This window comes from Phyllopteryx taeniolatus, chromosome 16 (assembly GCF_024500385.1).
Source record: "Phyllopteryx taeniolatus isolate TA_2022b chromosome 16, UOR_Ptae_1.2, whole genome shotgun sequence".
Lineage (NCBI taxonomy): Eukaryota > Metazoa > Chordata > Actinopteri > Syngnathiformes > Syngnathidae > Phyllopteryx > Phyllopteryx taeniolatus.
In genome coordinates, this window is record NC_084517.1 from 17,477,815 (window position 1) to 17,617,448 (window position 139,634).

General features: G+C 41.7%; 7 protein-coding genes and 2 long non-coding RNA genes across 19 annotated transcripts; 4 read left to right on the forward strand and 5 right to left on the reverse strand.

Moving 5' to 3' along the window:
• Positions 1-2,103: 2,103 nt before the first annotated feature.
• On the forward strand, positions 2,104-23,681 carry kank2 (KN motif and ankyrin repeat domains 2). 2 transcript variants are annotated; one of them, XM_061749232.1, is made up of 13 exons: positions 2,104-2,207; positions 10,787-10,861; positions 15,994-16,075; positions 16,293-17,663; positions 18,143-18,346; positions 18,425-18,533; positions 18,829-19,329; positions 19,409-19,496; positions 20,021-20,240; positions 21,026-21,168; positions 21,934-22,134; positions 22,375-22,473; positions 22,672-23,681. In XM_061749232.1, the coding sequence occupies exons 3-13, from the start codon at positions 16,039-16,041 to the stop codon at positions 22,726-22,728; spliced, it is 3,030 nt and encodes a 1,009-aa protein (XP_061605216.1). In that variant the 5' UTR covers positions 2,104-2,207; positions 10,787-10,861; positions 15,994-16,038; the 3' UTR covers positions 22,729-23,681. The 2 variants fall into 2 exon arrangements, with proteins under 2 accessions (XP_061605216.1, XP_061605217.1); XM_061749233.1 differs by lacking the exon at positions 10,787-10,861 and having other exon boundaries at positions 2,132-2,207.
• Positions 23,682-25,706: 2,025 nt separating this feature from the next.
• On the reverse strand, positions 25,707-54,941 carry mrtfbb (myocardin related transcription factor Bb). Of its 6 annotated transcripts, none has more exons than XM_061750380.1 (14): positions 54,922-54,939; positions 40,335-40,536; positions 36,083-36,148; positions 34,066-34,121; positions 33,886-33,961; positions 33,651-33,812; positions 32,030-32,193; positions 31,143-31,405; positions 30,148-30,241; positions 28,552-29,091; positions 27,735-27,812; positions 27,546-27,671; positions 26,794-26,854; positions 25,707-26,698 (listed from the first exon to the last, which is right to left on the reverse strand). In XM_061750380.1, the coding sequence occupies exons 2-14, from the start codon at positions 40,429-40,431 to the stop codon at positions 26,403-26,405; spliced, it is 2,079 nt and encodes a 692-aa protein (XP_061606364.1). In that variant the 5' UTR covers positions 40,432-40,536; positions 54,922-54,939; the 3' UTR covers positions 25,707-26,402. The 6 variants fall into 6 exon arrangements, 5 of the variants coding, with proteins under 5 accessions (XP_061606364.1, XP_061606363.1, XP_061606365.1 ...); XR_009784956.1 differs by adding an exon at positions 27,265-27,484 and having other exon boundaries at positions 26,618-26,698; positions 27,617-27,812; positions 54,922-54,941; XM_061750379.1 differs by having other exon boundaries at positions 27,546-27,812; positions 31,143-31,402; positions 54,922-54,940.
• Positions 41,576-46,790, forward strand: LOC133466559 (uncharacterized). Its single transcript, XR_009784962.1, has 3 exons — positions 41,576-41,675; positions 46,174-46,597; positions 46,696-46,790. It is a non-coding gene; the product is annotated as an uncharacterized LOC133466559 (long non-coding RNA).
• Positions 54,942-60,467: 5,526 nt separating the features above from the next.
• On the forward strand, positions 60,468-71,611 carry shisa9b (shisa family member 9b). Its single transcript, XM_061750390.1, is given in 5 exon segments — positions 60,468-61,235; positions 61,662-61,686; positions 61,688-61,769; positions 66,390-66,530; positions 69,212-71,611. Coding segments are annotated over 5 exon segments (1,140 nt in total). The 5' UTR covers positions 60,468-60,723; the 3' UTR covers positions 69,592-71,611.
• Positions 61,273-79,683, reverse strand: LOC133466556 (uncharacterized). Its single transcript, XR_009784960.1, has 5 exons — positions 79,498-79,683; positions 71,875-71,961; positions 68,359-68,441; positions 65,773-65,922; positions 61,273-62,021 (listed from the first exon to the last, which is right to left on the reverse strand). It is a non-coding gene; the product is annotated as an uncharacterized LOC133466556 (long non-coding RNA).
• On the forward strand, positions 76,199-78,401 carry igfals (insulin-like growth factor binding protein, acid labile subunit). Its single transcript, XM_061750382.1, has 2 exons — positions 76,199-76,324; positions 76,394-78,401. Exon 2 carries the CDS (start codon positions 76,399-76,401, stop codon positions 78,133-78,135), a length of 1,737 nt encoding a protein of 578 aa, XP_061606366.1. The 5' UTR covers positions 76,199-76,324; positions 76,394-76,398; the 3' UTR covers positions 78,136-78,401.
• A 1,016-nt stretch (positions 79,684-80,699) lies between the features above and the next one.
• Positions 80,700-97,815, reverse strand: unkl (unk like zinc finger). 4 transcript variants are annotated; one of them, XM_061750373.1, is made up of 15 exons: positions 97,684-97,815; positions 95,524-95,733; positions 94,469-94,645; positions 93,867-94,000; positions 93,635-93,770; positions 92,138-92,255; positions 91,962-92,046; positions 91,411-91,577; positions 90,812-90,989; positions 90,655-90,744; positions 89,408-89,629; positions 88,556-88,746; positions 87,238-87,495; positions 86,996-87,152; positions 80,700-85,701 (listed from the first exon to the last, which is right to left on the reverse strand). In XM_061750373.1, exons 1-14 carry the CDS (start codon positions 97,746-97,748, stop codon positions 86,997-86,999), a joined length of 2,187 nt encoding a protein of 728 aa, XP_061606357.1. In that variant the 5' UTR covers positions 97,749-97,815; the 3' UTR covers positions 80,700-85,701; position 86,996. The 4 variants fall into 4 exon arrangements, with proteins under 4 accessions (XP_061606357.1, XP_061606359.1, XP_061606358.1 ...); XM_061750375.1 differs by having other exon boundaries at positions 80,700-87,152; positions 93,635-93,752; XM_061750374.1 differs by having other exon boundaries at positions 80,700-87,152; positions 91,411-91,565.
• A 5,662-nt stretch (positions 97,816-103,477) lies between these two features.
• gper1 (G protein-coupled estrogen receptor 1) lies at positions 103,478-105,137 on the reverse strand. Its single transcript, XM_061750392.1, has one exon. It carries the CDS (start codon positions 104,900-104,902, stop codon positions 103,877-103,879), a length of 1,026 nt encoding a protein of 341 aa, XP_061606376.1. The 5' UTR covers positions 104,903-105,137; the 3' UTR covers positions 103,478-103,876.
• A 5,549-nt stretch (positions 105,138-110,686) lies between these two features.
• Positions 110,687-122,222, reverse strand: gpr146 (G protein-coupled receptor 146). 2 transcript variants are annotated; one of them, XM_061750393.1, is made up of 2 exons: positions 121,920-122,222; positions 110,687-115,216 (listed from the first exon to the last, which is right to left on the reverse strand). In XM_061750393.1, exon 2 carries the CDS (start codon positions 115,185-115,187, stop codon positions 114,186-114,188), a length of 1,002 nt encoding a protein of 333 aa, XP_061606377.1. In that variant the 5' UTR covers positions 115,188-115,216; positions 121,920-122,222; the 3' UTR covers positions 110,687-114,185. The 2 variants fall into 2 exon arrangements, with proteins under 2 accessions (XP_061606377.1, XP_061606379.1); XM_061750395.1 differs by lacking the exon at positions 121,920-122,222 and adding an exon at positions 119,614-120,825.
• Between the last annotated feature and the right edge of the window lie 17,412 nt (positions 122,223-139,634).

The window sequence follows — 139,634 nt, forward strand, 5'->3', positions numbered from 1 at the left end:
TGTTTCCGTCTTAGAATGGAAAGATCATTGGTTTCTCCTTAAACTGCAGGCCCCTTCTCGGGCTCCACGGTGGTCGATTGAGGTCTGGGGATGTCATTGTGAGAGCTCTTGCTCCAGAGCGCCCCCTTTCTCGTGATTGAGGTGTGTACTGTATTCATGCCTTTGTTTCCTGACGTCTTAAAACGGCAACACCTTTCTCAACAAAACTTCATCAGACTTTGTCCAATTAGTTCAAGTGCTGCTTATATTGTCAAGATGAGTGTGTTTTTAGTTTAGTTTATTTATTCATTTATTACACCAAGTACCACCTAGAAAAATGTATTCTTGGCACTCAAAATACCACCATGACCACCCTTAAAATACAACAGCGGAGTAGGCCCAAGTGTTCATCTAAAGACAAGACAGAGGTTTTATTCCTAAAATGTTTTTTTAATATTTGTAACATTATGCAATTTTAAAATTGACACTGTGCTTAACATAAGAAAATGCCCATTGCTCTGTTTCCTTGTTTCCCCTATACGTAATGGATTGATAGGTCGCGGAGATGTGTCCGCTGTGAGCGCGCACACGTGTGCACGAGAAAAGATGGACACCTCGTCAGTCACGCCACCTATCACTGATTTGTTGTTTTTTCCTCGGGTACGGTGGTTTCTTGCTAATCAAATTAGGATGCACGAGATGGGGCCACAGAGGGCGGATTTATTATTATTTATTATTATTTTTTTTTATCAATCAATAGGACAAAAACTTTTTTTGTTTGTTTTTAGTTTTTTTTTTTTATTTCAAACCTCTTTAAAAGTTAAACACAAACGAATTATACTGAGGCAGTGATTTGTCCGTGTGCCACTCAAGGGAGTCTGCGTACCACAACTGGTCTACATCCCATAGGTTCAGCTACATCGCTCCCATTCTTTCGTCCTTGCTCTGACTCCTTGCTCGTTTTAGGAGTCAGAAAAAAATTGGAACAGTCAATGGTTAAGGTTTTCCACAACTTGGTCGGTCTGGTTACCTTTTCTTGTCCTGTTAGCTCGGTCTGCGGACTTCCTTTACGCAATGTCTCGCGCCAGATTAAAAACTAAAGGTGATAGAGCCTTGCAGTCTGTAGCCCCTAAATTGTCAAATACACTTGCCATGAGTTTAGAGCTACCTCTTCAGTGGACATAAAAAAAAAAAAAAAACAACAACAACACATTTGTTCGTGCAGGTATTCCAGTAAAAGGAGATTGTTTTGAATAGAGGTGTACAACACAGATTGCTTAATCTACAGCGAATCAATCATCAAGTTAATCAACAACTTGATGATCCATTAATCGTTTTGAGTCATTGTTTAAATCCTCTGATTTCAACCTCTCAACTCCGAACACTAAATATTCTCTGATTTCTGTAGTCCTGCATGTAAGTAGACATTCTTTTTTTTTTTTTTTTTTTTTTAATAAATCAAAATAAGATATTTGCAAACATCTGTTTTTACTTTGGAAAACAATGATCATCAACATTTTTCCCTATTTACTGATGGATGTTACAGACCAAACCTGTAACTGAATCATAATCAATTTATGGGGGGAAAAAAGTTAGTTTAATCTATTATGAAAATAATCAGTATTTGCAGCTGTAGTATGAACCTGAAGCAGCCTCAACTAGCAGCCCTTCACATTAATCAGTACCCAAGAAGTAGCGCTCGGTTTTTCATGGTGTGACATTGCTTAATTGCTGCTTATTTGATTAACAACACAAAATGAACATCAATAAGCAGTTAATATACAGTATTTGAGTAAAAAAATATATTTTGCAATAAACTTTATTGCAAAATAATGTTTTACCCAATTAATCAATGGCATAATCGATAGAATAATTGCATCTAAACAGATTGGATAGTGGTTGCCCTAATTTAGATATTTCATTTTGATTTGACTGATATGTATTAACTGTAAAATGTTATGATTCTGCATTTTATACATGTATGACTGCATTTTAAGTGTGTGAAGCACGTCGAGAGTCGTCTTAGTGAAAAGTGCAATCCAATATAACAATAAGATTGGCTTGCAGGCAGGCAGGGGTGTGTTCCCAAAAGTGTGCTGCTGGCCCTTTAAGAGGAGCGGGAGGAGGTGGTCTGAGGAGCATCCTGGCTGCGGTGTTTTTGTCTTGTGTCAGTGTGAGCGCTCCCGGGGCCGAGGCGGCTGCAGGGATTTACCAAAACGGGGGGACAGGTAAGAACTGCCTCCAATTTCATTAGAACCTGTTTTTAAAATGAAGGAAGAAAAAACAAACAAACAAAAAACGCTTGAAATGTATCATTTTATTAGATTGGCACGTGCCGCGCGCGAGTAGCTAGCTTACTTTGACTTTATTTTAATTTTTTTATTTTTTCCCCCCACCCCAAGGGTCGGTCTTACTTATTTGCTATATTTTTCTAAAAAGTAATGTCTCTATAAAGCTTCTCAATCGGCTGATAAAAGCATTGTTGTTGTTTTTTTTTGACGTCCTTCTTCCTTTTGATGAATGAATCCCGTGCTCTCCTCAAGCTAGCGAGGTTTACAATAATGTTGTGCCTTTATAATAATCATTTCAAACAAAAACCTAAATTGTCGTCGATAGAACATGTGTTTCTATGTTTACATAGAAGTTGTGTTTAATTGTGTTCATCCGTCAGTAAAATCTGTGTCCAGTCCAACAATTATATTGTGTATTGTTCTCCTATTAAGGGGGTCCTGTGTGTGTGTGTGTGTGTTCGCGCGCGCGTGTGTGTGTGCGTGTATGTTCGCGCGCGCGCGCGTGCGTGCGTGTGTGTGTGCGTGTGTAGTGGGTGCTAATACAACTTTTTGTATTGAAGGCATGTCAGCATTACAGCATACGATGTGACGTGCATAAGTCCAATAATTTTGTTTTACAGTGTCATAATTCCATTTTTAAAATTTTATTTATTTTTTTAAATGGGAATGTCCATGCAGCTGCTCATGGGAGAGGGTGGGTCCGCGCTTTCCGCCGCTCCTCATTACTTCCAGATGTTGGTACGCTTTTTTTCACTCTCGCCCCTAAAAATGGGCCCGTCTGGTCGGGCCGAAGCTGTCCGGCGGTTGCCCGAGGGAAAAGAGTTTTAGCGGGGGTCCTCAAAAGATGGATGGAGGGTGAGAAACCCGAACCGTGCATCTGGGATCCTTTCGGACTCAGTTTCCCCTTCACAAATTGTCTTTCCAACCCTGCAATACATAACGATAATAATGCGTTGCATTTATATAGCGCTTTTCAAGGCACTCAAAGAAGCGTTAAAATTTCACACATTATTAAATTCATTCACTCCACAATCACACCCCAGTGTGCCCTGGGGCAGTCTGACGGAAGTGTGGCTGCCACTCTGCGCCTACGGCCCCTCCGACCACCACCAAACATCCAACCACATCCAACCATGGACGATGTGGGTTAAGAGTCTTGCCCCGGGACACAACGGCGACGCGCGCTCAGTTACACGTTATTCATACTTCGGCTGCAAATAACAACTATTTGCATAATAAATTAAACCATTCTTTTTACATAAACTGATTATTATTAAGTTACTGGTTTTGCCTTTAAAATGTCAGAAAAAAGGGGGAAATGTTGATCATTGTTTTCCAAAGTAAAAGCAGATGTCTGGAAATGTATTATTTTGATTAAACACAAAACATAATCAGTCTGCTTCCATGAAGGATTACAGAAATCCGAGAATATCTACAGTTGAAAGGCTGAAATCAGAGGATTTGGACAAGTTAAACAATGTCTCTAAAACAATTAATCGATTAGCAGAATCGTTGTCCATTAATTTGATGATCAATTAGTTGTCGATTAATTGTGACACCTCTACTATTGCATGCAGCACTTGGGCATTCATTGTAAGGCGGCATGTGACCTTTCGGTCGGTATGTAAACGCATAGTGACAACTTGGGAAACATAAAAAAAAACAACTCAAAATGAGTTGACGCTCAACATAATTGTTTAGGTTTGTGTGTGTGTGATGAGCTATTTCATAATAAACCCAGTTGTTGTCTGGCTGCTTCAGTGAACTGATGTCACATGTTGTTCTGATGAGAGCTGTGGGGACCGTGGAAGGATGCGGGGGTGTCGTGACGGGCCTGGTTGCTACGCCGCATGTATCAGTCCTCTGTACAATACGACACTGTTGGCGCTGGTGTGCAACGGGTTGATTGCCAGCGGTCGCCTCTACGTCGGAGCAGCTGCGCAGCCCTCCGGATGGGCTCCGTCCCGCCGAGTGGTCTGCGGCTCCGTCTGTTTGTGTCACACTCAGTGAGGGGAGAGGAGCCGACCAAATGCTCCACAACCGCTCAATGGAACCATTTTGTAACAGTGGTAACATGACCCTTAGCTGAATGGCGAACAAACATGACTTGTTTCCGCATTGTTTTTGACTCGTGAGGACCCCGCGGAATCTTGTCGCTGGAATGCGATGCATCTCGTTACAGCATTTGGACACCCTCGCTGGGGGCTAAGATGGAATGTGGGGATATAAACCCCATTTGCACACCGGGCCACACGCTGGCTGGACTAATGAAATTACACCCTGGAACCTGCATGACGTACACGGTCTACTGACGAGTGCACGACTGGATAATGAAGCATCTGTTCTTGTACAACAATACACTCTATCACTCAAATGATGAAAGGACTGATTTTTCTGTTGTTTTACATGCAATCAAAGTGTCTTCAGGGAGTGTATTGAATAGGAAATATACATTTTAATGGACCTTAGCTGATGAGCGAAACATTCCATCTATCGCGTTTGATCAGGATAGAGGAGAACCTTAAAAGCGGAACGTTCCCATAGTTGGACAAGTCGGAATTTGAACACAACTCTGTGGAAAGACACCTAAAAAGTCACATAAAATAGTGTTGACACTTGTTCCAAAAGTATTATATGTTTTGTCAAAGTTAAGACATTATACGTTTTTAACTTTTTACCTTCTTTTTGTACTTAAACAATTATTTCCATGTACGCATCTAAATTTGCACAAGATGGTAGTGTTTTTTTTTTGGTGGTAATTTTCTTTTACTTAAAGATTTATAGATTTGTTTCTTAAAATATACAGTTGACCCCTGCATACTCTCGGTTTGGCACCTGCTGATTCACCTATGAGCGGATTTAACAAAAAAATAAATAAAAATTTTTTTTGTTCTTTTTAGGGGGGGGGGGGACCAACCCTGAAACCGCTTATTGGTGGTTTACCCCCGCTTATTCAAGAATTAAAAAAAAACAAAAAACAAAAAAATCCTCAGTGGATTATAACGTGCATCAATTATCCGCAGATTTCCACTATTTGCGGTCCGCCCCAGTCCCGATCCTTTGCACTGTAGAAAATAGATGAAAGGCTGTTTTGTACACCTGAGAGGTTCCACTGTACAATATGTATTTCACAATAACAGCATAACAGTTCACATTTGATTGATGTTAGAACAGAGGCATTCTCAAAGATGACGTTCAATCAATTTTAGAACAACTGAGTAACAGGTTTAAGATGTTCCAAAAAAGATGCTTCCAAAAACACACCCAACTGGAGCAGCCAGATGACACCGAGCGTGATGCTTTCCAAGGACCGCTCCCAGGCTAGCAACAGAAACACCGTTGCTAATAGAGACCGTGCTCAGGCATTTGCCTCGCCTCGCCGCTTTTGGCCAGCACACTTGCTGTTTTCATTTGGGAGCCGTTGCCAATCCGACCGTCCTGTCCTGTTGAGATGCTCTTATAAAAAAAAAAATTGTGTACATGTGGCAGGAGTTTAAACAAATACAAAGGCCCTGTGCAAAAACAGGCAGATACTGTTTACACTTACGGAAGGAGTTGCTACTGTCTAGTAAATCAAGTTTGAGTGCGCATATGGTCTAATCTGGATGAAGAGGAAAAACCAATAATCCCATTTGAGCTTCCTTAATAGAATATTCGTCCTGAAAACCGGAAACTCACAAATATTCCAGAGTAGGTTTAGCATGATTTTCCCCTTTTTGCACAGAGATGCGGCAAAACAGCCAATGTTTATCTGGCTTTGCTTTTTACGTCAAACCCAGTGAAGGCAGAATCTTGCCACAACTGTGTGGTTTTTTAAAAAAATTCAGATCCTACAAAATAGCCCCATCGCAGCCATATTTAACTATCTTTCTTTTCATGCAGAACCAAGCGAAGGCAGATTATTATTTCCACAACTGTGTTTACACTTTCACACAATGACACAGCATCTTGGAACCAGACAATGTATTCATATGATGACGTCAGCACGCCTGCATGGTGTGACATACGTTAGACAGCGACACAATAGGGAGTGAGAAGTGAGTGCCGAGTGTGAAACCTTCCGGCATGATGACTGGGACAGGCTGTGTAAAAGGGGCAAGTTTCTCAAATGGGTGGGCTATAATAACAATACACCAAAGTTAATGATTTGTATCTCGATTTCTGAACCTCACAATACATGATTGATTTTTTTTTTTTATACAAATAAATTTGTATAAGCATATGTTTTATTATAAACATATATAAATCAGATTTATATTCATATTTGTTACAGTAATGTATTCATATCAATACTACATTTATTATATTTATGATATATAGAACTTATTAACATAATATAATTGTCAGACCATGCACACGTGTGTTTTCTTCCATACTCTTAAAATGAATTTCAGGATGGTGTCTTTGAAGTTTCACAACCGCGTTGGATTGGACTTGAAAGTGTTTTTGAAGCACTTACAGCAAATAGTCTTGCTCTTTTCGTATTAGGCCCGTTACACACATAAGGACAATCAACCCGATTCTGGCCCTGACCGACCAAGCACGTCAAACGCCAGACAATTTTATGTCTTATCTGAGGGGTGTTAAGAGTGGATTTGCCACGATTTTAGGGTTTAAAACCGGTCGGGGCCAACAATCTTCAATTATGAACGTGTTCAATATTTACGACCATAACTCTTCAGGTGCGTGGGGAAAGCCGACATCTCCCCGAGTCATGACGCCGGACAAAAGAGCAGAATCCTTGAAATTGCCACAAACGCGTCAGGACTGAGAACTACACGGGCGTCATATTTACTTCCATAAACACACTTCGTCACGTGACGCCATGTTTTGTGCGCGTCACTTCACAGATGCATTCCGTTCACATTAGGAGTCTCATTGGTTTTTGTAGCGTGATCGACTACATAAATAGATCGGATTGAAAAAAAAATAATAATAATCCGAATTGGGCTTCATACCTTGTAGTGTGAACATAGCCTTAGAGTATCAGGATTTTCATTTTGGATACTGTATCGTTACAAGCTTATTAAATGCGGGAAGGAACCGACAAGATCTGTGTACTAACATGACTTCCCGTGCTGTGGCGTCCAATCTAGACTGGACCAGAGTTTTTAACCCAAAGTCCGCTTTGAACAAGCATCTTGCTTCCGTCTGGACTTCGTCTTCCTCCCCTGACGACCCCCGCCGTCGGCCCCTCTGCTCTCCTCTGCTCTTAATTCCCCACCTCCGTTAAGGCATTTTCTCCTGACTACCCCACCTCCTGCTTTTTCTTCTTTTTTGGGTTCTTTCTTTCCGGTGCCTCTCCCTCGCTCAGTTTCCTGTCTGGATGACCCAATAGCGTTTACTCTGCTCCGGGAGTAATGCGAGCCGCCCGGCCCCTCCCTTTAAGGCCAGCGCCAGGCTGCTCAGCACGTCGCCATCCTCATGCTAGCTCCTCTGTCCCGCCGCACTTTTTAATGCGAGGAGCAGGGATTTTTCCAAAAGGGCAGAATCACGGGGACGACGTCCCGTTGGCCCGCCACGACTTCACCATGTACGTCACGAGGTCATCAGATTCCAGAACACTACGGTCTCCTCATGTTAACAGTCTGGTTGTTATACAGTATATGTTTTGCTGACTTATTATATAGAGGCCTGAAAGAAGCCATCTGTTTTCCACATGGAGGAGCGAGGCAGACACAGACGTCTCAGTGAATAGACACGTCCCTGTTGTTGTGTAACTGCTCCATGCATCTCGATTAAGATCGTCCGTCGCCCCAGAGGAACGAAAGTCTTGACCATAAATGAGCTTCAGTCGGGAAAGATAAAGTGCTGCCTGCGCTCCTCATGAGCGCACTCTTTTGTCCGCATATTTTTAGACGTGGAATGCACAAATCATGGGTATCCTCAGGGCGAAGACATTTTAAATTACATATTGACTTTTTGTTAGTTGTTCTTCTGATCTTGTGTGTGATCTTGCTGATGTGTGCGCTCCCCCATCTGGGAGTTGACTACATCCTGGATTTGCAGTGATTCACACTGTTGGGCAAAAGTTTCCATTTAAAAACTTCTCACTTTTTTTTCACGTCATCCCTTCTCTTCTTTTCCTCCCCCTTCTGTTTTAAATTCAGCTTTCCTGGGTTGGGAGGAAGTGACCGGGTTGTTACCGGGTCCTTGGGGGGAATCTCCCTTTCCTGTAAACCCTTCCTCTATCGGACCTCAACCCATTAGCACCAATTAGCTTGGAAATGTCATCGCAAATGTTCCTGACAAATTCGAAGGAGCTAAATCCCATCTCTCGTGTCGTCAGAGTCTTTACCTGACGACATGGACTTAAAGGACACAGCTGTGTTTGCGGATCCGTGGGAGCGTGAGGACTTTGGACGGTGTCCGTGCGTCTGGGGATCTGTGAGTTTAAAGTATTTGCCCTCTGCACAAATAGCGGGTTGTACCTTAAAAGCGCCACAACTTTTGCTTTCTTTACAGTTTTTCTTTTCCTTGAGTTTGTACAAATCAGGATTCCAAGTGTTCAGTCGTGCGTTTCCTGGAAATCAAGACATCAAAACCACTTGAGTGTCATCATGCGAGTCCCAAACAACACTTCAGCAGCTATTTGTTTATTTTGAGGTGAACTCTCTTGCCCGACACTCCTGCACATGCTGTCTGTCTTCCTTGGAGATGCCCCTCCTCTCTTTATATTAGAACCAGCTGTGGAACCGGGGGCCCTACATGAATGGGTCTTTGTGATGTGCAGCCCCGCAAAAAGGTTTGTTGCTACCCAGGCCACTGCGACCTCTCAGCGCCTCGGACGTGACACAATGAGCTCCGCAGCAGTGGCGGCGGCAGCAACAACAACAACAAGGCTTGTTATGATCTTTCGAAAAGGTCACTCAAAAACTAGCTTGAAAAGACGAGAAAACATTTCACTGGTAGCTAGCCTTGGTGGAAGTTTGACAATCAGCAGACACAGTCACGGCACTTGTCCACCACATGCACGCACTCCCCTTCACAGCAAAGGAATGTAAAGCCCTGATAACAACAAACTGTACATTTGGCTTCAGTTTCATACGAGCCACCGTCCAATGCGCTTCCACTGTCAGAAGTTACAGCTTGGTTAAAACGCAACTATAACCTAAGAAATTCATAGACGAGCACACTATTTCTCAGCGGGCATCATTCAATTCCTTTACAATTCAGTACTGGATCCATATCACTTTTGGGCAACAATCCACTCTGCTACCTAAAACAAACTCAGAAATGCATTTATAACACTTCTCATACAAAACTCGTCTTCTTTTGAAAAGCATCAACACTTAATCCGTTCTTATCCTAGGGTATCCATAAGATAATTTGCAATAAATCATGTTTTATCTTTTGTTTGTTTTTGTTTGGTTTTAAAGTGCATACTGGTGCACCAACAAAACCTACTAAACCAATTACTCCTCCCTACCTAAGTTTTGGGCCAATAAAAAGCTCTGATAGGACTGTGTCATATCAAGTAAAGCTGTCATCCCTGCATTAGCTTTACTTGTGAATCTCTTGGCGCTAGGGCTATGAAAGATTTTTAGTTTGGATTTTTTAGTAGTCTATCGATTATCCCATCGATTAATTTAATAAAATGGATTTTTCATTATTGAACATGATAACATGCATGCATAGCCTGGTGAGTGACATGGGTGTCAGCAAAATGATTATAGAATTGGCTGGCTGTTAACTGGCTAGTCAGTTAGCGAGTCTGTGTGTTTACGTGTTTTGTTTTCTTACCGTTTGTTCAGGGAAGCGATTGAAAGTGCACCTTTCCCATTCTGATACTATGCCACAAGCCAGCAGATTGGCGACTCAAATTCGGCACCTCCAACACTCAACAGTACCTTACAAATAGGACAGCGAGCCAGGAATAATCAGTGTGATGAGCAGTACAGTATGTGACGATTACTTGTTGAATTCATTGTCGACTTACATTGTGTCGCGCTGCTGTGATGGCACAGTATTTAGTTGTCACAGCCCGCGGGGGAAACACAAGGTCAGATTTATCGTCCCTAACCGTACGGTGGTAAACTGAACTGTACCGCTTGTTTGAACTGTGGTTTTGTGGCTCATGGTCTTAGCCTGGAGTCTGAAGGTGACTTGTGCAGCTGTTCAAAGAAAACATTTCGCAATCACACCGCAGGGGGAGGCTCCCACCCCGAGGAGATGCTCGGTCGTCTTCAACCTACTGGCTGCACCGCAAACAGGTCAAACTTTGATCGGCATTTCGCGGGGTTTTATTCTTCACATCCGCGGTGTCTTTCAGAACGACTGGAATGTTTTTGCTGGCGTTGCAAGCGGTGTTTAGAGTGTCGCGGGGGCCGGCCTCTTCCACCCTGACATAAGTCTGTTTTTATCTCCGAGTCAACAAGTTAAATGGCGTTACGAACGATGCCTCTGATGACCACTTGCCACAATCCTACTTATCTTCCTTCCTGAGTTTTGCATTTTTTCGACCCATGATGGTTTTCGGCCACAGCCTAAGCCTTCTTGCTCTTTGTTTCTCACAGGTGCTGGGCTAAAAAAAGCGAAAGAAGGGAGGCAGTTGGAGGAGACCAGCGACGAGCGGGCCCCCGTCGTTGCTGGTATGAAATGGAAAATATTGTCTTCTTAATTCAAAAACCATTCCTGAGCTTGGGAAACTTGGTGGAAAAAAAACCCTAATGGAAGGTGGTAATTCTGATTTAGCAATACCGTGATATAATCCTTTATAATGGCAACAGCAGTTAGGTGACTCAGTGTGAGGGGAAGCGGTGAGTTTGATACACTTGGAGGAGTCACAATTGAATTTGGAATTTGAAGTGACTCTTCGGGGTGGTCCCGATCTTTTGAAAGGAATACTGTACACATACTGTGAATCACATATTGCAGATGCCGCCGTGAGGGAGTGCTGCTGTCAATGTGCCATGGGAGGTCAAACGTGTAATGCGGCTATTCTCGTGAAAATCATGCTGGACATTGCGCAAATGAGCATTTGGCGCACGCTGACCTACATCTTTACCACGCGAGGCTTTTAATCTTAAAGGCACGCAGAGGAAGAGTTCACCTCCATTAACATGGCACGCAGATGTACTGGAAGGGATCGCCGCTAAGGAGTGGAGCTGCACTTTTGTCTTGCATGAGGCTGTTATGAGAAAAGTCATTTCAAGACTGGGAGCGGACTAGATTTTCTTGATGGATCATGCAGAAAAACAACAATTAGTTATTCCACAGTGGGTCCTCAATTTACGACTGAGTTCCATTCCTGTGGCATTGAGGTAACCAGAAGTTATGTAATTTGTAAGACAGAACACGGTGTAGTTAATCACAAGCCTCTGCTAACACAGTAGTAAAGTCATGTGTTACAGTAATATATGTATGAAAAACATTTCAAGGAAGTTAAGTAAGAGTAAAGCTTCCCAGAGGAGTTGTACCATCGCGGAGGTCCGCTCGACGATGTAGCTCAACTTCCTCTAGTTGACATTTTGTGATTGTAGCCTGTATTCCGGCTACCTTCCACATTTCAAAAAACATGCACATTGGGTTGATTGAAGACTCAGAATTGTCTGTAGGTGTGACTTTGAGTGAGCCCTGCAATTGGCTGGCGACTACTTCATGGTGTACAAAGCCTCTCGCCCAAAGTCAGCTGGGAATCAATTGAAAGCATTCAAATGATTCCATACAACTGACAAGAATTATTAACGCTGTATTAAGCAGTTAATCGATTGTTATGCCCATCTCTCCTGGCGACAAACATTTATGTGAAAAATTCAGCACCATATTTCACAGTTGAAATAGCAACTCAAGCTCCATTCGCATGCTAAGTGTACTCCAAAAAACTGTGCTAAAACACTTCACAAGCCATATATGTTCGACACATATCAGGTCGCTTCCTAATTGGCTATCGTTCCGTTTCGTGTCGCCGTTTCAGAATCCGTGGCTCGGCCAAACTAGGTGTTGATCAGCAGGTTTAACATTTGCAATTGTTCGGCTCGATTGTTTTCCGATTTTCAGATTGTTGTGGAAAAAAAACACTCCTAACACACCCCACACCACATGATAATCAGTCAGGATAATCGTGTTAAGACACCTGACAATTGGGCCTTTGCTGACTTTGATCGGAAGGGGAAAAAATGCTCGAATTCGGCCCGATTACCTGTATCTACAGTATGTACCCTGCTTTCGCGAGCACCTAATATGCATGTTGCAGTTGGTAATGTTCCACTCTTGTCCCGTAGGTGGTGGTAGTGTGCATTGCAAAGGGACTCACCCTTGCCAGAAAATAAGAAAACGCCACATCCACTGTCTTACTGTACATGGGTTTGCCATTCAATTAATGCAAATAAAAAATAGCTTAACTTTGCACCCGTTTATGGCAGTCGGCGTAATACATATTTTCAAACAAAGCGGTTCTGTGGAATTCAGAGTTAGAATAGAAAACATGCAAACAGAGGTTTTTGTTTAACTGTCAATGACTACATGTTTTGGAATAAGGCTTACTAAATTCAGTGAGAACAGACTGTCTCTGTTAGCATGTCATCTCAATGGAACTCTCAGTGTGGAGCGTGCACACGGGGGGGTGTGTTACCGCCAGCGAGACAGATGCGGAGGGAGTTTTGTTGCCGTGGGCGTTTTTTTCGCTCTTTTTCTTTTTCAGGCGCTGATGTGGGAAAACGAGATGAAAAGTTTTTGTGTCTGCAATTCGAATCGAGCCCCGGCCACCAGTCGGTCGGGTTGACGATGTTTGGTTGCGTAGCTAGCTGCACACTCTAATTATATCTCATCAACTGTCCCCTGCCAACTCTGCCCCTCCACACGCACACGCACACGCACTCACACACACAGACGCACACACACACACACACACACACACACTCACACACTGTCCTGTTGTGTATAACATGAAACATCAATGTGATACTTTAATTCCACACTGGAGATAAACAAAGCCAAAAGCGCCTCGCTTTCATTCCTGATTGTGATTATTCCACACCACTATTTTGTCTTCATGTATTTCCCATCACCCATTTTCTCATCTCCATAAATCCTAGTTGTGAAAAGTGAAAAGTCATCCAAATCACTGCCGAGTGCTCCAATACGGTTGGCTGACTTATCAAACATATCCAATTCAATACAGGAACTGTCTCTCATTTTAACAGCTTCAGATGTTGCAAGCGTTACGCTGCGCCTCAATGTCAAAATGGCCGCGCTTGTACTGTATGTATAAGCGTGTGTGTGGCAGTGTTGGTATGAGCGGGTGATGAAGGGCACAGATAAGAGGAATCGCAGCGAAACATTAAAGTGACTCCGGGACTTCAAACATACCAAGCGCATTTGTCAGCGTTTCCAAGCGTCCTACTTTTCACCAGCCAGTGAGCAAGCGATCGGTGCAGTCACAAACGAGAGAACGGCCCTAACCAGGAAAGTAGCCTTAAAATGATGTGAACTGACAATGCCACACACACAGAAGACAGAAGACTCTCACACTCAGTCCTAAATATAGCAAAAGTGGTGTAATCCGTTACATATTACTAGTTGCTGGCATTATTAGATAATACGTTACTAATACGTTTGCGTTGAGTTAATACAATTTGGTATGACCAGGAATTCTAAAGTATGACTTAACCTTAACAGATTGACGACCTTCATCAAGACAACAAATGCCAAAACAACAGATGCAAATGGTACTTATACTTTTAATAGACCATCTTTCCACGGAACTTTTGTAACTGCTTACAAAGTCAAACCTCAACTGTCTTTTTTCTTATCACTCTAAGTTGTCATCCAAAATATTATTTTTACTTTTACATTTACATTTGCATGACATTAAATGTACTTTTTAGAAGCAAACAATAAATAATACTTACATAGTAGATCATTATTAGCCTGGCAAACAGACCAATCAGTCTTGACTTAATTTCAACTCAATGTCTTAACTTGGTCTCTACAAAATATGTTGGGCTTGTCTTAGTTTAAACTTTAAGTCTCGGTTAGGACTTAGTCTCAACTCAAATTATTGGTCTTAACTTGGTCTTAACTGCACCCAAAATCTAGGTTTTGGTCTCGGTTGCCCGTGCAGGATAATGTATCGCCACAAACGCATTGTTACTTGCGTTACTGAGCTTGTAATGGGTATATGGTTAACAATATTTTGCTAGTAATCCCTTACATTACTGCGTTACAGCAGAAACTGTCGTTTAGTTACTTTTTGTTAGCCATACTATACTCCCAACATTGGAACTCATGTCTGGATTCGGGTTAAATATTACCTCCCCTATGACCGAGGAAGTTAATGTTTTCCAAGCGGACAAACGGGACGAGCTTGTGGGCTTCCATGGGAGGAACAAGCAGTCATGTGTTTGAGCAAAATGCATCACGGTCCTGCGCAATTACCACAGAGCACAGGGAGGCCAGTTGAGAACTCCTGATCATCAGCTGACGTTTGGGCAAATGGGGGAGAAAGCAGTGGAAAAGAAATGCACACACAAAAAAAAAAAATTTGAGGAAAAAGCGCGTGCGTGTATGTATGCGCAAACTCTGGTTTTGCGAGGCACAGTTCGCGTGCGCAGACGATTCCTAATAAGGCTGCAAGTCTCAAACCTCTGTCCTGGAATTGGCTGCCAGGAAACTTTTCCCCCTGTAACTCCTCTTCTGCGGAGACTAAGAAGAGAAACAAACACGCACAGGCGACTGTGACCCGCTCAGAAAAATGGACGGATAAAATTAGCCGGGGGGGTTGAACGGGCAGACCAAAGTCACACAATAACAATGATGTGCTGAAAAAGTGAAAGTGAGGACGTGTGTGTATGTGCACAGCTCCACAGATCACTCTAGCTTTTTATTAGGAAACACTCAAATGCTTTTGTCTTGTTAAAGAGCAGCCATAGGGACCATTTGTCTCGCTACACTTGTGAAGTGGAACTGACTTAAAAGTGTTCCTGGAGAAAACCCACCAAGCACGGGGAGAACACGCAAACTCCACTCAAGAAGTTCTGAGCTGAGGTTCAAACGCTGAACCTCTTAATTGCGAGGCAGAAGTGCTAACCGCTATTCTCTGTGCTGCCCGGCTGGTGTCATCAGTAAATTTGGTACATGCGCCTTAAGTGGGGACCTAATCCACCTCTTAATACCACCACTACCATGTCGCAAGTAGAGAAACCATCAACACCATACAAAAATGGAATATGACCCCCCGCAACTGTGCAATGTTGCAACATCAGATGGAGCAGTTCAGAATTAATATTTATCCAATAACATGACAAAAACAAACAAACAAAAATTAATAGTACAGTACATCATACTCACTAGAGAATTTAAATGTATTAATGTGTACAGATGGCTACACACGTGTTTTGCTTGTTTGTCTTGGCTTGTCCTGACTAACCAATCAGAGGATGGAATAATGCTGACATCATCAAGGGCCAGCGTGTACTTGAAGCAGTGCAGCCAAGAGAAACGCTACGAAATGAAGAGAATAGACTGTTGTGAACAAATGAATACAAATTAATGGAACAAATATTAGACTTTAGATGTTGGTCAGTGCTGCAGTGTTTTGAGGCCCACTAACTGTCCACCACCGAGTATAGTAGACTGATACGTGAGGTAATCCACTGTCACCGTGGGAACGCCGAGGATGCAAGGGAGATGACCATATTGTCGCTTTTAATCCCGTTTGAGAAACTGCAGCATTTTTTATAAACTGTTGAAGTGAATTCAATTGTTTGTTATCTCCCTGCAGGTGAGCGTAAGCGGGTGACTATCTGATAGCAGCCTCCTGCCTAAAATGGCTCAAGTGCTGCATATGGACTCGGGCTTTCCAGGTACATTTGATTTGATCTTAATCCCACCAACGACTCTACTGATGTGAAAAAATTTGCAATTTGACTGATGTTATTAAAAAGGTCGCATTCAGCCTCATTATCCGGCCTGCGTACACAAATAGCACATTGGCCCAGAGTTGATCCCATTTTCCAAAGTCTGAGCTCAAGATTAGACGCAGATTTCCGTTTGTTTAAAGTTGTTTTCCTTCCGCTGCAGGGAAGCTCAGCTCGCCAGCTGCCCCCTCCCTGCACGGCAAGGAGCAGGAGGCGCCCTACTCAGTGGAGACCCCCTATGGCTACCGTCTGGACCTGGACTTCCTCAAATATGTCAACGACATCGAGAAGGGAAACACCATCAAGAAGGTGCCCGTTCAGCGGCGGCCGCGCTACGGCTCGCTGCCGCGCGGCGGCTACGGTTACGCCGGCTCCTGGTGGACCTCCACGGAGTCTCTGTGCTCCAATGCCAGCGTGGACAGTCGGCAATCCAGCTTCTCCTATTGCGCTCCGGGCTACCACACCGCACACCGCCCCAACTTCAGCACTGCCCGCGTGGAGAAGACCTTGTTGGATGCGCGCAGAAAGCTGGAGGAGGAGAAAGAAGGAAGGAGGTTTTCCAACCTGGGCAGCATGCACAGCAGCATGGTAGGCTCCAACACCTCCATCAGCAGTGCGCACAGCTTCAACCGGGCCCACGGAGGCGGAGGAGGAGGAACCTTCACTCCTATGAGCTCCGGCCTGTCCACCCCGGTGACGCCGACCCCGGCCCACTTGCAGCACGTCCGGGAGCAGATGGCTGCCGCTCTCAGGAAAATCCGAGACCTGGAGGAGCAGGTGAAGACCATACCTGTGCTCCAGGTGAAGATCTCTGTGCTGCAGGAAGAGAAGCGACAGCTTAGCGTCCAACTGAAAAGCCAGAAGTTTCTGGGCCACACGATGGGCTTCAACCGAGGTCGGAGCCGAGGAGAGCTGTACATCGACATCCCGGAAGAAGAGGCGAGCGTGGGAGCGAAGGATGCCAACAAGACATCAGCGCCCATGTCTCCCACCACAGCGGAGGGCTCCAAACAAGACTCGGGATGCGAGATCGAGGACACGGTTATCGTGGCTGGTGCCAGACCGGATGCCAAACGGGAGCTGCGCACCATTGGAGTGGGACCGGAGGGCCAGAAGAGCAGTCGCCAGGTTGGGGTGGGTGTTCGGGAGGTGGATCTGGGGCTACTGCCCGAGGCCGAAGCTCTGAAGAACCAAGTGGTTCATCTGGAGGGTCAGCTGAAAAAAATGATGGCGGAGCTGCACGCCGCGCAGCTGCAAGCGACGTCCACGCAGAAGGACGAGGGCCCTCGGGCCGAGCGCCCTGTGATGGCCACCACCATGGGCTGGCAGGAGCTACAGGACGGCAACCTGCAGACTGTGGTCAGCTTCACACAGCAGTCCCCGCACAGGGAACAGAGAACTGTTGGCATCCAAGTGTACACGCTGGAACAGCCCACTGTGGTGGAGGTGGGCACTCTGCTCCGAGCGGTCAGCTGCAGCTCGCCCTCACCGCTATTTGGGGGCCACCACAGAGGACAAACTGACAGCTCAACAGGTACTGGAATAACTACTCTGAAAAAGTTCGACATTCCGCTTTCAGGTGAAATTTCCTGATCCTTCAAGGCCCTACAACCTTTACAGGTAAACTCAATAGACCTTCTCTGTTCAGCGCTTCAGTACTTTTTTGCACAGCTTGCTGTTCTCTTACAAGGAGCTGAATAGCAATCGATCAATACATTTCCTGGTTACATTATTATTTGTATTTAAAGGGGGTGTTCAAGTTTTCAAAATGCTGTTGAATGTAGCCTCATTTCATAGTTTGAAGTGCGTTTAGAGAAGGTCATATTAAGTTCACCTGGAAAGGTTATAGTGCATTTTAGGTTCATCTTGAAATTTCACCAAAGTGCCCAATATCCCAAGCTTTTTGTCAGTAGTGTATTTTATTTCATTTTCACTTGCTGTAAGTGTAATGACCAAAAGTCCCAATAATTTTGTCCCTACAACCTGCCCGGAATAAAATGTTTCCCTCTCCAGAAGTCCCAGCGGGGTTGCCAATCGCAGTCAGCTCCAAGCAGGTGCGCGACATCCTCAAGAGCGAGTTGTCCACCTCGGTGCCCGTATCCAACCCCGGTGTCGCCGTCGGCACCGCAGGCAAGCAGATTGCCGGCGTGTACGTCAAAGAGAATGAGACGCGCCTGGAAGCCGGCGCAGAGACGCTTCAAGACGGCCGCACAGCAGGTGACCTGTTATTAAAGACGCTGCTCCCGCCTCCATTCCGCTGGGTTTAAACGGACTGATTTGAACCTTTTTGTACAGCCTCGTCTCCCCAGTCCTCTCTGAGGTCCATCATGAAGCGGAAAGCAGAGGGGGAACCCGGCTCACCATCTACCAAGAAAAACCTCCAGTTCATTGGCGTCAATGGAGGGTATGTGTCATTCAACCGCAACATTAGGTACAGGGCTCCTCGGTTTACGACGGTCCCGAAATCTGAGGTTCAACTGTTACGAACTAGTTTGCACAGCGGGGTGAGAATACCTGGACACGTGGCACAAGAAGACACGCTCAGTTATCACCGTACTGACTGTTTTTCATTTGATATTTATTTTATTTATAATTATTATACGTTTTTTTTTTTTCATACAAATATTTCCTGTTAAGACTTGACTACTAGCGTAAAAATACACAAATATTTGAAAACAATATGTGTTGTTTTCCCACAGGTACGAGTCGACGTCGTCGGACGACAGCAGCAGCTCGGACGAGGAGAGCGACTCCAGCGAGTATCACGAAGCCCGGGAAAAACTGTCAGAGTCCACGGCCGAGCACCAGCAAGCCTCCCGGCCTCTAGAGGGCGATGACGTACCTCAGCGGGCGACCGTCCGACCGGCGGCCGAGGGCCCCGACTCTCCGCCTGCAACCGCGGACGAAACTCAACTGTCACGAGCGACCGAGACTGCAGCTCCAGAATGTTCCTCCCGGACATCGCCGCCTGGCGCCAGCCCGGCTCCCCCGTGCCCAGCAAACAACTCTGCCTGCCAGGAGACTGTCAGTCCGACACCAGCCACCAGCACGGAATCCAAGTCGCCCGTTGCCTTCTCAGCAGCCCCTCAATGTGCCGCTCAAAGTCCAGACGTTGCCAGGCAACACGCGGACACCGTGGCCCCCTCGAGCCAATCGGAATCCGAGCCTACGGCTTTGGGCGTCCCCGCGAAACAAGTCAGGTAAGCCGACCGGTGATTTCTGGACTGGCAAAATGACACGAGGACAAAACATCAGCGGCCTGCTCTGTTGCCATTCCAGGTTGGAATTAAGCGACAGCCTGATGTCAGCTCTTCGTGACCTTCAAAAGGCCCTCGGGGAGCCTAACGCCTTCAGCCAACAAGGAGCGGTACGTCCAATCGGCGCAGCAGTGTGTCTTAATATAGGGCATTTTTTCACATTTTTTTTTCCAACAAAAAGGATTATTTTTCATTTTCCTGAAATTAGGCTGCTTTAAGGGGCCCTGTCTCATGCAAGTTCGTGACGGCATACCCGCCCCATATATTGCAGAGCCAGTGGCGAGTCTGGCTTTTGTTACAAAGACGAGAGCTCTGACTACAGCTCTTTTTACTTGTGAGAGCAGAGGCCGGAGTGGAAAAATGACTTTTTTCATACTTGTATATTTATGTCATTTTCTTGGACATCATTTTCTAACATTTTTCTTCTAATCTTTATTTCTAATATTAACGGGGTTTTATTGATTGATTTATTCATTTTGTCTATTATTTTGAATCAAAAAATCTCACTTAGTTGGCTGTTGAATTTCACACTTGATGGCACTTCACAGACCCAACAATTTGTATACAAACCATTAAAAAGTGAAATTTCCATAAAATATCTCCTTGAAAGTGTCCTCATTGTGTCTCCACTCAGAGGGAGGCGTACACCAGCGTGCTGCAGGAGTGGCTGCGCGTGTCCTGCCACAAGGCGGCGGACGCGGCGGCAGTCCGGGCCTACATGGACGCCTTCGCCGCCGTCTCGCCTCAGCTGCTGGAGTTTGTCATCAACATGGCGGACGGCAACGGGAACACGGCGCTGCACTACACCGTCTCGCACTCTAACTTCCCGGTGGTGAAACTGCTGCTCGACACCGGTGAGTCGCGTAGATTTGGTGCGGATCAACTCGACGGCGCGGTGGTGAAAATATTTTATTCAATAGCATTACATTTTGTACAGATGTCATTATAAATTATGATGGCCCTGCCTGTGGGGCATTCTGCCTTGGTTGCCAGGGAAACAGCACAGTGAGAATGATGTAGGACACTTTTTTTAATCAAACCACAAATTCTGCCTAGCAACAAGTGGTTAAAACGCATTCATCCATCCTTTTTCTCTAGTGCTTGTCCTCATTCGGGTTGCCGGTGAGCTGGAGCCTGTCCTAGCTGACTTTGGGTCAAACCCAGCCAACTGCAGGGCAAATGCTATATAGGCAAAAAAAAAAAACTCTTCACATTCACATCCATGGACATTTTTGGGTCTTCAATGAAGTTAACATGCCAGGGGAAAAATGCAATATCATATTTTTGGGATTCATGTTTTTCTATTATTTTCCCCCAAATTGTTATCTTTTATTTGGAATTGTTGTAATGTTATTGTCTATTATTTTATATTATTTTCTCATATGCTTATTTATTTATTTGTCCTTACGTCCCTGGAGTCGTCGCCAGCCAATCGCAGGGCACATATAATGTAGAAAGACAATCATTCATACTCACATTCAAAGCTGTGGATAGTTTATTGTCCTCAATGAACCTAACATGCATGTTTTTGCAATGTAGGATTCCATCCCAAATATAAGGGAGACATGCTTACAACATTGCACATCTGTTATTTTGTATTTGGGCCTAAATGTCGTCTATTTTTTGTTTTTGCCGACAGGTTTGTGTAATGCCGATAAGCAGAACAAGGCGGGCTACACGGCCATCATGCTCACCGCTCTGGCCGCCTTCCACTCAGACGGCGACCTTCAAGCTGTCCTGCAGCTGCTGTGCACCGGGGACGTCAACGCCAAGGCCAGCCAGGTGCGCCCTCTACTGCCCGCTTGCTGTTACTATAAGAATCCTAATTGATGACTTTTAAGGCAGTGGTTTTCAAACCGAGGTTCCCACTTTGGCAGTCTGTCGTATCGTTTTAAAAAAAAAGTGCGTACCTACATATTGTGAGCATACTATTATAATTGCCTGAGTCATTTTTTTAATGTTTTTGGGAGAAAAAAGAGAAAACACAACAAATTAAACAAAAAAAGGAATGTCCAGTTGCCTCGATGAAACCTTTGCCACGATGATCGGGATGACTGACAATCTACACAGACATAAAGAAAAGACACACATTTAGCAATTTAATAATATTGTGAGAGTAAAGTTATAAATGACACTGACACTGTTAAACTTAACATATAAAAGTTGCTACCATGATATATACAGTATCAGAATATACATCTTGAAAAAGTACGACTTAGATTTTTATGATTATTACTTTATAGTTTATATCCTGACAACATCCATCCTTTTTCTTGTAAAGATAAAAAAAGCACTTTATTCTCATACTATTTGACTTTTTTTCACTAAAAAATATGATATTGTCACTTCGCAGTTTTTTTTTCTCAAACATTGGCAACTTTTGATTTCCTGTGGCATATAGGGGTGCACGTGGTAGTTATGGTTAATTAGTGTTAGGATTTTGAGGGTGTCGTCAGAAGTAAGGGGTCCCTGGACCCAAAACCTTTAAGAACTCCTCTTGAGGAGGGTTAAAAGAAAGTCTTCCGATTTTCAATGTGTGTTTTGTAGGCCGGTCAGACGGCGCTGATGCTGGCGGTCAGCCACGGCCGAGGGGACATGGTGCGGGCCCTTCTGTCCTGCGGGGCCCAGGTCAACATCCGCGACGAGGACGGCTCCACGGCGCTCATGTGCGCCTGCGAGCACGGTCACGTGGACATCGTGCGGCAGCTACTGTCTGTGCCCGGCTGTGACGCCACCCTCACTGATAACGTGAGCTTGTGCTATCTTTATGTGCTTTGTTTTCTCTCCCAACATAGTGCGTTAATGTAAGCAACTAACTGAAGACCCAACTATTTGTATGCAAGCATTAAAAAAAAAAAGTCCCTTTTCCCTAATATGTCCCCTTTAACACATTCACTGCCATTGACGGCTTTAGAAGTCAAATATCCATGTTAACTGGGAAGGCTGGCAGTGAATGAGTTAATGTCATCTTGTGTCAATGTGTTTCAGGATGGCAGCACAGCGCTCTCCATCGCCCTGGAGGCCAGCCAGAACGACATCGCCGTGCTTCTGTATGCCCACCTCAACTTTGCTAAGCCTCCTTCCCCTGTGAGTAAGCTCCCAAATAGCCATCCATTTTCCATCTAGCGATCACACTTATGGACAATTAAGAGTCTTCAGTGAAGCTAACATACATGTTTTTTGGGCATTTGGGGGGGAAGCCGTAGTACCGAAAACGGCTATAAATATGGAATATTCAGAGCCAAATGGGTTATTTCATGCTAACTATTTTCTTCCATCTTTTAGGTTTCCCCAAAATCTTCTCTGCTGGGCTCCTCCCCCCCTGCCAGTGAAACAAAATGAGACTCCGCTGGTTCTGCAGCCGACAAACTCTTTGCTCTCTCTCACCCCCGTTATTTAAGCACATGACGATCGAGTGATGGTCACATGACCCACCGACGCCGCTGATATCAGCTGCCCGGCCCTCACAGCCCTGTTTTTGTTTGTCGTTGTGTAACGTGAGCGACTGAAGTGTTTTGAGAAACATGATGTAACAATTCACAGCCATGTGGAATAACAAGAGCCACCCTCTCGTGTTTGATAATAAGTGTCCTTGGTCGGGTTTTCTCACCAGCGCAACTGTTTTATCTATATTTATACACCAAATGTTATGTATTCTATTTTTGATAATTTTTCCTTCCCACGTCTGATTTACCTCAGGACCTCGATGGATGACTAGTTTTATTTTTTTCGCACCAGCCAACAGATGAATAAGTTCAATAAGGTACTACCGTGTTTTGTGTTGTCATACGTGTAAGTTGATGGCCGTAAGGAAGAATTTTTATGAAATTGTGTTTGTAATTGTTTGTGCTCGGGAGGAGAAACAACTGAGACTGTTCAGTGTGGTCACGCATGAAGGAATAGAAACAGAAAGTGACTGACGAGGGTCCGATAAGGATAAATTGTGTAAGTTATATTTAAATAATATATGCCCCCTTCAACTGGTAGCTATCATACCGAAAATCGAAGTGCATTGGCTAGTGATGTCAACATTTCTAATACCTTTTAACCCCACTAAACTTTCATATTCACTTTGAAGCAATTCACTTTTTATAAAGGTGTTAATTTAAGCATCTACCTTTTTTATACACGTAAGGTTTTTAGGCTCACGCATACTCTATGTAACCGCACAGCTCTTAATTAAGCTCATTTCTTATGAAGGGTTATGTACAATTTTTAGACTTTTTCTTCTATCATTTGTGCTTTTTTGTTGTTTTTGTTTTTGAAGAAATATTAATAAATAAGGACCACACTGACTCTGTTACCTCTCTATTTGGTACTACACTTGTTGCCATTGCACTTTTAAAGTTTATTTAATTTGATAACTGTTAAAACCACTACGTAGTGCAGTAGGAAGACTACTAGTAATACATTTGTAGTGTACAATACCAGTGTCGACAGTGCTAGCAAATGTCCACCAGAGGGGGCTCCAGTGCCAAGTAGCTGCTCGCCAATAAAGCCCGTGTTGTTTTTATTCGTTATTCTCTTCCTTTTTTAAAATAACACTAGATATTTTTACAATATATATCTATATATATATATATATATATATATATATATATATATACATTGTGAGCTATATTAATGTACACACGTGGACAATTTTTTTTAGTACTCCAATAGTAATCGAAGAAATGGTAACACTGGAATACAGGAATTTGAAATTGACGAAAAAGAAAAAAAAAAGATAAAGATAGTTGATCATATTTTTACATTTTACGAACTTCAATTCCAGTGACGTTGGGACGTTGTTTAAAACATAAAAACAGATTACAATGATTTGCAAATCCTTTCCAGCCTATATTGATCGAATACACTCCAACGATAAGATATTTAAAGTTCAAACTGATGAACGTTATTGTTTTTTGACAAATATTCTCTCATTAGAGTTAGGGTTTCAAACAGGGTTAGGGTTTCCAAACAGGATGAGGATTTCAAATTAGGGCTTCAAAACAGGGTTGGAGTTTCACAGGAGGGTTTCAAAACAGGGTTGTGGTTTCAAAGTAGGGTTTCAAGACGGGTTTAGGGTTTCAAAACAGGGTTAGGGTTTCAAAACAGGGTTGGGGTTTCAAAGTACGGTTTCAAAACAAGGTTAGGTTTTCAAAGTCGGGTTTCAAAACAGAATTAGGGTTTCAAATTAGGGCTTCAACTAAATGCAGACTGTAAAATGGTTTGGGTAAAGAAAATGGATGGATGGATGGTTTGTTGTGAGTCATGCAGGACAAAGCATTGTCGTCTTGTCTTATGTTTGGTCTACCTTTGCATGAGCTACATTACCTAAACTATAATCTTTTGGAAATTATTGGGTGACATAATCGATTATAAAGAACCCAAGTCTTTACTCAAATGTCAAAAAATATTATGACTGTATTTATTTATTTTTTACTAAGAAGTATGGAAATTAGGGTTTGAATCAAGTGTGGAATTTTGAAATCTCTGAAAATGTGTGCAGGCGCATTATGTAGCGCAAAATACGACAAGGGAGACCCCGGACTGTTGAGCAACTCACCTTGTACATCAAGCAAGAAAGGGAAAGAAGTCCACCTACAAAGCTTCAACAACTCGTGTCTTCAGTTCCCAAACGCTTATTGAGTCGTTAAAAGGAAAGGTAATGTAACTCAGTGGTAAACATGCTGCTGTCCCCATCAAATTCAAATTGAGTGAGTATTTGGAAAGAAAAAAACAAAAAACAAAAAAAACAACTACATTTAAACATGAAATAGAGTGTCTTTGTAGTGTATTCAATTGAATATAGAAAATGATTTGCAAATTATTGTATGTTTTTATTTACATTTTAGAAACATCTCAACTTCATTGGAATTGGGGTTTGTAATAGTTCGCTTCCAAAATGGCTGCAAAAATTTCCATCCATCCATCCATTTTCTGAGCCGCTTCTCCTCACTAGGGTCGTGGGAGTGCTGGAGCCTATCCCAGCTGTCATCGGGCAGGAGGCGGGGTACACCCTGAACTGGTTGCCAGCCAATCGCAAGGCACATACAAACAAACAAGCATTTGCACTCACATTCACACCTACGGGCAATTTTGAGTCTTCAATCAACCTACCACGCATGTTTTTGGGATGTGGGAGGAAACCGGAGTGCCCAGAGAAAACCCACGCAGGCACGGGGAGAACATGCAAACTGCACACAGGCGGGGCCGGGGATTGAACCCCGGTTCTCAGAACTGTGAGGCAGACACTCTAACCAGTCATCGACCGTGCCGCAACTGCAAACATTTGAAGAATTAAAAGCTATCAAATACCTTGAACAAAAAAAACAACATTAGTCATGTATACTTTAATGGCAAGTAAAAAGTGGGAAACGATTCCGCTGACAATTCATTCATATAAAAGTGAACAAAAACACGAGTAACACAAAGGGCATATATAAATTATGCATGACAATATGTCGACTTGTACTAGTATAGTAAATACTTTGTCATTCCAGCTGGTGTGTCCAAGCTGATCAACTCCGGAAATGACCAAAAGGTGGCGTCGCAGTACAACAGTATTTCTTTCTTTCTTTATTTTGCAGCATCCTCATCGGTGCTGCTTTCGTAGTGTCATCAACACAAGAAGCCCCTGAACTAACCAGTATGTCCAAATATATAAATTCGGCTTTCAGGTGAAATTTCAGGATGACCGTAAAATGCACAATAATCCTAATTTTCCCTTTAAACTCGCAACGGTTCAGTATTCCCTGTGCCTTTCTGTGACACTTCCAGTCTCTCTGTTGCAACCTGCTGAGAATATCCTGTTTGCACCCTTACGTTCTGTTTTCTGAGAGTGCGTGGCCACTGAGCTTACAGAGTCACAGAAGCCACAGAACCTTTGACAAACATCAAAATCTGCTCACTTTTTTGTCTAGTGTGTCAGTTGGTCTTCGAAACCAGAGGGTTTAGAACCTCCCAGCAGCTTTAAAGTCCCGCCGCTGGAATCTTTCCTCACAGGAAGTTTACGCGTCAGGTGCGGCGGTCCCCTAGAGCAGCTGGTAAGTGTCCAGGAAGTCTGTGGAGAAGACGCCCTCGCCTGCCGACACGCTCAGGTCCAGCCAGTCCATGGCGTGGAGGTCGGAGTCCGCGTCCACATCGTCGTCCAGATCCATCTCCATGGCGACCGGGGGCAAAGGAAGCTCCTCGGCGGGCATGTGTGCGACCTGGACGCGGGGCGGAGGGCGCGACAGGACCGTGTTGACGGGCAGGAGGGTGACGCTGGGCGTGACGGGCACTCGCTTGTTGGGGTCAGGAGGGTCGGGTTTGAGGAAGGGAGACATCTCTGCGTGAAAAGCGTGAAGAAACATGATGGTAATAATGTGCTAAGAAAGCAGAAAAAAATGCCATTATTTTATAATAAAGATATTTCATTCTTACCACCGCTTTCAATGAGGATGTCGAACAGGTCATCCATCTGCTGACTCGCAGCACACAAGCCCTGGAGGAAACATTTACATTACATTTGCATTGAGTGAATGCTGAGAGACAAGCATTCCCATTCACGCAAGGGGACATTGAGTAAAATACTTTTGAATTGCTACAGTATATTTTGTTATGGGCCCTGTTTCTGAAAATGTGTTTGTGAGCGAGACCCTGTGCCCTCCAACCCCACTGTTACACTGTGGGTTTAATTTACATTATAAACACAGACTTTCTGCGCCCACGACATGGAAACTAGGATGAGCGAAGATCCAGAGCCACTTTCGAGCAACAGCCGCTGTACTACACCGTCTGAAACGTCAGACAACGGCAGAAACACTCGCATTCCTCACACCTGCAACGCCCCAGCGATCATGTCAAAGTCAAAAGGGAAGCAGAGGTGCATTGAGTTGTTTTGGACGCACGTACGTATAGCTTCTGTTTAGCTTCTGAGCAGCACATTCTTGATTGCTCAGTAAAGTTGTCGACACGGTGGTGGCGAGGACGCATTTTTTATGTGCCTGTGAAGTGCACAGGAAGTGCTGCATCCAGGAGTGAAAATGCTTTTATTATCTTTATGGACGTTCTTCCCCTAGCTCTCTGGGCTTTCCTCCCACAAGTGTAGCTGTGAAGTCATCTAGTTGAAGTTCTGTTGTTCACAAAACAAAGAAAGCATTTCAGTGTTCAAGAGAAATTTATTAATGTGTCACCTGTATAGCAGGCAGCATACGCGTGTGTTTGACGGCATCTTCATAGCGAGGAGGCTCTCGGAGGTTTTTACATTTGCGCAGCGGCGGCGGCACGAAGGCTGGAGGAGGATGACCGCGATGGATGGTCTGGCAGAGTAAACGAAGAAGATGATCTGCACGCTTGACAAAGCAGACGTGAACATGTTCTACCTCACACACGGGTGATTTAGTGACGCTTGATGGGAACGGCTCGAGTGCGCTTTGTGCCGTCCTCTCTCCTGTGCACGTCTGCCCAGAAAAATAAATCAACATCATACATGCGACTTGAAATATAGGAGAAACCCAAACACAACATTACAAATGATAGCAAATCGTAACGGAGGCCCGTTTCTTACATTGATAGACAAAGCCAAAACATTAACGATCGCTTTGACATACTTTTTTTTTTTTTCTAAGTGTTGTTGGCGCTGCATATGAAAGAAGGCCTAAAAAGGTCATGCGCACATAACAGGAACAAACATTTTATATATATATCTATATATATATTTATTTTTTTAAGAATTTCATTTGTGGGGTATTTTTTACTTGCTTTTACATATTTCTAAATTAAATAAATATAAAATAAAGAAATATTTTTTGTACATTTTATATATATATTTTAGCCATTTGTATTTTTTCGATGAAAAAAAAAATACATGTTGAAAAATATTTTCCTTTAAAAAAAAAAAAAAGAAGCCCATATGTATTTTCTTATGTCTATGTTAAAAAAAGTAAATGGAAAGAAGAATAGTAAAATAAAATAAAATAATTTCCAACTGAACTGCCAATGACTGTCCAGTCACAAAACCTTGGAAGGCTTAAAGAAAAACCCAACCCGTGGCTCAGTGGAAGAATACATGCCTCCTGGAATAATGAGCGTGTCAGTCAAAGCTTAAATCAGACTTGCTGATCTCATTAGATGATGCAGATTTCCCTATTGTGCAGATTTCCTTTGAGTGTAAGCGCAATTTTCGTTTTTTTCACCCACCTTGCTCAGAGGTGCTGAGTCGTCTTTTTTTGCCGGCTGCAATTTGACGCCGCCGTGATGCGGTTGCATTGCGAGCGCTGAGTCAGGCGGTGTTACGAGGCTCCGCTCCGTGTCCTCCTCGGTTCCGACCTCCACGCGTTCCTCCTCCAGGGGAGGAAGAGGACCGAGGCCGGGTGGTGAGGACTCTCCCGGCTGCTGGCTCCTCTTCTCCACCTCCAGTTGTAGCTTGAGCTGCTCCACCAGCCTCTGCTCGCGCTCCAGCCTCCTCTTCAGCTCCTCGATCTGACGCTCCTTCTCGTAGAGACGCCGGTCTTTTTCACGGGACCCGCTCTCGTCCGGAGAGGCCGCCGCGGGACCGTCCGCCCCGCCGTTGTCCTCCGAGACGGACACTTTGGGGGACACCGGTGGGGTGTTTTCGGGAGCTTTCGTCTCCACGCCGGCGAAGCTTTCGTGATACAACTTTAGTCGCTCGATCAGATCCATCTTGGTTCCGGAGACGGGAAGTGAGCGCAGTTTGAGCTCCACTTTCAGCTCAGCCACCTGGAAGTACACACAACAGGTCAATTTTGCATTTAAGGCAAAAGGGTGCAGTGCCCCACTTGACCAGCAAAATCAAGCTACTCTATTCTCTCCAAAATGTATTATATTGACTACAGAGTAGTGATTGAATTCCAAAACCAATGTAAGCTACTTTCTTTTCTTTCTGACATTGTGTTCCTGCCAACTCTTCCTTTCCTTTCTTGCCAAGGAAACACAGTGACCAGTTGATTTTTTTGGGCAGACTTTGGGGCACAAATGATTTTGGACCATGAATCCTGCCAAGCAACCTTTTATGTTGGTATTTGTTAAATGTATTTTTTTTTTCTCATCAAATGTGTGATTTTGTAATCATTCCAGCAGAAAGGATATTTTATAGGCATATATTCTTTTTCAAATTAGGCTTTAGGGCACTGATGATTCTGATGATCCCCAACAATTCTGCCTAGCAGCAACGGGCTGCGGAAAAAATACGAGCAATTAATTATAATTACTGCCAAATGAGCAATTCTGTTTATCTATGTTGGTATAAGCTAGATAGAGCAACAAAAAACAAAAGAAAAAGAAAAAAATAAATTGATTTGTTTTTTGTGTGAATTCTTTTTCAATAGGCTTTGGAGACCAAATGATTCTCCTCCTCAAATTCTGCGTTCATATCTATTACATTTACTTGTTATATGGTTTTATATTAAATGTGTTTGTGATTTGTTTTATTACTTCCAGTGTAGCACCAATGTACAGAAAAAAAAAATCATTGTCAAACTTCCCAACTCAATCAACAGATTTGTTGGCATTGTCACGTCATGTGACTTGTTTGCGATTTCACTTGTTGCCGGGCAAAGTTCATAGAGCTCATTCATAATTGCCCTATGGGCCAATGAGAAACATCCAAAAACAACACTATAAGGAATACATGCTAAGTTCATTGATAGACACGCGCATAGATTTCCCGATTGAATCACTACTGTATATGAAAATATTAAATATTTATGACCTAACCCTGTCTTAATGCCTAGCACCGAAGTGTTCTGTTTTTTTTCGTCAAAAATAAAACTTCACCTTCATCTCGTCCACGTTGGCCGGTAACTGATTCGGCTTGCAGTTTTCATTCGAAACCTTGGCGGAGCAGCTGGTTTGGAACTCGCCTGTTGAACTGTCGGAACGAGAGCGGAAAGGGGAAGCGAGTCAGAGAGTCATCCTTCATTTTTCACAGCTGTGGAGAAATATACGGAAATATACCCAGTTAGAAGCAAAGATCTGTTTGAGAAACTCAGCAGCTGTCGACGCAAAAGAGCATCGCCATACTTTAGCGCCACCTGCTGGTCGCCAACGAGCGAACTTTGCCTCGCAAGAATGAGTTGCACAAAAAGTATGAGCAATTCTGTTCATCTACGTTCTTAACTATTTTTTAAAATCAGTTTTCTGGTTTTATTTTTAACCCTGCAGATGATTGGTTCCGTGTGTGGTTTCAGGTTTATTTCTTTTTTTTTGTCTGTTAATGATTCTGCCCCACGATTTCTGCTTAGCAACAGGCAGCGGCACAAATGTGTGAAAAACAAGCAATTAATGCTACATATTGAAAATAAAAATCGATTGTGTGCTACATAACAGTTGATTTGTTTTGTGTTTAGTTTAGGTTTTTGTTGTTGTTTTAATGGTCTTTGGGGCACAAATGACTCTTCCCCGCTAATTCTCACCAGCGACCCAAACGAGGAAAAAAAATACAAGCAATTAATGCTACATATTAAAAAAAAAACCTGTGTTGTTTTATAATAAACCAATGGGTTTTGTGTGTGATTTAGTTTTTTGTTTTTGTTTGTTTTAATGGCCTTCGGGGCACAAATGATTCTTCCCCATGAACAAGCAGCTGCACAAATGTGGAAAAAACAAACAAGCAATTCTGTTCACCATGTTCTTGTTCTACTGATTGATGTGCAGTTTTAATTTTTTTGAACGGGCTTCAGCGCATAAATTATTCTGCCCCACAGATCCTGCCTAGCAACAAGCCACTGCAAAAATAATATAATAGCCACAATAGAAGATAACAGCCGTACTTGAGCGCTGCCTGCTGGTGGCCGAAGTGCTGCTGGCTAAGGATCTGCAGCTGCAGAAAATGCTGCTGCTGCTGCAGGATGCGCACGTAAGCGGCGTCCACGTGCGCCGCCGCCGCCACCGCTGCCGGCAAAGGCTTAAACTCGTGCTTGTGGTGGTCCGGGGGGATGTACTGATGATACTTTAACTTGCGTATCCTCGGCTTGGCCTCTCGGCTCTTTTTGCTGCTGCGGCTTTTCTCGCCCGGCGGCTTTGGCGAGATCTGCTGCGGAGTGTAACACACATACAAGCACACGCACACACACATGCACGCACACACACACACAGGACAGCACATGTGAAAGCAGACATTTGGGAGAGTACCACAGGACAGACAGTTGATGAAAATGTCTGGATGAAGAAAGGAAGTGGAAACGTGACCCTCATTGTTTTAACACCTGCAGGAAGAAAACAGCAGACGAGTGGTAAAAAAAACGGGACCTGATGTATGACTAAAAGGTTCGAGTCCCTAACTGGAATAGGGATTCAGACCCCCAAGTGCACTGCTGTGCTGAGTGTAGTTTTTTCACAACTATTGCGGGAAGGGGCAGCACAGTACACGCCAGTGAGGTGGTTAGCACGCCTGCCACACAATTATGAGATTTGGATTCACGTGGGTTATCTTCCTCCCACTGTACAAAAATACTGGATGCATGTTAAGTTCAGTAAAGTCTAAATTGTTCATAGGTGTGAAAGTGAGTGTGAATGATTGCTTGTCTGTATGCGCCCTGTGATTGGCTGGAGACCAGTCCAGGATGCACATATTTTTCAGGGGTAAATTAATTCATTAATTTAAAAAAGATACAATGGTACAATGATTTGCATCTACAGTATTGCCATCTGGCCTCACCTGCACGGAGGAGCTGGAACAGGGAAGAGACACGTCGGTCGGAATCGGCGAGGCCGAACCGGTGCTCGGAGACGTTCGGCGACATGGGTCCGGCGATAAAGCGTCACTGTTGTCCTCAGTGAAAGTGTACACATCTGCTGGCTCGCGAGGGTCTGGACTATCACCTGGAGGGCAAACATATTACTATTACAAAATTCAAGACTTAGCAACTAGTGAAGACGTGTTCTGCTACGTCCAACTGTATAATAGTGCATGTCAGAAAGTTTTTACCAGGCACGTTGGGTCTTGTTTTGTTTTCAAAAGAGCTTTTTTTTCATATTTTGTATTACAGTTACAGCTGGACTGTTTAATAATGTGAATTTGTTTTGCTTGCTTTCCTCAGATTGTAAACTTCATTGAGGTTAAATTAAAACAAAAAACAAAAGAAAAAATGAGAAAAAGGAAGGAATGTGTATTTTCGTATTACTCCAACATGGGGTCACAACAGTTTAAGCACCACTGCCGCTGCTGTCCAATGAAATTATGTGTGAAAAATGTAGTTTTATCTGACAGGCCAAGAAAAGTCAATGTTTTTGTAACTTCACTGACATCCCATTTAAGTTATTTGTAGCGGGACTACTACACGTTGTACATTCTACCGATTTTTTATAATACGGTGGTACCTTGACTGAATCAACTCGCTTCACAACAAATGGCAGTTTGGTAGATAGAATTAGTAAATATTCTTGAAAAAAAAACAAAAAATGAAACCAAGCTTAAGTTTACTGTCAAACGAAACATAAAACAAAGAGGATTATACCTTGCAACCAGATAGCATCCGCTACCTGAATGCTAACATACAATGGGGAACACCTTGGGTACACGGGCTAACAATTAGCATCTATGTGGTAGTGTTGTACCCTTTAAGCAATGGATATCTGTACACAAATGATCCAGAAACACACGTAAACACGCTCACAGGCACAGAACGACTAACGACTAATATTACTGCCGTACTGAGAACCCAAGAGAGGAGCTAAGCCTCCAGTACAGTATATATACATATGTCTGCCTTCTACTGCCTCCAGGTGGCCAAGGCACGCACACCCGAACAAGTTGCACAATTGAAGGAGAAAGTGTGACAAAAACTGTTAAATTATTTTAAATTAATTAAGTACTTAATTATGTCATTATTGTATATTTTTATAAAGTATAATATTACAGTGCTATTTTGCTCATTAAAAAAAAGTGTCTCTAAATTGCCCGTAGGCATGACTGTGAGTGCGAATGGTTGTTTGTTTCTAGGTGCCCTGCGATTGGCTGGCAACCAGTTCAGGGTGCCCGATGACAGCTGGGATAGGCTCCAGCACGCCCGCGACCCTGGTGAGGAGAAGTGGCTCAGAAAATGGATGGATGGAAAAAAATGTGTAGCGTTTTTGCCGCCATCTGAAGCTACCTTGAATATCAAATTTTGGCTCCGAATAAAAAGAAGAAAAAAAATAGTAATAATCAACCCCACGACAACTGGTAACTTGGAAAACCTATAAGTTGGCGACCTGGTTAAGTAATGCTACCACTGTACTTTTGGATTCTACAGCCTTGGCAGAGGTTCTTGTAGGTGGCACTACTAATGAGTATCTACCGTCATGGTCCTTGTTGACACCGGCGTCCACGGGCAGGATGTTCTTCTCCACCAGCTTCATGGGTCCAGGCCTGCTGGAGATCTTCTGGCTGAGGTCGTCGGCCAGCCGGGCCCTCTTCAGCTTCATCTGAGCGGCCTGCACGGAAGCGTCGGCCTCGCCCTCTGTGTGAGGAAGGCGGCGTCAATTAGCCTCTTTTAGCATGGTGCAGGAACCGAGAGATTGGACTTTTAGCACCTTTTAGGATGTGCATGCGGACCAGCTCGGAGCGAGCGGGTCTGCGGGAAAGCTTGTGCTTCAGTAAGTTCCCTGTCTGTTAAGAGAAAAACAACAAAACGGCAGGTTAGATGAATGACAAATGGACTGATCAGCTGCATATATTGACAGTATATGGTGATGGCAATTCATGACTTTTACCGTTGCTCTCTCCAGACTGCAAATGCGCTCATGGAAGGCGGCAGGGGCTTTCAGAGCTGAAGGAAATGGAATAATTAAAATTGACTTTTTAAATATTTGTATACAAATAGTTGGGTTTCTGGAATGCCTGGCCACTCATCAAGTGTGAAATTAATCAACAAAGTCTTTAGGTTAGTTTTTAGTTATCTGAGTATTTCTGAAAATATGTCTGTGAGCAAGTTTCTTCGCCCATGACATGATCAGCTAGGGTTGGGTCACTGTGGGTGAAGATCCAGAGCCCCTTTCTGTCAGAGTCCGGCTTCTGGCCAACACTATCTGAAGCACGATTATGCAGAGGCACTATCGTAGAGAAACACTAATGTCCCCAATAGGTGTGACTCCCCTGCTATCATCCATCCATCCATTTTCTATGCCGCTTAGTCTCTTCAGGGTCTTCAGTGAGGTCCTGCGAACGCAACGAATACGTCTGGTACTTCTGTGCTTGATAAAAACCACATAGACCAATTGCCCTATGAATAAAAGAGTACCGGTGAACGATTCTGTGGGTTGCCAAAGCAGGCCATCTATCCCGAGAGTACAATTCACAATGGTGAGACAGAGCTTGAGAATTTGTAATCAACCTCAAAGATGCATGGTAGGCAGTATCAACCAGATGGAGACACTGTGGCTAGGCATGCATGTACAAAAGATCACCATAATCTAAAACAGGTAAAAAAATACAAATAAAAAAAGTTTCCGCTCATGTAGTGTATTCTGAATGACCAAAAAGGTGTTTTGCTAATTTCCAACGGCTTGATACAGCACAGCAGTACATTTAGATGGAGTGTTCCATTTGAAACATTTTGACTGAGATAATTCACATAGGTAAATTAAAGTGGACCAAACACAGAGCCCCACAGCACACCCTTGTGAACAGATATAACGTCTGAACATACACCATCATATCTTATGCGCTGCGACCGACTGCTAAGACAGTTAGAAAACCAAGCAACACCTTCTTCTGAGAGCCCAGAGCTCAGATGTCTAAGTTTTAAAACAACGTGGTTGACTGTGTTAAAAGCTTTGGGGGAAAAAAAACATAACAAGTGTAGCAGTGTGCAGTTTATTGTCAAGTGCTATGGAAAGGTTATAGGTGTAGTGTATGAAATACCAAAATGAAAGCCAAAATGGCCATTGGTCCAGCAGTATATGGGCTGGGTGAGCAGTGGCTCAGTTGCACAAGACAGAACCGCCTCCTTAATTTTAGCAATACACCCGGGAACTATTTTAAAATGTAAAAAAAAAAAACTGCACAATATGTCTCCTTTAATCACGATGTTGTCATACTGATTAAAGAAAGGAAGAGAGAGAAACAACTACTCAACAAAGCAGATGAATCCCATGCTGCCTGGGTGGAATTCACTGAGCACAGTCACCTCGGCTATGACCAACACCATTTGATTTCACAGACACATGAGGTGGGAGGAAAGCAAAACAGTCATCACAAAGCCCGGCCGCATACCTACTGTACCAAGAGGACGGTTACGCACTTTAGTGGGGACTGGCCTGGGGGAGGTTTAGTGTGAGTCCAAAGGAGTAAGTGACCTCCAGCAAAGGCCCAGCCTGTGACTCATGAAGCTATGTGGAGCCGGGGAGGAGCTCGCTCGCTCGCTCACTCTGTGGGGGACTTCTACTTTTCCACAGAGACAGCAGCAAATAAAATGACTTTTATCACCACGATTCACTCAGACAATCTTTTTATCATTTTTTTCCCCCCACGATTTAAAAGACTTCTCAGATGTCTACGTAACGATCAGGAAATTACAACATACATGAAATCAGCCTGTTTAGAGGGGGTGGCCCCGTCCGTCTCATGCAAATGAGCCACTGCTCACACAGCCTTGTCTACTGCAGAGCGTCACTACCTTTCCTTAGACCACTGTGCAAATGAGTTCCATGTTCCCAACCTCGAAATGTCGTATATCACGGCTGTCGTAAACTGTGTATGACAAAGGGGAAGGGTGACGTGCATACTCACGGGGCATGATGCCTTGCTCCACAAGTTGCTCTCGACTTCGTCTGTGCTGCAGGCGGAGCTGAAGGGCTGCCAGAGCGCAGAGACAGAAGCAAGTTCAACAATTAGAATCCGAAAGGCGTCAGAGCAGCCAGCTCTGGCATCAAGCTGCGGACGCCCGCAGAGTTTTTTGCCCGCTGACATGTTTTGTAATAAACACCAAAGGTTAAAGAAATATCATTCACTTCCTGTATTCAGCCATAAGGGAAGTGGGGGGAAACCACGCGTGGGACTTAAGCAGCGATCTCGCTGAACAGGGCACGTTGGCCAAAGTCAACATAATGAATAGCATAGAATCCAAACTAAAGTATAAGCTTGTTAATGAGTAAAGCCGTAGTCAGACAGGTCACCACCGAGAGCCACGTGAGTCATGTCTACTCCGTAAGTTAATCATGTGTCGCTTTTAAATTGATTCATCAGTAAATATGTAGACAAAGGTATTGGGACACCTGGCCAAGTGTAAATACAAGAAAATATGACCTTGGTCTGCCATTTTGTAGCAATATCAGCTTCCACTATTCTGTGAAGAATTTCTACAAGATCCTGATGTGTCTGGTTTTCACTTCACCCAAAATGTGTTTTTATGGTATTTTTAAACCAAACCAATTCATCCATGGACTTCGTGTTGGCCCCGGAAACTTAAAAGAGCCTTTCCCAATCTTCCCGCACACTTGGAAGCCAACAATTGTCCAAAATGTCTCGATAAGATGAATAATGGGTTTTCTCCGGGCACTCCGGTTTTCTCCCACATTCCAAAAACATGCATGGTAGGTTAATTGACAACTCTGAATTGCCTGTAGGTGTGAATCTGAGTGGGAATGGTTGTTTGTTTATATGTGCCCTGCGATTGGCTGGCAACCAGTTCAGGGTGTACCCCGCCTCCTGCCCGATGATAGCTGGGATAGGCTCCAGTACGCCCGCGACCCTAGTGAGGAGAAGCGGCTCTGAAAATGGATGGATGGTGCAATAAAACTTCACAGTTGCTCTTGGTAAAATATGGATGGTCCAAGCTGCACCCTTCACTGATTGCCAAATTTACCAGAGACGTGTGTCTCAATATGGGAACACGATGGCCTATGGTTAGCACCAGTGGTGGTCCGAGCTTGAATGGCTCCATTCCCCACACACACAAAAAGTACAGAAAATTGTCTCCGTCTCTGGTTTTTAACCACTCAGCAAAGCAAGAACATACACATGGCCATGACACTCTCCCTCACTTTCAACCAACAACAAGCTAACCTTAGCTCCTCCCCCAAATACAGAGATGTGATACTTCCTTGACATCAATAACAACACACTTCGTTTAGTTGAGAAATCCTTGATGACCCCTTATAGCGCAAATCCCCCATACAAACACCAATGAGATGCATGTCATAATGCCAATAGAAAACCATTTCACATAGCTTTTTTTGGGGGGGGGGGGGGGGGATGCACCCCTGTGCGGCCACACATATCACGCATACCAGAAATGGCCACCGGTTAGTGCTCAAAGTTCTGAGGTTTGGGGTTTTAACTCTCTCACAAGTAAGCCTTCAAAAATGCCAAACAAGCACTAAATACCTTGCATCCATTTCCTAATATCGTGTCTTTCGAAAGTGGGACTTTCTGTAATGACGGTGACCAAAACAAAATTACGGCGTAGACGACGTAAGTGAAACACTGGTGTAATTGTCTGCAATGCTCCCACTAATTACAGCAACTACATTCTGGATGAATACTGGATGGTGTCTCAATACCTTTGGCCATAGTGTTTATACCCAAGTGGGCGTGAAGAGGAAGTTGGTGGTGATGGTGGACGATGTCCGGATGGTCACCTCCGAAATGTCATGCCATTTGCTGAGCTACATCCACAGAGTGGCTCACAGGAAGAAAAAACTCCCCATTCACACACACACACACAGACATACACACCACACAGACCTGCACAGCTCTCCTGGGAAATGCGTTCAGCAGGACCCTCTGACTTAAGCAAGCAAAAATAAACGGGGCAGCTGTGAGAACAAGGCCTGGGAACTGTGACATGTCGGGTGTAGTTTAAGGGGGGGCGGAACCGGCTGTTGGTTGCAGAATTACACGACCAATCAACTCAGGGAGGGCGCAAAGACGGGTCTCGAAATCAAAGCACATCAAAGGACACTCAAAAGTTCTTATTAAGAGACAAGACAAGCGGAATCGAAGATTGGGAAAGGCGGCCTTTAAGTGTTTAGAGTCACTGTGACCTGGAAAGAATGCTCCAAGCAATGAAATATATGAGCGCCCATCAATAAACATTAGGGGACACAATCCGCGCCCTGGGGTGCTCCTGACAGCTTGTGCTGAACCCTGGCTAACCTCCCCATCATGTCAGCCGCCTCGGAGCATAAACAGAGGTTGTTCCTGCGACGTCATCTCTAATCTTTCGGCCACGTCGTCCCACGGTAAAGCTCCCGTTTGATTCCCATTTGATTTGATTCTTGGAGAAACAGAACAAAATAGTTTGCAGAGGATGCTTTTTTTTGCCAAAGAAAGGGGATGACGGTGATTTATGTTGACTTTATTGGTTATAAATATCCAAAGATGGCTTTAGATGCACTCTGATTTCAGCAAAGATGTGGACCCTCGTATCGTATTATGTCAGTTTGTGTTATCACAAACACAACTTGCAAGAGCAGCAGCCAATTCAGACGCATTTTTGTACACTTAACAGCCTGATACCTCAATTTGATGTCAAGCTGGGTTTGTTTTGGCACCTGAATTGTGGAAAATTTTACACCAATTAGATTTAATTTCAGCAGCATGGTGGAATATTGGTTTGAACGTCACCTCACAGTCTAGAGCAGTGGTTTCAAACTTTTTACACCAAGTACCCCCCCCCCCCCCTCAAAAAAAATACTCACCTCTCCAAGCACAACCTCCCCAAAAAATATTTTGCCCTCCACGTACCACCATCATGACGTTAAAATGCAGTAATGTAGGAGGCCCAAGTGTTCATATAAAAACAAGACAAAGCTATTATTCCTAAAACGAATATTCAATATTATTGTAAGCCACTCCAACATTAGGCACAGTTTGAACATTAACCATCTAACTAGAGGAAAATAAAAATGCTGTACTATAAAAGTTTAAAAACAAACAATTGTTAGAGATTAAATACAAATGTATTGTACTAAAGTTAAATACAACTGAACTGTAGTTAGGGAGTGATTATTTCACATACCCCTAGGGGGAGCCCGCGTTCCACTAGTGGTACTAGAACCACACTGAGAATCACTGTGGGTTTGAACTTCAGCTAAATTCCTGTGCGGAGTTTGCATGTTCTTGCTGCGCTTGTGTGGGTTTTCTCTCCAGCTGTCTCACACATCTCAAAAACATGCATGCTCAATTGCTTAAATGTGTATCCGTTTAAATGTGAGTGCGAATGGTTGTTTGTCAACATCTGCCCTGTGCTAGCAAGCGACCAGTTCAGGTTGTGCTCCGCCTCTTACTTAAAGTCAGCTGGGATAGTCTCCAGGTCACCCATCACCCTAATGAGGATAAACACTATAGAAAATAGATGAATATTTGCATAAAATGCTATTTTGCCTTTTTCTTTTTTCTTTGGGGTGCGAGTATCTACTAAATCCTTGTGGAAATGGAATGGAAACGGAATTTGACAATTACAAAATGGTGAAACGTGGCGTCCTGTGAGACTAGATCTCACTCCAGTGAGAAGCAAAGAATTATGTGGCACATATTTTGCTTTTAGTCTTTTTTTTTTTGTTTTTTTTTTTTTTTGCGATGCGGCAATTGGCTATGTGCGCCAGTTAGGAAATGATCTGCAACACAAATCACCTGAGTAATAAGAAGTTTATTTTTGTACTTTGATGAGCACTGTTGAAATGCTACTCAAAACATTTTCAACATATTGTAAAATTAAAAGTTAAGACACCATGCCATAATGTAACCAAATGAAGTACTAGTAAGCATTGCTATTCTTGATGGTGATTACATTCTATTGCCTTTGCCATCCTTGTGATGGAATGCATGCATCTTGACACACATTCATATGTTTCTTTCCCCCAGCCACAACATTGATAGTGATGTCTGACATGAGTCAACAGAAAGAGCTTTAAGCGTTGCTTTGTGACTTCCTGGTGGGCCTGATGAGCCTGAGTCATCACAGACCCCCCCCCCCCCCCCCCCCACGCAGCAAAATTCACTATTGTCATCACAAATATCACAAAGTAGCAGGACTTACCTGATTTGAATTTGCCCGTGCAGATGGAGGGGGTCTCCACATGGAGGCAGGCCATCATGGAGGGTGCTGTGCTGGGGGGCCAGCTCTGGAGTCCCATGGAGCGGCGGCGTCTGCAGCGGCGGCTGTCGGGGATAGACGAGACTCAGCTCTGTCTGAGCTGACGACAGCTGGGGCTCGTGGCGACCCCTCCTCTGTGGCTCAGCTGAGAAAGTGTGTGTTCACAGTGTGTGTGTTAAGATCAGTAGGAGGGAACGCAGCGCTGCTGGTGTTAACCCTATCAAGGCTGTTGCGCTTGACTTTGTGACATAAACAAATTAAAGTCAAATTAAACACGACAGCGCTACCTTGATTTTGTCAGTTTTTCGGTTTGTGCTGAGAGCCAAACTTTTAGTTACAGGTGAGCTTCCGATGCCACCGCTCGAGAGAAGTCAAAACAAAAACATAGCAATAGTCACTTTGCGGCGGAACGGTGAGTGACTGGTTAGAGCGTCTGCCTCACAGTTCTGAGGACCGGGGCTCAATCCCCGGCCCCGCCTGTGTGGAGTTTGCATGTTCTCCCCGTGCCTGCGTGGGTTTTCTCCGGGCACTCCGGTTTCCTCCCACATCCCAAAAAACATGCATGGTAGGTTAATTGACAACTCTAAATTGCCCGTAGGTGTGAATGTGAGTGCGAATGGTTGTTTGTTTGTATGTGCCCTGCAATTGGCTGGCAACCAGTTCAGGGTGTACCCTGCCTCCTGTCCGATGATAGCTGGGATAGGCTCCAGCACGCCCGCGACCCTAGTGAGGAGGAGCAGCTCAGAAAATGGATGCATAGTCACTTTGCGCTTTATTAACGGGACAAAGGGTCAAACAGGCAAATATAATGAAAACACTCCCAAGGAGCATGGAGCAGACGCTAACATGCAGAATAACCGCGCGGTAAAAGCCAACCTGACATTTATTAGCTCAGTCACAGAGCAAATTAAACTTGTTACCACTGTACTGTGTCTAGTTTGAAGACACTTGAACAGAAGTATCTTCCCATGAGAAGTCTTTTGTTTTCTTTTGATCGAGTCCTACATAACAAGGACATGAGCAAACACACACGGAGCCCTCGGGGACGCAGAAGCTTATCTTCGAACTCGTTCACGCTAATTTATATGCCCGTGACACATGTTTTATTATGGTGTTTCCACCTCCGCCCCCCCCCCCCCCCATTCTAATTTTTATTCTGTCTTTTAACTACTGTCACAACTCACAAGAGGGAAGTAAATGCAAATGGGTCAGTGTGGGGGTGGTATGGTAACGACTTTGCCAAACAGGAAGTGAGATTAAAAAACAACAACAACACTAATTGAGGTGAGTTCCTACAATTTGAGAGGAACCAGAAAGGCTCCGAAGCCCCTTTTTCCCTGCATTTTTCTGCATCGCTCTTCCGTGTGAAATGTACATCCATCCGTTTGGGCCTTCAATGCATGTTTTTGGAATGTGTTCGGAATCACGAGTATTGTGTACTTCCGTTATTTGTGGGGGATGGGGAATGGGCCTGACCGCGAATACAGGGAAATCCTCAAATAACTGATGGCCATTATACTTAGATTGGAACAAAATATTGATTTTTTTTTTTTTAACCCCAAAAAATCTTGAATAATCAGGGATATACCGCCAGTGTTATATCCCCGATTGAATAATCGGAGATAAAAACAGACGGGTGGTTCCAACGCAAAATAAAAAATTGAAATTTATTTAATAAATCTGCGCAGGGGATTCCAAATATGCGGTGTCAACTGTACTCACAGAATATGCAAACTTTACGATTCGGACCCAGAACCTCTGAATTGTGAGGCAGATATTCTAAACACTACACTGCCCACCTCCTTCAAGCTTCAAACAAAATGTGAGCATTCTCAGAATCCTCTAGTAGCGAGGTCAGAGACTATTTTTATAAGAATTGCGGTTTAAATTTAGAATTTTCGCCTGGTGAGTCGTGGTCCACTGACTGATCCTGTGATGTGTGTGAACGGGACAACACATGCTGGGCCACCGCCGACCGCCGACTTTAGGACAAATGATGTCGGCTTTCAGGAAACGTGTGCGTCACGCAGCGGGACAGCCACCCAAGTCAATGGGATTAGAGGAAGTATGAGCAGCCCCTATTTACATGGAATAATGGTTAACAACCCGAGCGCTGAGGGGGGCATTAGGAATGTGGAAAAACATGTCATATTAATCAGCACGGGGAACAAAACTCAATGACTGCCTTTATATACCTTTAGAGCCCCAGAAAAATAACCACTTTCTTGCTTTTGCCATGCCGGTTCTCTTCCACTGTGACCATTTCAATGTCTCCTCTGGCTTAAATTAAGTCACTATGTTTCCAGTTCACTAAATACCCAACCACTAAACGAGAGAACAAAGCACAGCGATCACCGTGACATGACAGAATTTAAATATGTGACGCGTCACTGCTTTTGATGTTTATAACGCTCATTATTGCATTACTGCATCCATCTGCAGCACCAAGGGCCAGCCGTTGCCACGACAGTGCGAGTTGCTTGTGCTGCAGTGAAAACACTCACAGACGCTCAATGGTGCTAATGCTCTGCGGCTTCACAACAAACGAAGACATTTACAAGCAGCCTTAACTAGTTTGCTGTCTAATGAAGTCCAAACATGACATTGACCATGGGAAGTTGAGCTACACCGAAATAGACAACCGTTGTAAAGATTATTGTTCTTGAAATATATTTTTTTTAATATTAAAAAAAATTCTCTTTCTGTAGAACCTATCCTCAGCTATTACCTGAAAAACTCACCTATTTGTATATTTTTGTTCTATTTCTAAAATCCCTTAAAATGGTTAATATTTATTATATTAATAAAGGTAATTATACAATTTATTAGCAGCGGCGTGAATTACTGGCGGTTTTCACTATTACTGGCAGAGCTCGGTCCCTATCCCCCGTTATTTGTGGGTTATAAGTGAATACCGCTGTCTTGGTGAAGCAGCATGTTTTTCATTTCCCATTCTCCTACACCCTGTTAACAAGTGACTGTCAACAATTATGTTTGTGATCACCAAGTGACTCAAAGATTAGCATGAGTGCAACACCAGCTGCCTTGTATCCTGTACTGCATTCCATGCGCAATCAATTACAGAAACTCTCTATGTGGAAATGTACCTAAACAAGCTCTGTATTTACCATTCGCCTCTCTAACTTGCAACAACTGTATGTTTATGATTACCAGGCGATGTTTAGTATTTGTGTATCTAATTTAGCACAAGCAACTTCTGTGTTAGTTGGAAACCCTTTTATGCTGCATTCTGTGCATCTGCCAATATGCTCGAAAGGCATCTCTTGGTGTTTGTCCATAATATAGAATGTAACTAAAGTACAACTTTGATAGCATTTGCTCAAAAACACCAATCGCCTGCCCTTCAAAACCAGTATTTAAAAGGTTTAGCCACGCTCCTGTCGTTTTTCTCATGGTGCCTGATGATTGGCACACAGTAATCGCATACAGGTGGATCGTAATGAAAGAGTCAGTCCACGCAGCACTCTTAAGCTCACGTTTAAAATAAAAGCCAGACACCCAAATTCCTCCTGGGTTCTGACTGACGTTCATTCCAAGGTGGATCCCTGAGAAGGTTAAGAGTCACATTCTAAGAGCAGGTACGCATCTGTCTTGGCCTGGTCGGCTAGATAACAAAACAGCTTAGTGAAGCTGATTTTTATTTTATTTGCTAAGCAAACTATTAGGTTTGGCTTCTGGCTGGCTGATTGAAGGGTTATAAAACTTGACATGTAGTGTATCTTTGCAGCTATTTACCCTGGTAGTAAAACATCTGGGTTATAGCCATGGCATTGGAAACATAAAGCACCTGGATAGAATTTGGTTGAAGATCAGGACACCAAAATGTATGAGTGGAAACTCAGAAGTCCAATTTTCCAGTCCAAAATTTGAATATGATGGAAAAGTTTATTTATTTCCATAATTCCATTCAAAAAGTTAAAGTTTCACAGATCATAAATTCAGGGCCCACAATTTAAAAAAAAATAAATCAAGTATCTATTTGTTTATTTTTACATCATTTGGGCTTCCAGCTCATAAAACCCACGAAATCAGGAATTTAAAAAATTTGAATACTGTGAAGAAATCAGCCCAAATTTTGCAGGCCATAAATGTTTTAAACTGAGTGTCACACACTAATCATCTACTAAACTCAAAGCACCTGCACAGGTTTCCCCAAGTGTCATTAAATTGCTTCAGTTTGGTTTAATTGGGAATGCCTTTGCTTGAATCACTGCCTGGAGGCGCCTGTGGCATAGCCTGGGAGTTATGGAAGCCCAGATTTCCTTGATGCTTGCTGACCCCGGTGACCCGCGTCCGGACAAGGGAAAACGAAGACCATTGTTTGTCGTCATCATTAGGGGTCGCTTATTTTTACATAAACGGAAGCGGACCAAGTGTCAGATCTCAATCAAAAACCTGTACTACTTCATCTTGCATCTGTCTTATGTCAACACAAAACTACATGTTTGAGTCGTCAAAATATCCGCTTACAGCCTCCGGGGCCTAGAATATATCCCACTGGGTCATTGTGGGGCTTTTCCAGGCTGCAACAACGAGGCGCTCGGAAGAGGCCACACCAGTGTGAAGTCTCTATTAGGATACCGGGTCTCGAGTCGGGCTTTTTTTCCCCCCCTCGCTCTTCTGCCTTTGCTCTGCGCGCACTCATGACCGACAACAAGGCGCTCTAAAGCGGCCATGCCAGCCCAAAGGCGTGGTCCATACACTGGCTGTGAAGTCAGACTTTTTTTTCTTCCATCTTTCTCTGCGTGACATGCGTGCACTCATGGCTGATAACGGGGCACTCTAAAGAGGACTTGGACTATCAGAAGGGATGATGTATTTTCGGGGTATAGGCATAACTGGCTAGCTAACTGCAGGTCACAATTGCGCCGACAAACCAATGATGCAAACAAAGATGGTCAAGTGTGTGTGTGTGTGTGTGGGGGGCGGGGGGGGGGGGGGGGGGGGGGGGGGGGGGGGGGGTCTTAATCCTACACCTTAATCCTCTCTCTCCACAACTAAGTACAACTACATAGTTCTCAGTCTTTGCACATTTTCAGCAATTGTTTTAAAACATGTAAAGTGTAATGTATTTATAAACAACTCTCTCAATTTACCTTAAAGGGTCTTTAAAGTTTAGACTAATTTCTATTTAAATGTTAAGAACGTTTCTTGGCAGCATGTTTGAGTAGTGTAGCACGTCTGCCTTACAGTTATGAGGTTCTGGGTTTGAATCGTGCTTGCGTGGTTTTCTCCCGTTTCTCCAGCTTTCTCCCACATTCCAATCAATGTTATGTTCATGGAAGACTAAATTGTCCATAGGTGTGAATGTGAGTGTGAATGGTCGGTCATCTATATGTGCCTTTGGCCGGCAACCAGTCCAGGGAGTATCTCGCTTCTCTCGCTGAGAGTCAGCTGGGATAGGTTTGAGCTCACACGGGACAAATGCTATAGTAAATGGATGGATGGAATGTTACTTAAAACATCGCCTGGTGACCACAAAACACATTTCTTTTTTCATTATTTCCTCTGGGAGAAAATGTTTGGAACCACAAGCAAATCAGAGCTTGACACGCGTTGCCCAATAAATCATGTTCGACCTTACGAGTTTCTACTGGATTTTTAATGACAAAAGCTGAAATCTGCAAAACCAAAGCTACAAAAAGACTATTAAAGGATGTGGGGAGAGACTCCATCTATCCATCCATTTTCTACCGCTTCTACCGAGAGACTCATGCTTGAAAGAATCTGCAACTTTTTTTTTTTTTTTTTTTTTTTACAGCTAAGTCTTCGTACTCAACTCCCATCACATCCCATGTAAACCTGTGCGAATGCTGGGAAAGCCAGAAGAAAATCCCAATGGGCCCATCAGCGTTCTTTGAAGCGACGCTCCTCGCAGCTGCCTGCTATTCATCTTACTACTACCAACAACTTTAGATGAGATAACATAACTTCACACTCCAAAGAGCCAGTTAATACAGACTAGTCCAGCTTGGTTGAGCGAGGGCTCAGTTTTTTGGCTCAGCTTGGTAGAAACACGAGTGGACACCATTTGCGTGGTCCTCGGAGCTGAATGAGACTGGGAAGCAACAAATTTACGCAAACAGTGGGACCACTAACCCCTGAAGTTACGCTCTTTTTTTTTTTGTGTAAGCATCAACCACATAGGGCCACCAGTCATGGGATAATGAATGGAACAGGATATGGTGAGTGCCAACAGCTCCGTTCTGTACTATAAATACAAACAGCCATTTGGAGTAGCAAAATAAGAAGTGTTTCTTATTAAGCTATGCGTCATTTACAGGACGGAGGCAAGACACACAATGTGAATCCATGGTGGACAACACCCAAGTTGTTGTTGTTGTTTTTTTTTTTTGCGAGGCTTCTAAGCATGAAAGGCAAGTTCAGCTTGCTAGTAATTTTCAAATTCATTTCCCAGATGTGGAAGTACCAAAGCAGAGCCGCTTTGATTGACAGACACTTGAGCACAACCTGATCCACAGGTTCAAATAGGGCTTTAACTACTGTATGGAAAACCAAGTCCACCCTTGAGGTGTTCTAAATACTCATCTGTCACCAAAGCCCTAAGGACAGGAAATTGTTGTAGGATACCAACACCGGGGGCCACCTACAGTAGCTTGGGGAGAAGAGAGTTAAAGGAGTTATGGGACAAACTGGGGTGTCTCCAGTTACTCAACAATGGTCAAAGGGAAGGGATAACCAATGCTATTACATTTAAGACAACACATATTGGATTTTTTCCCCTTCGGGTTACTCATAAATGAAGTGAATTCGGGTAAGCATTAACTGATCATTTTGCAATGTCATGGAATGTTATTGCGGCAGTAAATACTGCATCATCTCAATACTGAGGAACTTCAATCAGCATTTTACCGCTTAATTACTACGAATAAACCAAAACAGTGATAATTTTATGCAGATGCTTTAGTATTCCACATACGATGAGCTCTCATAAAGCTATTGTTTTGGACTAAACATCAATATGTATTGCATTTAACAGATCATCAAATGAGTTTTATTGATGGATCCCAAGAAGTTTGCTTAATCCTACCATTATTCAACTTGCCCCCATTACAATTTATTAGAAATCCATGTGAAAAAGTTAATTCATAACCACCAATTACAACACCATAAACAAACATGACGGACACACTGTGGATAAGTTGTATTCAACACTATATTACCATAAAAATTTAAAACAATGAATGTCTATATACATTTCGTCGTTTTTTTTTGTCAAGACAACCCTCTAATTAGCCACAATTTTTTTTTTTTACAAAATTCCAAAGAATTGAGGGCGTTAGGTAATATTATTTTCATAATACAGTAGTCCCTCCTTTATTGCCGGGTTTACCATCCAGGAAGATCCGTAAAGTACCAACAATGAATTTATTTTAGTAATAGACCAACCCACCCCCCCAAAAAGCCTTCCCGTTACTTCTAGAAGGTTGCTACGCACTTTCAAATATAGGCAAGCTTGCAACAGGGCACTTTCGTCCTTGCACGCTGACGCGCGCCAAACATCAAGACAACCAAGTGCAGTGTGAAAAGGCCTTTATTATCCTTTCCCATACTCTTATTAACACGTCCACTATTAGGGCTGGGGCTATTGAATATTTTTAGAATGGGCTATTCTGCTGATCATCCCATTGATTAGTTGAGTACATACAAAAATATATATACTTTATATAATACCAATACAAAATATGCATGTGAGATGCAGGTATTATATTGGTCAACTTGCGGTCGCCATTCTCAAGTTCTGCAATGTAGTATCTGTAGTCTCTTTGAATGTGTGTGGCTTTACAAGGCGGGGCCTGGCCTGTTAAGTGACGTGGGATTCTAAATGTGCTTGTTACGTTTATTTTGTTTCCGTTTGTTCAACAAAGCAACTGAAAGCGCACCAGTGACTGTATCTATTCTTGGCCGGCTGTGGGGGAATTACAATTCCTTCTAACTAGCGGTGGTAGGCAATATTAAACTAACTAACGATGTTTATTTTACCGTAGACATGAAGTTGTCTAAGCCAGGTCTGCTTTGCAGTAGTCATTTTTGTATTTCTTCATTTTTGGGTTAAATGATCCTAAACTTCAGACATGCTCTTTCTTTTAAGCACTCTTTCCTCCTGGTTCAGGGTGTACGCCGCCTCCCGCCCGAACATAGCTGGGATAGGCTCCAGCAGCCTGCGACCCTTGTGAGGATAAGCGGTAAAGAAAATGGATGGATGAGAAAATTCCTGATACCACAACATGGCAAGTAATTTTTTAAGAATCAAAACATTTCTACTTATTACAGTCAGTTGCTTTTTTGTATCAAATCTTACTAAAAATCATGAGGATAGGTTGCATAATGACAACTCATTAGTATAATTTTCTTTATAAACCATTAAGACTATTGAACAATAATGTAGCCTAAATTACACTCATTACATTATCAAGTCATTAGCAAAAGAAGACTACACTGTTAAAATAGCTGTTTTGTAGCTGGAATAGTGGGGAAACAAAGTACTTTTCTCTGCGCCTGCCATACAGCCGTCCCCAAACTAAACGATTACGGCGACACCAAATGGTGTGCGACTCCTTCACACTTGTCCTAAATTCCCAGATTTCGACAGACTGTAGCTTTCCCATAGCCCTAATTAACCCTCGAGTGGCCCTGACTCACGACACGGACTTGCAAACATAGACGAAAATAGCCTCATGAGCTCACTGGCATGCCACAACTGTTGCTGTTGTTGTTCTTGTTGCTGGGCAGAACTCATCGGACATAATCAAAGAGAGTAGTGTATCTGAATAATAAAATAGTAAGTGGACTTTATAGACGACCAAGCAGTTTTAAACTTGACGTAAAGGATATCATAATAGCCGGCACACACTTCTGCTGACTCAAGGGGAAGGTTTACATAAGGCCAGTACTGACAGTACTGATGTTACATTATACGTATTGTATGTGTTTTGCAGTTTCTGAGGTTTGAAGAAAATATAGATAAATGACTGTTTCCAGACCAGCACACTAAGTGTCCATTATAAATATATATTTTTCAAACTCACAAATCTTAAAGGGTAGATAATTAGGGGGTAATAAGCTGTTGGAGCGTATAATTAGGGGCTCCATTTTTTTTTTTTTTTAAACCCATATTTTGATTCAAGCAGAGGAAAAAGATGGTATCAACATTAGATGGAAAAAAAAAAGCCTTAACTCAACGATGTCAATCTGGCGTGCTATAATCATAATACAAATAATTCCTAATGATCGTGTCTCGCTTAAGATAAACTGGCAGATAATGACAAAATTATGCATTATAAAGTGATTTAGAAGTGTCCAGAATGACTCGTTTGCGAATTATCTCAAGAGCAGAATGTAAATCGGGGTCCACATATTACCGACAATCAAGCCAAATTTGAGCATTTTATCTCACTTGCGATTGTCTGATGTCGCTGAAAATTATCTGGAGGAATTATACTATGATGTGTGAAGAGGGATTTTTTTTTTCCTCTTCTTCTAGTCTTTCTCGTTTGTATTGTTTTGGCAGTCAGGATTCCCAACACCGTGCTGCCTCCCACAATTCAGTCTTGATACTACAGAGGACTCGTACATATTCGCGGTTTGGCATTCACCTATTTGTAGAATCTTTTTTTTTTTTGTCTTGTTCGGCTGTTAGGTCAAGCTGTTAGGTCGTAGATTCCTGTCCGTAGATTAAATTTTTTTTTTAATAGGACCTGGTCGCTGTTATTTGTGAAAAAAAAACTATGCGATTTTCTGGCAAAAATGTCTCTTTTTTTTTCCATTTAGTGACAAAATACTCCCTAATGTGTATTTATTTATTGTAATGTTAATTTTATTGTATTGTTATAAAAAACATCAAACTAGTTGTCCGAACAACCAAACTTTCCTTCGATCAAACTTCTGTGGTGGGAGGCAGAAGTTAAGTAGTTAAGATGTCAAAAAACAGAATGCTGTACCCAGCTTTAGTAACTATGGGAAATCTGCTTTATAGAGTGGCCCAGGGTTCCAGTCTCAGACCACTGTGTTTTTAAAATAAAGGTTGTGAAATCCCAAGTTAAGACTCAAACTTTGCTGACCATTGACACATTTTTGGGATGTTTTGTACCCGGAGGAAAAGATTATTTAGTTTGTTGGAAAGCAGGAAACAACAGCAGAACAACTTCAGGCTCTCTGGAGAGATGTTTAGAACCCTCACATGGGAACTTTCCATTGCATTACAAATTTCACATTAGAATTGTAGAAATGTGATATATTTTTGGAGGATACAGACTAGACTCATGCATACACACTTTTAATACACTGTCATATCTCCGCTGCCAACCCATTCCCTGAGCCAGCTATGGGAAAGCGTCAAAGTTCCACCGATTACAGACATTTCCTTCCTGCGCCATACGCAGCGATGCCAGGAATGGCTGCACTATTTACTCAGGCCCGGAGCGAGTCAAGTCCAGATCCCACACCCACATGGCATTTGCATCACGGCGTGCAAAGGCCACAGGCTTTCCTTGGGGGAGCATTCCCTCACTGTCCACACACACAAGAAAAAAACAACAAGACTCTTCTACTGCTTGGTCGGGATGCATTCGGATGACTCAAGCAGGTTTTTTATATATATATATATATATATATATATATATACTGTAACATGAAGCAGCAGTTGCCAATCAGTATGCTGCAAGAGATCATGAGGTGTGCTGCAGGAAATTGTCCAATTTAATTTGATTCGTCCAAAAATTATTTATTTACTACAAATAATGTATATTGCTTCAACTATCTATGCCAGCGATAGGTAGTGACAGACAGAACAATTACTTGCTCTTCCACTAGATGGCAGAAGGAACCTATTTAACATTACATAACATAACATTCCACTTTTTGTGTCATTTTTGTTTGGTGGGGTGCTGTGAGATTTTTCTAATGTTAAATATGTGCCGTGGCTCAATAAAGGTTGTGAAGCACTGTTCAGGAGGGCTAAACATAACAAATCATAGACAACTGCTGCCCTCTACTGTGATATACTGTATGTGCATCTTTGGCCACTCCAGTCCATTTCCCTCACACGGTTACAGGAAGAAACAATTAGAAAGATTAAAAACTACAGGGCGGCACGGTGGTAAATTTGGTGTTAATATAATGAGTATTTCAAAAAAAAAAAAAAACATGCTAACAGTTTATTCTAACATATAGCTAGATAGTGACCTAAATGGAGAAAGTGGTGAGGCTGAATGGATTCAGGCCTTATTGAAAATCTGATTGGATTAAATAACTTGCTAAGGGTTGGCATACTAACATAGGGCAAGATAGCGACCTAAGTATGGAAAGAGCAAAAGTCCAGAATCAGCTGAACAGTTTGACATTGGATTTATTTAAATATGTGGAAGAAAAAGTACTGTATATCAGGCCCATTGACATTTTTCGATTGAAAATGTGGAAATTTTGAAAATTGTGGATTTTTGGGAAAACATAGTTCTAAAGATATACTGAATTGGCCGAACCTTTTTGAAGTTGGAATGGTTTAAATTGGTTGAGAAGTGTGTAGGTATTCTGTGACTTTGTAAAACTGCTTTTCAGCGTTCACACACTACAGTAAAGACAGAAGGTTGCAGTGACGTCTTTAAGAACTTGAGCCCATCTATTCTCTCTGTTGTGTGAAAATGTGTTGTTAAATTATATCTGAGTCAATGCCTTTTGATATCACCCTTTTCTTTGTCCTAAATATATAAAAGCTTTTTTATGAAGCCATCAGAGCAAGATAATTTGATTTTACCCTGCAATTGTCAAGCATGAATCTATCAAGATGTTCTTACATCTCCAACCATGTTATTAGACTGGACCGTAATAAGGACCGCCTCCATTAAAATTCATGTATGCTAGACTTGTGAAAGGGGTTGGACATGAAAGTTGATACTAGATTGAAATATTAGGTAGCATCTGCAGACTAATCCATGCAAAATTCTAACATTATAAAGCAAATAATGCTCACTTTTGATTCTATCCAAGAGAAATACGGCATATATATTAAATGTGTCTATCGCTGTGGTTAGAAATGTACTGCATCCACTGAAAGCTGCTAAATGTAATCTATGAGCCCGTCTAATATAAAAGTCGTACTGCTTTGCTGAAATCATCAGCCACAGGAAATTATAAACTTTTTAGGCGGCTTCAATTTCTCACAGTTTTCACAATTTGTGGCAGGGCTTCATTCGCAGAGAAAACAAACATGCACACATATTGGTAGTGTAGTTGTTAATATTTTGTCGCTCTTGTGTAGGTTAATAAGAAACGAGAACTCCCCATCTATGAAAAGATCACAAGCACTTGAACTGCAACATGATCTGTTTGACTGTGTGTATTAGTCATTTTAAACGGAACTAGTAAATGTAAAAATGCTCAAATGTACCACAAAAAAAAGTGCATTTTTCTGCCGTTACATAGCCACTGTGAGATACATAATTTTTTTGCTCTCTCATAAAATGGAATATGCTTTGCTTATTTCCAGGGTGTGCGTGTGTGCATGGGGTTGTCAGAATTGTGCTCCTGTGCTTGTCAGACAGATCAGCTTTGCAAAAAAAGTGCGGTCTGAAAATAGGCCTGATCGAAGCGCCGTGTTTCACATTACATCGCGCAGACTCGAGACCTCACCGGTGTCCTCTGTCACTTTTCGAAGCACTCCTCTCTTAGAGAACACCTTTCAAGGTCAAGTCACATTTACATCACTTCATCTGCATGATGGCTTTGTTTGTTTGTATGCAACTTCCTGTCTAAATTGGGGTTTTAGCATGGATTTTCTACAATGGGGAGTACTGGTAATTGTTTTATTCTTTCTCTTGGGGTCAATGCTAACATCCACTTATTGGATAGAGAATAATAATTTAAAAAAATAAAAGCTCAGTTTCAAACTATAAGGCCTTTTTAAATGTAATGTGTGCTTTATCTCTTTCACGGATTTCAATGACATTGACGAGTCTTTGGAAAATTCCATGTCTATATGTCTCCTTAAAGTGACCAAAAATGGTTCTCACTGTCCATTATCAGGCAAATATTGAAGCATTTTTAAGCATGTAATCGGCTGGCCTCACTCATGGTTAAAACATGTAGTGACCATGTAGTTTCATCCGAGGTCAGGAGTCTCGTTATGGCCTGTGACGCTCGCGTCGTTCGAGGAGAGGAGAGCTCTCGTCTGGCCATAATGAGCCTGACAAGCCAAGCACGGACTCGTGAAGGCATGAAGGCGGCTGCGGGAAATAAGGAGAGGCCCTCTGACGGCGTCCTGGATCGGCCGTTAAGGGAGGAAAGTTCCTGCAGGGCGCAATCACTTCCGCTGTGCGTGTGCAACCCTTAACAGGCAAGATGCCTTCCCTTGCATTTGCTTGTTAATTAATGAGCATTGTCGAAGTGACACCAAAGCGATCATGTTCAAATTGTGCGCTTTATTTGTATGAAGGAATATTAGGACCACTCTTAAAAAAAAAAAACTATTAAAAAAAATACATTACGAGATGGAAGTCGCACTCTTACAAGAATAAAGTTGTATCTATTTAAGTTGTATATTTTGAAGATAAAAAGTTCAACAGTTTTGCAATATCAAGTTGTATATTTTCCATAAAACATGTTTTTGAGAAAAAAGTTGTTGTTTTTTTTTAGATTAAAGTTGTAATTTACTAATGTACGAGAATAAAGATGAAAAGTAGTATCTTCACAAAATTATTTGGTACTTTTTCCAATTAAAAAGTGGTACATTTTTGAGAAAAAAAAGTATAATTTATTTTCGAGGAAAAAAAATCATATTTTTTAGATATACATTTTTTTTAAAAGAATTGTAATTTTTTTTAGATATGTCATATTATTTTTATATCAAAGTAATAGTATGAGAATAAAGCTGCATATTTTCGCAATAAAAAGTTCTATATTTTTGAGAAGAAAATAAATAACAATAAATAAAGTTAAGAAGTTGTATAGATTTACAACTCAACTCAACTATATTTATAGAACACTTTTACAACAACTGCAGCTGTAACAAAGTGCTGTACACAAGATCAAACGTGAAACATAAGAAAAAGTAAATCGATATAAAGTCAGTTGTACATTGTCCAGAAAAAAAGTTTTATAATTAAAAAAAAAAAAATGTGTATACATAGTTGTAATTTAGGAATTTGCATTACTGTATTCCCTTTTTATTCAAATAAAATATATTTTCTTAATGCTCTTACTTTATATTCATGGGACAAAAACTGCTAACAATTGATTTTATTTTTCACACTGCAGCTTCCAGAGGACATCAAGACAAGCTGTATTTAACATATTTAATTAGAGGTGAAATTCGTGTTTGCGGAAATTGTCTTTTACAATTACAATTTATAGGATTCTTTTAAAAGATCCCCCTTCAACAAGAATAGTGAGTTCAAATTCATACATGTTGTTGACAAATTGATGACTGCAATAAAAGATGTCATAATTAAAGCATAAATTGAATGGTGACCTTTCAAAGCACACCGGGCCCTACCTCTCAGAGCCGTCAATCTCATTGTAATGATGCTCAGCTGTGAGAGCAGATCACGGAGGATCAGGCCTTTCTCGCTTCTCGTGGTCATCGCGGCTACTTCTTCTGTTACCATGGCGATGTTTCCCTGCGTTGTACCACCTTTTTGATTGCGGGCGAACTGAAGAGGGGGACAAAAGAGAAAAATGTCAGTGCACGTAGTGTCGCCAGCAATCATTTGTCCACAAATTATGCCGCTGGCTCGACGAAATGCGTTAGCCATGTTTCATGTTCACTTCTCATCCATCTGTGGTCATCTTTCAACGTCACTCAACATTAAAGGGGACATATCTAAATTTCCGCCCACTTTTATGTAACAGTGGTGCTAATTGAAATCATAACCAATCCCAAATGACTTTCACCGACTATGACTTGACTGGCCCAAGAGCTACGATTTCCGAGCGGCACCCGGATTACGCGGAAAAACGATAATGTCAAAGATAACAGGTAAGCTGAGCTGTAGTGTTGGCACAGATTAGCATTAACTAATGAGGGGTGTCCAAAGTATGTCTTGGGGACCCGTCATAGATAATTCAGTTTCAGAAACAAAAATGGTTTATGCCACTTTCTGCTCCGGGTTAAGGTGAACATACAACATTAATGATCCTCAAGTATGGTTAGAGTTACTACAGATTGCTTTCGTTTTGGTTCTGAATATGGAAATGGGATTCAGCTGCTGCTCAGTGCAGGGGCTGATCTATTGTCGTGGGATACTGGGCCGTGGTCCACCGCAAAATCCTGAAAAATCCCAAATTATTTGCCTTATCACCTTTAACAGAAAGCCGTGACATAGAAAGTTTCCAAAAGAACTGTAATACAGTATATGAATAATACAGTATATAATCGCTCGTTTGATTGATGGTTTTAGTGTGTTTTATAAATGAAAGTCAAAGAATTTCAAAGTGGCCCTTGCATTCTTTGATTTTTCTGTATGTGTTCCTTAGAGGAGAAAGTTTGGACACCCCTGAACTAACAACTAATTGGCACATATTTGAATGTTCAGCTATGTTGTCGCCGTGGGGGATGTGGTGTGTATTTGATTTTGCTGATATGTCCGCACATGGATCGGCCTACAAAATGTTACTCAGTGGGTTGGTGATTAAGTGCTGCCTCCATAAGTGAAAATGCAATCAAATCTTCATGTGGGGGTGTATGTGGTTAAACGGTGGCAACACTGAGTAGTCCTTATCTCATCACAACACCCTTTCTCCGCCCACGGCTATCATAAAAAAAGCTGTATTCTGTATTTCCATGAGACAGAACCACCCAAAAACGGAGTGATTTTTAGGCAGTGTGACAAGTAGATGAAAAGTATGCTGTATTTCGATATCCTTTGCCTATTTTTATATAAGAATGTCACCTTTTAATTAACACAACTGGGAATTTTTAATTGTTAAAAAAAACATGTACCGGTAACTCACATCTGTGAGGAACAACCAATACAAACCGGTAGTAGCAGCTCATGTAAGTGGTTTGTGTCACTCAACAGCCCTCCATCAAGCGCCCTAGAAAACCCTTTGAAAGTATAATAGAACATGATGCGGCGCAATGGACAGTGACATTTAAAAAGGGATGTGCCGGCGTGCTAACGGTGGAGCTATGTACTCCAGACAGGAATTACACTTTGAATATTACGCTCAGAAAACGGGTAATTTTTTCAACAGAATCCTCCACATCTGTACCGCCGTATTTTGCCACATTTGTTTAAGATTAAATACGACCCAACAGTGTTTGTTTCCCAACTTTAAATGAGCTAAGGCACATATCTGATTTTAGAAAAATCTCAAGGCACACCAGCAAACAAAAATATCACAAAACGTGTACGTACTAAAATAATGATGAGCTTGGAATTGAAGAAAGGCAAACTAAGATCCTAAAAAAAATATATATCTGTACCAGTTAAGTGAATTTCCCGCGGCACACCTGATGATATCTCATGACATACTATTGTGCTTATACAAATGATGCTTCAAAATATCATCTCAAAAGTGTATCATTATTTTTTATGCATTCATTTTGTACAAAATGCCACTACGTATTCAAGTGTAATTTTCATAATATTGTTTTAGGGTGGCAAGGTACTGGTTAGCACATCCACCTCACATTTCTGAGGTTGCGGGTTCAAATCTTCGGTTTCCTCCCACATTCCAAAGACGTACATTTAGGTTAGGTTTATTGGAGAATAAATTGTCCCTCAAATGTGAGTGTGTGAATTTGTTATTTGTAAATATGTGCCCTGCAATTTGCTGTCGAACAGTCCAGGGTGTACGCCTCCTCTCACCCAAAGTCTGCTGGGTGGCAATTGGCCAATAGAGGGCGCGAGGGTGCTGCACCAGCACTCTCCAACGTGACATGAAAAAATACTGAAATAATATGTTTCAAAATAGGTACAAACCCCAATTCCAATGAAGTTGGGACGTTGTGTACACAATAAAGATATTTAATGTTCAAACTGCAAAACTTTTTTTTTTTGTGCAAATATTCACTCAAACGTGCAAAGATTTGCTTGTCTATTCAGGGTAAGCTTGAAAAGGTTTTCAAGTTTTACGTCTCACCGTACGTACCTCTGGGTAGGTTTGCTAACATTGATTGGTAGCTCACTCAAACACTGCAAGGCTGACAACAACATTAAACCACACTAATGTGGTTGATGTTGAGGTACTCCAATACTTGTCACTGTGCAACTTATTTACCTGAATGAGGATAAGAAAATGGATGGATGGATGGATGGATGTTAAAAAACATGAAAGAAACATGTAGTTATTTAGGGAGCGGATGTGTCTATTACTACCTACTATGACCCTATTCTGTAAATTAACACTTTTGAAGTCCTGCTTCCTGTCAACCTTTTCTCTGCGCCGATGTTAAAAGCGTCCGCTTTCAAAGAACAGATAAATATAGCGGTCCAAATGAGCAGAATTAGATTACACCGGCTTTGAACGGAAGCAGACTTCAGTGCAGATCACAGGACGTTATGAATATTCCGCATGTCGACGGCGGCGCCGGCATGAAAGTCTTTTGGAGTGTGTCACGCGGGTGTCACACCGAGGTTGAACGTTCATGTTATTCACCTTATGTTATCTATACAGCCTTTACTGTTGTGGACTATAATCTATATTAACAACAAGCTGCGCACCGTCTTTTACGCTGTACAAAAGCGTTCAAGTCAATGATATGCATACAAATGAAGAATGTCTCAGTGTTATTCACATTCCATGGGAAGTGATTGCGTAAAAATCCCCACACTGTGAGAGGATTTAATTATGCTCTCTCTCAGTGTCAGAAGAATTAAAACAACCCGGTCGGCCCACCTGATCCCGCGCCAAAGGACGGTGAAACAGGCACGTTTCATGCAGCTGCCATGCGCTCACTCCATTTCAATAGGAAATCGTACAAAAAAAGGATGATGTAACCCAAATTTGTACGTTTGTCGGAACGCGCAGTAGTCTATCGCTAACCTAGGCTGAACTAGTAGGAAAAAGTCATTAATTACAGTAAATATTTTGTATTAAAAAACACTTTCTCGGCTATGAATATAAAACAAATCATGTGAAAAACATTAAATACGGTGGTAAATGAACATGCCTTCTCGTGCCCCGTGATGATGTAAAGTGGTAGCTAAACTTACGAGTACCCCGATTTCTAGCTTTTCTAGTTAGATGCCGTTTCGTCAAGGTAAAGGTCATACCACTGAACTGCAACTAATTTGCACTCCAACTAGGCATGTCTTCGTCAATGATTCATTAGGGAAAACTGAGTCGACTGTGGATGGAAACACTGCAAAATTCAACTAATTTGATTCTTCATGCTGCCACCCTCATTATCAACTACTAAAAACATCCCTATGGAGGTAATTGGGGCATAAACACAACCTAGACAGACTACCACACTTCTCATTCACATAACAAAGTGGTCCTGCGTGAGCGCCGCTGACTCACAGTGTGCCGATAACGCTCCGTACAAGCGAGCTAGTTCAAGACTAAGATGTCTGTTATTTGACCGTTTCGCCGTCGGGAGCCGTGCTTATCGCACTTGAAAGCAACTCAAAAAGTTTCCTCCTTCAGGGAGAGCAACTATTTATAGGACACGTACGAGATGAAACAAGCCAAAAGTCCCCTGGTGGCCAATTGTAAATAAAAGTAGCCTCCCACCGCTAAGACGATACAACATCAAAACCCCAAAACAACAAAAAAAACAGATTTCTCAAGCGGCACATGGCAAGCATCGTTTCAAAAAAAAAGCACAAAAAAAACCTTCCTCTAAAAATAAACTGCTGACTACTTGTTGTTTTTTTTCCTTTCCTGTTAGCAGATGCGTGGGTGTCAAAGTCCTTTCTTCTCAAAGATCAGACGGTCACCGTTGAGGGACGTGACATGGTGTCTGTTCAACAATATCATTTAGGCTTGTAAGGGCAATCAAATTAACAAAGCGCCGTGTTTACTGACAACAATCAACATCGTCATACCTAACAACAGCTGTAATTATGTGGACTTGAGGTATGCTTATTTTTCGTCCTCTGCAATTCAATATACTACAAAAGTTCTACAAAGAGTCAATGTTCAAGTCAATGGACATTGCAGTGCTCCTTCCGGTGTACACACCTCGGCCACTTGGGGGAGTATAATACAGACAGACACATGAAGATAAGTTTCACAAATGACTCACCGACTTAGTAGCAGTCATTTTTTGCAAACGATAAAGACTATATTTCTGGGTATTGTTACATTGTCTGTCTACATGTGTTGCTCCACTGTTTGTGTTTAAATATCTCTTGCTTAAAGGGTTATAACACTGCAACACGATACTATTTCTTAGCCCATCTATGGCATTTTCCTTTGTTAATTAGCATTAAGATAAAATTATTTATGTAAAGCAAAACTATGTGGATGTTTTTAATACATAATCTGTAATTCTCTTTATTTTATTTTTAGTTTGACAGTACACTTCAACTCGGAGTCAATAAACAGCTTGAAGCCTCTTTATGAATATTGTTTCACTATCTTCAAAAAAAAAAAAATCACCTGGACCCCAGCTCGTATCACAAAATATTTGTAAGTCAGGTCCTTCGTACCTCAAGGCACCAGTGTACTTGGGTCTCTACGGTGCCGGCCCAACCTTAAGAGTGTGAAATAAAACAATATGAATTGCTGCCCCCATGAGTTAAAATGCAAGTCAAATGTGTCATCTCTCAATTGCGATGCATACGTGCTATCCACTAGGACACAACGCTGCAGATAATAAAAGCACTTGGAAAAATCAAATTTAAGAGGAACACCCATGCAGAAAATACAACATACAGTCCTGACAAAAAACAAATGAGAGTTCAATACAAATTAAAGCTGTATCAACAGCAACAATGTTAATCCTATTAATAATAATAATGCTGGGTTTTGATTGCCAGTCAGATTTTGGTTGCTTTTTTTACACACGCACGCACGCACATAGACTCCACCTCTCTCCCCTGCATTCTCCCTCACCCAACTTGTCTCGTCTGCTGCCTCTCAGTGCTTGGAGAGAAGCCTGGAGCAGGCTGACGACCTCCAGCACGGCCAAAGAAAAGACCGCCACCCACCTTCTCCATCCCGGTTGGTCACCTCCCAGTTGCAACTAACTGCATCGCATAGAGGAGTACGAGTGCACGCACGGTGATTGGTTTGGTGCATGGGAAGTTACACCCCAGCCACTTTTACGCACGGCTCTCTGCACGTAGGATGTGAGCAAGTGCACGCGCGTGGAGGGGAACAAAAAAAACTTAAGTGAGCAAAGATGCGCGGCGCTGAGCTGCTGCTCGCTTACGTCCTCGCCAAAGTGACCGTGCGCCACGCGGAAGGCCAAGGGGAGCGCCTGGCGGACGAATTGGTGCTGGTGAGCGGATACAACGAGTCTGAGGAGTCCACGACGAGCAGCGTGACGGAGAGCCCGCACACGGAGGACAAATGCCGCGGCTACTACGACGTGATGGGCCAGTGGGACCCGCCGTTCGTGTGCCAGACGGGCAACTACCTGTACTGCTGCGGCACGTGTGGCTTCAGGTTCTGCTGCGCCTTCCGCAGCTCCCGGCTGGACCAGACCACCTGTAAGAACTACGACACGCCGCCGTGGATGATGACCGGCAGACCGCCGTCCAAAGTGGACGTGGCGCAGGACTCGGCCAAGGACAAGACCAACATGATCGTGTATGTCATCTGCGGGTTAGTGGCCATCGTGGCACTTATCGGCATCTTTACCAAGCTCGGGCTGGAGAAGACGCAGCGGCTGAACCGCGACAACATGCCACGGTAGGAGTTATGGTGTACACTTTGTTTCCATGTCTACACAGTTTATTTAGTACACAAAAGCAAACATACACAGTCAACTGTGGCTCATGAGAGAGTTTTTTTTTAACCTTTGTCACGTGATTCTAGTGGTGACTAAATTAGATTATTATTTTTTTTATTTTATTTTTTTTACAAAAATCTAATTAAAATCTCAACTTTTTTAACCTTTTCCCCAATAAAGCATGAAAATGCATTTGCAGGCTGCAAAGTGCATATCAAGGCAACAGGTGGCGCTATAGCCCCAACTACAGCATTATCTAAGCCAATCAGGAAAGCAAAGAAGTCTTTCAAATCATGATTGTATTCAAACATTCAATCACTATCCCATTCATTTTTCAGTTCAGCGTGTTTGGATATTTATATTATACTGTATATCGTATATTGCAGGACTTTGGCACATGTGATCCGTCATCCCTGCCTCGGAACATACAGATGAGATGAGCCTGGGCCTACACTATGAGAATATGCAGACAAGAGTCGCTATTAACAGTCTCCGTAAGTTTCTCGGGCAACACACTTATTCAACACACTGCTTTCCAACACGACTTCAGAACAGAGCTTTGAGGTCATATGAAATAATGTATTATTAAGAAAAAATGTGGTAACATGTTTGTAATTGCACCATCCCATAGAAAACGATATCTACAGCAACAATCACGAGTCGATTCCCCCAAACCAGATGTCTGTTGTAGGACCAAGACTGACCTGTGAGAGGCAGCATGGTGCCCCAACAGGGCATCCAGACTGCTAGAAAACACAAAGAAGAAAGAGTTAATGACACCGACAGCACACGCTTCAGCTCGCTACCTAATTGGTTGCCGTTCCGTTTCACGTCACGATCACGGAACAGGTGCCTCGGCCGAACTTGGTGTTGACCACACACACAAGAATTTATGATATAGAACAGGTTTAGTATGAACAATTGTCAGCACGGACCAATTTCTGAGTCGCTCATGGAGGGTGAAAAAAACACGGGAGGCGGCGTACACCCTGAACCAGGAGGGTGAAAAAAACACAAACCCACACCACAGGATAATTGCTCAGGATAATCTTTAGAGACATCTGATAATCAAGTCTTTGCTGACTCTGTTTGAAAGGGGAGAATTGGGCTAAAATGTGTCCCGATTTTTGGTATGTGTTTACCACAGTTAGCATTTTGTTGCCAAGAAGCAGTTGAACGTGAGCGGTCCAGGTTAATTCAACCAATAACAGCGGTTGTTCCCATGACGACACTCTTGGCGATGTTCTTAGGGGTGAGGCGATATTTTTATCTCGTGGATCTGTCAGGTTTGGATCCACTACAGCTGTTCCAAAAGTCTTCAGCTGGACTCCTTCTTTGTAGGACATCATGAAGCAGGTTTTGATGGGTTATTGAGGATGGAGTCATGTTGCTAGAAGATTGACTGGTAATGTGCCTAAACTGGGCAACTGAAAAGTGTGGCCTCTTTTCACTAAGGTAGAAAGAAAAAAGTCTAATCTCAGGGTCAACACTCTGCTGGTGGCCGGTTCCTGTAAACCAGCTAGAAATATCTTTCATCAGCTGCACGGAATAAATATTCTGATGCCCCCTCCCAAAAACATCATTACAGAAATAAATTGAACGGCATTCTGTAGAGCAACAAACATCCTCCAAGGTTGAACGGTTAACAGAAGCAGTTTGTGTTCAGTTGTCTATCTTTAAATCAGTATACATGATATATAAGATGACATAAGTTTATGGAAGATGACATAAAATGAGGGTGACACATGAAGACAGACACTGTATGATGAAGACGCCGCAAGGCAACTTAAATCAAGGTGAGTTGCTGTAAGATGTTGTAAGATATTGTCAGACAGTGAAAGACGACGCAAGTTGCTCTAAAATGTCATAAAACAATGTAAGACTTGACATGACATGCAAAGTAAACGTAAGGCGGCGTAAGATGACATAAGATGATGTGAGATGAGACAATATGATCTAAAATTATGTCAGGTTCTATAAGTTGACTTGAGACGTTGTAAGACAAAGTAAGGCGAGGTAAGATGATATAGGAAGACTTAAAATGACATAAGTTGCTGTAAGATGACAAATAGACAATGCAAGATGATCTAAGCTGCTGTAAGAAGACTTAAGACTACATAAGACGTTCTAAGACATTGATAGCCAATGCAAAATGGCGTAGAATGACATAAGACAGTGTATGACGACGTAAGTTGCTAAAGTGACGCAAGACGATGCAAGACGACGTAAGAGGAAAGGACTGTACAGATTCTACATAACTCAAACAAAATGATAAAATAAATTCCTTCTCAAACAAACATTTCTAAAATAGTAGAGCACCGTATTTGTGTAAGTTTTTCTGTTTTCTGTTTGAATGTAGCGAAAAAGCAATAATCTGGCAGTCATGACAAAAAAATGAATGACTGTATTAGAGATCCATTATAAAGGGCCAATATATATTGTTGTTTTATGTTATGACAATTTACAGTTCCACACTGTTTTTAACCCCTGGTTAACACTAAGGGGCTGATTTACTAGGATCCCAAATAGTGGGTGTGAGGTTGTGCTGTTGGCAACAGGTGTAAAAGTAGCATAGACTGCCATATTTAAAAGAGGGTTTTGCGCTTCACGTAGGCATCTCTTGTGTTTTTCACCATGGAACATTTGTGAGAGCACAGCAAGCGCAAAATGCAGTTTGAAGTAATGGAACTGGAAGTACAAGTGGAAGACAACCAAACAAACCTTTGGTAAATCAGGTCCGTTGCCGGTGAATGAGAAGCAACTTGTAACACTAACTCAGCTGAGAAATACTCCTGTCAAATGTTTATGCGTCCCATGGAGGTATCTACAGCTATCAGTGGCAACAACAGTCTTTATTTAACCTTTTAAGGCAGCAGCGGCCTACTTTTTGACATGAAAGTCACAACTCTGACAGCACTCCGTCAACACGTTAAAAGCGGAAGACAAACAACCAGACGTGAGGCTGGGCATTCTGGGAATAGAAAACATGCGTCAGTTAATGAAAACCCTTGTCGTCCTTTATAACTTTATTGTGAGTTTAGTGCTTCTACACAAAAATAACACATTTTCAGGCCTGTAAATTGAAGGAGACACTGCCGGTTCAGTTCTGTCTGGTCGATAAGTTATTGATTGTGAAGGAAACCCTTACTCTGAAGTAATGCAATCAGACTGCGGGCCAACTGGTGAATATGTACATCTGACTCATTTTGTACTGAAGTACAAGTAGACACACATACTGATAATCTGGCCGGATTTGATTAATTTCTCCCTCTTCCGATCAAAATTACCAAAGGCTAGAGTGTTGACTGTCTCCAAAAGATTATCCTGATTTATTATCTTGTAGTGTGGGGTGTGTTAAGAGTGAATTTTTCCTGAATGTCGTAGTGGACAATCGTAAATGTGAAACGCGTTCAATATTTCCAGTTTAAGGGAAGATACTCACGATTGTCAGTGAATAAATCGTTGCGTGTGCAGTCTGCTGTGTTAGTCATCTCAAGTAGATCACACACACAAAGAGCAGTAAGAACACACTTGGGTAAAAAAATAAATCGGTTGTTATGTTAAAAATGGGTATGTCTGTACAAAGCTTTAGATGGCAAATCTGAAGTCAAGTCATGTGCATGGCAGCAGAACAGAGAAAATGACTGGCCCACTTAAACTTAAATTGTATAAAACTAAAGCAGGTCAACAAGTGGAGAGATTCGCCTGACAAGGCAACAGAGATAAAATCGATTTTATTCAGTTATGGCTTTAAAGATGTGTTTGTTTTGTTCATTCCGGTCTCACTGGTGATCGGTCAATAATGGGGAAAACCTGAAAGAGAATCCTCAAGTGATTCTAAATGATCATGAAATCTGTATTTTCTTAAGAAAGGTGCAGTCTGAGCCATCATTGTTTTGATGTTTAGATGCCTTGGAAGTAAAACCAGTCGTCAAAGCCGTCCTCTGCATCATAAGGTGAGACAGTGTCTGCGATTCAAGACTTTTTCCACATTAATTAGCACAGTAATAAAGTCTCTTGCTGACCAGTGGGGAATAAGAGCCTCATTAACCTCATTCTGGATTAATGATCTGTTTTTCCACAGAAATCCTAGCGCAAGGAGCGGTGGACTCAAATTGGTAAACCCCTAACAATGGCAGTAACACTGGAGGATAAGACTCTTATATTAGGTCATTAGTAATGCAGTCCATTGATTATACCTATGAGCCTATATAACGACTGATTAAATTATAATTAATCATCTCATCTCTGAATTTAGTTCTTAGTATGAAAAGTAATTACAGCAACTACCAGTATGTTTGAAGGCTTTTGAAATGATTACATATTGTTAAGTCTCAACAGTTGATGATACTGTAGTTTTAAGTTTTCCAGACAACCTAAACACATTAGCCCTAAATTATATTTTGTATTTTTATTATAGTTTTTGTACAACTTCCTACTAAATTCTCACATTTCTATCCAAAAACCTGACAGAGGGCATTATCAAATTGGCCTTACCTTCCCGCTCCAATTTCTATGGCGACTTTCCGAACATCTGCTTGCACCATCATGCCAGGCCACGGCGGAGGGGGCCAGTTTATTCGCTGCACAGCCATTAATTACGCAAATGTCTTGTGTAGGATTGGGACAGCAGCCATGATTCTGCACCTGCATCCGCAGAAAGGCTCACATATATCGTACACACGCTGTATACAGCTCTGGAAAACATTCAGACCGCTGCAAAATGATCATTTCCCTCACATTTTGCTACATATAGGTATATGTTTGAGAAAAATGAACATTTCAGTTTTATTCTTTAAACTACTGACAACATAAATCCCAAATTCCAAATAATAACGTTCTCATTTACACCATTTTTATTTTTTTTACTACTACTTCTGCAACTACTAGTACTCCTCTTCCTCCTCTTTCTTCTTCTATGTATTTTCCGGCAGTCTGGATGCCCTGTGGCACCATGCCGCCTTTACAGGTCAATCTTGGTACTACGACAGACTGTTTTTGCCGAGGAGACTTGGCGATTGTCGGTTGCAATATTACTTTATATGGTTTAACAGTATAATAACAGTAATTAAGAACAGTTTCTAATATTTTGTCCTCTGTTTTTACTCTTTCAGACAGCCACCAGATGAACAACGCGACACCGGCACCGCTTCTGCTGACCGAGCCGTACGCACTGCTGGATCAGATCAGCAGCCCCTACGAGCCGCAGACGCCGGTCAAGGACCTCATCAAGTATGCCACCCTCAAAGCTGTTGGTAAGAATACAAACAAATCTTTAAAGCTTTAAGATGCAATGTCTGTCAACCCCTAGACTGGTATTCTGCATTACAATAACAGAACCGTAGCGTCGATATTATGTAGGTGGCCCCTTGTAAATGAAGATGTGACAACAGTCTACATTTTTATTCTGTTTTGAAGGACAGCCAATGGGGAAAAAAGATGGCTTCTTCGGAAGAGCCAATTGTTGTAAATTCCCTATTGTTGCTGCGTTTTGTGCATGGAATGTTCGGAGCATGTATTTTACGTCCGGCACCTTGTTGGGCAGGTCAGGGTTCCCCTGAAAGATTTTAAAAAAAAAATCTTTATTGAACATATTCAATTTACAAACAGACAAAGTGTCATTCTCAGAAACGGTTGAGTTTTTTCCCGGTAATTTATTTTTTAATTATTATATGATTATTTTCTGCTACAAAAACACAAAATAGATTCAGATAGGTTTTTACCAGTTGGACACAAGGCGCCGACTGCTCGTTAAAATTTGTCATTTCCGCTCTCTCATTTTCAGTGCGCCACCAAGTGAACCAGCACAAGAATAACTGCGATAGTCATGACTTTTTTTTTTGACATACTCTAGATTTAAATCTAGAGTATGTAACTTTTTTGTTTCCAAAAAAAAAGTCAGTTTCACCCATGCCACTACTAGAGGAGATGACACAATGCTGATTAAGCCTATCAGCTCCTCTAACTTCTTGCTGTATTTTTCACTATTTGATTTTGCATTTTCTGTCCACGCTGATCCACTTTGTGGTGCACCGAAATGTGCCATTTTTATTTTTATGACTAACATCTACAAAATAAAATGAGTTACTGGGGGGGGGAAAAAGGAATTATCAGTAGGCCTACTTAAAGTGCTCCAAAATCTTATTGTACTCATAACAACTGGGTTATTACTACAAAAAATCATTTTTGAGTTAGTTGAATTTTTTAGAATGAGTGATTAAAACTTTTTTTTACAGGTTTAAGTTACGTTATTTCTTTTTATTAAGACGTTAGGTTTTACCATGAATGATCCAACTCACCGAATTAACAAAATTTCATGACGCTTTAATATAATTCTGTTTTTGTTTTGTTTTTTTAGGATAGTTTTTTCCAGTTGCTGCAAACATCTAGAAGTATTTTCTTCCCTCTCAGTTAATCAATAAGCTGTCAATATACACAGGGAGAAGAAGCAAAAGGTATTTATAGGAGGCGTTTGTTGTCATTTTGGAATTGTTCTGTACGTCGGCATTTGAAACAAAAGGCAATTGCCTCGGTGAGAGAGAGATGCCAAAACCTTAAAGCGGACCGAAAATAGAAGCGCCTTCCCAGGTGGCGCTAAAAAAAGGATGTTAAAAACATGTCGGAAACTATATGTCAATATCGATACACCACCTGAAGCACAACAGCGTGGCTTTTTGAACAATCCCCCTCGGGGACCGTTTTGGACTACGCATCTGAAGCTCCTCCAAATCCGCGGAAGTGCGCGTCAAGCAAACAGATAATTAGGCACGATCGAAAATAGAGCAGATCTTAGCTAATGAGATTGGGGACAAGAAACAATCAAGAGCAGTCAAAACACAAATGACTCGTGATTGGATGCAACACAGCCACACACTACAGGAACACGCCTGCCTGATAAACAACTGTATGTTGATGTAGCTACTGTAAAAGTACAAAAATAGAGTGGACCCTCTAACACAATCCCTTCTGGATTTTGAAACAGTATTTCCAACAGGAAATTGTGCAAAATGAATGAATCCATTCCAGTGTCAAAGTGGGGGGGAAAAAATGTTAACCACTGTTAATAAGAGGTTGCATACTCACGACAAACACTGAAGACAGCTCACTTTCCAGTGTCTCGTGGGATCTCCTTCTTTATTGTCGATGTTAAGGGGAAAATGATAACCCTTGAGTAGACATGAGACAAGGAGCTTTGAGTATAATGAGAGATTCAATTTAATACAAACTTGCATAGAAGAAGACATTTCATATACAACCTGATGGCTGATTCTAAGAAGTACCTGCCTATTTTTCAATTGGTGAGGTCTCACCTCACCACAATAAAAATATCAAGGAGAAAAGAGAAAAGTTCATACTGTATTCACACATGAACAGGCAGTTATCATCTGCCTTGTGCAACTGGAGCCCCCAGCGGGTGGATGGATAAATGAATGAATGAATGAGTGGATGGATAGATAGATAGATGGATAGATAGATAGATGGATGGATGGATGGATAGATAGATAGATAGATAGATAGATAGATAGATAGATAGATAGATAGATAGATAGATAGATAGATAGATAGATAGATAGATAGATAGATAGATAGATAGATAGATAGATAGATAGATAGATAGATAGATAGATAGATAGATAGATAGATAGATAGATAGATAGATAGATAGATAGATAGATAGATAGATAGATAGATAGATAGATAGATAGATAGTGGAAGCAGCGCACATCAGCCAGTGACGATGTTTAAATATTGAAATGCATTAAATTGAAGTCGGTTAATTTCTATTAAACAAGTTGTGAATATTGCGGTTGAAATGTTTAAAAAAAACCTCCCATGACATTAAGTGGTGTTTCATTGGTGTCAGGATTTTGAGGGGGTCCCTGGACCCCCAAACGTTGGAGAGCCCCTTGATTAATGGGTCTCGCTGTTCTGTCAGCAGAAAAAGCTAACGACAGCTTCTACACCAACCGCCGCCAAGTACTGAGCGGAATGACAGCGAAGGGCAGCCTTCCAATGGAGCATGTGGACACGGAGCCGGAACCCAGCAACCCCTACAGCCCGCCCAGACAGATGTCAACCAAGCAGAGTGGACGCAGGCACAAGAGCCCGAGGAGCCACAGCTCCCAGTCGCTGTCCTTTGGCTCTTTTTCCACCCCGGCCACGCCGAGGCCGTGGGAGAGCACCGACGTGCTGGGGCTGAGGCAGTGCTACGGCCCCACCAAACTCTGCGTCGTGGAGAGGGAACTTCAGAACATTCGCTACCTGCCCCCGCAGCCCTATTTTGTCACCAACAGCAAGACGGAAGTGACAGTATGAGGGAAGAACACCAGGTGGCGCAAGTACAGGAAGTGCTTATGTAAAATGTGACTGGGTTGTTTGAATGTGCAGTTGTGTGGATGTCAGCGGTAGCATTCAAGACAAAGGGTTCAATTCAAATGAGTATTATCCAACAACAATACCAAATCACAAATGCTAATTAAATCATTTACACAAAACTCTAAGCACTATTTATTTACTTATTTTCTAATGTATTATGCTATTTATTATTATATGCCTATTGTCATAGGATACAAATAGCTGAATCACCACACCTTGTTGACGATGACAATTCCAACACAGACCTCCAATAAGGCCAAACTATAGTGGTGCCTTGAGATACAAGTGAAATTCATTTAATGACCATGCTCATAACTCAAAACACTCATATCTAAAATCACCTGTCCCCATTGAAATGAATGGAAATGCCATTAATCCATTCAAGCCTCCACCAAAAAACAACAAACGTTATGTAATGCCTTTTTAAAACAAAAACAGCACTCTATAATATTGTACTTCATAAAAACATACAGTAATGACACAATCCAACAGAATGTAAAGGATGAAACAGTTTTTGCCACATTTTCTGTATGAATTCAGTGGAGATTGTGCTGCTCCTTCTGGTGTGTATGCCTCTGCCTTGGCCGCCTGGGGGCAGTATTTCGCAAACATACAGAGAAACTGTCACTCCTCAGTAAGCCGCAGTAATATTAGCCGTTCTTTGCAGAGGATAAAGAATATATGCCTGTCAGTATTGTTAAATTATCTGTCAATGTGTTTCTCCATCGCTTGTGTTCAAATATCTGTCACTTAAAGGGTTCTAAAATCTGGCACCGATGCTATTCGTTACCCCGTCTATCATATTTTGCATTGTTTGTTTGTATTAAGCTAAAAAGACTTCCCTATGGCATAGCCTCAATGTGGTTGTTTGAAAAAAACACAATGTGTAATTCTCTGTTTTATGTTTAGATTGACAGTGAACTTCAAATGGGAGTGGCATTAAACAGCTTGTTGTCAAGTGAGTTGAGTTCACTACCACCATGCAGCGCTCACATCTCAATTTTTTTGCTCGCAAGTCAAACCAAAGTACTCGCCGAGTGAGGGCTCGTATTTTGAAAAAATTCGTAAGTCTCTCAAGGCACCACTCTATTGTATTTTCATAAATTCTAAGACCACAAACACTAAGGGCAGAAATGACACAGACTGTTATGCTTATTGCATCGCAAGTAAGCACACATAGAGTATCTAAAAGACACACCATTGTGTTTATTTTTACACAATTGGTGAAATCACATCAATATGAAGTGTGTTCGCTCTGTTTAAGCCTGGGGTCACATTTTTCATGTCAACAAGTCAATACTATTGAATGCTGTGTGCACGCATTGTTACACTATACATTGTTGCTCGGACAAAAGAGGGTGTCATTGCTGTTATTATGATGAAGAACACCGTATTCAAAGTTTACTATTTCATGGTTGTTGGCATATAAAAAATTTACATTATACCTGTTTAATGCACTCTATTTGTACCAGATTGTTCTAATAAATGTCATTTGCAGTGCAAAGGTTGATATCGCATATTCTATAATAATCCTAGGAAAAAAGCCTTTACTGTTATTGGACTATAGATTTTAGTTGCTTGACTTTTGACGATATTGACTGGATAATCAACAAAAACAAGCTTTTTAGGTTAGAAGACAAGTAAGGCATCATTTTGGGGAATTATTTAAAATAATTTAAAATCAAAAGGTTACATTAAGTTAACAAATTACCAGGTAGGTAGTTGACAAATTTACAGTAAGATGGACCACATATGCCAGCAGCATGTAATATTATAAAATGGAAATACATTCCAAATTATTAGAATTTGTGGTGGATTGTAAAAAAGGGAAAATATTTTTAATTTGCACCTCACATTGTTCTATATTGTGACTTTGTCTTTTAATGTGTTCCAACAGTAAAAAATAAAAAAAAAGCCATGTTTTTTTTGTTTTGGTATTAAAATATTTTTTTAAATGGCACTCTCTTATTTGTCTGTGTTTTGTGTCATGAAGCTGATTTTGCATCTGATATTGTAAGTTCTAGGCAGCCAAACATCTGTTTTCTGCTAAACATCATTTAATTAATTGATGAGTTATCAGTTGTTTCTGTCTCAAATCATTTGCTGTCTAAAGAAGTGAAAACAGGAGTTTACAACACTCAAATATTCTCCTTCTGTTAAAAATCTTCACCGGATAACAATTGATTGCTTGATTACATAACAAATATACACTAACATACTCACATTAATGATGAATGAATGATGAGCAATGATATTTATGGTCCCTGTTCCCCGGTTGCTGTGTTTGTGGGGGAGTTCTCAGTGGAGCCTCTGCAACAGACGCAACGAAACGTTAGACATCCACTGGGAATTCCCAGCGCCGAGCTCAAGGGTAGGCTGAGGGAAAGTCAAGATGTCTAGGAACATGGAAGGAAGGAACCCTTAACACTGACTGGCTGTGTTTGCGCTCACATGTTTAAACACAGACTAAACAGGATGGTAAACTGAAAATATCCTAAAATAGTCTCCGTTTATGCTGTTGTTATATGGAGTGTCTCCTTTGCAATGGGATGAATGAGTCAGACAACAAGACATGACTCGACAATATTTTGGTAGTTTATAGCATATGGTTATACAACCCAGTTCACGAAAGATTCGGTTTACAAACTATTTTTAAAAAGGGAGATTATCTCGGGTTACACACTATTTTCGGTTTATGAAGTCTTGGCACGGCCGCGGAAGGTTCACAACTTTGTGCTTTTTCTCGCATTGCATAAACATCATTGGCTCCAAGCTTCAGGTATCTTTGTTTTTTGCCTAAAATGGCCGCCACATCCTATATCTCCCACGTGTTGCATTGTGGGAGGTAGTGGCCATTTAGGGCTAGCAGTAACCACACTGAACGTAAACAGTCCTGTACCCGAAAAGGCTAAAACACTGCACGGTTATTTACTATCCAACCCACTGTTATTTCATCACCATAAATTGTGTTTTCACCTATATCTATATTGCACAACGATCAAAATAAGGTAACAATAACGTCGTTCTGCGGCTGGAACAGATTAATTAAATGCACTTTATTGCATTCGGCATTGGTATTGTTGTTTAAGAATGCTAAATATATTTTTACCCGATTAGTCGATTCATTGATGGGATAATCAGTAGAAGACTAAAAACATTCGATAGCTGCGGCCTCACACGGGACAAAATGGCGCCCCCAAAACAGTGATTTCAACCAGAATGTGACAAGTGGATGTTAAGGGTCCTGTAATTACTTATCATTTGTGCATTTTTTTACCCCCCATAAAATGTCAGAGACCTTCTATTAGGACACAGGAAAATTGAGAAAACATTACATTTGCCTCTTAAGTGTTTTATCGCTTTTATATGTTAAAGTGCTTAACTTCTTTTTACACTTTATAACTATGGATGTTAATAAAAAACGCGACTCAAGTAAAGTCTACATTTTCTTATATTTCTGACTTCGTTATCCACTTGGCTAACTATAATGTTAAATGATTACTGTAAGAAAGCCTGACTAAAGGTTTGTCACAATGCAGCCCTTCAATCCCAGTCCGTAAAACAAAACTATTAAAAATATTACAATCATCCCACAGGCACAGTTTCCCCACCCCCTCCGCCCCCCCTCCCTTCTTATTGACCTACACTTCTGTCTATATTTATTCACTCCACTACCCTCAATGTGGAACAGGAGCCCTGGGCAACTGACTGTTAACACTCATCATAATATTTTCATCACCTTCCAATGACACACTTTAACCTGCTTATTTGTGACCAATTTGACACAAATGGGTCATTTCAGGAATCTCAGGCAAATGTGAGCAAGTAATGGGATGAGCTACTTGCCTGCCGAAAAATCCACCAATTTTCGTCTGCTCATCTGGGGGCGGGTCGTGGGGGCAGCAGCCTCAGCAGGGAAGCCTGAACTTCCCTCTCCCCAGCCACTTCATCCAGCTGTTCTGCGGGGTCCTTTTGATTGGCCCGCGAAGGCTTTGTGTGCGGTCACGTGACTGCCTTGAGCCGTCTGATTGGTACACTGAAGTCAAATGACACTAGCGATCACGTTGATTGGCGCAACACCGCCTATGCGGAAGTCGAAAAATAGATCCCGCACGCAATAGATAAATAAAAGTAGCGAGCGACATGTCCATTATTGCAACGGAGTAAAAGTATTGATTCTTTTTAACATGAATACTGAAGTAAAAGCAAAATGTATGGTGCATTCAATTTATCCAAAATGTTACTTGAGTAACTGTAACGGAGTAAATGTAGCGCATTACTACCCACCTCTGGCCGTGACTCATTAGTGTGCTGCGGGAAATATCCAATTTTACTTAATTGTTCCATAAATCATTATTTGTTTAATATACAGTAAATAATTTATCTTTTATCTATCGATGACAGTGATGCATAGTAGATGGTAGAACAAATACAAATACAAAGGCGTTAAACAAGGGGAAAGAAGCTTAAAGATTAAAATTGGCTAAGACAATACCCAGATGTAAACCCAATAAAGCATGCATTTTACCTGTTGAAGAGGAGACTGAAGGGAATTAGCCCTCCTCCTCACAAAAAAATAAACAGGCGGTCCTCGGTTTACGATGGACGGTTTACGGTTTCCGTTATGAATCTTTGAAGACTAGCGGCAATTAAAATAGCTGAAGCTAGTGAGGCTGACCACTATTTTCATCCACCAACAACTTATTTTCGTACGCTCAGACCGAAGCAGATTTATGAAGACCGTGTTGGCAATGTTGGCCAGACATTTTGTTGCTTCACAGAGCGTTATAACCTGGCGACAGCAGCAGACGGGTGAGTCGAACATCCTCCGTAAATTGGCCGATTGGAAGACAAGATGCCAAAAACGTGATGGGCAATTAGTAAAGCTTCTTCTTGTTAACCTTGATGCAGAGTAGTAAAACCTACCTGTCGACTTGTCCCTTAATTGGTTCAACGACCCCTAGGCCATGCATGTAAAACTAATGAAAAAACAGTGAGCACGGCAGCAACTGAGCGTACGTTCTTGTGCCACGTGACAAGATACTCCCATGCCACTGCATAAACTAGTTCTAGTTATTAGTTAATAACTTTGAAACGTAGTATGTCAGGACCGCCGTAAACCTAGGACTGCGTAGTGTAGTGTAATGGCACAAAAAAGAAGCCACATGCTGGCCGCCCCTAATATAAGGCAATCGCGCAATGGTGTATGTGGCCTTAAGAGGATGTGTCAGCAGTCTGTTTTGTGTGACTGGATCTTGTCACATTCCTCATAATCAATTAACGAAGTGTGGCTAACTTGCAGCTCTTCTGAGATGTTGGTTTCCCCTCTCGAGATGACTGTTTCTAGTTTCTAGTACTATTGATAGCCCCCTCTGAGCTCTGCAGTGTGTTTGGCTGTCAAAGGCTTTGAGAAGGCACTGGGACCACTGGCATGGGTGAAATCATACCTTGCTCAGCTCTGGACACTCCAGTTTTTAAAGGGAACTCCTTGTAACTGATGGAATTTTGGTCCACCAATTTGCCAGTGGATGGCAGTTTTGACTGTTGTCCTGTCTGTGGGTGAGTTGTCAGCAGTGATTTGAGGTTTTACTATTGATGTGATGCTTCATTATTTCGTTATAATGGATTAATTCACAAAAATAAAGGTCATTACACTCTGTGTACCGTCAGTGCTTGTTTGTACAATATATTGACACGGTAAGAGGAAATGGTTTCAAAGGTGATTTAGCTCTAAGCAACGTGTACTTGAATAGATGCCTAAACTCATAAATACAAAACAAACAAAAAGAGAGAGTCTGTTTCGCTGTGAACATAGTGCCACAAAAATGCCATATTTTGTCACAGTTACTTGTTTTAACAACTGATCACATCGATCTGAAAACTTTCTTCTCACAGTGTCGATCACGTGATGAAATTCATGTGCCTGACACCGTGCACACACACGTATGCGCACAAACACATTCATACAAAAACACACACACACAGTGTGTGTGTTATCTAAATTTGGTTGTCCTCAGGAGCATCACCGGTTCATGGCGGTTTAACACAACCCAGATACCAAGGAAAAGAGTAAACAAAAAGTTAGCCATTATGATCACAGATTAGGAAACGGACCTCTGGAACTTAACTGTCATGTAGTCTCTTGTGTATAGAAAAACAGAAAAGAAAATATGCTTGACATTATGATTTAATGTCACATCATGACTACTGGTTTTCTTTTGGTGGACAATGTATACAAAGTTGTTTGCATTAGTCTCGTGAAACAGGCTTTATCTTATCTCTTGTCCAATGTACAGTATATAATTTACAATGTACAGTAAATGCACTCAGTGACAGCACTTTAGTAAACACAAAAGGCCACCAACCCCGAGCCACCAATTGGATGGACAATAACATTTACATATCAATGAGATAGAAAATGAAGTACATTAACAATGTACTATGTTTTAGTAGAGGTGGATTTGAAGGGGTGAGTCATTTATGTAATATGACAGCCATTTTTTAAGACCAGATGGAAGAAACTGGGTTAACTGAAAGCATCCATTTGAAAAAAAAAAAAAAATTGGTCGGGGCTTGTCTTTGCAGTCATTCTGTATACAAACGATTGCATAAGGTTCAGTCATTCAGCTGCTCGCACACTGTGCTCCTTTAAACCAGACGTTCCAGGTTTAAGGTAAGCAATTTTGGTGATTTATTTCGGGACAAACTTCACATGGTGTATTTAACCAGACACTGTCCACAGCTGGGATGCAAACCCTTGCGCTGTTCTCCTTGTGGGTACTGGGAACATCAGCTGTGTTGCCGGACCCCAGCCCGACAACAGAAGAACCTATTCCATGTTCCAAGGGATGCGCCTGTCTGCACGATGACTACAGCCTGGAACTCAACATGTACTGCAGCGGCCGCAACTTCAGCCAAGTCCCGACGGACATGCCAAGAGCGACGCACTCTCTCTGGCTGGACGGCAACCTTTTCGCCACATTGCCTGCGGCCTTGTTCAAGGATCTCAGCAATCTGGACTTCTTGAATTTACAGAGTGGCCAGCTGGCAACCGTGGACGCTCAGGCTTTCCAAGGACTTAGGACGCTGGCTCACATTCACCTTGAGCGCAACTGCCTGCGCGTGTTACCAGGTACCGTCTTCCAGAACACGCCAAACCTCGCCTCCATCAGTCTGCACAACAACCAGCTCGCTCGCATTGAGGAAAAACTCTTTTCCGGACTCTCACACATGTGGCTTCTCAACTTGGGCTGGAACTCAATAGCGGTCTTGCCTGAGAACGTTTTCCACGACCTGCAGGGTCTAAGAGAACTGGTTCTCGCAGGAAACCGACTCGCCTACCTGCAGCTGCAGCTCTTTCAGAATCTCGGCGAGCTGAAAGAATTGGACCTAACAGGAAATTTCCTCAAAGTCATCAAGGCGAATGTGTTTGTGAAACTTGTTAAACTGCGGAAGCTTTACCTGGCTCAGAACCAGATTGTGACAGTGGCACCGAGAGCCTTTGTAGGCATGAGAGCTCTTAGATGGCTGGACCTCACCAACAACAAACTGACCACCCTCCATGACGACACCTTCTTGGGCTTGCACAATCTTCTTGTGCTGCGACTATCCAATAACTCCATCGCAGGAATTAGGCCCAGGACCTTCCGTGATCTGCAGTTCTTGGAAGAACTGCGTCTTAGCTACAACAGAATCCGTGCCGTGGGTGACAGGATTTTTGAAGGCCTTGGCCATCTGGAGGTTCTGGAGCTTGAGCACAACCAGGTTCACGAGGCACAACTGGGTAGCTTCACGGGACTCTCCCATGTGGCCGTCATCAACCTGTCAGGAAGCTGCTTCCATAGTCTACCCGATCAGCTTTTCAAGGGTCTGTCAAAGCTGCACAGCCTTCATCTGGACAAAGGCTGTCTGACAAGAATCACAAGTCAAGCTTTCACAGGGCTGTCAGGTCTACGGAGACTTTTCCTGCAGCACAACAACATTTCTGTCGTGGAACGCCAGAGCTTTGCAGACCTGGTAGGCCTACTGGGACTGGACTTACGTTTCAACAAGTTAGATGTTCTCACCAGCCACACATTTTCCGGTCTGAAGAATCTGGAGTACTTGCTGCTGTCCAACAACGAATGCCGCCAGTTTCCGCACAATGGCACCAAGAAACTCCTTCCGAGGCTGCGCTACCTCGATCTGAGAGCAAACGACTTGACAAGCCTTGTCCCGGATTTCTCTGAAAACATGGAGAAGCTTCTGCTGTCCGGAAACCGCTGGAAGTGTGACTGTGGCGCTGTCCCGCTGAGGACCTACAGCTTGAGGAATTCGCATGTGGTGCCACGGCGAGTGGAGACCCACGCCGAGGGCGAAGAGCCCGACAGCACCATCACCATATACAACAACATAACGTGCGCTACCCCAGCACGTCTAGCAGGTCAGGACCTGCGAGATATTGACCCTGAACTCTTCCAAACGTGCAGAGCAGCCGTACACTGACGCAGTTTGACAAATGGTTTGTAGCAAACGTGGCATTTTCCCCCCCCCACAAATAATGAACCGAATCACTTTGAAAAACAAAAACAAAAAAACAAGAAATCAGTTTGGTAAGTCATCTCCGTGACAGGCAGGAGGATACAAAAATGGCTGTTTAATCACAAATACTGTAATGTCACACGCATGTAGATATGTGTGAAAATGTGTTTACCTGAAAATAGTTTGTGCTGTAAGTGCTGAAGCGTGCAATAAATGCATCAAAAACTGTACTCCTGCCATTTTTTTGGTCTTAAGACTACCAACATCAGCACCATAACAACTGTTCAAAGGAATCAACAAGAGAGCTACAGGGGTTCTTGGTTTATGGTCCCAAGCTGAGGTGGGAAGTCACAAAGTACAAATACTTAATTACTGTACTTAAGTAGATTTTTCACGTATCCGTACTTGACTTGAGTATTTAATTTTTCTGATAACTTTTCAATTTTACTCCCTACATTTTAAAACAGATCTGTACATTTTTGCCTTAACCCAATGTAAAAAAAGACATAAATAGAGAGAAAGTTGGTTGAGATCTTGATTGATTGAGATCTTGGCTTCTTATAAGGTGAAAAAATAGGGACAGCAGGAACAGGGAGGAATGTGAACCAGGGAGCGCAATAACAAAAATGATGCAACAGATCATAAAAGCAAGACATTCTCATTGCATACCATGACCTTATTCAAGAGAACTGTTTGATGTTATAGGCTCCAAGAATGATTTGTGATTTGCCTGCCTAAAAACCAGCTGCTGCTGGCTTTCAAAAATTCTTATCAAATCTTTAAAAAATAATAATAATAAATCACATAGTACAAGTAAGGAGTATATTATCAAAAAGGGATACTGTAATTGACAGTTAAAAATATGTACTTTTGTACTTAAGGACATCTAATCAGTGTAGTTTTTAAATTTGACCTAGGTAAAGCAGTGGAGTCAATGCTTTTATTCTTTTTTTAAACGCAAGTACTATTTGTACTTGTACTTACGGAGGAGCAGTGAGTACTTGAGTACTTTTGCCACCTCTGACGTTAACGTAGGTTAGTGACGAGACTATACGTCGCGTTTCGATTTACGTCCACAATCCGCCAACCCCTTCAGATACACGTATGCACTATTTGGACCAACACAGTCAGAATGATGAATGAATTTAACTTAAAAATTTATTACTGTGGGTGTAGTTTGTTGTAATGGAGATTTGTCTCTCGTATTTTGCTGTAGCATTGTGTATACATTTAGCTAGCTAACATTACCGCTTATCTCGCAACATGAGTTAACTGAAGCTGCTAAATTACAGTCAAATGTCGTGAGTTTGTGATTGTGAGGACTACCTTGGCCACGTCTTTCTGCTTTAATCCGAGTCATATTGTAGAAGTTTGGAGAAAAACAAAAAACGATCATTTGCCGTCTCATTTTCCACCCCACTCACACGACAACGTTTATGGCGAGTTGTTGCTTTCACACATTTCTAAGGTGACGTCCGTATTTCTTACAGCACTTGAAGGCAACGCTGTAAACGAGCCCGTTTCATTCGCCTTCAGAGTTTTCTGTGCAGAGTTTCTCGATGAAGGTAATAAGGTAAAACCTTTTTTCTTTTTTTAAATTTACAATACACTAGCAAAATAATTAAAGCGGTTTTCGAAAATTAGCCCGAGTTTGTTTATCTGAAGGTTGTTGCAGGCATTACTGAAGACAGATTTGACGTGTAAATTAACGCATTATTTACGTCGTCTCACCCATTTATTACACTGAAATGTGCTGATTCATAGCGTAATATTTATTATTATTATTTTAAATATGATGCTTTAGTGTTTTGTCTGTCAGGTCAGGTGCTGAAAAGTGATCCCTAACGGGCTTGAATGTTAACCAGTGGACTGAACAGTGGTTAGGCTGCCATCTGGTGGGAGGAAAACAAACTGCAGACATATCATGAGAAACCGATTGGAAAACAAGACATTTGACATTTTGTTGTTGCTGCTTGTGTACCTAATGGCGTGGCTTTAAGTATGATTCGTTGATAAAGGCGTAGAGTTCTCTCTTCACTTTAAGCATAGTTTCTAGAGTAACATTACAGTATACTTAAAAGCATACATTAAAAATATAATTTAAACAAACCATATTTTTGGAAAGCCATATACTAGAATGCATGCACATTTCCCAAATCGCTCACTCGGTTTGGACTAGTACAGGGGTTTCCTCACTTCCAGATAATATACTGCAAGGTATTGTGGGAATAAAATCATAAATAGTCCTTTTGATTTAATTGTCGTCAATCATTGCCAACTGTGAGCCTGTGAAGCCCCTTTAGACTCTCTTGTGATTAAGGGCTATACAAATAAACTTGAGTCCTCAAAAGTTTTGTTTTGAAATTGGGGTGAGTTTGTAAATTTTTTTGATATATGCATTTATATCTCTGGAGAGAAACAAAGTATTTAATACATGGGCAAATAAATGAATCGAGTGCATTGACAGTATTAAATTTCCCTTTGAGGGACTATAATCATTACTTCAATTAAATGGAAAAACACACGTGGCAGATGAAAAATTAGTTTAATTGTCAAGAATGATAAAAAATAATCTTGTGAACGCTGTAAACCATTACAACACCGTAGTGTAACAATTTAACAAGTGTTAACTAGTCATACACTACAGAAAATATGCAGTACACAATCTTTAATGTATAAAACCAAAATAATAATAGAAAAAAAAATCTGGTAGTACTCTTAAGACTTGCACCTATACGGTATGTTTGTGCACACAACACAGAATCGAGATACCGACAGTATAATTCTTGTGATTATCATCTTGAATTCCTACATATTGTCACAAAAAAATATTCAAATATTCAACCCTACTGACAGGAATAAACCCATTAAATCTAGTTTTCATTCAATCAATGCATTAACCTGGGGGGGAAAAAAAACCTAGTGCTAATACATTTGTTTTTATTGAATAGCAGTTTACAACTAGATGCTACATCAAAATGAATGAACTGTGCTCTGTAGTATTAATATTCCAGTGACCTCTTCATTGAATATCTAATTTAGAACAATACATTCAATATTTCAGGGCTTCAAACAGTTAATAATAACAACAACATTTCTACAGTACGTGGAACAGCCGGTTCCACATTGATTCTTTTTGTACTTTCCATAACAATCGCACGAGTAAAGTCATTTTCAATTCAAACATCACACTCGACGTCATTAAACGTGTACAAGATTGCATAAACCTTCAGGCTCGCATGTTCATAGTATTAAAAAATAAAATAAAAAAAAGACAACAAACACAACTAGAATGCAAAACAGATTCAAAAGTATGCTGTGTACAGTTCATTTACAAGATTCTTTGTATTTGGTACTTTTTGTTTCCCATTTGGTGCCGGATTCATCTAAATTGTGTCCTAAATGGCTCAAGATTGCCGTTTTGAAGTTCATGTCTTGAATGGAATGGCAGATACAGACCATGAAGGGAAAAACAGACCCTTTCCACGCTGACGTCTGACCACTTCCTGGAGTTAGCTTCACTTTACGCCTTCATTTGCTAAAGAAATCAAACGTAAATGAAATTGCGTGTTGAAAAATCGTTCCGTACCAATCGCTCTTTGCATGTTCCCATACGCAACGTCATGTTGTTGTTCTTAAAATGAGAAAGACTCAGCAGCGCCTCTGTTGGTTGCAGCAGAGAAGTGTGCTCTGTTTTGTAAAAGTGGTTTTCACGTTAACGGGGAAAGGGTCTACAATCAACCACTTATAAACCTTTTAGCGAAATTGGCCCAAATAAAAGATTACGGAACATCGTCGTCCACTTGACACGTGGAAGGCACTCGATTTTTAGAATTTGACAATTTTATCTCTCGAGAGAACGCAAATCCAATCATAAAAAGGCACAAAAAGTCATACTAATTGCTGTGCTTACAAACTGGACTTTTTGGATTGTTTTGTTGGGATAATAATTAAGTCTGTATCTGCCAGATAGCCTCACTTTCTAGATGCTGAATCCAAAGCACTGTACAGTATCATAAACAGTATATAAATGAATAACTATCCACTGTATACATATTGTAATGTATTGAGAGTCAAGAAAAGTTGAGAAAAGTGAAGCTGATATGGCCACTTCAAGAGCACATTCAATTCCTTCACTGTTCTTAAATTGGCCGGAAAAACAGGATTTGTCTGCATGTCTTTGTCGAGTGAGAGAAAAACACTTATACTTATTTATTACTGCTAATTAACTATTTAAGGTAGTAGGTGATTATATTATTATTTTTGGGGGATTTTAGTAACTTCCATTTGTTACTGAAAGGAAAAAAAATGAAAGCAAAATGTACAGGTCTTTGGTAAAACTGCAACAAACAAAGGCTCAAGCGCATTGAAGTTAGAAGCAAAAGCCCGTCGGCATAGTGCTGTTATTTAGCCGCTAAGTAAAATATCGACAGCCCCCAAAAACGGAATTCCAAGCCTCGAAAGGCTCCCCAGCGATGCGTGGAGTTCTGTTTTAAAAAGAGAATCTTTTTGAATATTTGGACAGCTACTGGAAACATCGCTTTGGTTTGTTAATCTACATTTTGCATGAGACATCAGTTTTGTTGTTTTACAGGCAAAATGACGACGACCAAATTAAACAGTTTAAAAAAAAAATAGTAAACACAAACTTTTGACAATTTACTGCAGTACAGTTCTGCGACATCATTGCAAGGGCAGTTACAAAAATCCTAACACAATTGCACAAATGTAATTAGATTTAAAAGAAAAAACTAATTGTGAAGGAACTACACAAATACTTTTACCCATAGTCATTAATAAGCTTTTTAACTACATCAAAGGTGTCAATTGAAATACAGTGACAAAAATACAGCAAATTTAATAATTATTGTTCATTTTCATATCACGCAACAGCGGAAGCTTTAGGACTGCTTTTTGTGTCGCATGTAAAAATACAAACTGTATAAAAATGAGTAGATGTAGCTTGCTGTGCTGTCATTCATTCTAATGAAAACCTCGCTTGTGCCTTGGCTTACAAAAAAAAAAAAAACGAAAACAACTTTTTCTTAAGGTTAAGCGCTGCGTTCAAGGCTGCTGGGAAGTCGGAAAGATACTGATCAGTGCTTAGGACAAGCTTAAATGCTTAAATTGGGTTTAAAAGTCAAAGTGCTGACGTAATGTTTATTTATAAAAAAAATAAAAATAAAAAAAAGTCCAACGACCACAACAAGCTTGCGTTTGTCTTTTGTCTTGTAAAATAATTTGACCGTCATCAGTCCTGACAAAATGCTGAATATTTTTGGCCAAGCTTGATGATTTTTAATTTTTTTCCCACAGAATAACAAAGGGGACTACAGAGTGTGAAATCACCAAACCAGTGCCCATGAGTAGCACCTAGCAACGAGTAGCCCTCGGACCTGTTAAAAAAAATAGCTCACGCGTGACGAGACATTGTGATTATTTGACATTTGCAGAGATTTGTAGAAGTGTTTCTTAAGCTGGGGACCATTAAATGACACATAATAAAAAAAATTGTGCATTTTGGTGAAGGCGAGTTCATTCGAACTCCGAAATGTCCGACTTCCCAGTTTTCTTGAAGGCAGCATCAGTTTCTAGTGTCAAAACGGTAAGTGGTCTCATTTGTAGGGATTTGTGATTAAGAGGTTGCTAGCCTTATTCGTCTTGAGCAATGTACACACGTGCCGACTACTGTGATGAAAAGGGCCAATTATCCAAGGTCTCTCAAACGATTAACCTGAGCAATTATCATGCGGTGTGTTCAAGTGCTTTCCTGATCTGGTCGGAAGCGGTCAGGGCTGTGTCAAGTGTTTGTATTACGTGTCTCACAAGTCATTCCCACACAATCAAAATGACAAGGAGAGTTTGCCAGGGCAAACTGTTCACCACAGACTATCATAGCAGAACGCACACACCGATTTTTTTCCTCATCATGCGTGGGGTCTCACATTTCAAAAATCAGTTATAACATTGAAAATATTAAAAGCATAGTTATGTGTAACCTGCTTCAACACCTCTGCCGGTCCAGATACGAGCCAACTCTAAATGTCGTGCATTGCCGAATCATAGCAGCCCCGTCCGCCTCTTTAACTCAGTGATCAGTGAACGTACAGTACATCTTTTGCAATATTCTTTCCATTGCGCTGCTATATTGTCACGTTGGGGAATGTAAACTTAACAGGTAGCAAAATCAATTGCACCTGCAGACTTCATATTCATTTTTAAAGCGAGATAGACAAGAGGGAGAGACGATTAATTAACACAGTAGAAGGTCATTTCAGACGGACTCGATGAAGTTAACCTCGGGAATTGTCTTGAGAGCTTTTTCTATACAAATGCATGTGCCCTTTGTTTGCATACAACCAGGAAAGAAAAGACCAAATCTCAAAAGAGCGACGCGGCCAACGACAAGGACGCAGGCACTGGCAATGTTCTATCAAATAATATTAACGGAACTGGGTCGAATATGCATGTGGTCATGGTGTTTACGTCAACTTGTTTGACACATTTCACAAAAAAAGCTTTTCCGCTCCTACAATTTGAGTTTAAGGCACTTTAGAGCTGGAGGCCGATATGTTCTGGAGGCTAGTTTCCTACACACACAAAAAAATAACAAACAATACATGCTCCTCCATATAAATCTTTACAAAAACCAAAATTGATTGAAACACGTGTAGCGTGTGTGCACCTTTATACATATTACAGCTGCTGGTTATGCCTAAAATGCATCTTAAATTTGCACTTAATTGATTTTGTGTATTTTGAATTCTATGAAAGTAGAAACTATTAAATACTTTTATTTTCTTATTAAATCTTAATATGAAGAATCATGCCATGATTTAACAACAGGAAACATGAAATATTCCATTTATGTTTCACAGTACACAAAAAAAGCATTAGCTTATACTTATAGGTATGTTTATAAAAAGTATGACTAGTTAAAAAAAAATTAAAAAATTACCTACAAAGCAGCTTAAAGAAATTGTATCTATACCCTTTTAATAGTCCCACGTCAACAAAGTGCTTTAATTAAGAAATCTTCAGAAAATTGGTCAGAATAATTTCTTGACTGGCTGCATTCATATCAACGAATATTTGGGGGTTTTACTTAAAGAGGAACATTCAGTACTAATACCTGAAACACTTGACAAAAATGATCATTCTGCAATACAAATAGTGTTGTTTTTTTTGTTATTTTTTTTTGTAACATCAAAGATTCATTCTGCATAGTGTTAAATTTCACATTATGTTCTCCCAAAATACAAGTGGATAATTGACCATTTAAAAACACGTTCCTCTTTATCTAAATGAAAAGTGGATGTCTAACTGTTGCCCATTTTAAGTGAGACTTCACTTCAGTCACTTTGGCCTTCTCCTGCATTGGGATAGATTATTTAGAGAAGAACAGTCAATGAAATGCCGTAAGCTTCTCGTCTTGAATACAAAATGTTTCCATCAGTGTCTTTATGAAATGTTTGTTGAATTATTACTAAGTGCGTCTGATAACGATGAAGATCCAGGACACATTCAATTCTGTCGGGGAAAAAACTCACATTAGATTTGTTCATTTGTTCATAAACGCTGACAGGTCATTTGAAGTGAAATTACAGGTGCATCTTAATAAATTAGAATACCGCAGAAAAGTTCATTTATTCCAGGACTGTTGTTGAATTGAAAATGTTATATAGGTTAATTTAAACACATCTGGGAAAATAATTTTCAGAAGGCCAACTCATAAGTTCTGTATTAAAAAAAGCATTGTGATTGTTTCTATTGTAATATTCTAATTTCCAGCGATGGTGAATTTCACGTTTTTGTTAGCTGTGAGATAGGGCTGCACGATTATAGCGAAAATAATAATCACGATTATTTTGATCAATATTGTAATTGCAATTATTAATCGCGATTATTCCTCATGTTAGGGAAAAATCGATGTTTATTGCATTACTTTTCAGCAAACAATATGTAAAGTACAAAATGAATCTTTAAATAAGAATAAATGATGGATAATTTTAAAAAAATGTACCCAAGAAATTAAATTTTACTAAGGGCTAACTGAATAAATATATTAGTGTATTTAATGCTACTTTGAAGAAATAATTGCATGAGGGGATCACGTGTTCCTTGTCCAGTATTTTGCCATTTTTCTACAACTAAACAGATTAGTTAGTTGTGTCACCGACCTGCAGGGCAGACAACTCTGCTGCACTCTTAACATACGGCTTCTTGTTTAAAGTCTCTTGCCCTGAATCAAAACACGTAGAAAGCAGATGTCGACCCCTTTCCGACCAATCTTTGCTCTACTTAAATGTAAAATAAAAAACATAAAATAAAATTGCCATCAGGCTCCTTTAATTGTGGCAGCCAAAATCGTGATCACCATTAAAATTTGATGAATTGTGCAGCCCTACTGCAAGCCATAATAGTCAAAACTGCGAAAAATATTTATTTTTATTCATTTAATATTTCACTGTGTGTAGTGAATCTAAACGAGTTTCACTTTTTGAATTAAACTACTGAAATTAGAAGTTTTCCATAATATTCTAACTTACTGAGATGCATATACATATACTGTATAGTTTAGGTATTGTAGCTTAATTGAGTATTTTGAAGATAATTGTTGGCTCACTAAAGATGTTTGCCACGTAAAATGAGCAAAAACTAAACATCCAAAACCCCTGTATATGATTCAACGTTATATATACTTATGAGTCAAGCATCATTTCATTCTACATTGAATTGCTGTATGAAATATACAAAATTGGATATCGATTCTTTTTTGATATCTATTTTTTTTCTACATAGAACCTCTGGTGTGTGAGCATACATCACCACTTGAGTATTTTTGTTCGACAGTAGGGACATTCGGCTTTGCTGGACGCGCAGCTCTCGCATAGAACGTAATGTTGGCACGGCTGCAGCACAATGCTTCGGTCGTGCTTTTGGCAAACTACGCATTTCTTTGACTGAAGTAAATATATGACCTGTTAGGGGAGAAGAGACACATGTGACATACGCGGGTTACGAATGGACTTTGGTGTGCGCAAGCGTGAGGTGTTCTTTTCTTACCCCATCTATGAGGTCGAGGTCGTTGCGCAGCTGGTTCTTGAGCGAGTGCAGCTTGGACAGGGGCAGCTGATCCAGCTCGCCGTAGCTGCGCAGGAGCGGTGCTCCGGGCGCCCGGCACAGAGCGTCAAAGTTCCCCCGGAGGTCCTTCAGCTTGCGCTCCGTCTCATCCCGTTTCTGCTCGGCCAACTGCCGCTCTACCTCCGCCGCCTTGGCTTGTTCCTTGGCTTCGTGGGCATCTTTCTGGCATGTTTCGCACGCCTGTGGACAAATTGTTCCCAAAGCTCGTGACGACACTTTCGATAGTTTTTTTGATGCTGGTTATTTTTACTGTAAAAATTCCAATAAGCGAATGTAGGCACATAACAGCGGCTTTGAAAGCCTGTATAAAGGAGGCAATTGAGGCTGGGATAGCTGCCTGACAAGTCAGTTTTGTGAACAACTACACAATGGTCCAACCAGCACATAAACACCTACTTTCAAAAAATAAAATACCAAAACATCCATCCATCCATCCATCTTCTGAGCCGCTTCTCCTCACTAGGGTCGCGGGCGTGCTGGAGCCTATCCCAGCTGTCATCGGGCAAGAGGCGGGGTACACCCTGAACTGGTTGCCAGCCAATCGCAGGGCACATAGAAGCAAACAACCATTCGCACTCACAGTCATGCCTACGGGCAATTTAGAGTCTCCAATTAATGCATGTTTTTGGGATGTGGGAGGAAACCGGAGTGCCCGGAGAAAACCAGGCACGGGGAGAACAAACTCCACACAGGCGGGACCGGGGATTGAACCCGGGTCCTCAGAACTGTGAGGCTGACGCTCTAACCAGTCGACCACTGTGCCGCATACCAAAACGTGTCTACAATTTTTTTGATAAGAAAGAATGTCATCACTAAAAATAATTGGTATCTATGTAAAATATTGCTTGGTGCATGCAAGTAAACAATTACGGGGAAAAAAAGAAGTACAAACTAGATCCTCAAACACTGAACTAAAGGATGGGCACTGTCAAGGACATTCACTAAATGGAAAGAAACCTTTTACCTGAGACAGGCGCTTTCACAAAGAAATGGGAGAAATTCGCAGATTACAATATACATTTGATCCAGTGTTTGTGTCTTTTGAGTGAACTGCAATTAGTTCAGCGATGGTACCAGTTGTGTCTAGTACTGTTGTGGATCGGGTAAATCCTTAGGTTTTCAATGAATTTAGCAGCTCACCGCAATGATCCCAACCCCCCACACTGAACTTTCCCTGTACCAGGACGTTGACTGTTAAAAGGGTCATATAACAGTATTTCATCCCATTTTGAAGGCGTACCTGTTTGACCTGGTGCCAGGCCTCCTCGCACTGTTTGATCTTCCTCTTGGCCTCGTCCAGTTCCCGAAAGAGACGCGATACATCACCACTGCCGCCGCCCGCCGCAGACGTCAGGCTGCTGAAGACAGGCGACGGACTCTGCGAGAAGCTGCCGCTCACAAAGTCCCAAATGCTGCTGGCGCCGTTCAAGCCTGGGCCGGGTCGAATATGGAAACAAACACTTATGAACTGTATATTTCAATCACTACTACAATCGTAATGGCTAAAAATATGAAAATACTTAAGTTGATATCCATGAGAATCAGTTGATAGCGCCACGGATTTCAATACAAATTTTTTATGTTGGCACTGACAGCAATCAATGCCAGAATAATAAAACACAGACTGACAGTTCAAATAAATAAATCTTCTAAGCTGTGTTTAGAAGACAGGATAATTGTTTACTAGATGCTTTACTAATTCCGAGGGAAATTCCAGTACCATTACTTGTTTTATTTTCATTCTTTACAATAATAATCAACTGTCATCAAGTTTCGTCATGTTTTCCTTTGTAAATGTAGAGTGCCATGAACAAGTACTTGCTGGCCATTTTTGATTTATTTTTCCCTCTATCAATTGTTTCATTCGTCAAGCCAATTTTATTGTCTCACAAAGACAACCCAAGAAAATAGAACATGCAGTTTCTAAAGGATGATTTTAAGAAAATAGAACATGCAGTTTCTAAAGGATGATTTTATTCAAGGGAAAAAAAGATCCATACAAATTGTGCGGGCCTTATGTGAAAAAGTAGTTGCTCCCAAAAGCTACTAACTCGAGCATTTTCATGCATTTCAATTGGAAGCTGACAAATACCTAAGGAGTTCTGGGAAGAAGACGTGGGCGTTCCCAGCAGGCTGTGCTCCTGCTTGGCCAACATGTTAGCGGTGTGGTTGTGAAGCGACACTGCGGACAGCAGGGACTGCGACAGCGAGCTCAGCGGCGAGGTGGACAGCGACGAGGAGGAATTGAAGGACGACGAGCGCGCCAGCGAGCCTGGAATGTTGACCGGGGCCGAGCCGCCGAGCATCCTTTGACCTTGGGAGGTTTGATAAAGAGGTGACTTTGTAGTCCAAATACATGGTGGGGTGGGCCCAGACATGACATGGGGAAAAGAAAATATGGCAGACATATACGATCCCGGTGAGTGCAAACTGGTTTTTGAAGACCTCAATCTTGCTCTCATCATCTAACAGCTTCGCACAACATGTGCAACTTAGCGAATAAAAGTGCACCGTCTGCATGCTAAATAGGAATGTAAAGGGAGTTTGTTATGATTCTTTGTTTTATGTACAGTAGTTTGCAGTGCTGCAGTTGTTGTGTGAAATAAAGGTGAGTTGATTATATTACCCAATTTCATGCAGAAGTTTACTTGCTTTTTTCCTACTTTTGAATTATACATGGCGGCACGGTGGACGACTGGTTAGAGCGTCAGCCTTACAGTTCTGAGGACCGGGGTTCAATCCCTGGCCCCACCTGTGTGGAGTTTGCATGTTCTCCCCGTGCCTGCGTGGGTTTTCTCCCACATCCCAAAAACATGGATTCATTGGAGAGACTAAATTGCCCCTAGGTGTGACTGTGAGTGCGAATGGTTGTTGTTTGTATGTGCCCTGCGATTGGCTGGCAACCAGTTCAGGGTGTACCCCGCCTCCTGCCCGATGATAGCTGGGATAGGCTCCAGCACGCCCGCGACCCTAGTGAGGAGGAGCGGCTCAGAAAATGGATGGATGAATTATACATGTAACTTTAGTCTGTTATTTTTTTAAAGACTTGTCCAGATATAATATTTTTCATATCTTTAAAATTAGTCATTTGTAATGCCTGCTGTGCCATGTGTTGTTTTCATTGTGGAGACTTCTGCAAGTGAATTTCCTGAGATGAATCGAGTCTATCGAGCGATCGAGCTCTCTCTCTTCCATCCATCCATCCACTTTGTGGCCACAAATTAGTATTTTGTGCCGACAATGTAGCATTTTTTGTACACACGATTTCTATATGGTGGCCACAATTTTCCCCCCATGCATGTCATGTCTGCATACATTTTCAATCTTCCTCGCCCTTACTTTCCAGTCCGACATTGTTGTCTTGTTCTTCTAGCTCCTTATCGAGCGATGCAACGTTAATGTCGCTAAAGTTGAGGTCCAGAGCGGATCCTGAGTAAGGGAAATAAGTTTAAAAAGATTTTGAGTGAGAAACAGCAAATGTTTGACACCGTCGTACCTATGACTGACTCCACCGTGTTGCTCCCGGGATAGAACGGCGTGGCTTTTGCGTTCATGGTGGACAAGGTGGTCGGGGAGGAGTTGTCCGAGCCAATGCTGGAGGCCAAGCTGGACGTTATGCTGGAGGTGAAGCTCGACGCCAAGGGGTTGACCGCACAAAAGACGCTGTTTTGTGTCTGAAAACGGGAGGTTTGGGGCCACAGAGCACGTGTTTATTTTCCCATGCATTTAATCTCATGATTGTACACATCGGACACTTCATTAGGTACACCTGTACAACCTAATGCAGTGCTTCCCAACCTTTACTGAGCCAACGCACATACTTTAAATTGCAAATTGTCAAATATACTTAAATGATGGGCACATGGGTCAATTCTATCTTCTGTCATCTAGCTGTATCTGGCTGTCACTATACATCGCTGTCATAGATAGATGAACGAATTTTCAGACCAATTAAGTAATTCTGACCAATCAATAAATCAATGGGGGAAAAAAAGTGTGACATGGTTGATGTTCATCAGCTGTATTGTTATGCACAAATGCAAAACAGTTAGTACTTTTAAATCACTGGCCCATGTATAACCAATATATACTTACACTCGCCACTTGGCCGTTGCTGGTGCTGGAGCCGACGGCCGTCGTCCACTCGCCCACCGGACACTCGCAATACTGCTGCGAGCCTGGCTGGCAATGCGAGCTGGAATGCATCGCCGTTAGCAACGAGCTCATGGTGTCCTCGCCAGAGGGGATTCCTGAGGGGAGACCTGACGGAATGAGTCAGCTAACATTTTAGCGTGTGCGCTGTAGTCATCCATCCCGTTTCAATAGAGCTTGTCCTCATTAGGGTTGTGGGTGAGTTCGCCTAACATATTAAACAAGTATTCACACCCACATTCACACCAAAACTAATTAATCTTATCATTAATGCCTCATCCTCTATGAAACAGGAAGTCGCCTACAGACGAACAAGGACACTAACAAAAAGGGCGTGTGACCGTTGTTTTTTTGTTGTTAACAAGTTGGCCTTTGCTGAGGTTTGCGCTCTACTGAGTGCTATTCCAGTAACTGTTTATTATAACTGTTACCACAGTTTGTTTAAATTTGTCTGCTTTTATTACTTGTTTGTAACTGTGCCTTGAATGACTCACTTTCTACGTGTGCAAAGGCACAGAAGGGCCCCCGGGGACAGTACCCGGTTTGCCGCATGTCGTTGCACTTGGTGGATTTGTAGATCTTGGGAGTGGGGGGGAAAAGAAGGAAGCACAGTTAGATACTAACGTTTGGCTTGATAGTTGCGTTGGTAAAGGATAAACTTGATAGCCACCTCTGGGTGAAACTGCTGCTCCATGCGCGAGTGACAATACTGGCAAGCATCGCCGCTGTCGCACTTGGAGGGCTCGCCCCATTCGTCGCCGTGTTTCACACTGGGGCATGGAGTCGACCTGTTGTGTGATATTACAATGGAAAACATTTGCCTGTAACAGCCAGGTGCATCGCAATGAATTTGTTTCAGTAGTCTTAAGTCACAAATGAAACTCATTAATTCATCAAACAGTGACATTTCATCTTTTTTTAAATAATTTTGATCAATAACGCTTACTGCTAGAGAACATAACATACAATCAAAATGAGGCAGCACGATGGTTAGCACATCTGCTTCACAGTTGAGAGGACCCGGGTTCGAAAACATGCATTTTAGGTTCATTGATGACTCAAAAATGTCCAGAGGTGTCAATAATGGTTCCGTCTGTATCGTCGCTGTGTCCAAATCTGGTAAATTTAATGTGTTTTTAATGTGGGTCAGTCCCCACGTGTTTTTTTTATATTTTTTTTTAACAAGTAATTAACCAATCTAAAGTGAAAATAGCTTGAGAGCACATCTATTAACTTTCTTGGACATTTCCAACTGTGGAGAAGTGTCACATAACTCCACCCCTTCTTGACTCCACGGGAGCCTTGTGGCATTATGCTGCCTCAAGATTACTGTAAAAGTCTGTTTTTAAGACTATAACGATTAGTTTGGTTAGATAGATTTGAGTAGGCCTTTTTTGTTCAAAATCTCCAGGTGCATTCCTTCATTGCTGAAGGAATCCTGTGAGCTGTGGCGATAAGTTTACGTGCAGATTAATTTCTGCCTATTACATCACCATGACTCTTTTTTTTTTTTTTTTTTTTTTTAAATTGCATCATTCACAGCTCTTAGATCTTTGAAATAAAGAGTGGTGCAACCACAGTCGTTTACACTTTGTTTACTATGAAAGCCTTACAATTGTGTAAAACCTTTGACGGCCACTGCCAGTCGACATGTCCCTTCCGTTCTAATCAATGACAGCGTAAATAATAAAAACTAATTTGAACATTATTTTGGGGAGATTGTGGTTATGTTGGTGCACAACAGTCCATGGTGGCAATCAATATAAGGTATAATATTAATTTGAATTATGTGGTGTTTTGTTAACTCCAGCAAGTAATTGTTTTGTTATTTTTTTTCCCCTGAAAGGTAGTGATTTCGGAGATGCGAGGATGTCGCCTGACAGCGCGACAATAAGCGCCCTGCAGTTGGCTGGTGACCAGTCCTGGGTATACTCCGCCTCTCACACAAAGTCAGCTGGGATAAGGTCCAGCCCTCCCAAATGAGAACAACAACTATAGCAAATGAACGGCCATCAAAATAAATTTTAATATAGAAATTAGTTATGAACTGACCCTCTAAACATATTTTCCCATGTGTAAAATATGTAATTCACTTTTTTAAATTGAGTTACTGAAATACATAATTTGGACCCTCCATTGTTTTTTTATTCTTTTAGTCATGGCTCACCTGTACTTGTACTTGCGCGGATTGCGTCTGCGGTCTCGACTGTTGTGGTAGTGTGGACAAGCGTAGCCCTGTCTGCACAGTCTGGGCGGCTTGGTGCACTGCTCCGTTTTGTAGTTCGCTAAAACAAAGTTGGTGTCTGCGTGAAAAAAAAGACACGACAACTCTCATCTTCCCTTTTCACTAATGAGCATTTCAAAGTTAACAGTACTTGAAATGGACTGGCGGCTTTCACCTTGCCACCTGGGGTCCTCCGTCAGAGTCTTGTCAATCATGGCTTGGCTGGCTAACACGCCGGGCTGCTGGTCGGGAATCCCTTCGCCGGAGCCCAGCTGGCCATTCTGGAGCGCCTCTTGTGCTTGGATTTCTCTATTGGCACATTTCATTATTTTTTTACATGATTACGCCTGATTTGGTTACGTTTCAAATATAATTTTAAAAAGTGAAAACACAAAACAAGTGAAAACAATTATTTAAAATTTGAAATGAATACGTAAAATAGAAAAAAGGCAAGTTTAACAAAAGTCTAAAAATAAGTAAAAAAAATAATAATAATACAAAAAAATAGCGTCTAAATAATGTTTTAAGTCAAAAAAACATTTTAAAAAGTCGAAAAGAATAATGAAAAACTAAAAATATATATATTTTTTTTAAAGAATTGTTAAATAAATCTGAGTAGCTACACTGGCTGACATTTTGTTTCTATTGTGAAACTTGTGTTAAAAAAATCCAAGTAACTACACTGGATGAATTTTTGTTTCTAGCCTGAAACTAGAAGTATGTTTGTATAAGAAAAAACTGTACACAGGTCGTCAAAAGTTTTGCTTTTGCGGTCACCTGATATCATATACAGAAGGTCTGAGATCGTGCGGGCCGTGGGCAAACGCGCAGTGGAGGCCGTTCTTCACGCAGTGCCCCCGGGCGTCTGTCTCATGGATGCACGTGCCCGTCTTGTAATAGCGGAGGTGGTACTTGCGTTCAGTGTCTCCCGTGGTCCGGTGTAAATAAGGACAACTGACAGAGGAGGGCAGAAAACTGTTATTTCAGAAAAAAATATTATAACAGTTTTTTTTTTAAGTAGTTTTGTAACTATGAGCCCACATGACAAATATATTGCATTACTATCTTCTTCTTGCATGGCGCACCAATAAACTGTCTATCTCAAGTAGTAACAGTTGCTATGCCAACAGGTAAGGTCATATAAAAACAACTGCCATTGTGAGGGGCGGCATAGTTTTTTTTGCCCCTAAGAAATAGAATGTAAAATGGAGTTTAAAACCATGATAGTGGTGTACACATGAATGGATGAATGAGCTAAGAAGCAATATTGTGATATAAAGGGAGCAAAATTAAGACGTAATGTCTCACTGATTCCTAAAAATTAACACTTTTTGTCGTATTACTACTTACTTTAATTATGTACCATTATAACTTTATTCTCATATTTTACATTTTGTTATTACTTTTTTTTTTATTCCGACTTTGTTCTATATAAAATTGCATCTTTTTGTCAAGTAACTTTTTCCCTGCCTTTCCTCCTAATATCCTAACTTTATCATGACATTATATTACGGCTTGCTATGTTACTTTTTTTCTCGCAAAATTACTTTTCCGGCAATATTGCGACGTTATTTTTCTATTAATCTTTATTCATATTGAAACTTTATTCTAGTAAAATTACGACATTATCCTGATATGAATACGTGTTCAACCTCAACTCAGTACAGTGGAACCTCAATTTAACAGACCTGGGGCCTCATGTACAAAGACTTGCGTGGATTTCCTACTAATTTTGGACAGGCAGTTCCACATTAACAAAGCTCTCAGGCAAAGGTAACGACGTCTCTAAAGGATCCCTGGCATTTAAACAATCATCTCAACTGTCGACTTACTCGTCTCCATCTGGGCAAATGCCTGTGGTCTCGTCGTATTTGGTGCAGTAGACGTCGGGGCTGTAGTTGAAGGTGCCGTCCCTCCGGCGGATGGGTCTCCGCCGCCTCTGGTTAAGAAAATGCCAGTGGAAGCACGTAAATGGTCTGTGCTGCGTGCACTTGTGCTGCAGGAACAGCGGGCACTGCTCGGTCCTGAACTCCTTCAAGTAGCTGAATGGGTGGAAACGACAAGTCAGGTAATGTTATAGTAACGAATTGATGCAAAAAAAAACAAGAAAAAGGTTAAACAGAGTCTACAGCAGTGATTCCTAACGCGGCTGCCGTGGGGAAAATTCTAAATTCTTCGTTCATCTATCTAGGCCAGCGATGTAAAGTGACAGTAAGAACATTTAAATGCTCTTCCATTACATGTCAAAAGGTGCAATTAAACCTGTGTATGCATTTGTTGCCATTCATACAACAGAATAAGTTATGTGAGTATATCACCTTTGTGTTCAATTCAACAGGCTGGGATTTCGCACAAAGTACCGTAATATCTCGTGTATAATACACATTTCCCCCCACGAAAAACATCAAAAGTCGAGGAAATCCTGTCGTTTGCGAGTGGTTTTGGTGTTCAAAGGCTATTGCATTCAAATGACAAACTGCATAGATGGCAACCTTAAACCGTGTTACAAACTAATTTTGACCGATGTTACACATAATAAAGTAGAAAAAATGGATTCTGATGGAAGGAGACCTTTTACTCATCCACTACTGTGGATATTTAAATTCCTCAAACGGAACCCAACAGTTTACTGCCACCGACGAATATATTCGTCAAATACGTGTTTCAACGGGTACCTATGGAAGACCCCCCCCCCCCACCCTCAGCTTGTCTGTGAAATTCAAGCTTGTACATAACTGTAATGACAAACAGAGGCCAGTAGATGGCAGGCCGGGGTGGTGGTTGAGATCGGTTAGAGATTAACGTCTATCTCCTCGGCTTGTCACATCGATTATGAGGGAGAAAAACAGCAACATGTTGAAAGTTGGACAAGTTCAGGCACCTCACAGTCGAATAGAGGATGTATATTACACAGTGGGAGTTTTGCAGAAGGTAGTAGAAACCATTGCTGTTCAAATCGAGCAGTCAGCCTCGCTCACAACACGTTTCTTAGTTGTATATCTGTCAATAAATTATTTTGCCATCAAAAGCCTGTTTTCAGGCTTTCTTTGTTGTTTTATAGTCTGTGGTCACGGTGTCACAAAATTCAAAATATTAGTCACTGGCACTGTTCTGCTTGACATGTTTGTTGTCACAAAAAAAGCTTGTTTTCTTTGCTTCATAGTCATAGTAACGTTTTTGCTGAAACCAATCCATGTTTACAGAACAGAAAAAGCTAGAAACAAACTTTTTTTGGTGTGGTGAAAGAAGAGAGTAAGTTTGGTGTTTATTTTGTCTCAGAACACAAAACTCCGTGGTTCTCTAAAGTCCCCTAAAAAGGTTGGTTGAAAACTGCTAGCGGTGAATGGGTTGAAGTTTAAAAAGTTTAAGGCTGTTCAGGCTTTAATGTACTCATGACGTTTCAAAGCGGTTTTATGGAAAAGGAATCTGTCGTCGTAATGTTTGGTGGTGCTTCTTGAGATTTTCTGAAGTCAAAATGAGTTGCCTTGGCTCAATTAGGGTTGGGAAAACACTGGTTTTAGATTTCTTGTGCTCGCTATTCACGTAGCACAGTGCGTGCCCATTCCGACGCAACCCTGGTCAGAATTCCTTGAGCGTACGTCAATAAAAGCACGTAGCGAGGAGACGGGGGGGCCCACGCCAAAATAAAGGCCGAGCTATTTGACAAGCAGACGCGGGGGAGCGAGCTAGCAGCTCGTGGTTAAAACACGTTTAGCTCGTAAAGTTGACGTCGTCGAGGTGTTTCTTCAAGTCGGCGAGACGTTATTTGAAACTACCCCCCCACCCCCCAACGTCGTTGAACATGAAAGGCTGTCGTCTGGAGCCCGTAGAGTGGCCGTTGTTTTGTTTTTTTCGGGGACAGTCACAAAGCCCTGGCAAAGCACCATTTTTAAACACACACGCAAAGAGTTGCAACAAAGCGAGAAGGACGCACACGTCCTGCGAGTCACACACTCGGCGCGGGCGAGGCGCGTCGGCGCTGCCGTACTCACGTATAGTGGGTCGGTTTCTCGTTTTGAGGAGACGCATTGGCCGCCGTTTTCGAAACCGACGGCATTTTCAGTCAAAACAATCCAGTGCGCATGCGCCTTGATCTGTCGCTCCGCCACGGCGCAAGCACGGCCCCCTCCGAAGAGCGCCACCGAGTGGTGAGCAGCGAATATGCAGTCACTTTCAAAGCCATTTTACAAGATAAAAGAACAACGACTTTATTCTTGTATTATAAAAAGAACCCTGTATCCTGATGTAACTTTTTAGTTTTTTTAAACATAAAATTACCGTATTTTCTCTGCTAAATAAAGGCCTACAACTTCATTATTTTTTAGATTAGGACTTTTCCCGCATAAAATAACGTTTTTTAAGTGTTAAATTATGATTGTGTTTTTGTAATATTCCATCTTTATTCTCGTAATATTACAGCCCTATTGTAAAATATTTTTTTCTTATAAAATTACGACTATTTTTTTTTTTTTTACAAAAATGGCAACTTTTTTTCTAGTAACATTCCAACTTGATTCTTGTAGACTTTAGTCATAATTTGGGTGTAAATTTTGTTTTATTATTGTAATATTACAACTTTTTTATAATAAAATTACAACTTAATTCTCAAATATTACAGCTTTCTTCTTATAAAAGTCCTATTTGTTTCTCTTCTTTTTGTTTCTCATAAAATTTAAGAGATGAGACAATGTTGTATTCAGACATCATCAGAGCATCAACTTGTAGTTGTCACTTTTTCACCCTCATAATAAAATAAAATTGTCATCATTACACAGTTTCCTTGACTCTTTTTTTTCCTTTTCCTTTCTGTATTTAGGATTTTTTTCCCTTTTCATCCCCTCATAAGGGATTTAAATTTACAAATGCAATTATACTTTGAATCCATTATTCAGCTGTTGAGGTGCACCGAGTGCCCTGCCTTGTAATTATGCATCAGACTGGCACTAGGCTCATGTAATTGCTTTGGCACGTTCTGCCCCCCTTCACAAACACACATTGCAAATTGTCCAAAACTGTTCTTACATAAAATCTTTGTTCTGTTATTCCCCCTTTTTTGTTTTCTGCTTGTAAATTATTGAACAACAATTTCAAGCAAACTTGTAAAGCAGCTATGCTCACATTTCTAAAATTGTGACCACCTCAGCTGTTAATCTGGTGCAGTGCAGTTTTGTTCTTCGCACCACTGCTAAATACAAGCACATTCATAGTCATATTGTTCAACTAAATGAATTTTCAGTATGGCTAGGGGTTCGGGTGGGAAGTATTGTTTATGTATAACAAACCAACTCCATCTTCAAATCTATTTTTAAACAATGAGCAGGTAATTTAAGAAAAAAAACACTTTGTGCTCTTTCAATTTCTTAGTGCAAACCTTGATGTTGAGTGTTTTGATGCCTGACAAGTAACATCCAATTAGATTAGAGAGAGGAGTTTGAAAATACTCCCTCTGTGGTTGTTTATATTGTGATATTTATTGGAAATTCAGCCAGACAGAACAGGGTTCGTGAGGTGACAGAGAAAAAAGAAAGAACAGTACAGAAATGAAAAAAAACCAAAAAAAAACCACAGAATCATATCAGAATAACACTGTATATGACTACTATAGCGTTACATAGGAGTTGCGTTCTTATCTTTGAAGGACAGGTACACCTTGTGAAGAAAGGACGAGTAACATATGACATCTTGGCAGTGCCAAAACTCCTGGAGGGACTTTCGAATGCAAAAAGGGGACAGTTTGGGAGTTGACATTAGGATTTGACGTTATGAGTGGCTCCACATCAAGCAACTAAATCCTATAGGTGTGTCTACAGTCTAATTGTTTGTACAGACTCTCATTCATCCAGGTTATGGTAATCTGCAAAGGTTGAACACATTCACTGCCATTGACGGCTTTAGAAGTCAAATATCCATGTTAACTGGGAAGGCTGGCAGTGAATGAGTTATTTTTAAGGACGGGGGGGGGGGGTGTCATCTTGTTAGTCATCTCGTGTCTGAAGCTCCTGTGTCAGCACAATGGGGATGAGCATATTGGCCTCAATCATCCAAAAGGGGGAAGTGCGAGCCAGGGCGACCACCCCATAGACTGGAGGAGATGAAGAGGGATGGGTACGGGACACTGCTGACGCTAACCCCAAAGGTATGTATGTACAGTTGTGCTCATAAGTTTACATACCATGGCCGAATTTGGAACATGTGTCGTGATCAGGCAACATCCATTTATTTTATTTTTGATGGGATTCAAACTAAACGATCAGGCATTTTAGAAGAGTACAACCAAAACATAGCGATAAAAATAATAATAATAATAATGACACAGTCCCCGTTGAGTCGTATGTTTCCAAAATTGTCAATTCACAACTCCTCCCAGTATGCAAACTTATGTAAACAGTACACCACAAAAACCGCTTTGTCACCGGAGCTCCGTTTAACACCCACCATTAATTGACTCTCTCTATTCACTCACACAGACAAATTCTCTGTTTATCTATAAACCACTTATTGGTAAGACCCCACCTGATCTCTGTAGTCACCATTCATACTACCAGTAACCTCTTGTTGCCAAAGTCCGCACTACTTTTGGCCGATTCTTTTCAATTTTCTGCGACCGAAACAACTGGAACATTCTACGACAAATATTAAAACTCACCTCGTCCATCCCAATGCCATCGTTTAAAAAGTTAGCGAAGGATACTGTACATGATTGCAGCACCTTTTTTTAGTCAATTCTGAATCTTTTATTCCCTATGCGCTATGATGTAATGTATTATGTAAATATGGCAAACTGTAAAGTTAGTCTATGCATTAGTATTTGCTTTCACTTTTCTTTGGTTTTACTCTGCTATCTGTTACCAGGTCGGCATTGCAAATGAGAATCTGTTCTCACTTGCCTTACCTCGATAAATAAATAAAAATAAACGACTGTTTAATTAAACACAGAAGGGGGATAGCCAGGGTGGGCCAAAAGGAGGCAGGAAGGCCATGAAACCTGGTCTAGTGTCCTTCCAGGCCTGCTGTGGTCTTCTAACCCGGATTACAGTCCTCAATTAAACATTCGTGGTAATTTCTCTCCTTTGTCATTTCAAGTTGTTATAACGCTGCGTCGCTGTGATGTCACTGACCAGTGACTCAACTTTTAACCTTCCCCAGTAGTCTCAGCGGCACACACAGCTTGTCGAAGTGTTATGGATTTGTATGTGCGTACCCGTCTTAGACATACAGAGGGTCAGTCTGTGGTGACTACCAGTGAATATGACGATTTGGTCACTCTTTTTTCATTTCTCTGGTACCACAGCTTGTAACATCCACTTATAATATGTATTCATAACAGGGTATTGAGAACTGAATGCTTTTCCTGCCCTGTGAAGACATGACGCAAACATTACTTATCCATTTTTTTTTTTCAATGCAACCTTCTTAATGAAAACGGGTAAAAACAATAACCCTCTATGTTGCTTTCCCAGGGCTTCTGGGACCGCTTACAGCTGCAACAACAGTTTTGTGGTTTTTACACAAACATTCAACTGAGGATGCTTGTCATACAAACATGTGTACTGTCTGCAGTCCAGTGGCGCTCTCTTTTAATATTGTACCCGATAAACGGTCGGAATGTCCTGTGATTTGTGTTTTATGACATCATACAACATCATAATGCTGGAAAAGTGAAAAAAGATTGTCTTTATTTCCAAAACTCAAAACAAAAGAGTTGACGCCACAACTCATAATAAAGCCGTTTCGTCCTGTTACATATTGACATATTATACAATAATTCCCTCGACTGCAATTGGTTATTGTCCTTCTAACATTCTACACATGACATGCATTATTTTAGTTTGTGTACAAATGGTCTTTAAGTTATAAATTCTGTCAGGCGTGGGCAAACCTGAGGGCCGCATTTGGTTTGTAAAACGGATAGATGGGCCAGGACATTCATAGAAGAGGTAAAATTAAAAAAATAATTTTAAAATGTGCATGTGAGCCGGCACAGTGGGCGACTGGTTAGCACATCTGCCTCACAGTTCTGAGGGCCGGGGTTCAAATCCCGGCCCAGCCTGTGTGGAAATTGCATGTTCTCCCCGTGCCTGTGTGGGTTTTCTCCGGGCACTCCTGTTTCCTCCCACATCCCAAAAACATGCATGGTAGGTTGATTGAAGACTCTAAATTGCCCTCAAGTGTGAATGTATGCGCGAATGGTTGTTTGTTTCTATGTGCCCTGCGATAGGATGGCGACCAGTTCAGGGTGTACTCCACCTCTCGCCCAAAGATTGCTGGGATAGGCTCCAGCACGCCCGCAACCCTAGTGAGGATAAGCGGAACGGAAGATGAATTAATGAATGGATGTGCATGTGAAATACTTTATTTTAATAATAATTTATTCTCATTTTGAAACCAATCATTTAACAAAACATGTTTTGTTTGTGACATTTGTTTTACTCATATTGATTTCATTATTTACAAAAAAAATAAAGTAACCAATTATTTAGTGTGATAAATTAACTTTACAAAAGAATAAACACAATTTAATTTACCAATTTTGGATGAAAAAATAATGTTGTGGGATTCTTGAATGCTATCTAAATGCTTGGTGGGCTGTATTATAGAAGTTTTGTAGTTTGTAGTCCGCAGGCCATACTTTACCCACCCCCGCACTGCAGTAATGTATATGTAATGCTGCTAGTTGGATTTTAAGCACTTAAAAGATACATCTAACATGTATAATTGTGTTGTTTATGGGACACAGTCCCCCTTAAACAATTAGAGCCAGCTATGCTAACATGTGGTTCAACATCAAAAGCAGGATTATGCAAAAGCTGCTTGACCGATTACCTTGATTTTTTTTCCCCCGCAACATTTAGGCAAGGGAAAAATTTGGAGTGGAGCCAAAAGATTTCAATGTATCATGGTGGGAAAAAAGCCACAGGAATCCACAAGAGACGGTGGAAAAAACCCCAAACCCGGATAAATGAAGCAGTTGCGTCAGGGAGGGCATCCGGCGTAAAGCGAAACCCCCCGCGAAATTGCCACATCAGAGCCGAAACAGAAGGCCGGACATTTTGGGATTTGGATCTGATGTGACATAACAAATACTTGACTGACAGCGTAAATTGCTTGCAACGCTACGGGCGGGAGAAGTAAGTAGAGGGTGTCACGCAGGCGTTGTCCCGCCTCTGTTACGGCTCTGATATTACCTCTGTAGGCGGTAAATTGCTGGGTCGACATCGTCCAACCCCCATTCCGTTTTACACACAGTACAAAAGTGGCTGTGACCAAGCAAATCGTGCAAGGAAAAGCCTAATTCTAAGCACACCCAAGGGGGCAAAACCCCAAAACATGAGTAGTTTTGGCCTTGGCGGAGGTCTCTCTGTTGTGGAGCTGCTGCTACTACTGCCTCTCGAGACAGGAAATTGTTAGGTCAACATTGCCCCTCCCATTCTATGTTAAAGGGTCTTAAGCCAAGTAAATCATCCAGGGAAAAAGCAAGATTCACTGTGGCTGCACCCGAGGGGCCTAAGCCAAAAAAGATGAACAGCTTTGGCCGTGGCGGAGGTCTGAGAGTTCTCGTCACACCTCTGTTAGGGCTCTTTGACCGAGTCTGTAGGTGGGAAATTGCTAACTTCAGGTCTTCCCCCCGTTCTGTGTAAGTGGGGCTTAAGAAAATTCATCCATCTATCAAATTTCTATACCGTTAATCCTCATTAAGGTTGCGGGTGAGCTGGAGCCTATCCCAGTGTTGACTTTGGGCGAGCGAAGTGGAGTAAAACCTGGACTGGTTGCCAGGCAATTGCAGGGGATTTATAGACAAAACAAACATTCACACTCACATACACGACTATGGACAATATAGCATCTTTTAAATTTGTTTGTGGTATGTGGGAGGAAGATGAGGTACTCGGAGAGAACCCACACAAGCACATGAAGAACATGCAAAATCCCTTTCAGGAAGGCCAGAGCCCAGAGCTGAAACACAAATGTTAGAACTCGGAGGCAAACGTTCTAACTTCCTCTCCACCGTGTTGCCTCCAAGTAAATCATTTAAGGAAAAGCATGAGCCCCTGTGGATCAAGCCAGAAAACAATGAACATTCTCGCTGAGTGCTAGAATGATTAGTGGTTTACAGTTTGGTGTACAGGGTTCTGTCTTTGGGGTTTTTGTTCATAAGGTGTGCAGATATGGTTTCACACTCTGTCCTTACACCTCGGACACCTCAGTCCTGACCGGAGGTCCCAAATGGAGACCGACGGCTGACCAGCTGGCCTTCTGCTTGACAAAGAGCCTCAACTTGTCCCGGAAGGTCTCCCCCAGAAAGCTATAGATGATGGGGTTGAGGCAGCTGTTGGAGAAGGCGGCCAGGTTGACGATGTGGCCCGCCAGCGGGTAGTCGTGCCACAGCGTGGCGGTGGTCCTGCGGGCCGGGTCGGCGGTGCCCTGCAGCAGCTGGATGCTGATGAAGACGTTCTCCGGCAGCCAGCAGATGAAGAAGACCAGCACCACCACCACGATCATCCGCAATGCCTTCTGCCGCCTTGGCCACAGCCCGCGATGCTTCTGCGCCCGCATGAGGATCCGTACGATCAGGGAGTAGCACAGGCCGATGACGGAGAACGGCAGCAGGAAGCCGATCGTCACCTCCAGCCACTGGATCTCGAAGACGTTGGCGAAACAGAAGTGGAGCTCACCGCGGTGCTGCGTCTGCACGATGGTGAAGGGCAGAAGCGTGGCCAGAATGGACGCCATCCAGATGAGGCCGCAGCTGAGCTTGGCGTGCCGCATGGTCCTCAGCGGGCTGCAGCCCACCGAGCCGGCCAGTGCCACGTAGCGGTCGAAGCTCATCCACGTGAGGAAGAAGATGCTGCTGTACATGTTGACCTGCAGGAAGAGTGACATGAAGGTGCACAGCACGGCATAGTCGTAGTACTTCTCGTTCAGGTTGAACACCTCGATGAGCGAGTCGGCCACCAAGATCAGGTCGGCCACCGCCAGGTTGACGAAGTACAGGTCGGGGATGGTCATCTTCTCGCGGTGGTTCAAGTTGACCACCAGGATCAGGATGTTGCCTATGAATCCGATGGGGAAGAGGAGGATGGTGTAGAGGCAGGACAGGAAGAGACCGATAGCGTAAGACTTCTCCGAGCTCTCAGTGGAGTTGAACTCGTCCGAAGTGTTGACCGTCACGTTAACGTAAATCCACACCAGGGAGGTGGTCTGCACTTCCATAGTGGCTGCTGCGGGAATGTCTCGGATCACCTGTGTCCGCTACATGGTTCGAGCCCGATCTTCGATGCTGACGGAGGAAACCTGACGGTTCACGCTCCATTGGCAGCCATTGGGGACGGATTCCAGACGCGACACAGGAGCGCCTCCATGACACCTTTGGCCTTAGCACACCTGAGATTGACTCGATGCGTCACTGGCCGCCGCTTTCCCCCCGCCGGTCCATCTTTATTCAGTGGACCTCGGCCGGCGACAGCGCCGGTGTGACACCTGAGCTAAAGAGCGGAGAGAAGATTAGAACAAACTCAATACAAAAGGGATTTTGTTACAAAAAAAACAAAAACAAACTCATTAGTTCTAATCTTTACTCAAAGATGCATCTTGTGTTAAGTAGTTGTTCTGAAAAATCTGTTGTGGTTTTTTGTTTTTGTCCTAATGGGATGGCACACCACTAAGTGCCTTCATTAAAATTCAAGCCGCGGGCTTAAGCAGATGCATTGAAATTCCTCCGTTAAAATCCTTTTGGCCAATTCCGGCCACCGCGTCATCCATATGGCGAGCTGAAAAGATCGAACGATCTACAGTTTGGACGGCTCTCCCATGATTATCAAATATAACTGTCCACGATGGTATCATATATATCATTACAGCTCTGTTTTTTTTAATTATGCACTTTAACATCAACCTCCTTTGGTTGTCAGACACTCCCCAGAGATAGAAATCCTGATATCTGTTTGGCCAACATGACCTTTAACAAACATTCCCAGCCCGCAGGCCTTTCCCTGCACCAAAGGAAACTCTCTGCAAAATTAATGCACTCTTATTAAGAGTATTGACTTGTAAAGAACAGAGTCATGTATGCAGAAAAAAAATTGGATAATTTTACTTTTAAGGGCTAAAATCAGCCTTTACGTCGTACTGTGTTGAATTAATGCATGCTTATTAAGAGGACACTTGTCATTATGTGTGCACATTTGAGCAAAAAGTGATAAATTGACGTTTTATTGCTCACTTTGCACCATACCCTTGTTACTTTGCACCATACCCTGTAATTTTATTTATTTTTAATGCAAATCTAAAGTCACACAGAAGCATAATAGAAAAATAGTACTTAACAATACATATATTGCTTAATAGTGTATTAATTAGTGTGATATTGTCTTATGCAACAGAGGCAATACAGTAGACACATATAAAATTTATTTATAAACGTTATAAAATACAGTAGTGTAATAATAAAAATTGAAATTAGATAGTTTGAGCCTTAAATAAATAAATATATATATTTAAGGATTTATATATAAAATATTTTCTGAATTTCTTTGAAAGACAGCCATAATTTTGAAAAAATAGAAATAAAAATAAATCAAATTCAAGGTTACATTATGATCAGAATATTATGACAACAAATTTAGGGGGGGAACCCAAGATGAAAACTAACGAGTAATGCAGCTGGAATCACATAAAATAAGGTAATATTTCATTTATTGCGTTCAATTCAACAGACAGCAGGAATAAAGTAGCTTACACTGTGGGAGTCATTTCCATGCAAAGGGTCTTTAAAGTTCCTCCAAAACAAACCAAAAATTATGAACGATGGATCCAAAATAGCACTTACTTTCCCCCAAATTTGGTTCTCCTTATCCTGTGCACAAGTCAGACAAGTGGAGATTATCAAATCCCATGTCCGTGATCCTCTGCCGCACCACCTGCTGTGTGTGCCCCCCCACCCCTTTTCGGTGAGGGGAGGAGGCGGGCCGGAGAAGATATCACTTGGACTTTTGACGTGGCGACTCATCTTGCCTTTTTTTTTGTCTTTTTAATTAAGTTCAATAAGTTTTCTTATTTTAAACAGCTACATGAGTATGTAAATTACTACGTTTACAGAAACTACTTTTTTTGTTAAGCATACAATTTGATGATATGACCTCATTTATCAATGCCAGTTGCTTCTGTTTACTGGACATCCTCAGTATGACATTTACAGCAGATAAGGATTTTAATAACATATGAATATAATACAATATAATAGGACACCTGTCTACATCAATGAGGTGGACTAGAACCAGAACCACTGCTCCTGGTTACATAAATGCAGAACAAATCAGGATAATACAATTTATACTAGTAATAGTAATATTTTTTATAGGCAGCCTTTAGGACACTTAATGTCACTTTACAGACTATTAAACGACATTAAAGACTATTTTCCTTAGATGTTTATGAAAACACAGACATTATATCCTTTGATGATTACTGTAACTTATCATTGATTTTTATGAATTCACTGTACATTAGGTTTGTTGAATACTCCATATCGTCTTTGATGTTTTGAAAAACGTACGTTGGATCGTTGAAGACCTAATTATTTTGTATGATTATAAAAATACATTTGCGAGTTTTGCTGAAGTCACTAAAATAACTAACTTTCAGTTTATAAAACATGCCCACCAGGTTTGTTGAAGACTAAAAGATCTTAGATTTTTGTAAAAACACGTGCCGGTATCCTTGGTTTGTTGATGATGTTGATGATCGTCTGTGATGTTAAGACAAACGCATGCATTAGTTTCGTTCGAGACTAAATTGTCTTTGATGTTTACAAAAAAAGCTTGTTTCGTTGATGACGACCTTGCACCGTAACAAAACTATGCGACAGAAACCGCAAGAAAAATCTATCTGCAAAATCATTAAAAAAAAACAACAACTTGCGGATCAATGTCCCCACAAGGCCTGAAAGACCAAAGTGGGGTGTAAAAGAGGGGGGTAAGTTGTCTTTGAAGTTTTTGGAAACATGCTAGTTTCATTAAAGACTAACAGAAAAGTGTCCACTTGGTTTGTTAATGACTAAATTGCCTTTCATCTTTAGGAAAACACAATATATGCTAGTTTCATTGAAGACTAAATCGTCTTTAATAGGTAGGAAAACACGACACTTTTCCACCTCAGTGGGGTGGACGCCGACCAGAAACTCTGCACCTCGGCAGACTGAATCAGGCTAGTAAAGATAGAATAAAATATAATTACTTAGCATCACCAGACACAACAATAAAATAAATCTTCATCTGCCTCATTCTTGTAAGAACGCTTGTTGGTGACAAGAACAAGGCAGATTAAAATGACAGTGAATGGCCTAAATTGTGAGAACCTACATGCAAATAAAACAAAAAAACTTATCTCTATTATACAACTGCATACATACAAATAAACAGTATATACAAAAGAGGGCCTGTTTCTAATTATGTCAGGTTTCGGTTTAGTAGGGGGCCTTAATCAATGATAGTGTAAACTGCAATGACAGTAAAGGCTTTCTGTGATCTAATTAGCCTTCGGGGCACATGTAAATATGGAATGAGCCGATATCCAATTTAGTGTCTTGACTGTGTTTGGGGGTCTGTTGAGTGCCTCGGGGCGCTGTTGCTGAAGGAAAGATGGTGATGCAGGAAGTAACTGCACACTACAGGCTGCACTTCCTGTTGAAATCCACTAGGGGGACCTCTAGCATAAACTCTGGACTGGAGCAAGTGATTTAAAAATCACAATCAAGATTTGAAATTATACAGTGCTTGAAGAAAATATTCCCAGCACATGACTTCATCCAAATTTTGTTATATTACTAATTCCAAAATGGATATAATTCATTTGATCTATTCAGAAAAAATCTCTTGGGGAGTTCTGGAAATGGCTGTGCTCCCCATACAACCTGATGGTACATGAGAGGTGCTGCAAAGAGTAAGAAGTGAAACTGCCCAAAAGATAGACGTGCCAATTTTATGGCATCATATTCAAAAATACTATTAATTGCCGCCAAAGGTGCAATAATAAAGCATTGATTACTGTGAACACTCACATATTTTTAATAAATTTGGAAACATTTCTAAAATACTTATTGCATGTTTCCACTATGGGTTGTCGTGTGTAAAACTTTGAGGTTAAAATGATTTTATTCAATTAAAAAAAAAAAAGCGATACCATAACAAAATGTCAAAAAAAGTGAAACACTGCATAGCTTCCGGATGCACTTGTAACTACAGCTATAGCATACATAAAGATACACAGTACAGGTGTAACAAATGAATTGTCCAGTATAAAATGGATGTAATAATCTTAGAAGTGACAGTTCATGGCTCGAGCAGCATAAATGGTGTGATGTGGAGTTCAGGGGTGTGTCTGTGTGGCTAATGAGAGTGTGAGGTCTACATGAGGGAGGGTCCAACCAGCCCCATCTGCCTCCACTTAAGGATCTGGAAGTAAAAGACGACATCTCAACATCTCGCAAAAAATTAAAAAGTGGTGTGACAAGGACAATCAATTGATAACAGTGAGGAAAGCTCTGTTTTCTTCTTCTCTTATTGAGGAGTGATACAAAGAGATATCTGGCATCAACGAACAAATCGTCATGTCTAAATCGTCTTTGGTGTTTACGAAAACACATACGCTACTTTCGTTGAAGACTAAATTTTCTTCAGTGCTTATAAAAACTGGTAAATCAGGTTCATTTAAGATTAAGTAATCTTTGATGTTTACAAAACATGTGTATTAGGTTTGTTAAAGACAAATTACCGTTGTTTGCAAAAACATATGCTAGTTTCCTTGAAAACGCCTTTGATCTGTATGTAAACACTACCTTTGTGGAAGACTAAAATATTCTGTGTATCAAAACACGTGCATTAAATTTGTTTAGTACTAAATCACATTTGATCTTCACAAAAACAACTAAATTTAACTAAAATGTCTGTTGAGGAAAACACATTTAATTTGTTAAAGACTAAATTGCCTTTTAGGATGTGATTTATTTTACAAAAACATGCTCTAGTTTCATTTAAGTATTTAGTCTTTGGAGAGAAAAAAAAAACATACATTAGGTTTGTCGGAGACCGAATCGCCTTTGTTATTGACGAAAACACATACGCTAGTTTTGTTGAAGATCTTACATTGTTCTGAGGTTAATTTAAGACTGTGACTCTTGACCTCCCTGTAAAATAATCCAAGGCCACTGAAACACTTAAAAGGGCTGCAAGCATGAACTCAACTAGATGGCCAACCAAAATGTAAAACCAGGGGCCAAATGTTCCAACTAGGTGGTCCCACGCTCTTTTGAGCGTGTGCATGTGTGTGAGACTAAACCCTTTACTACCTTTCGGCCTCACAAGAAGCTTCTCAGTGAGGGGAAGAACAAGAAAAAAAACAAGTTTAATGGAGTATGCAATGTCAGCGTAACCTTATTTCCCCGGTTGATGCTTGATAAGAGCTTTTTATGCTTTCCGAACAATTTGAGAGGAAACCTTTTATACCACTTTATTTGTGCAGAGGTAAATGCGTAAATTCAAGGGGGACTATGTACAAGTGTAAAAGTGGATAAACACTATCCCTCATCTGTTGTGTTGCGACATGTCATGTTATAGATTAAAATTGTTACATAACATCAGTGTAAAATAATCATCAAAACTGACATACACACAGAGGTTTATGATCAAATCAGTCGACCGGTATATCAACGGGTGCTCAGTCCAAATATAAAAAGGATTATCTCAGTTTGGCTGGCTGTACGGTTGCTAAGCAACAGCTCCACCAGGTTAGACACAAGGCTTGACCCTCACGCCAATTTAATAATACCGTGTCGTTATGTTGAATACTTTAATAATGATCTAGTGGCTTTCAACACTGCAGAAACCACAATAATAAACACGTTGTTAAATATTGACTCAATCAAAAGTGGGCGCTATAGATTTTATTGTGCAACTGTATTTGATGGAGTGAATGAGATACACAAGGAAACAGGCAGCTCAATGTTAGTTTATGGTTTATTCAGTCTTTGACTCTGATGACAGTAGATTACTTAGAGAATCTAGATAAATCTCTGGAAAAACAACAACAAAAATACTGTACGTATTGAAAGAGCACCCTACAGCACAGTATCTCTCTTGCTTACAATATATACACATTAATTTTGCATTATATTCACCGGTACACACGGGGGGGGCATAAGTGGACTCATTTGGACCCAATGAGATTTTGCCGTTGAAAGTAAGAACATTGCATCCGAATATAGCTGAGATCTTGTCAGGCTTTTAAAGGTGGGGGGGGGGGGGGGGGAGAGAAAAAAAAGAAAAAGGTAGTCTTTCACAAATGCAGCCAGAATTCCAAATGATGGTGGACGTTTCTCCACTAGGAGGCGCTGCGGTAACACGGTGAGAAAAAAAAATGGGCAAAAATGATCGTTTTCCATTTGAGACAAATCATTGAAAGAGACAGCAGTTTATAAGGGCTTGAAATTGAGTTGACTTCATCAATTTTGGGGGGTGGGCAGTCGTTTTGAACTAAAGTGGCCCACTGTCAACAGGTACAGTATACTGTACTGTAAGATCTGTCACTGTTGACTTTGAGCAGCTAATGATTAACTGATGAGACATATGTGTGTTTTATATGGGGCTTCGCTTCACATAAGAGTACATAAGATTTTCTGAAATGGACGCCATGCTCCTGTGATAAAAGCCCCGGTACTCTCTGCGGTAGCGTGAATAAAAGCTAAGCAAAAAAAAAAAAAAGTGACAACCTTTCACGACGTACAGTGGAACCTCCCAAAGTTGAACGCTCCCAAAAAGCGTATTTTGGCCTCTTCTTTGGACTTTTTTTGTGTCTTTTTATGAAACAAACACAGAAGGGTGCCAGTGATGGTAAAGAGGAAAAGTGCAATGATAAAAATGTTTTGTTTTGTTTAGGGGGAAAACTCAAGTCTTTAAAGGGCCAGAAATTGTACTTTTAGTATCATAACAATTAGTCTTTTTACTTGTATGACAGTTTCTGAAATGTTACTTAAAGGTAGTGTTTGCAGTTTAAAAACAAAACAAACAAAAAACAAAAACACTTTTTGTCATGTATGTTAAAACTGTATGACAGTAGAATATAATTTGACAGTGTGACACTGTATGACAGTAGAATATAATTTAAAATGATCTTTTGAAAAATCATCCCTCTCTGCGACCATTTTATGCCTCTAATTATATTTGAATTATTTTATGACCGGGAATGGCACAACGAGAATGGATAATAGAGTGTAGTGATAAAAGCCGTGACTGAACAGATGTCAATCATTTACTCATGCGCACCACCGCTCATGGTGCCTCACTGGGACACAGCACAGACTCTTGCAAAGTAGACTATAGTGGTTTCTTTGTCAGATTATTTAGCTCCGTTTAGCAACAAAAGTTAAAAAGAAGGAAATGGACAGCTCTCGAGACAAATGAAGGGCAAAAACATAAATAACGATGGTGTCCTCCTATATGCAGACAGCTGCGTAGTTGGGCATGGAAAACCTCACTTCACCATTCTCGCTGGGCCGTCAGGTAAGTTGATCACCTCTTATATTTTTGTTCGTTTAAAAAAATACAACATCAAACCAGTAACATTTTGTGTTCGGCAACACTCAATCACGAATAAGACATGTTTGCAATGTAGCTGCCGTCCACAAGCATTAGTGAGCTGGGGGGTGTTTCTTTGGGCGGAGGCGTGAGGGGGCGGGGATAGACGTGAGGCCATATTCAAATATTGCGAGCAGTTTGAAAACTGCATACTCTTAACTTTAAAACATTTGTCTGTACAGTTTTCAAACTTGGACGTCAAGTTGTGTTCGACTTTGGAGGAGCCACCGCTTTTCTGTACGAGTGATGGAAAATTAAAAAGTGCTCAACTAAAAAAAAATTTGCAACTCTAAGCCTTTCTTAATTAGCAGCCTCAGTAGCAAATGCTAGCTGCACAAATGCTGAGGCGCTTGCACTGGAGCCAGATTCTTTGTCTGGATTTGATGATTTGCTGGCTAATGAGGTAAAGCGGTTATGATTGAAACTCGAACAACAACCAGGGTGTCGGGTTCTGTATTTAGACGTGAAGGCATTTCTAAAAATGTAACCCGAGTAACCTCCTTATACCAAACCTAATTCTAGCTCACAACATATGGATCCGGAACACCGCCATTAGGTATTCATTGAAAACTATTTGGGCCATTTTAGAAAAAAAGATCACTGAGACAAGCATTGGTGCTGAAAAGGTTGAGCTTAAAGATGAAATACTGACATTATCCATCCATTTTCTATAGTGCTTATCCTTATTAGGGTTACTAGTGAGGTGAAGCCTGTTCCAGCTGACTACAGTCCGGACTGGTCACCGGCCATTCACAGGGCACATACGGATAAACAAGAACTCACACTCATGTTCACACCTATGGACAATTTAGTCTTCAATTAATCTTAGCATGAGTGGTTTTTTTTTATGTGGGAGGAGGCAGGAGTACCCAGAAAACACCCACGCCAACATGGGGTAAACATGCAAATGAAACACAGGACGGCCGGAGGCCAGATTCAAACTCCGCGCCTCAGAAATGTGACGCTAACGTGCTAACCACTCCATCGAAACACAATCATAAAATGACTTTCTTTCCCCCTGATTTTGCCTTCATGACCATCTTCATTTCTTCAGTGTCATTTTTTCCAACATCAACTTCCTGGTTTGCAGAATACATTTTTACTTCCAACTTAATGGCAATATTTTGACATGAAAGGGAGAAGCTAGGAGGGCGTGAACGTGTCTCAAGGCTTTACGAAGGGAGGAGAGCGGCCTACACGTACATCTTTTTCGACAATGCCAACATTTATTTTCGATGTCAAAACTTAATGGCAGTGTTCTGGCTCGAAAACAATGGAATTCTGGCAGCATAGTAAACGTTGCACCCAAGAACAGACCTTCATGGTCAAATTAATTTCAAGGCCGAGCAGCTTATCTTTTGTAATACATATAGTGCTTTATGAACATAGCTAGCTAATGTTCCCCCTCGCACAATGGACTTCATTTCATAGTCCAATATGTTGTGCACCAAGCTAATCAGTTAGGGGAGATACATCATATAGAATAGCTTAGTGAATGTACAGGAACATTCGCATGTTCATCACATTGCCAGGATGTCAGGCCACTGCAATGGTGAGGCGCTAAGAGCTGAGGATGCAGCCAAAGTGACTTAGTGGAGAGCTTCCCTTGGTCACACACACACACACGCGCACGCACGCACACACACACACACACACACACACGCACACACACACAAATGGCAGCACTTAGTGGTTTCTTGGATCCGTCGGTTTGCGCTCCGGAAGGTGACAGGAAATTCCACAGTTTGCTATGTCGCGCTTTAACGCAGTCCGGGGCGGCTAGCGCCTGGCGGCGAGATACTGGCTCTGGAGGGATGTGAGGGGGGCTGAAATAAGTGCTGGGGGGGTGGAAATGTTGTGGGGAAGCTTCACGTGACCACTTGCTGTACTGTGGAGCGTTCGTGGGGGCACGACTGGTCCCGGCAACGCAGTCTGGCCAGCAACCGCCGCAATTTGTTGGAGAAGTTCTTGTTCATCTGGCGGTACATGAGCGGCATGGCGAAGCTGCTGGAGAACGCCATCAGCTTGGAGATGCAGCGCAGGAAGTAGTAGATGGGCAGGTAGCGCGAGCCGCCCACGTACCCGGGCGCTCCGGCCACCGTGTGCACCAGCAGCGTCACGTAGTACGGACTCCACAGCACAAACTGAACGCACACGGAGGCCAGGAGCAACCGGTGGATAGATGGGTCCAAGCGGGCCGAGTCCTGGTCCAACGGCGTGGACTCCTTCCGGATGCGCAGAATGAGCGCAAAGGCGTATAGGACCGCCACGGCAGGCACCACGTAGCCGATGAACATCATGATGGCGTCGGCCGCCTCCTTGTTCTGCATCTTGGAGCACTCCACCATTTTGGTGGAGATGTGGTTGCACACGTAGAAGAGTAGCGAGGAAAAACTGGTGAGCACGGCGCCGCCCCAGATGAAGCCGCACACATGCTTGGTGTTGTACACGCTGGACATGTAGGTGCGTGGAAGGGCGCGCTCGATGTAGTAGTCCAGACTAAGCAGCGTGGTGGAGTACATGATGACCAGCGAGGAGATGTTGAAAAGGATGAGCAGCGTGATGTACACCTCGTTGGTGTACTCCCATGCGTGCCAGCGGGTGAAGGTGGAGCTCAGCAGCTCCACAGGCGCCACCGCGTTGAGCACCAGGCCCGCGATGGCCATGTTGACGAAGTAGACGTCGGGCATGGTCATGGATACCTTGTTGGAGAGGTTGACGGCCACCAGCAGCACGTTGGAACACAGGCCCAGCGGGAAGCACACCAGCAGGTAGACCAGCGACAGCACAGACAGGATAAGGCCAAAGTCCTGGCACAGGCGGAAGTCCACGCTGGTTTCCGTCTCGTTGTAAAGCAAGCAGATCCACATCGCTGGACCCCAGAGCAGGCGTGGGTGGACTGCAATCAGAATCAGAATCATGTTTATTAGCTAAGTATGTTAAAACACACGAGGACTTTGTATACGGTAGTTGGCGCTCCTGGTAACTACAGCAAGAAAGAAACAAAGAAAAAAAAAAGATTTTCAATAAGGCTCACGAGAATACTAAAATAAGATGTTAAAAAGTTACAAATGACACACATTGAACCAGTTTGCACAGGCAGTGGTGGTTTCTGGTTTGTGCGATATCTGCGGCCGCACTTCAAAAATGGTACGTCAATTGGTTTTCTATTGGCCTCATGAAATGTAAATCATCAGCGTTCGTATGGAACATTTTCATCCCGTTATGGAAACATAACAAGTGTTTTTCAAGGATTTTGCTAATAAATATTGAAGTGAGAGGTTACCGATGTCTAGGAAGTATGACACATTCGTTGTTTGGAGATCTCTGTATTCGGGGTGGAATTAAAGGTAGCGCTTTGTTGGTAGAAAGTGATTGAGAGTGTCATGGTCGCATACGCATCGTTTTTGTTAAGTAAAAGTCAAGGGCACAATTAGCTAGCTGAAAGAAGGCACCAAAGGAAGGTGGCACAGCCGTGGCACAAGGCGGCACACTCAGTTACTGCCGAACTTACTGTTTTTCATTTGATTGTTTTATATTTACGGTCTAGAAGTATCAGTCAAATAAATATTTACTGGAATTATGACTAGACTATGGCACGTTTCGTACAAATTCAGGTTACTCCGAGGACAGAGTACATTTAGCATTGAGGCATTAAAAGTGCAACACGCATACCGTAAATTGTAGCGAGCGCCAAACACACACGCACAAACTGCTGTCAAACCTGGAGTAACACTGTTAATTCCACTCGACTGCCTCTGACTGGCTGAATATGAACATCTCAGCGTGTCTGTCGGTTTCACACCAGCGAGCCGCAGTAAATGAAGAAGGCCTTGTTCTGGTGGCTCCACACAAAACAAAATTGTTTGACGCCTCTGCGAGCTTCTTTTCCACCTCGCTGTCTGTCACATGCAGGCCCGCTACTTTCCACATGGCCCAAGACAATGGCATTTATGTCCTGCTCGCAGGAGTTCAGTGCATTATGCTGTTGGTACTACAACTGTTCTGATGACAAACCTATCACAGTGGTAAGGGTAAGAAGTACAATAGTGCTTGGGTGGAGCTCGATACAGCGAATTGTCCCTTCTGTGCAACAATTACAATACATTTCTACAAATAAAGGTCTGCCCCTGTTATACACCTTACCCATAAGGCTGGATTTACACTGTATGTATGTAAGTGACACAATTACGACTTTTTGCTCTAAAGTGAATGAATGAATGTAATGTAAGTGAATATAAGGAAATAAACTAGTTTTATAAAGTAATTACTGTAGATAAGCTAGTATTTTGTGTTGGATGTGTGCCTTTAAGGGTGTGGCTTTAAAAAAATAAAGCGCGGGTACATCCGAAGCTTTCTACCGGGCTAGCCAGTTAGCAGTTGGTGGACTTGTAAGTCAAGGTATCATTGTAATTTCAGTCTTGTATGTGTGAGCAAAGACTGAGAGGAATCCTGCATTGACAACAAGCGTTGATATATTTGAGGAATTTTTGGCAACTTAGCGTGAAGTGCTTTAAATCTTCTTCTTGACACATGGTGACGACGAGATTTTTAAAGAGCGAAATGTGAAGCAGGCTACGGTGAAGAAGCCACTCCGAGCATCTGCGAGTTCAAGGCGAGGTCAAGGGAAATGACCTAGAGCATCGGGGATCAAGCCAGAGTTGTCGAAAGCACTCACTCTTGTTTATTTTCACAGGGCTTCATTTGGTCGTTTGCAGATTTGGTGTCCTTAGAAAGATTTCTTTCCATGATGATGAGTAAATAAACCCGGAAGCAAAACATTCACAGGAAGGCCGCTTTGTTTTCAAAAGGATGACTCGCATTTCCAGTAAAAAGGGGAAGCATTCTGCTTCCTTTACTTACGTAAGAGCCACTACCGAGGGTCTGTTTTGGCCTACAAGAGGCAGAGACGTCAGTCCGTCTCCGTACTACTCCAGCTGGCTATAATGAGGCTGTGGCTGAGACTGGGAGTCAAAGTAGTTGGACTGGAAACAGGGTCAGCAGGAAGAGTGTCTCCAGTTACTCTCGACAAAAGGCTGTTTTCACCCACAGCAGCGCCGTTCAGCCCACGTGCAAACACAACCGAGTGAATCATTTACAAGCACTTTCCTTGCTGAGAGCTCACATAGCATTTAGCCTGCTAACAGTCCTCTCCCTGAAGGCTTCTTAAACTCAAACTGGGTTGTGTAATATATAAAAAGTAAAGTTGATTAGGACGCATGGGTATGGTTTTGATTTCATTTAAGCCACTCACTATGGGGAAGTAGGCTCCTTTAACACAATCAGATGACAAAAGGGGAAATTGTAAAAAATTAAATGGGGGGGGGGGGGAATTGAAAGGAAGAATGAAACAACATTAAACCCTGTGTTTATTCACTTGTCCCTGTCAGACAGAACTCACCGACGCATTACCATTGTTTCCCCGTGTCCTCATTAATAGTTATCATACTCGAAGAGAATTATAACATTTGGGGCAGCTCCTTTGGGCCAGCTCCGTTTGTGTTGCTTGCGGTTTATAATTAACGTAACATCTATGCTAATTTTAGTTAACCTGTCTATGGCATTTAAATTAAGCTAGCGGACTTTTGTTGTTTGTTTTTTTGTGTCAGCTTTACAATAAACTACAACTGGGAGTGACACAAACAACTTGAAGCAAGCACATACGCCTCTTAATTGGAGAATTGTTTGCTATCTGTCAAACTGCACAAAGCTACGCATAAAAATACCAGTACTAAAAAGACATAGGATCGTACCGTTTTTGACGGTGAGGTATCGTGGTACTTTTTTAGTATTGCTACATGAAACACTAGTATCTTGTTGGACATCCCGAAAAGATTATCCTGATTGATTATCCGGTTGTGTACTGTAAGTGTTATTTCCTCCCAGAACTGCTCGGAAAATGGTCGGTCTGGCAGTCATAAATGTTAAACCTGTTTGATATTCACAACGGCAAATCCTTTTGCTGGTCAACACCGAGTTGGGCAAATCCACGGACTCCGTAACTGTGACATGAAATCGAATGATAGCCAATTAAGAAACGCCTGCTGTATTTCTTCTTCTACTACTCTTTTTTCGGATTTCCTCACATTTTGGATGCGTTATGGCACCATCGCTACATCTTCATTATCGGCTCTGTCCAATAACACCCTCAACGAGAGTGCTTTCATTTGTCACCTAAAACTGTAATAGGCTCCACAATTGATAGTTAATATTGTCGATCATCAATCAGAAAAACCTCTTTGAATTCCCTTTCCCATTTAGAACTGATGATACATATTGTCACTGTGGCGTAATGGCCCCATCAGTTCACTTTCTGAGAATTTAAAATGTTCTCCTGCATGTACTGTGAATAGTCTGTGGTAATAAAGGACTAATGTTTTACAAAAGCAGTATGTGCTCTGTAGGTCCTCTGCTCCTTCAATCTTGCACTTCTGCTGCAGACCACACCTCCGAGCACTGACAGCTTTCCATCGTGACTGACATAAAAGCATATTTCATTCTCGCTCCTTGGCAATAACAACACGAGGAAGAAATCTTGCAATGGAGTTCTCCTTGCATGTGACTGCACACCAACCCAGTCTGAACCTTTTGCACGACTTTGCAACAGGAAAGGCGGAATAAAATACAAGTTGTATTTCCCAGATGGCGAGGGCCCCACCAAAAATGATGTCGTAAGAGTGACCCCCATGTGCTCCGTGTGTTTAACTGTGTGTGACACTCCGGGCCCCACGCCCCTCGTCTTACAGTACATTCTTACTGGAATTTACAGAGCCTTCAGAGAAATGACTGCATTATGTCACATGATTGACTGCACACAGTGGGGCAGGGCTACTACGCAAAAAACAAAACAAACACAAAAAAAACGGGTGACTCACATTCTCAAATGTTGTGGCTGGGCAGTGGTGCCAGGAGTCGAGTGAGGTTCGGCGACATCGAGCGCTCATCTTGGTGTATAATTTACCGCTAAATAACCACATTACAACCTCAAACCTACCCCTGAAAGACCATTAAAGTATCACCTCATCAAGTTTTTAAAAAGTCCTCAAAGCTCCACAGACCCATTACCTGACTCGCTAATAATTCTTGGAAGTGTAATAATGAGGCCTCTAAATACTGCGTGTTTCTGATAAAAAAATTAGTCACTTCTCAGGAAGTACAGCTTCTATTTCTGAGCGGCGGTTTTAGCCATTTCCTCGGTTTAACACAGTCCCGACATTGAAACCGTTTCGAGGTGTTACAATCAGAATCCCACTAACTATTTTGTCTTGCCCAGAAGGATTGTTCAGATATATTTACTTTAATCATGACTTTTCTGTGGCGGCACGGTGACCGACTGGTTGGAGCATCAGCCTCACAGTTCTGAGGAGCGGGGTTCGGTTCCCGGTCCCGCCTGTGTGGAGTTTGCATGTTCTCCCCGTGCCTGCGTGGGTTTTCTCCGGGCACTCCGGTTTCCTCCCACATCCAAAAAAACATGCATTAATTGGGGACTCTAAATTGCACGTAGGTGTGAATGTGAGTGTGAATGTTGTTTGTTTGTATGTGCCCTGCGATTGGCTGGCAACCAGTTCAGGGTGTACCCCGCCTCCTGCCCGATGATAGCTGGGATAGCCTCCAGCACGCCCGCGACCCGTGAGGAGAAGCGGCTCGGAAAATGGATGGATGACTTTTCTGCATCGTTAGCATAGGTTAGTGATACGGCATGTTCCGACTGTACAAATTTGTGTTCCGTCACCGTTGAACGAACAGTATGCCGTCGTAACATGAAGATCCCCTGTGTAGCCTGTACTTACTGTTCCACTTTTGTTTAGATGGGAACGATAAAGCAGACATTTTGGAAAACTTCCCAATGAGACCTGTTTTTCAAAAGTTTCCTTTTTACTCTATGAAACGCTGTTGTTGTATTTTACCACTTTGAGTTCAAGTGTGAGTGGACCCTGAAACCGAAGTTAAAATGGATGCCGAACACCTTAGATTGGTCATTTTCAGATAATTTGATAAATAACGATAAAGACAAGGACCACTGAATCACCACACTCAAAAACAAAGGTCCCCATTTAATTGACCAAGGACAATTAGAACACCTTGTACTTGCAGATCGGCTGTTAATGTAGAACATTTCGATTTGACTACCACGCAAGCGTGATAATTATCACAAATCGTAATCATCTCATCACAGCAATCAGCGGTCATGTTTGCCCGACAGCTTTCAAGTGACTTCTCTCCTACGGTGTTGGAACTGTCACGGCCGTCAACTGGAGTCAGAGTTCAGCGGTCAGCACAAAGCAGGCTTAAGCGCACTTAAGCTACGGCCCCCCGCACGCCCCATGTCGCCGTTGGTCACGTGGATGAAGTTGTCGACAACAAGTGCGGCCAAGAACGGACAGACAGGCAGGCGTTGGAGGGATGCTAAATCTCAGGCAGTGTTTAATGTGCCGAGCGGGAAGATTACAGCACAAGTATTTGGTCAAACTGCAGCTTTCACTCTCAAAGGCAGTCTTTTTTTTTTTTTTTTTAAACTATTACTACATTTCTACCACTGATATATGGACTTTAAAAAAAAAATAATTTGTGTTAGGCATAGTTTGACAATAAGAAGTCTGGGGAGGTTCACTCAGCTATAAAATATGTATAAATAAATTTGTGGTCGCTACTTTGCGGATTTCACCTATTCCAGGAACCTGACCCCCATGATAAACGAGGGATTGCCGTATTGCAAAGATGGCTACATATTTTTGTAGAGCAGTTTCTAATATTTTGAGCCCCTGTGTCAGGGTTTGGGAGCTCAAGTACCAACCAGAACCACTAAAATACATGATGTGTTGCCCTACCATTAACATATATTGTATATAAATGAATCATAAAGAACACAATAGATATAAATCGACTACATTGACTACAACAAACTTGTAGAAAACAGCCAATTTGGTTTTGATCTTAAGTTTGGGGATTTCAATAGGTAATCAAAATACATGTATTTGAAACAACTCTGGTATGGTGAATACATAATTAAATCAAGAACTTTCTGACAGCGTTGTCAACCATTATTACCTTTTTAAAAGGCAAAATTTGATGTAATGTTGGATCTTGTGACCAGTGAGTGCATGCAGAAATGTATTTATCTAGTTAGTAATTAAGTTACTTTAAAAAACAAAACAGCATTTACAATTATTTTGGTATTACTTTCGAACTTTTATTTCACAGCCCAAATGCTCCGTAAATGAAAAAAAAGCAAAATAATAATTTAAAAAAACATTACGTTATATATTAGGTGTGATTGTGTCAGTATGTCATTGTCGACAGCACTTGTAAGCTAGCTTCACAAACATTATCCAAACTTCAAACTTGCTCACAGAGCTTATAAACGTCGTTGTCGTTCAAATAATGTAAACGTACTTATGTTATCTTTGACGGTATTATGTCCACAGGACGAAAACAAACAGGACATTGTGGTGACCTCCATCGCACTTGACACCACAGAACAAACTGCGACTCGCTATCACGGTTTAGTCAGCATTTCGAGCCCTTCTCTACATCTACTCCTCGCGTCTGAAACATATGGAGGCAAACAAATACATCCAAAAAGTGGGAGAAATAAGACTCACCAGAGACGTTTGAGACTTGGCTCGCGTTCGGAGCAACTTACGGAGGCATCGGGTCAGGATGTAACATTTCACAAGGCATTTCTCAATCGCTTCATATGGAGGAGAAACGTCCCGAAAAACGTCCTGCTAAAGCCTTTATAAAAGGAACGAAAAAATAAATAAATAAATAAAAAACACCGTTTTACTCCATTCGTAGCCCTCGACTATCAACTTTTCGAACGAGGTTTGTCCTGAAAAAAGGGGGCGGTCAGTCCAATGGAGAGGCTACGAGCGCTATACAATGTGTACACACGTGACCCTCCCCCACTGCCTCTCCGCCTCCACTCATCTCCGGTCACCAGCCCCGGGAAGACGTTGTTCGCTCTGATTGGACGGTTTTTTCCAAGGGGGGCGGGGCGTCGTGAGGAGCCCGAAGTGGAACGGCAGACGAGTGTACACATTTTTATGTTTTCACCACTCAACGGGAACCTGGTTTAGAACAATGGAAAAGAACACTTTCATGTTTTCACGTCTCAACGGGACCTTGTTTAGAACAATACAAGTACAGCCGAACCTTTCGTTCCGAGCTCGTAACTCCAATTGCTCCTATATCAATATGTTTTCACCATTGAAATGAATTACTCGTTCCAGCCACTCAAAAAACTACTATTTTATTGTCATGTTTCTAAAGACAAATAAAATGCCTAAATCCATTTTTAAAAAAAAGCATAATCAAAGAGAACGTAAAGAAAATAAACCGGATTTATAAAGTGTAATTACTCTAAGTTGAAGGCGGCAAGGTCAAATGCCTGAGCTGACACAACCTTTTGGCCAGCACCATTCTTAAAGAGCACAGCACTGGCATCCATTCTGAACTGCGTATCCTCTCTACAACCTACAACCTCAAAAGTGTGAGGCAGGTGTGCTAACCAGTCTCCACCGTGCCGCCGGCATCCATTCAACTTCATACTATTTGTACAACTTAATGAAATGTGTTTGTCACTAAACAATGAGAAGTATATTAATCACATTTTAGAAAATTAGAAACAGTAACCTTTTTGTTGAATCTAAAAATGTTCTTTGCCTACTATTGTAATTGCCTTTATTGTTCATCTATCCGGCACGGTGGACGACTGGTTAGAGCGTCAGCCTCACAGTTCTGAGGACCCGGGTTCAATCCCCGGCCCCGCCTGTGTGGAGTTTGCATGTTCTCCCCGTGCCTGCGTGGGTTTTCTCCGGGCACTCCGGTTTCCTCCCACATCCCAAAAACATGCATTAATTGGAGACTCTAAATTGCCCGTAGGCATGACTGTGAGTGCGAATGGTTGTTTGTTTCGATGTGCCCTGCGATTGGCTGGCAACCAGTTCAGGGTGTGCCCCGCCTCCTGCCCGATGATAGCTGGGATAGGCTCCAGCACGCCCGCGACCCTAGTGAGGAGAAGCGGCTCAGAAAATGGATGGATGGATGGATGTTCATCTATCATGCTGCTTCATCCATGCTGCGGGATCAATATATTCTTGTCTTTGTTGGATACTCCAGTTTCAGTGCCCATAATAATTGTGGAAGAAGTTGCATATTTGTAATGTAGGGTGTTCGTGAGAAAGTAAGATTTCTTATCAGTAAGGAGATTAACACAGTGGCCCTATAGGTCATGTTTGCTGGTCCTATACCCATTAGCAAACAACAGGGCATTGTGCAGAGTTGATGGTGAAGATCTGATGGATTATCTTCATGATCCCTTAGTTGCAACAACAAACTTGTCATCACTCACAACTATATATTTGCTTTCAGGCTGGAGGATGCTAAAGCTATAATTCACCAATCTTCTTATTCGGGGGATTGATGGAGCTGTATTATGCGTATGCGTGGGTTTGAGGTGTGAGACTCAGCGCAAGGCAGCCAGGTGTTTATCTCATTGAACAGTGATTAAATATACACAGTGCAAAGTAATGTGATGAGCAAGACACTTCGAGGCTTAATCTCTGTGATGCTGTGTCATCAGTTTGTAAACAAAGACTAAGAATAGATAATATGAAATAATCAACACACCTTGAACTCCACTTATGAATACACAATAATTCATTTAGAATCATAATTGTATAATACTCTGTGGCAGCATTGCTATTTATTGTAAAAGTAATGAGGGTAAGCGGTTTAGAAAATGGATTGACAGAAATATATGTTTACTTTCACCTTACAGGATAATGAAATATAATAATAATAATATAAAATATTTGGGTGCATAAGATAATATTGTCTTTATCCAACCAAAAGCTTTTACTGTACAATATCTCCAGCTCGGGGTCTTGTTTGGTCTTTGATCAGGGGCAAGAAGTGGAAGGTTTTAGACTGACCAGGTCAATCTTTAGACTTAAACCCTAAAAAGTATACATTTTAATTGCGTTTTCAAAATTCAAAATTGTCACTGCAAAATGAAAAGCATGTCTATCCATCTTAGGCTCTTCTTTTAATCAGTATGAAACTACAAGGTTTTAGACTGGCAAAGTCAATCTTCAGATTTAAACCTTATAGAACATGCACTTTATCTGGGTAAGAGGAGACGGAAAGGAGGCCTGACTGTTCCAATACTTTTGAAGGGGAATGTAAATGGTGGTTTGCTGCCGCCAGAGGGGAGAACGATTAAGGTTAATGCATAAGGTCGTAAGGACAAAAATCGCACTTTATCTGACATCAAATCTCTCCCTATCCTCGGACATCTTAGCAGCACAGCAAGGCGCTCTCTCTGCACTTGTTTACAGACTTTTAAGGGCACATGCCGACACGCCGCTTGTTTACAAATTAACGTCTGTGCTCCCAATCTGCCCCAGATGTGCGTCAGGTGTTTGTGTAATTACTTTGGCACCAGATGGTGACGGATACGTAAAGTGAGTCTAATGACTAGACTGACGTGTTCGTGGCCACAATGCACTTGTCAGATTTGCACTTCAAGCTCATTTCTGGCAGAAAACTCCCGGAATTTTCCCAACAAGATCAGCAGATTCACATTACGGCGACTTGTGACTTTTAACGACAAGGGTGGCACAGATGCAAACACTAAGATGAAGCGGCGTAAGAGACTGTTGTGCACTGTTATGCACTACACGCGTTTAAACTCAGAGGCCGGGAGGAGTGCACATTAAGCAAGTCTGTGATGGAGATTATGATAAGTTTAGGGACCAGATACCAACATCCAGTACCTGGCCCTAGGACGTTGAATTCAGGCCAAAAGAAGCAGTGATTATTGCGTTAGACTGACCACCAGAAATGATTGCCGATACATAGGGATGGGAATCTGACCAAAAACTAGAGCTGTTCTTCTTTCCGCCACAAACTAGTTGTGTCTGAGTTGACAGCAGGTGGTCCTGTCTCATTCAAACAAGCAACTGCTTACTCCGCCTCCTCGAATGGGGTGTATTGAAGCCCAACACTTGATAGTTGGTGGGCAAACAACTACTTTTAGCAATAAAAATCCAATTCTGTACTTTAACTTCAAAGACTTATGTACCAAGCAAATGATCTTTCGATAATTAACATTTTCTGACATGGTTTTGCTATGCAATAAATGCCAGATATCACATAAACAAGCAGATGAACAAAGCAAGCTGTACATACAGTAAATCTTATAGCTTTTTGGGGAGGTTTCCAAGAAAAAGACTTTCCTCGGGGGAAAAATGTGTTTGTGGTCAGTATATTCACTGTTATGTGTCTTGCAATCTTAATGTGAAATAAAGGCAGTCAGTGACATAAACTGTGTAGGATGTTGTCGAAAAAAAAGCACAAAACGGGCCCTGGAGCCTGGATTAACAATACATAAACTCGTGTCTTTTTATCTGTGTGTTTCGCTGATGTTTTGCAAAGATTTTGGATGATGAATTTTATTATTCCCCTCTTATCTGTCTCATTCCCCCCCCCCCCCCCCCAAAAAAAAAAGATCTGTTAACCTTTATGCTTCTGCAGAGGGATGCTATGAATATTAGCGATATTTCCTTGTCGAGACCAAAAACATTCCCCAACCGTTACCCTTAAATAAGCAGTTCAAATTACATTAAAAAGCCACAAGTGAACTCAAAGTAATGAAAAGTGAATGATAATTTCTGCAGTTTTTTCCAAAGCAATGTCAAAGCACTTCAAAGAGAGTTGATTAATAAAAGGTTATAAAACCTTTCCGTGACTTCAGAGAACTTCAAAATCGACTTAAGTTAATTTCCTGGAGATTTACCCTTGATCCTTATCCTTGAACCTTAAGCCAAGTCACTTGCTCAAAGAGTATGATTTCAGTTAGGAGACAATGGGCCTCATTCACCAATAAATGCGTAAAAATGTTCTTTACTCTGCGCAAAATTTGAGCGGACTTTATATGCAAAATCACCGTCAGATTCATGACACGTGCGTACCGGCCAATTTTCTTGGCACCACCGTGCGTACGTTAGTGAACCAGAAATAATTCACGAGTTTGTGCCCGTGACTTGCAATCTGCATAAATTGTGCCCCTATTTCCCTAAAAAAGCGCCTCCGTCTGAAGCATGCCCGGAGCTTCACAGTCACAAGAGATAGTTTCCAAAAAATAACTTTAATAACTTTCTTTATCCTATTTTCAAAAAGTCAGTATCATCGGAAAGCTTGCAAAACAGACCGAAACCGACATCATATGATAATCATGTTGATAATTTTGAATTAATTCCGAATTAAAAGTAAAGAATGTGGCACAACACATACAAAAATACACAAAAAAATACATCTGATAGAGTAAAAAAAAAAAAAATCACCGAGATAAATCAGATGTGAAAAAAATACTACCATAAAATTTATATATATCCTAACACAATTGATTTCAGTCTTTGGCCATTCTTTTGTCATGTCTGGACAAAAGATACCCAATAATTAAATAAAAAGTCAGTTTAAGTACAAATTTGACCGAGGTATGAATTATCTTGCGCTGTAAAGTATCTGCAGGCTACCCTACTGTGTATGGCTGTACAGAGAGGCCTGCGTAGTTGAATAGAATTTCTGGAATAAGTGAAGACGACAAGATCAGCTGGTGGTGGGCGGATTCAAAGAGGAGATGCTACGCTTGCTAAGATGTACTGTAGGTTCAAAAACATGCACGCAGCAGCAACAACATTTATGCCCAAAATAATATTTTTAGTGTACCGGTAATCTGACAGGAAACATCCCATTACACAAAGTAAAAGCTGCAGTCTTGGTCAGCTGTTTTCTTTGGCCAAAGCTGCCCAGTAGTCTGGGTCAGGGTCGGTTGGCAAATCCTCTTGTACCTAATCCATTTAAGAATTTATGGTGTTATGGCATATGGAAAAGTACTGTGCGTTTTTTTTTTCAGTAAAGTTGCGGCCGGCCAGAGTTTGTGGTCGAGCTTGTGGAATGCTGAGTGTGTAAACAACACCAGAAGCCAAATGAGCAATTATTGTAAACATCTAGAAGCTTCTTGCAAATAATAAATTCTTTCCATGATAGAAAGCTAGCTGCAAGTCTGTTTTTTTTTGGTTTTGTTTTTTCAGATTTCCTCAAATATTTACAATGGGATTTAGGTCAGGATGCATTGTTTCCATTTGTATGGACTGTTGCTTGTGGGCTTTGAGTCATGGTGCTGGTCTTAAGAGCCAAGACCTTGTTGTTTGCTGACATTGGGTACTGTTATTTTGCCTCCTGTGATTTCAGCATCCCTTTGATGCAAGAAAAGGCCTCCAGCACCACAAAGCAACCTCACAGCATGACAGCACATCTATGTGTTACTCCTCAAAGGCTGTTTGTTCCCACACACTAAAGGTTATGGATGGACCTTAGTGTCCTCGTGGGCTTCTTCAGATGAGACTTTTCTAATAAAGTCTGACCCCAAATCCTCCCAGATAGACTCCTGAAGGAAGTTTTGCCATCTGTATGGGCTATTATCTTTTCTCCACCCAAAAATATTGGATTTATAAGCTCACTGAAACTGGGCCTTCTTTGGCGCAGTTATGCTAAGTAATTACGCTTGAGCATGAATAAGTCAAGGATCTGCTCAAGCACATTTACACATATGCCGTCACTTCATGATAAAAGACAGTATTACGGCTATTTTCCTGACTTTGTGTTATTTTGAGTTGTTAATATTTGTTTCAGGTGGCATGGTGGAGGACTGGTTAACACCTCTGCATCACAGTTCTGAGGACCGGGGTTCAAATCCCGGCGTCGCCTGTGTGGAGTTTGCATGTTCTTCCCGTGCCTGCGTGGGTTTTCTCCGGGCACTCCGGTTTCCTCGCGCATCCCAAAAACATGCCGTAGATGTGAATGTGCGTGTGAATGGTTGTTTGTTATATTTGCACTGCGATTGGCTGGCGACCAGTTCAGGGTGTACCCCGCCTCTCGTCCGAAGATAGCTTGGATAGGCTCCAGCACGCCCGCGACCCTCGTGAGGATAAGATAAGCATCCCAAGAGGCAAAATCAAATAAAGAAGTGCTCTAATGTCAACCCTATAGTGCCTTTAGGTGGCCTATTTTAATTGTATCTGGGGATTACCATGTTGTGCTGTCAAGTTCATATATCTTCTTTAACATTCAAACACAGGGAAATATAAAAAAATGTGCAGTTAGTAATGTCCTAATTAGACCCGCCAACAAACCTGTTAAGAGTATTCTGATGCTACTTTCAAGCCATCGCAAAGCGCTGAAGTGGTATGATTTTGAGACCTCATGTCATTGATATTAAGGTTGTCCCATTCGACGCGATGAAAGCATTGTTTTGTTAGAACAGCAATGCTTGGCAACATTGCGTGACAACCGAACAAGTAGTATTCCTCTATATAGCTGCGTGTCATCTCGGCTGTTTCATGGTTACACAAAAACGAGCAGTGGTGGACGGAGGGCCTCTCGCCTCCCACCTCCGGGCCCCCCCCAAGCCTTATTCCCCAATGGGCATAAATTTCGATTATTCCGCTGTGTGGTTCACTACTGCATAGATACTGTCCGGGTGCCGACGAACAAATCTAAGAGGGATTAGTGGGCTGTTGTGGTGGATCGGCCAGAACAGTGGGAGGCTGTCCACATACAGCTGTGTGCTTGGGCCTTTCATAACGCTCTGGTCTACGGCCCCCTGCTCCATCTTTGGCTTTGAACCCTCGGCCACCTTCCCCTGCCGCTGACCTCACAGTTCACAAAGCGCAGACAGCAGGAAGCGGGAATGTTTCTTCTGCAGCACCATGCTGGCCCTAGAGCACGACTACTCTCCAGAATGATGGTGAAATGCAGAAAGACATTGCGCATAACATATGATATAACATATCAGACCTGTATAGTCTTGTTCTTTACCGAGGTTTTTACTTGACCTTTCATTCTTTACCGACAATGTTTTTGATGGAAAGTACATCTATATCTAAATGTTACAGTCGCCGTGAAAAAAATATTTGCCCCCTTCGCAAATTCTTATTTTTTTGCATCCAGTTTGGTGTTTAAGATTATCAAACAGGAAAAAAGAGGCTCGTCTTATTTTTGCAAAAGAAAAAACACATCTGAATGATTCCCAAGACTTTTGTAAGACTATTTTATGCACTGACAAGATGGAAGTTGAACTTTTTGGAAGGTGTGTGTCTCGTTACACCTGGCGCAAATTTCATTTCATTTCAGAAAAAGAACATCATACCAACAGTCAAACATGGTGGTAGTAGTGTGATGGTCTGGGGCTGCTGTTCTCCTTCAGGACCTGGACGACTTGCTGTGATTGATAGAACAATAAATTCTGCTCTTTACCAGAAAATCCTGAATGAGAATGTTTGAATGTTCGAAAACCTTCCAGTGTTGCTGAATTAAGACAATTCTGTAAGGAAGACTGGGATAAAATACCTCCACAGACAGTGGTGGAAATTGGGCGTTAGGCCCCCCATTGACGAATGGATTTACAATGTAATAAAACGTAATGTAAATTTTCCGATCACGCAGTATTCTGACCGTCTTGGAACGGTGAAAATTACCTTTACGACAATGAATTTGATGGACCCTTTTAGAAAATACGGATGTACCGATTCTGCTCATTATAAAACAGGTATTGAAACAGGAGTGCAGAACATGAAGAGAGAGATTCTCCCAATCCGTTAAAAATGTTTTAACTATAAAAATCAATTGCAACTCTTGTGCATTTCTGTATAGTTGTATGTGGTCAAACCTTCTTAGCGTGTGACTGATTTTTAAATGTTTTTTGTTACAGGAAACAAACCCCAACGGACTGGTTAGAAATGTCTTGAGGTTTTATTCATAAACTAGCCTGGCACTCGCAAAGTACAATCCCAGGATTTACGAGGCTTGGAAAGCGACTTCATCCATCATGCATCACATAATGAACATTTATCACGTGGAACACAACTGCATATGTCACTCTCTTGGGATAAAATGTGGAATTGTTGACATTTGGGATGCATCACCACTCTGCTTTTAAGCATGACTAACCCAATTTACGTAGCCCGGATCACCTCCCGCTAGGATTTTGAAAGGTGTACAATTTGGCCTTAATCCAAACTGGGATTGTTTTGTACTTGGCGGAGGTCAAGGCTCCAGTGAGTGCCATTGTGGTTGTCTTTGTACAGGCAGAATTGTTAAAACACTGATCTCAGATCAATTTGATAGTCAGGTGCACCTAATGTTACGGTTGGTGAGTGAGTATACTGTAAATGCATTCCAGTACACCATATCAGACCAGTCTAGTATTGCTTTATTTTCTTTATTCATATTTTATACTTGGCATTTCTTTCTATACCGACAGTGAATTTGACAATTGGGAAAAATGTGCAACCTTTCCAAATGCCTCGTTGCCCCCCACTTCCCCACCCGCAGCACACACACATTGGACAGACTGTCTCCCTTCCTTTGCTCTCTGTTTGATGTTGCGGTGAGGCTGCCCTCTAAAAAAGTGCTTGGCTGTCAGCGTACTGTGCTCTAGCGAGTCCACTGCTGCCTCTGTGTGTTTGTGTATGTGCAGGTCTGTGTATATGCGCTGCATTTGTATTGCAGCCTCCATATAAACGCTCTATCCGCTAAAACAAAGAAAGGGCCTTGTTTAGTCTGGAAACAGAGGTGATCCATAGAGGAGGAGCTGCCAACTAAGCACCTCCAGTCAGCTAATGTTTTCCAGCTTCATTATCTTATTTTATTATTATTTTTTTTTTAAGTATAGCTCACACACTCGTTCAAGGACAGACGGGCACCGGACAAGCTCATTACTTTTTCATGACATCCATCGTCTTTAATCAACGTCAGACAGTTGCTTTCCATAGAAACTCATTCTCCCCTTCCTGACCTCCGAGATTTATCTCCTTAAAAGTTCTTCTTGCTTGCACTGTGTCAGATTAGATATGCATCTGCTGAACTTCCTCCATGCCTTCCAGTAACAGAAAAAGCCAGCCCTCCAAACCCCTCCGACAACGCCCCCTTTTTGAAGTGAAATGAGTATTTTCTGCATTGCTTGCTATGTGGTGAAACACAACGGCTGAAGAAATAGTGGAAGTCAGTTAGTGCAGATTTTAATACACTGTACAAGTCTCACTGGCCAAAACATTAGGTTCCCTTACATAATGCAATACGAACCAATTCAAAAGCTATACAGTATCAAAAATGTTCAGTTTTGATCATCAGTATTACTTTCATTTGTACTTACTTTTTCTTACTGTTTCTGGTCAAGCACTTGGCTGTAAAATAACTAAAAACGTTCAGGAAATTACAAAAGATTGAGATACGAACCGTCGTACGGGTGATATTTTGCTTTGAGTTGCAAGCGCCAACTTGAATTACAAGCACTGTGGTTGGTAGCAGGTAGCAGTAAACTCAACTCACTTCACAACAAGGAACATTTTGGCAAATAGTGAACAATTCTTTAAAAAAGAGGACTAATATTACTGCTGAGGAGTTGACATCTCCTCTATCAGTATGAACTGTATATCTGTATGTCTGCGTTACACTGCCCCCAGGTGGCCAAGACACACACAACAGAAGGAGCAGCATAATAACCGCTATTTAATTGAAGCAAAAAGTGTGAGAAAAATGATGTAATTCTTTACACTCAGTAAAATACACATTACAAAAATTTGTGGTTTCTGGAGGGGTTGCTGGAATGGATTACTGCCATTTCCATTCAGTTCAATGGGGAAAGATGATTTGAGAGACAAGTGTTTTGATTTATGTGCATGGCGGCAGAACAAATCAAGCTTGTATCACAAGGCACCACTGTATTCTTACTATTTTTCTTAAATTTTTAATGTCTTTAAATTTTAAGATTGTTTCTACTCTAGTCAATAAATAAAAACACAGAAGATTACAAAATAATTCTATTTTTAGTTTTCCCCCTCCCAATTGTATCTATTTAACCTTTGGCTAGATACTTCTTTTTTTCAATCCAGGAAATTGCAAATTAATATTGTATATTTGTTTACGTTCATCAACAATCTTAACTTTTTCCCCCCAGGTTTATTTTCCAATGGTTAACATCTCTTTTATGCGTGACTAAAATCTTGAAATGTTACAAAAACAATTACCTGTACAGTTTTTATAGTGGCCATGGAACAGATGAATTAACTTTACATTACTTTTGATGAGAAAATAGTTTTTACTGTATACTATAACAACTTGGATGTCAAAGATCATGAACATAGTGACACACAAAAAAATGCACAATGTAGGTGTCGAAACCAAGACGTGTCCAAGGAAAACTGGGCATTTTTCAGACAGCTCTTAAATTGCGTTACATTGTGCAGTTGTCCCAAATGTTGTGACTGATGGATGCAGGTCTTCAACAGAAAGAAAGTGCAAGGAAGCCTTTGAAGAAGAGAACAAAGAGCTCCCGGACTCCCGATGATGTGTGGGCTGAGGTTCTCCGTATGCTGGGAAAGGCGGCAGGCCTGCCGAGTTTGGAGAATTGAATCGGAGAACCTGCGCTTGTTCAAGGGGAGAGAAGACAGCAGTGGAGGAAATGTTATCCATCTTTACGGGCAATAAAGAGGACATACATCTTCCGCCCAGTGAATGCTCGTGACCTCCGGGCATCATTGAGTTTGCAGCAAGGAATCTGGGCTTCCTCTTCTTCTTCGGCTGACGTCGAGCGAGAGAAAAAATAAGCCCTGAGAGGTTCTGAAGGAGAAAGATGAAAAAGCACAGAACAGTCCTCCAGTCTTCCTCCATCTTGTCTTTCCTTCCAGGAAGCAGAGCTACTCTGCCTTGTCTCATTCTGCTAAAAGCTCTTGATGCAAACGTGCACCTTCATACAGAATATCTCAATGGCCTCAAGATGATGTCGAGTAACAAGGACCGAGCCGAAAAACGTGAGTAATTGACACCCCCCAAAATATTAAAAATGGTCTGTATTAAGAGTTTAAACTGGAAATACACCACAAACTATGATCCCAAAACAAAATTTACATTTACCTTAAAAAAAATAACTGGCTTACAGACGAATTCATTTCAGACAAATACACTGGAAATCCACATGTACATGTGGCGAAGACTTTCAGTAACTTCCATTAACAACCCAGTCTAAACATAGCTTTTTTGCCCCAAACACCAGACTATTTTATGTTTTATAAAATTATCCAATAAGACTATCCTGTGGTCTGAGGTGTGTTAAGAGTGCATTTGTCCCGAGGCCCCAAAATGGCTCGGAGCCGCTCTTAAATATTAAACGTGTACAATATTTACGACCAAAAATCTTCATGTTGGTTGGGAAAGCTGACGTTTCCCGAGTCATGACTTTGTGAATTGTGATGTAGAACAGAACGTAGCCAATCAAAGCAGCGCCCTGACAGAGGAACAATGAAGCGACCGCAAATAAAAACAAACACGTCCTACCTGATGATGTTTTATTGTATGAAAGTGGATTCCCCAGACGCCAAGAAGTATTTTCCAAAGCAAGTCTTTTTTGATGACATTGCCATTCTACAACATTCCCTCCGCCGGTTCTTTTGGAAACACTTGAGAAACATTGCCGCAGCATATCTGGAAGTGTTTGTTCGTCATTTTTTTTTTTTTTTTTTTTCAGATCACAAGACACTTCTGCCTTGGAGGAACAGAATTTTTATGCAGTGTGGTGGCATTATCGAAGCACACCACACACAGTACAACCAAAACTGTCAAATGCCTGATTTTGTATCTTCATGTGTGGGGTCTGATATAGATAAAGAATCTTTTAAGATTAGAAAACTACTTATGTCTGTACCGATCCTAAGGTTACCTGCATGGCAGATACACCTCAAGATCTCAAGTGTAAAAAGTTAGCCACTGTTAAAAAAATATCATAAAGTACATGACTTTGCTACCAAGTGACATCGGGTATGGCGTCCTCCCCCAACCAAAACAATCAACAAAAAGCCAAGAAAAAGAAAAACATGAGTTGATGCGGATGCTCTCTAAATGGAGGTCTTTTTACAATGTAAACCCCTTTTGCAGTTGTTGGCTAATAAACAATAACCAACTGTTGTGTGCTCCTGCTTTACCTTTAGCGTGCGTCCCCTTGCCAGAAAGCTTTGGCCCCTCTTGCATCAGATAACAACACGTCTGATAAGGCTCACCGACTTTCTTTACGCTCGGAAAAAGCCTTTACGGTAACAAACAAAATGTATTAAAGGTTCAATTGAAGCATGGATAGATTCAACTTTACTAAAGTTGAGTCATAATGAATAATAAATCTATTTTAGAAGGTATTATGTTAAGGGTGACTCTTTAAATGACTACTGCCGCTGTTTTAGCATCGCTTAGTGCAGAAGTATACTGTAAAAACAAGGAGTTTTAAAGTCTTATCCAATAAAAGCTAGTTTGCACACTGCTTTCACAGCTAATTGGAGACAATGCACACTGACACAGCAGCTGCAGCTTCACACATTTAGCTAATTAGCTGTAGATTTGTGGTGATGGAAAAAACAGATTTGTTGGACAGTGAAAGAAGCTAATGGATTTAGCTAGCATGCAAGCTAGGGAACCACGCTAACAGTTGCACAAGGAGGCGACATCTCCAGTCAACTGTATAATTTTCCCTCATTATGGATGGTTGATTGTTGTTACTTTAGACTGAGCCAAATAATTTTTACTTACACCACTTTTTTTACGCTTAGCCGTTAGCTTAGCCCAAATGTCATGATCAAGAACCAAAGGAGACAACAGATGTTTTTCGACATTAGGGAATAGGAAACAAATGAATAATATATGATTAAGGTTGATAATAGCTTACTAAAATTATACTCAGACTTGCAAAAAAGAAAAAAAAAAAAAAGATCTTGTGACGCTACATATGCAGCCCACATGTACTGTGATCAAAACTTTGCACTTTTTTGTAGTGGCCGTGGTCCATGTTGTCGACATGCCACCAAATCTGGCTAAGAACCACACATTCTTGGAGATTTATCTTTACACACCCTTGCGGTACACCGAAAGCTTTCCAGTGAGGCAAATCCAGACGCTAAACCACAGAACGGGACCACATGTTGCACATATCGTACAAGGTAACACGCTGGTCTGGTTAAGCCCTAGTCCTGATTTCAGAAATTTTTGAAGGATTGTACCTTAAATGCATAAACATGATTACGATTAGTTCAAGAGGACGGTGGTCCTGATAAACCAGTCAACCAACGGAACAGTGAAACACTGGAGAGACTACAGTGGAAGGCAGGCAGCTGATTGGCCAAGGGACAGTCGGGGAGGAGTTGTGCCAATGACGAAATGCAAAGGTTTGATAGGTAAACCTGCGTTTACATGAAATAACAATTTTTAAAAACCCAAATAAAATAGGAACTTTTTTAGTCCACATTGTCATCATTCATCATTCTATTGTATTCTGTTCCTCTTCCGCAGGAACCATTCTAAAGGAATTTTCAGTATTTTTTGTTTTATTTTTCATCTGAATGGTACAGGTCCAATATTAGTCTACCCTTTCCGTTTATTCCACCCACGAGAGTTGGAGCTGTATGGAATACCCCGGAGTTTACGAGATGTCTCCAGGGTACTTGAGAATGGCTTCCTCAGGTTTGCCAGATAAAATTTCAAAACAAAATAAAGCTGCAAGCAGTGATGAATGGGCCCTCGCACTCACTTTTTCATGGCAAATCTTTGATGTTATGATCCAGCCATATTTTGATGGCATCACCCGTCTATGCAGGATAGCTGCTTCCAGCTGGAGCTGATTTGGGTGACTTCCCGAGTAGGTGCGAGTCCTGAATTCGGCCCAAAATGTCTGCTTCAAACCAAAAGGGCCGACTTCATGTTGAATTTCGTGCATGGGTCCATGAGACTTCTTCGTGCGTCCTGTTTTGATCGACATTTCCATCCATTTTCATGTCGATTGGTGAAACTGGTGTCAGGGGCTAATTTTTCTTTCTTTCCAGGGGTTAGCATCGAGTGATTTATGGGGATTGTGTTGGCGATATCAAAAATATGCCAAAATGGGTGACCTTTTCAGCACGGTGAGGCTACCAAAATGGCAATTCGTTCATAGGAAGAGTCCAAATAGTTTTTCATCAATATCTTTTTTTGCATCGTTTCAAGCACTTCAAGAAGAAAGGTCACTCATTTGCAGTAAGTCACACTTCTTTGACTTCCTCATTTTTTTGTTTCCACCTGGTCTCCTCTGCCTATAAATCTCTTTGCCCAGCTGCACGCCCTGTGCACGCTCTTCCGTCCTCCACCACCTGTGTCGTGTGGCTCGTGACGTCTATTCAGTGTTTCAGGCCTGCTCAATTTTGGACGGATGTGTTCAACTGTTGGATTTATCTTACCCAACATTATAAAAAATAGACACAAAAGGAATGAAGACGCTGGTTTCTCTTTCTCATGAGGAGGGCGTATGGGAGATTGTTCAGATCACAGCCTCTCAACACGCTCTAAACAATCTCCCCCGTCGCTCCTGCATTTATTTGAAAATAGGAGGGTTTTTCCCAGGCATAGTGTTCTAAGCAATAAGACACAACACAAAACATTGGACCAACACCTGCCACGACCCGACCACATCCGATCACGTCCTTGGTCCAGGCGCCCTTCCATCGGATGATGCTGAGTCATCTTTTTGAAGGCGAGACATCTAAAATCGTCCATAATACTAATGCAAGCTAAGCAAATAAATGATAACGTCTATAATATATTTAACATTTCCCTCCTGTTTATCATGTATTTGCACAAATTCTCATATCATCTTACAGTCACTTCATTTCGATCATTTTTATGAAACAAATACATTTACACTCAGAGTAAACTTGTCATACATGAATGTTGTAGTTTAAACATCGTAATCACCTGGATCAGGAAAAAAATCAGGTAAAACAACATCATCATCATCATCATCATCGTCATTATTATCAACCTCCAATAAAGGATACATATGCTCCATACATGCTCCACATGCTCCATGTGGGGGTAATTGCTGTGGTAATTAATCTACTGATTAAAGCCCGAATGCATGGGGTACAATAAAATCCACACAATGTCAGAATGGCTGCAAAAACAGCAATTGATATCAATATTGGTGAAATTAGGGTTTTGTATTTACCAAAAACGTCCATCCAGCTGTCCCACAAGGAGTGTTGATTGAGGGTCCGTAGACCATCGATGGCTCTGGTCAAGCTGCCATCTGAAGCAGTATTGTTTGTTCTCCAAACATACCGCAAACACCTCCCTCTCTTGCGAGGAGCATGTCGACAGCTATGCGGTCTTGGAACGTCCTTGAGCTGCTCGTGCACAGCTTCCAACCCACTCCGAGTCCAATTTCCTAATCTCTGTACATTGAAGTGGATATAGTTTATCCCATCAACATTTTCATTAATCGTACACCAACAGCATATGAAGTATTCAAATCCTCCTGCAACTTGGTCAGCAAATTTGTATTGATTAGGAACCCCACGAGGAACACCTATGGCGTCGATGTATGTTTTATGTTGGATAATTTTGCCTCTGCCAGGATAAATCTCTTTTTTGTCTATGTTCTAGATTGGACAAAAACATTGGTGCCCTTTCCATTAAATCTTGAATAGGCATAGGGTATACAGACACATGCAATATCAAGGTGATAATAGCGCACAATCCAGCTATATCTTTAGGTAATCTATCAAACAGTCTATCAGAATCAGAATCATCTTTATTTGCCAAGTATGTCCAAAAAACACACAAGGAATTTGTCTCCGGTAGTTGGAGCCGCTCTAGTACAACAGACAGTCAATTTACAGAACACTTTGGAGACATAAAGACATTGACAAAAAACTATTGTGCAAAAAGATGCAGAGTCCTCTAGCAGCAGTTTGAATGACTAATATCGCAATAGTCCGGTGCAATGACCGTTGTGCAAAGGGCGCTGAGACTTCAAGGAGTGTATGCGGTTTAAAGTGACGAGTAGTGCGATAATCTGGGACAATGGTTGTGCAAATGTTGCAGATGCTCCTCAATCAGTGTGCACAGTTCTGATCATCAGCTGTACTCCTTTTGATACGAGTTAATGATTCAAATTTTTTTATTATTGGGTTCGTCATATTGGCCCAGTTGGTAGGTGATTTTCTATCTAAAAAATGGGTTGTATCATTTAGGGTGGGACGTCACCACAGGATGCATGTGTTTCCCTTCCATCCATCCATCCATTTTCTGAGCCGCTTCTCCTCACTTGGGTCGCGGGCGTGCTGGAGCCTATCCCAGCTATCATCGGGCAGGAGGCGGGGTACACCCTGAACTGGTTGCCAGCCAATCGCAGGGCACATCGAAACAAACAACCATTCGCACTCACAGTTACACCTACGGGCAATTTAGAGTCTCCAATTAATGCATGTTTTTGGGATGTGGGAGGAAACCGGAGTGCCCGGAGAAAACCCACGCAGGCACGGGGAGAACATGCAAACTCCACACAGGCGGGGCCGGGGATTGAACCCCGGTCCTCAGAACTGTGAGGCTGACGCTCTAACCAGTCGTCCACCGTGCCGCCCGTGTTTCCCTTCATCACTCTGTATTGTCCAAAACATCGCCTTCCTAATTAGACCAGTTAATGCACTGTATTCCAGTTTGTTTTTTATTTGCTGCCAATCATCTGTCTCCTGTCCTTGTTTTACTAATGTTCCCATATGTTTCCATTGTGACTCATAATCTTTGCACAATGAAATATGTGGGACACTTGTATTTTTATACAGTTCCTTTAATTTGTCTGGTAAAATAATTCCTGCCGCGACTTTTGCTTCATTGTCTGAGTACAGATAATCTACAGTAATTTTATCAGGTGTCGCATGTCGTAACTTGTTTTCATATCCTTGGTCTGGCCCTTGTGTGTTTTTGTACCACAGAGTTAAATGCAGCTCATCACATCTTTTTTTTTTTATCTTCTACTTCTGTGATAAGCTGCAAGGCTGCAGACAACAGGGCCTTTCCCATGTTTAACGGTGGTTTGTCTGGGATATCGATTGTGTAATAGAATATACTTTCTCTGCTTTCCAGTGTTACATAGAGGTCCTCTCTTTTTAATTTATGTTTAATTCATGTTTGAGTACAAGTCCTAGTTGGAATAAGCCATCTGAAAGAATTTGGTTCAGTGTAATAGGACGGTGATTCAAATTTACTTTCTGTGGTAATTCTCACTTCAACTCTTTCAAGTGGAGAATTCTTGCCTTTGCATCCACAAAAGTCCACCGTTTACTTTCCCACTGTTTTGGTATGGAATGAAAAACCTAGTGGTTTCCCATTTCCCATTTACACTCTCATTCCAACAGTTTTCATTCACTCTGGCTCGTCAGAGGACTCCGCCGTCCTATACG

Bases quoted from the DNA above. Each gene is read 5' to 3' on its own strand.
- kank2 (XM_061749232.1), top strand. From the start codon at position 16,039: ATGGCTCAAGTGCTGCATATGGACTCGGGCTTTCCAG. The intron at 18,534-18,828 runs GTATGTGTCATT...GTTTTCCCACAG, and splicing joins TTCATTGGCGTCAATGGAGG to GTACGAGTCGACGTCGTCGG. The intron at 19,497-20,020 runs GTACGTCCAATC...GTCTCCACTCAG, and splicing joins CCTTCAGCCAACAAGGAGCG to AGGGAGGCGTACACCAGCGT.
- mrtfbb (XM_061750376.1), bottom strand. From the start codon at position 40,431: ATGGGACTCCAGAGCTGGCCCCCCAGCACAGCACCCTCCATGATGGCC. The intron at 33,813-33,885 runs GTGCTAAAAGTC...TTCCTCACACAG, and splicing joins CCGCATGCACATCCTAAAAG to AGGGCGAGGCCGACGCTTCC. The intron at 29,092-30,147 runs GTGAAGTTTTAT...GTGTACTTCCAG, and splicing joins CCAACGTGGACGAGATGAAG to GTGGCTGAGCTGAAAGTGGA.
- igfals (XM_061750382.1), top strand. From the start codon at position 76,399: ATGCAAACCCTTGCGCTGTTCTCCTTGTGGGTACTGGGAACATCAGCT.
- unkl (XM_061750373.1), bottom strand. From the start codon at position 97,748: ATGCCGTCGGTTTCGAAAACGGCGGCCAATGCGTCTCCTCAAAACGAG. The intron at 94,646-95,523 runs GTAAGTCGACAG...CTCCTCTGTCAG, and splicing joins ATTTGCCCAGATGGAGACGA to TTGTCCTTATTTACACCGGA. The intron at 90,745-90,811 runs GTACGACGGTGT...TCCCTTACTCAG, and splicing joins CACGGTGGAGTCAGTCATAG to GATCCGCTCTGGACCTCAAC.
- gper1 (XM_061750392.1), bottom strand. From the start codon at position 104,902: ATGGAAGTGCAGACCACCTCCCTGGTGTGGATTTACGTTAACGTGACG.
- gpr146 (XM_061750393.1), bottom strand. From the start codon at position 115,187: ATGTGGATCTGCTTGCTTTACAACGAGACGGAAACCAGCGTGGACTTC.